This window comes from Spea bombifrons, chromosome 1 (assembly GCF_027358695.1).
Source record: "Spea bombifrons isolate aSpeBom1 chromosome 1, aSpeBom1.2.pri, whole genome shotgun sequence".
Classification (NCBI taxonomy): domain Eukaryota; kingdom Metazoa; phylum Chordata; class Amphibia; order Anura; family Pelobatidae; genus Spea; species Spea bombifrons.
In genome coordinates, this window is record NC_071087.1 from 99,465,178 (window position 1) to 99,609,356 (window position 144,179).

At 39.1% G+C, this 144,179-nt stretch overlaps 1 protein-coding gene across 4 annotated transcripts; it reads right to left on the reverse strand.

Annotated features, from left to right (window-relative positions):
* Positions 1–8,137: 8,137 nt before the first annotated feature.
* Positions 8,138–79,441, reverse strand: SMARCA2 (SWI/SNF related, matrix associated, actin dependent regulator of chromatin, subfamily a, member 2). 4 transcript variants are annotated; one of them, XR_008354244.1, is made up of 35 exons: positions 79,295–79,441; positions 65,495–65,733; positions 64,736–64,868; positions 58,882–59,250; positions 57,938–58,039; positions 56,520–56,769; positions 49,537–49,663; positions 48,837–49,010; positions 47,305–47,478; positions 47,004–47,171; positions 44,532–44,585; positions 43,706–43,836; positions 43,482–43,539; positions 42,839–42,939; positions 42,516–42,663; positions 41,843–42,006; positions 41,053–41,119; positions 40,448–40,558; positions 39,471–39,713; positions 38,939–39,052; positions 38,521–38,628; positions 38,140–38,226; positions 36,074–36,120; positions 35,554–35,720; positions 34,247–34,410; positions 32,637–32,864; positions 25,850–25,927; positions 22,600–22,818; positions 17,329–17,546; positions 12,196–12,301; positions 11,930–12,031; positions 11,359–11,491; positions 10,731–10,873; positions 8,695–9,182; positions 8,138–8,561 (listed from the first exon to the last, which is right to left on the reverse strand). XR_008354244.1 is itself a non-coding variant. In XM_053466244.1 (34 exons), exons 2-34 carry the CDS (start codon positions 65,717–65,719, stop codon positions 9,147–9,149), a joined length of 4,749 nt encoding a protein of 1,582 aa, XP_053322219.1. In that variant the 5' UTR covers positions 65,720–65,733; positions 79,295–79,441; the 3' UTR covers positions 8,138–9,146. The 4 variants fall into 4 exon arrangements, 3 of the variants coding, with proteins under 3 accessions (XP_053322219.1, XP_053322230.1, XP_053322238.1); XM_053466244.1 differs by having other exon boundaries at positions 8,138–9,182; XM_053466255.1 differs by lacking the exon at positions 57,938–58,039 and having other exon boundaries at positions 8,138–9,182.
* Positions 79,442–144,179: the final 64,738 nt, after the last annotated feature.

The window sequence follows — 144,179 nt, forward strand, 5'->3', positions numbered from 1 at the left end:
TTTCAGTATTTCATTAAATCTGCGATGCTTATGGAAATACAGGAATAAGTAAAAGTCTCAAAATACATATGCATGAAACACTCAACACTCCTAAGAATTAAGTGGTTTTGATGAATGATACAGAAACAGAGTAGACACAAGCTTTTCCTCTTGAAATATCTGTAGTTGAGCAATATTCATTAGAGTGTTTTCCTTTTATTACCATTGTGTTTGCTGGCACCCAAATCTTGCATTAAGGTTAATGGGATAAGAGAAGTAAAAATTAGTGGTAAAAAAAAGTACTTGGAGCTATCGTTATAAGGATTAAAATCCTTAGCGGGTACAGAGATGTGTTTAAGGTGGAAACAGACATATGATAGCGTCCCAGCCACTGTACTTTCTGGCGGACACTCAGCACAAAGACTATTCCGACTAGGCCAAGACGCTATGAGAAACATAGATGTCATTAATTTACTAGCCCGGGTTTAGTAGCAGTGAAGTTTTACATCTTGAAGACCAACACCATTATAGGATAAAATAAGGAACTGCAGCAGATTATGCTCAATTTCTAAGGGACCCAAAACTTGTGTATGGTAGTGTATACATTTCTTTTCGTAGAAATCAAAGCATTTTTGAGTTTGTGACTTTTTTTGTGTGTATGTGGGAGCGTCAGAGGCTATTTTTGCCTGCGGTGCCATGTGTTCTAGGACCAGCCTTGAATAATGGTTTTTATCTCAGATGTCAGAGTTCCTTTTTAAGTTATGTGTTTATGCCCTATTAAATGCATTATAGTTACTATTGCTAATGAGCCATTATTTCCCAAAGAAAGGCAATGTTATGCTTCTCACAGAACTGTCAAAGTGATCCAGAGCATGGAATAATGGAAATGTTGCAGTATATGCCTTTACAAAGCAGAATTACAAAACATGAAAATAAATGTTACTATTTTTTTTTATTAAAAAGTGGTTTCCTCCTTCTTTTAGTGCATGCACCAGTCAATCAATGCAATTTTCACTCTCTGTAAGGAGAATACAAAACACGCACTTTTGTTCTATTACGAGGAGTACAAAGTGACCATTTAATGCTGTCTACAATTCTTTAGTAGTTCTTTCATGGATACACTAAAACAGTTTGATATGAAAGAATAGATATATATTTGAAGGTGACAGAAATGTCTTTGTGTATTTATAATACCATTATTTCTTTTACGGGTGAATTAAAGAGATCAATGTGAATCTCTTTTCATCTTCTCACAAAGGAAACATTTCCAGGGATGAATTTTAAAGTCAATACCAGTTCCTACACCCCCGACGGCCATTATATAATGAATTAAACACAATGACACACTTTGCTTTGACAACTGGGTTCTAGAAAGTGATTTTTATTTGACTAAATTGAGGGGTAACAACTGAACAATCTTAAAGAATAAACATAACACCTGATTTACCCAGGGGGTAAATGTAAATACGAAAGTCACATTTCACCTTCCTATCTCTTAAGTTTAAATAGCTTTTAAAAAAAATACTGATAAGAATATTTAGAATATATATACATTACCGTTCAAAGGTTTGGAGTCACTTAGTTGTTTTCATGGACATTTCTAGCTTTGATAAATAATCGCAAAGGGTTTTTTCAAATTATCAATTAGCCTTTTAAATTTAAACTTGGATTAGTAACACAATGTGCCATTGGAACACGGGTGTGATGGTAGCTGATATCTTAACTCCGTACACCTATGAAGGTACTGCACTAAAAGTCAGCGGTTTTCAGCTACAATAGTCATTTACAACATTAACAATCTCTAAACTGTATTTCGGATCAATTTGATGTTATAGTAATAGACAAAATTTGCCATATGTTGACAAACAAGGACATTTCTAAGTGTCCCCAAACATTTCTAAGTGTACCCAAACGCTAGTGTAAATATACATTCAAATAGTTAAAACACTAACTTACTCATGTTTTATTTGCTGATTGTGGTAAGGATGAAGAAGAAGGGGAGAACTTCAGGACAAAAAAAATTGATTTATTTTCTAGGCCTCATTTTCCATAATTTCAAATAATTATTTAATTTTAAACCGAATATCTAATTAAAAAACAACAATAAGTATAAGCAATGGTTGGTTTATGAGATTCATTTAGCCATGTTAAAAGCTGTGATGTTAACAGCTCCATTTACTAATATCTATTTAAATCTCTAACTGGATTCGAATCTGATGATAAACAAGAGTTCTTAATTCATCCTAATATCATTTTATTATTAGTTCTATATTTATCAGCTTCAATACATTTCTTGGATTTTGGATTTGCAAATCTTTCTTTGTGAAAGCTAAATACTGAAATTCTGAGCAAAACTAATTACTGAATATTGATCAAATCTATTTGGGGATAATGGGCCCGATTCAATCACCTGATTGATCCTTAATTGTTTTCATCAGTTTAAAGAACACAACAAGCAATTCAATGGTCTGACTTAACCTCATAGAACAAGCATATATTCAATGGCATCCTTTTCTAAAAGCAATTCAATGAGATGTGCAGTTTGTACGAACACCTAAAGTGCATACATTATATTACCTGTATATTTCAGACCATTAAATATTTTATCTAACCTCTACTAGACCTGACTAAATTAGATGTAAACACCGTACAAAAAAACAAACAAAACAAACTTTAGCAAGGACGTTTTATATACCGTATTTGCTCGATTATAAGACGACCCTGATTATAAGACGACACCCCAAAATCTGAATATTAACTTAGGAAAAAAAGAAAAAGCCTGAATATAAGACGACCCTAAAGGAAAAAAGTTTTACCAGTAAATGTTAATTCATGTAAACAATTTTTTTTAATAAAAGCTATGATTGAGAAAAATATATATTTTTTGTTTTTATTTCTTGTATTTTCCAACCTGTCCCCCAGTTACGCACATCTGCCCCCAGGCTTGCCACACCAATATGGCACTGTGGCCCATGATATGCCTTTTAACCCTCTATATGCCACTGTGCCCCATGGTATGCCTTTTGACCCCCTATGTGCCACTCTGCCTCCAGAAATGCCTTATACCCCTATATCCCATTCTGGCATTTAGGGGGTTAAAATGCATATTATGGGGCAGAGTGGCATATAGGGAGGTATAAGGCATTCCAGGAGGCAGAGTGGCATTAAGGGAGTTAAAAGGCATTGTATAGAGCACTCTGCCTCCAGAAATGCCTTATACCCCTATATGCCACTCTGGCATTTAGGGGGTTAAAAGGCATATTATGGGGCAGAGTGGCATATAGGGAGGTATAAGGCATTTCAGGAGGCAGAGTGCTCTATTAAATGCCCCCTTAACGCCACTCTGCCTCCTGAAATGCCTTATACCTCCCTATATGCCACTCTGCCCCATAATATGCCTTTTAACCCCCTAAGTGCCAGAGTGGCATATAGGGGTATAAGGCATTCCAGAAATGCCCTACACACACACACACACACACACACACACACACACACACTTACTTACTTACCGGTGCTTCCAATTTCCTGCTGTATTGCCGGGGCAGCGGGTTGACGTCTCATTCCGCGGCAGCCGGAAGGAGGTGGAGTTGGCAGCGGGGGTTTGTATGCGTCCGTCGCAAATACCTTCCCCGGCTGTCAGAGATCAGAGTTCCCCGCACCGGTGCGGGGAACTCTGATCTCTGACAGTCGGGGAAGGTATTTGCGACGGACGCATACAAACCCCCGCTGCCAACTTCACCTCCGGAAACACCGGTAAGTGTGTGTGTGTGTGTGGGGGGGCGTTAAATTGGGGGGGGGGCGACGACAGGAGGATCCAGGTCCCCTGCAGCGGTGCGGGGGATCTGGATCTTAGTCTCCTAATCAGACCTCTATTTGAGGTCTGATTAGAAGACGACCCCAATTAGAAGACGAGGGGTATTTTTCAGAGCATTTGCTCTGAAAAAAACCTCGTCTTACAATCGAGCAAATACGGTATTCTCAATGTTGTCACAGTATTTTTTAAAGTTCTGTGAATAAAAGACTTAAAGGATAATCATAAGAGGCACATGTTTCTTATTTAAGCTGGCTGAGATCCCAAGATACTATTCTTGGATCCCAGCCAACTCAATCATTGGGCTCTCAGCTGTAATCTGGGATGTCTGCCAACTCAAATTAGAAAGTGAGTTAGTAATTTTACACTTACCTCGAGTGTGAACTCTGCCTCTATATTTTTTCAGTCGCTTACTGCTTATGGGCATTTTGGCTGAAAACACTCGTTTATGATCTTTTAGTCAGGGGCATTGAGTTGCTCCACACATATGTATATAGAACAAATATTCTGTATTTTCAGACTATACCAAATTTAGTCAGGGGCATTGAATCAAGTTCAATATATCTGTGTTGTATTACATCAAATAGCTAAGATCAATAACCCTTCATGAGGAACTATATGACATAACATATTCTTTTTTTTTTTTTCATTTTACTATCTCCCCTGCAAAACGCACAAATTATATTCCTTGCCATATATTTAAAGGACAACAAAACAAAAAGATGAATAGGGGATTATAATTTTTCACAGTGCTATCTACTGGGAATAAAGTTGTTATTGCACACAATAACACGAAATAAATTCACATCGGATAAAAATACAAATAAACACACATAGCTGTCACATCAATATCCAATTATGCCACACGACCAGGCACTGGCTAAATCTTCTTCCTCATGACTTAATCCAACAGCCTGTCAAACATTATATTTATCGTTCAAATGTGTCGATTGTATGGGGTTACCTTGGAGGAGTATTCCAGTCTCTGCAGACTACAGAAGTAACATAGCTCTCAGTGGATTGATCTTCAGTCTATATTGACAAAGAAGTGTAATTTAGGCGTGGAGGGAGAACATTGTACTGGTGTGCAAATTGCGATTGTCTAAATATAGAATCCTAGTCATTTTTTTAAAAAACGTCCCTTGTAGTCTACTGCTAGATAAACAAACGTCTTTTTTTCTCCAATAAACAAAGAAAAATATGGTTGCCGTATGTCTGTCAAATTGAATATAAAAATGTTTTTTTTTTTATTTACAAAATCTACGCACAGTTGTGGAAAGTCCTAGCATCATAACAGAAGAAGATAGAAGAATGTGGAAAACTATAGTCTCAGAAAATTAAGAAAACGATTTAAAAAATTCAATTCAGCCCTAAATCTCAAAGATTGTCTAATACTCAAAACGGCCCTAGGTCTATTTCACAAATGACCTCACAAAGTCCCTGTTGGTGCAATGGTCAGGTGTCCCAATACTTTTGTCCATATAGTGTGTGTGTATATATATAATATGACAATTACCAGGTAGTGATGATTTCTTTGGAAGTCTCTGTAACTACAAATTTACTTTTTTAATGTATGTATACTTACACTAACTTCAATGAGAGATCCACCAACTTTGCATTCATGTTACCAACCATGTGATGAAATATTTCTTTGATATTCTTCCCATATCAGATTAATAGATGGTAAACTCGCAAGGACCCACTTCTCTTTTTGTACCAATACATGTTAAGGTGTCCATAGTATTGCTAACTTTGTATATTGTCTTTTTTTAATGTTATTGGCAATTTTGCTCTCTCACCTTTTGCAGGGATGCTATTGAATCTGGTGGCACTCCATAAATAAAATGCAATGTAATATCACTGATCACTAATGCCTACTACCCATTCTCACTTTGTAAATTCACAATATAAAATGATGATGTATACCTGAAAACATATACATTTTAAAGTACAAAAATATGCATACTGTCATGATGAAGTAAAACACCATTAGTTTTGCTGTAACACTTTTAGAAGAACAAACTTGACCGTTTATGTGTTTTACTAAACGAATGTTAAAAGGAGCCGATTCACTTTCTAAAAACTATTTCCACGTGTTAGACGTGTAAAATTAGCTTACCTGCGTGATTTTGAAAATTAACCCTACAACCCTTTCACCTTTTGGTTAAGCCACTGTTTAAGTGTGCCATACATTTCTTACATATTGATTTTTCACTTCACTTGAAGGGTTCTTCTGAGGTTATTGTACATGTTACATTATTCTGCATGCATACCTTTTTATGACAAACACAGTATACTTTCAGAAATAGACATAACATTAGGAAAACAAAAAAACCAAGGAACATGAATGGCAGCAGTTTAATATATGAACATAACATGGCATAAAAGTCTCTTTGGGACAGGTTAGGACCTTAGACTTAAGCTTTATTCAAAGAATGCTTTTGCTTAGAATAGCGCTGAAAACACAAACACCGTTGACTACGGGACATCCAATGGTCAGTCTTGTCTACTTTGAAGTACTGATTTAACACATTCATTTGTAATTAATTACATTGTGAAAGAGAAACGTTGTGTGTCATGTGAAAAATTACTCTATTATCAACAACTGAAGAAACATACTCATGAATCTTACATACAAAGTATCCCTCTTTAGTGAGTGTTTGCGTTGGGGAGAGGGTGTCCAGGATGACACTTCGCTTTATTTGCCCCCCCCCTTCCCAGGCAGTTCCTCTTTGGGAGCCAAATTCCTGTCTCTCCTTCGTGCCCTGATGTGCCTCTTTTCTGTGTGTGTTTTTGCTGGGTATAAGTGTATTACAGAGCTCTATAGCCATAACTTGATGTCACTCTATACTTTATTTTATGTTTTAATTTCAACAAATAAGAATACATCAATGTGGAATATGATGGCACTATATAAATGAATAAATAAGTACCGTATTTGCTCGATTATAAGACGACCCTGATTATAAGACGACCCCCCAAATCTTAATATTAATTTAGGAAAAAAAGAAAAAGCCTGAATATAAGACGACCCTATAGGAAAAAAGTTTTACCAGTAAATGTTAATTCATTTAAACACTTTTTTAAATAAAAGCTATGCTTGAGAAAAATATTTTGGTTTTATTTCCTTCTATTTTCCAACCTGCCCCCCAGTTATGCACATCTGCCCCAGAAGTGCCTTATACCCCCTATATGCCACTGTGCCCCATGATATGCCTTTTAACCCTATATGCCACTGTGCCCCATGATATGCCTTTTAACCCTATATGCCACTCTGGCACTTAGAGGGTTAAAAGGCATATTATGGGGAAGAGTGGCATATAGGGAGGTTTAAGGCATTTCAGGAGGCAGAGTGGCATTAAAGGGGTTAAAAGGCATTTCACAGAGCACTCTGCCTCCAGAAATGCCTTACACCCCCCATTTAACACTCCCCCTCCCTCCTCCAAACTTACCGGTGCTTCTGAGTTGGGGGGGGCGCATAACACAGGAGGGTCCAGGTCCCCTGCATCTGAGCCCCAGGTGCTTAGTCCGGGCAGCATGTAGAGCTCCACGCGAATCGCGTAGAGCTCTACACGCTGCCCGGACTAAGCACCGGGGACTCAGAAGCACCGGTAAGTTGGAGGGGGCATAACACAGGAGGATGCAGGTCCCCTGCATCCTCCTGTGTTATGCCCCCCCCCTCCAACTTACCGGTGCTTCTGAGTCCCCAGTGCTTAGTCCGGGCAGCGTGTAGAGCTCTACGCGATTGTATCGTGTAGAGCTCTACGCGATTATATCGCGTAGAGCTCTACACGCAGCCCGGACTAAGCACCGGGGACTCAGATGCACCGGTAAGTTGGGTCGGGGGTTAACACAGAAGGATCCAGGTCCCCTGCATCTGGGTCCCCAGTGCTTAGTCCGGGAAGCGTGTAGAGCTCTACGCGATTGTATCGCGTAGAGCTCTACACGCAGCCCGGACTAAGCACCGGGGACTCAGAAGCACCGGTAAGTTGGGGGGGGGGTTAACACAGGAGGATCCAGGTCCTCTGCATCGCTGCGGGGGATCTGGATCTTAGTCTCATAATCAGACCTATTTGAGGTCTGATTATAAGACGACCCTGATTATAAGACGAGGGGTATTTTTCAGAGCATTTGCTCTGGAAAAAACCTCGTCTTATAATCGAGCAAATACGGTAATAATAAGAATACTAACACCACAATGGCAAGTGTAACAGAGCCCCTAGTGGCCAACTCCGTTAGCTGCAGATCAAATTTCTTGGGTGAAAGATGTGTGAACAGTTTTACTATAAATTAGTAACAATGTTAGTTGTAATGTCAGTTTCATTTTTAGAAAGAAAGCACAAGGTATTTTTTCTCTCAAAATTGCTGGAATTTTATTTGCCTCAGGCTTATGAATCGCAACCAAAGACATTGTGCAAAGAAAGCAAAGATTAAGTACACTTTAGGGAAAAGCTGATTATCCACATTGGTGACAAAGGTCAGTATGAATAAGGAGAGGAGGGAAGGGGGGCAAAGATAAGCGTTCCATTACACTAAGTATATTTTGCAACACTTAATAACAAGTTTATCCAAACTTCATAACAAGTAGAAATAGTAAAACGAAAGAAAAAAAACAACTGATTATTTAGTTTATATAGATTTTAGACAAACTGCAATCAAATAGTTTTAATTAAAAAAAGGTAAAATGAAAAAACAAACAGGGAAGGAGAAAAAACGGGAAGGGAGACATAATGGAATATAACTACTGCAATTTAACACCTGTTTGAGCGAGCTGTTTGAGCCTATGCATTCAAAGCAATATACTGTTGGCCCATTCAGCACCAAAAGGGTTAACTAGCATTTAAAGTTGCATACATGCACCACAATAATGATGGGAAACTAAAAACAAGACGAAATACAATAACAATAAAAAATACTGAACCACAGCAACGTAAAACCGCTAAAAATTGCCTGACGAAAAATAAAAGAACCAGTTACTTTGTTGTTTTGTCCCGATAGACACTGCTACAAAATCTCATGTCTTCAGTTTTGCGATGTTATAGCTGCACCTCGATGTATGAAATCAGACAGAGAGAAACCATTTCCCCCCCATTGAACATGACCACAGAAATATATTATTGATCCACAGTTTTCCATCAAAAACTTGTTTCATGTTGGCCGGCCCGTATTGGTCACAATATTTTACAAAGGATGTTTAGTTTTTTTTTACACACTGATACCAGTTTTGTTTGACACTATTCTAAGTTTAACTTCTAGAACGATGAACATACAGAAACAACCCCATTGTTTATTTTAGAAAAAAACACAGAGAATGGGTTGAAACTGAATTCTGCCCCAAAAATGGGCCATAAGAAGATCACTCGTCATCACTTCCACTTCCTTCTGACTGGTCCTAGAGAAAATAAAGAAAATAGCTATTAGTAAATTATATAGAGAAATATAATACACAACCTTACAGGCACAATGTGAAACACAGCATCCTTAATTACCTATTGCCATTAACATTGGTCAATAAGAACAGGATTAGACAGAAAGTTAGGCTACTAACTAAGTCTGGAACAGTAAATGTAAGCACAACAATATTGAGATACTGGTTCATATCAACCTCCAATAAAAAAAAATATATAAATTAATAATTTAGTTGATTTCAAGATGACGTCTTCTCATATGTCTTTCCTCTAACTTCAATTACAACTCTTACTTACATAAGACTGTTTAACAAATTAAATTGCTGGGACACAATTTTGAAATGAAGGAAACATCTCTACAATTAATATGTAAGTTAACTTGTGATACACAAATACAAATACTCACAATAACTTAACAAATTTAGAGGACATTATCCACTAACATGAAAAAAGTATTTTATTCGCTAGCAAAGGCTACCGCATTTGCTTGATTATAAGACCCCCAAAATATGAATATTAATTTAGGAAAAAAAGAAAAAGCCTGAATATAAGACGACCCTATAGGAAAAAAGTTTTACTAGTAAATGTTAATTCATGTAAACTATGTAAACTATTTTTTTTTTTAAATAAAAGCTATCATTGAGAGAAAAAAAAAAATTTGTTTTTATTTCCTTTTATTTTCCAACCTGCCCCTCAGTTATGCACATCTGGCCCCAGGCTTGCAACTCTGCCACAGAAATTCCTTATACCCCCTATATGCCACTGTGCCCCATGATATGCCCTTTAACCCTCTAAATGCCACTGTGCCCCATTATATGCCTTCTAACCCTATAGGGAGGTATAAGGCATTTCAGGAGGCAGAGTTGCGTATAGAGGGTTAAAAGGGATTTCTGGAGGCAGAGTGGCATAAAGGGGGTTAAAACGCATATCTGGAGGCAGAGTGGCATTAAGGGGGTTAAAAGGCATATCACAGAGCACTCTGCCTACAGAAATGCCTTATGCCCCCCACTTAACACCCCTCCCCGGTGCTTCTGACTTCCACTGCAGCCAGAAGGAGGTGCGGTTAGCAGCGGGGGTTGTCTGCGTCCATCGAGCATACACCCTCCGACTGTCAGAGAGAACTCTCCTCTCTGACCGTCGGGGAAGTCGATGGACGCAGAAAACTCTCGCTGCTAACCGCACTGCCTTCTGGCTGCAGTGGAAGTTGCCTACCCGCTGCCCGGACAACACTGCAGGGAGTCAGAAGCACCGGTAAGTTTGGGGGGGGGGGGTTACCAGACAGGAGGATCCAGGTCCCCAGCAGCGTTGCGGGGGATCTGGATCTTAGTCTCATAGTCAGACCTCTGAAAAAAACCTTGTCTTATAATCGATTAAATACGGTATTTGTTTTCTACTGAAGTAGTTCAATACATTACTAAAAAAAAAAACAAAAAACTATTTCTTCTTGGCTATTAGGACTGTTTAACACTGAGCTTGCCATCCTAGAACAATAATGAAAGCAGGTATTAAAAATTAAGATACATAAAACTTACATTCTCATCTTGATCCTCATCACTGTCATAGTCACTCACAACCGGCTTTGCTTTTCCACGACCGGGGCGTTTCTTTCCTTTTCCTTTGTCACGGGTCTTCTCATCCTTCTTATTCAATTTAATTTTCACTTTCACAGATTTTGCTGTTGGGAGACCATTTCAGAAATTTGTAAATACTTTTTTATAATAAAACCTCATTGTAACCATGATGTCTCTGCAGCTAATATAGTTTAAAAACATAAAAAGGAATAGAAAATGGACAGCTTTCTTAGGTTTTTAACTTGTTTTCATGAATTAAACATGTAGTCCTGAATGAAGCAAACATTGTAATGCAGTTACAATTCCAAAAGGAAATGGGAGTTATTTATTAAATGATATTGGTGCAAAGATTTAAATATTGTCTTATCGCCTTAGCAATCTACAGAATAGTCTAATGACTATATATATATATATATATATATATATATATATCCCCAATAAAGGAATGGTAGTATAACAAGCAATACAAATAAAAACTTGTGTACATAAGACTAAACAGGGGGGCCAGGGAGGGAAAAAACTGTTGCTCATTTGCTCATCAATACATATATTAATTATGAAGGCATAAAATGTAAACAAGTGTCCGTACATTCAGACTCTGATTCATCGTCATCCTCTTCATCTTCCTCATCATTGCTATCATCTTCACTCTCTTCCTCTTTAGCAATCTTCAGTCTTGCACTCTTGAAGACGGATTGTAGGACAATGGAATCTTCATAGATCTAAAATACAGTAGGATATAAACTCAGCGCCGGCTAAGGTCAGTGTCCTATAATCGATAAACACAGCTCTTTGGTCCCATTACATTTGATTTTTTGTGGGAAAATGTACATGCATTTAATACCTTTGGGATTAAACTACTTATTGACCCGAGTCATAGATACAAACACACACATAAACGCATTTGTATGGGCTTGTGTACAGAAGCAGAAAGCCATTTCTGTTTCTATAAATCTGTGTTATAAATAAGGTAAATTTTTATGGAGAATCTTTTAACTGAAAAAAAAATCTATCCATGTAATTTTTGCAAAATCATGAATAATCTAAGTCAAAAAAACCCACAACAAAAGCTGTCAACTTCCAATAAAGCTACAGGAACTCTTTAGTAAGTGAAGAAAGGAGGTAGACTATGACCGCACCCCGTAACATGCAAGACTCACCTGGGAACCCTCCAAATTGAACGTCTGTGCATTGTGGCATAATAACATGACATCTTTCTCAAGGTCGCTTATACTTCTGTATTTGTGATTGCGAATCCTTTCCTTTTGGCGAGAAAAAAAAAATAAAAACAGTGAAATACAAATGAAAACACACACACACACACACATGCACATGCACAGGCTGGTTATGTGGACAGATAAAAATAAGTACAACTAAACAATTTTGGTTTGCTATTTAATCTGATTTAAAAAAAACATATACATACCTTTATTTTTTTGAAGTCAACAGGTTTTCGAATCAACTCGTAATACTCTGGTAATTCTTTTCTAGATGGAAGTTGTATGAAAACTTCACTCAGCTGCCGACCAGAGCTGGAAGAAAATAAATGTTTAATGTTTTGTCTGCGACATAACTATGAAGTAACTGTTCAGTCGGCTAACCGTTTTCACAAAATTATTAGTGTTTACAGGTGACAATCCATAATATTGGCTGCAAAAAAAAATGCAGTCTCTGTTCCTGTGACTGCAGGCTGCTGGCTGGGGGGGGATACATCAACTCCGAGCCTTGTCTTTTCCTGACAAGCAGAGACCAACACAGCTTCCGCTCTTACAGACTGTAACTTCCAGCTATAAAAAGAAATTCTTACTGGCTCATCCTGTCACGTGAAGCAAAATGAGGTGTTCATATTCCACAAATAGAGTCTGTCTGGATGCCTGCAAAAAGCCCTGGTACAGGAGAGGTACCATAGGCACTGAGCGGTGCCCCATCTGGACCCTCATATTGGCCAGCACAAACCTTTAGATTAAATTAAATACCTACATATACACTCTCTTCAGCAAAAAAACAATAAACACACTGCTACTTGAATGATTTAAAATCTTCAATGAGTTAAAAAAAACAACAACAACAACAACATACAGTCACTAGGAGAATTATTTTGCCTCGTACGCCATCTCCTGGTAGACAGGATGAAACATTGATTAGATGCGCAAAATACATCCTTTCAACAACAAACAATAGCAGGAATGGACCTGGCGCACCGGTTTTAAAACACCAGATACATAAACGGTGACAATGACGAAAGAAGACGTGCTAATAACTATGCACACCACTGCTTTATACTGTCATCACATACAGAAAATGGATTGATAATTAAAATGGAGTAGGTATACTTATCTTGCATAAAAGGCAAAAAAAAATACACATATAATCCAATATGAGATATGGAAAACAATATATCTATGAGGATTTTTATGATTCGTAAGAAAGTGAAATTCTGACCTTATATGGGAAAACAATTCTAGTGTCCCTCCTTGAATATACAACATGGGTATAATGCTGGGATAACAAAGCATAAATGGCTGCATAGGCAATGTCAATTTGCTGAAAAAAAATCAAATTCTTGCTTTGTTTTCAGTGTGCATGGGAAGCGCATGCTGCAGTGCAACTATGGTTTCCAGGCAACAGGAAGATGCCTGCCATAGAAAGAGGTGAACGCATTAATGGGCACAAGGGCGAGTGCACAAATGTTCAGTCCTTTTATGAGACTGATATGTCTGTTCACAATTGCAAAGACATAATGCCTTAAGGTCTATGCATAAAACAAAACAAAAAACCCACATTGAATCATTTCACCTGCTTGGTCTGTGGCTAAGTATTGCTATTCATTTTTTAATTGATATGATAGCCGGCTAGTTCATGCAAAGGGGAATTCTAAGGAAGAATGTAAGAGGAATAAAATAATTATCATTAAAGCTCCTTGGCAAATTTATCCGATAAATGTGGTTGTAGACACAGGTCTTAATGTAAGACAGTTTAGACATACAAAACAAAGTGTTAAATTCTGTAATCATGCAAGCAAAAGAATAAAAGAAATAAAACGCAGAAAATATAATAAAATTTACTATTGAACTCACACTAGAGTAAATGCCGTGACTCCAAAAGACACAGATATTTGGCCACGGAAAATATTCTATATCAAGTATTGTTCTCTTAAGGGGCCCCACTAAGCAAATAAGAAAAGCGGTAATATAAACAATACAATAGCAGGCGCGATAACACACATTCAAAAACAACTCTTCTAGAATACGGTCAGAAATATTTTTAAATATTTAAAAAAATGGACAACAATAACACATAGCTAAATCAGTATGTGAATTCTGGCACTTGAAAAGTCTTTGAGCCATTTGTAGTCTTTCAGGCTTTTGGGAAAGCCACAAAAAAAATAAAAAGCAAAACAACAAAAACATTTGCAGCCAAAGGCAACATATCCACAAGAAATAATGGTAAAAACACACAAAAAAATCCCTAAACAATTGAAGTCAACCACTAAAAAAAGTAATTGGTTACCATGGTAGCATATTGGCAGTGATCTATTTTTATTTTATTTTTTTACTTTACTTCTAACTAGACAGAGACTTGAGATGGAGCTCCCTCTTAATACTGGCTGTGTAAATAAAAATAAAAAAATACTTAGGATTACTTCCACAGGATAGGTTCCACTGATATCCCCCCCTTATTTATGTTCATCAACATCTCCCGAGTAGATTAATACCCAACATGGAATAGTTTTTTTTATTTTACACACTAAACTTTTTTTTTTCATTATTCTCGAACTTTGCATTGGGGCAAAAAACAAACAAAAAAAAGGTACCGTATATTGGTAGTTGGAGGGAAACAAGGTTTGGGCAACTACCGGTATTTTTACATTTTTAAATGTTCTTAATTTTTTTTAAAACAAATGTGTTATTATTTTAGTAGTGTTTTTTTATATACTACACCGTTATTATAGTTTTTGTACTTTGGATTGGGCCCAAAAAGTTTTTTTTTATAGAAGGGTTTTTTTGTTTCTAAGGTATTGATGTTCGCACTACCTTTGATCAGCCTGCAGAGGCTACTGGAGGGTCTGGACAGACCCTTTGGGAACCTTTTCACTGTTTTTTGTGTATTCTTACTAATTTCCATGAAGTGCAAAAAACATAGTACTATTACATCCTCTGTTTTCTAAAGCATGTTTTAGAGGATGTAATAGTACGTCCTATCCCACAAAAGGGTTGAGAGGGAGGTTTGTAGCTGCGTGTATGAGCCCACTTTGCCTGCTATCTCCCATGTACCTGGCACACAGAGGGCTAAATATAACCCCATTGAGAGAGAGACCAAGACTCAAGCTATATTAGGACATGGTGTTGCGCTCAACAAAGATTATCATATCTATAAAGTTCAATATTTGTTTAATCTATGACGCATGGCATTGAACAGTCATTCTAACGCAGTTTTGGAAAATGCATACTGTGTATTAACACAAAAAAACAACATGCACCAAATGGCAGCTTTGGTAATATTGGCTGCTGATTTGTGACAAACTGTCATTCAAAACTCCGAATCTAAGGTTCGCATTTGTATTCCCCATCAAGAACTTGGCTTCATGAAGGGAACTCTAGTAGACACGGCTTTTTGTCCAATTCTGGGCACATTGCACACACAGAGAGCTGAGAAGTCAACCTTAAATTCCCACGTTGTTTCCCTTTTAAATGCATGAGGGAATTCTGCGCAATGTCTAATGAGACCATTGTATGCTAAAATGTCTCAAAAAGCAGCACATGATGCCGCAATCCTAGGAAATTCAATAACAGATGAGAGACATCTATCAGTCTGGAAAGTGTAACAAAGCCATTTCTGGGATTATCTACAAAACCTGGAACAGTGGTGATCCTTCCCAGGAGTGGCCGGCCTATCAAAATTCCTCCAAGAAGGCACTGATGACTCAAAGAACTGCGGGATTCACTTTCCTCAGTTAAGGTCTGTGTTTACGATTCCACAATAAGAAGGACTGTGCCTAAAGGGTATCCATGTTAGAGTTGTGTCCACTGCTGACCAGAAAGAACGCAATGCTTGTCTCACATTTGTCAAAAAAAGATTTTGATGACCCCGCACCGCTTTTTAGATACTATTCTGTAGACTGATGGGTGAACTTTTTGTAAGAAATTTGTCCTGTTACATCTGGCGTAAAGCTAACACATAAATTACACACAAAAAAACATCATACCAACAGTCAAACATGGTGGTGATGGTGTGATGGTCTGGGGTTGGTTTGCTGTTTCAGGACCTGGGAGACTTTGATATATTTGATGGAGCCATAAATTCTGCACGCAGCTGGGTTATGCTGTGGGACAACCTTTGAATGGCTCAAAAGAAACAAAATGAAGTGTTGGAGTGTCCTGGCTTTAATCCGATTGAGATGTTGTGGCATGACCTTAAAAATGCAGTTCATGCTCGTAAGCCATCCAGTGTAATTGAATTAAAACAATTGTGCCAAAAAGAGTGTCGAAATTCTTCCACAGCAATGTAAAAGACTCATTGCCAGTTATAGCAAACATTTGATTGCAGTTATTGCTGCCAAGTATGGCCTAACCGGTTATTAGGTTTAGGCGGCAATTATTTTCACATGGGTGATACAGGTTTTGATTAACTCTTTACCTTTAATAAAAAGAAACTATCAACTATGTTGTCTTTGTTTTATATTAAAATTAGTTGGATAATTTGAAACAATTAAACGTGATGCGGGAAGGGGTAAATACTTTTTAACAGCATTGTATGTCGGTTTACCAAACTATACAATACTAATGTGTCAGAATGCAATCAAACATGTCATATAAATATAGCTCGCAGGGCTCCAGAAATCTACAAGGTTACATACATTTCCACTCGACTTAAAGTCTACTATAGGTAGTATGTGTCAGATAACCTCTCCTTACACACGGCAGGAACAGAATAACACAATAAAACAGTTGGGTATGTTTTGAGAACAGCTTAAATATATTTACATTATTAATATGTATATTGCAAAATGTCTCCAACTAACATGACTAGTATTAGTGTTTTACCTTTGTTTTGGGATCTAAAATTGATTTTTTTTTTTGGTTAACATTCCCTTACCTGCTGCTATTGCATAAACTAAAAGTGCTCACCCGGACAAAACAATCCAAGGACCCAGTAAAGAAAAAAATCAATCTGTCAGTAGTGAGACAACTTAATGAGAACGGTATTTACTGCTCATTAAGGATCATATTTACACCTACCTGTTAATCCCAGGTGAGCCCAATGCAAGTTCAGCGGCTGCAGGAAGGGAAGTGCAAGTCGGAACTGACTTAAGATCTTCCCCTCCTGAAGGACTCTATTAGAACATAAAACTGCAGAGCAGGAGTAGCCTCAGTTTGCTCCGTGACTCCACAACCCAGGTTCATTTATGGTGCAGACAATGCCATGCCGGGGTTGGCTCTTCTACCTCTACTACCCACCTTACTGGATCATACAATTATTCCTGATTTTTAAAGGTTATGTTGTATATTCCTCAATACGGAAACCTTACGTAAGATTTTATGAATAAAGACATGGTTACCTATCCTTGTAGTTTATTACTGTATCAACTATAGCATTCATCTGTTTGGTCAGCTTGGGTGGGTTTGGAGATAATTTTTCGGCAGGAGGTCTCCCCCTTCTCTTCTTGATCTTTTCCCCATCTTCTTTAACAGAATCTTTGTCAACATTTCTTCTTCGCTTGCGCTTCTTCAACCGTACTTCTTCTTCCATTTCCTCCAAATTGCCGTCCTCGATAGCCTGAAGAAAGAAAGCTTGTATTTGAAAGACATACAACTTTCCCATACATGAGATGTCTGCACGGACCTTATTCTTATCATCTTTACAAACTGTGTTACCAAGTATGGCATATTTCCAATGTAATCCTACACATTTTAATATACAAGGGTAGTACTCAAGCATTAACATATGGAATACTATGTATACATAATTACACTGCAATTTTCACATTTACAACCTATGCTCTGCCACCCAATGATTTGTTGACTCCCACACAATTTCTTCAGTAAAGTATGCAAGGGAAAGTAATTATATATGGGACATTATACTGCAAAGCATATTAATTATATAATAATTTCTGGGAAAAGTCTGAGTATGATGCCTGGTATGAATGGTATTTCTAATGCTGCATTTAGTTAGTAAAAAATAACTTCAGAATACAGCCACAAGGTAACATTAAAGCGTTGTCTGGATCTTGTATCAACTTCGGTGTTCCAAAAACATAAGGGCTGGATACACACTTTCTTGAAACATTAAATCATACATACTATAGGAAAGTTTCTGATATCAATATCCACGAATATATATATGAAAAATAATGGCAACATGCCTTCCAACTGGTGGATCACAGCGTAGACACGAAATAACCTTTTCCCTTGTATTGCAAGAAGAAACGTGAATGGTTGGATCCTTATATGTTAATTGTGTTAATTGCGCAATCAGTAATCATAGGATATCTTTTACTCCACATGAGCAGCTCTACTACATCCCTATACAACATTCTTACCTAAAAATATAGTATGTAAGTTGACAGTACATAGAACTAAATTAATCCAAAAAATAAATGTGAGCTGCATCAGTTAATCTATGAAAAATGAGAAAAACATATGTATTGTTCTACACACAGGTTATGTGAGGTTATCTGCAAACTGCAACTTCTGCACACACACTACAAACTCGAACGCATATAATGCAAACACATTTGTCACAAGTCTAAATATTGTTGTCTGCATACAAATGTTTATCAGAGGATGACAGCCGCTGAAAAGAAGCCTAATCAAAAGGCAATTACCTTTACTTTTTCACAGCACCAAACATGGCCAATATTTATTTGCCATCAAGTGAGAAAAACGAATACACATGAACGCACCACGCTTGCTTCACATGCAATATTCTGATGCCTACGGAGAACTACCGGTAATTGTGTAAATTATCAGTGAGACGAGAGAAAAAAAGAGAGACAAAGCTGGACAAAGGGAGGAAAATCCTCGGACCTGGCAGATTAACAGAAGACCTGTTCCCATGGATTCTTGCAATGTCTAAACCCGGTGAAGAAACATGTACAGCAAATCCTCTGGGACATCTCGAGACTAGGCCTTAATAATCAAAAGTCAATTTCCATCGTGCTTCTAGATTTCAGACACCATCGCCATAGACGGTTAAAATGTGACCAATTAGAATAATAAAAAAAGACCATATCATTAATATACATGTGGCTAAAACCCTACCTCCCATGTCACTGCATCTACCGGATAATTACAAACAAAGGAAAATAATAGAAGAGAAAGGAGAGAAGGAGAGCATACCCTGCATGTCTGGTAGCCTGAAATTCTAGTACAAAATGCAGCATACTAGGCGGTGAATAGTTAATCGATTTGCTCTCCTTAAGCACTCAGATGAACAGCAAATGAACACCAGCTTTTCGTGTGTCACACACCTACACACGCCTGAAGATACAACTTCTACGAGAATCTTCGAGACGACAATAAAAAAAAAAAAGGAGGATATTTACCTTACCACTATCGGCAGGCCGGCTATCGGAAATCACAGTTAGTGGGGACAAAATTAACAAGCCAGCAAAGCAGCGAGCTGCTAGCCTCTTCATCAGCTGATCAGGAAGAAAAAAAAAGGAGCCGGGGAAAGGCTATGTTTTCATATACAAGTAATTTTATTTTTACTGAAAATGTAATACCCAGAGCATTGTGATACTCAAATCTGCTGCTTCATTCTACCTACCACAAGGCCTAAAGCTTTCTCCCTACAGCCCTGCTTTAATATTGACAACTACTTATCATATTTATCCTTGTTATTCCAGGCACAAGAATAAGATTAGCATCACGGGCATTCCTTCTTTGGACCAGTCGTTTAATGACAAAGAGACACAAGGCTAACATCGGCTCGACAGGAAAACCTGGGGCAATGGAAATATTTGTGCGGGCGGCGGGGTATCATAGTTACCTTGGGCATAGTTTTTCAGCACTGTTAAAGTGACGTGTTTCCATAAAGCTTTGCACTTTTGAACAGGTGCATGATCTCTCGAGCAGGGGAAGAGGTGACTTGAAAAGCTACCCTTATTTTAAAAAGTCAGCGCGATCCGACTTCAGATTTTTAATAAGATTCGTCCTTGCTCTCATTACGTCATTATCATGCAGATATGCATAATATAATGCATGCCTACACACACACACTGTGTGCATATAATAAAATACACAAACACACATACAGCTATAGACAGATACTTCCATAGACTTAAAAAAAAAAAAAAAAATCTCCGACGACAATCGTTCAAAATATAATTAGCCATTTTTGGTTTTGGATTAATATTCTACCGTCCCCCACCAAAAACAAACAAACCCCTCAGTCTTGCAAAAGCACAGTTTTTGGATTTTTTTTTTCTTAATTTACCACTATTTATGCATGCAAATCTGCGTGGAAATAACTATACAACAGCATGTGCATGAAAGACGGTGTGCTAATCCTGTTTCTATTCACAATATTAAGGCTGACAGCAAATATTTAGCAATCAGGGACATTAAAATGACAACAGAAATGATCCCTTAGATTGAACATAGCTGGAAAAAAAAAGGCTGGATTTTGGGTGTAATATCGAAAAATGCATGCTTTCTTTGTAAGCCATGGAGACGGTAAAATGGAAACGGCTGCAGCCTCGCTGCACGATATGATGCTTTTAACGATAATGTGTGTATACGATACAGACAACTGGACTCCAAAGAACAACTTACTATACAAGGCTAGACTTTCAGTGATTAAGGGTGCCATGAAACAAAACAGAAAGAGAACAGAGAATGCCCATCCAAATCTTCAGCACGGTAATTATAAATCACAAAGACAAATCCCACATTTCTGATTGGTGACGTGCTGCAGCGAGACCTTATTCAACACGGTGACGCCTCTCCTGCTGATCGGCTTCCCAATTTAGCGAGGTGAATGGAAAGGGAGGCACAAGGACTGAACGGGAAAAGGTTTAACCCCTTGCAGACCGACGCAGACAACACGATTTGATCCAGTCTCAGTCTACATGTATATTACAGAACGAGGATCCAAGACAAAGCTCCCAAGCTGTGCTATAATTATAGAAACAATAAGGACCCTGACAGACACACAATTCAACCATTAATATGGTAATAACGACATAATCTGAACCAGATGCAAAAGGTTTTATGGGTTTTAAATTACTTCAGGAGACATTCTTCAGTATCTTAGTCACTTATGCATCAATATGAGTGCACCATACACAAAAACACAATATTTAACTACTGTTGTCCCAAAATATAGTACATTAGATAGACCAAGCACAGTTGCTTTTTCGCTAGGGTAGACAACCCAGTAGAAGGACAAACCAGCTAGATGTTCATCAGCAGGCATCAGACCTTACTGTGTATGGGACACCAGTGAATAAGAGAAACCTAAGCTTGTGCCATGCCTAGTAGACAAAACTAAGAGATGTGGTATGTTTTGTTTCAGAAAATCAGCCCTGAGACTAAGAACCAATTGCACAAAGAAAGCAAGGTCAATCCATGAATCGATATAAATCATCCAAAAACACAGAAACAATTTAGCCATTTCCTTACACATATACAGGTCATAGTCTATATTTTCAATTAAGTACTCCCAATTATGATGTAGACAGCGTACTGACATAACTACGCTCTCTGTATGATTCACAAACAAGTTTACTGAGTGAATACTCATGTCAATAATCTAAACCCCAACTCAAAACATTTCCCCAAAGCTAGACATTTACATATAATAACAGTAAAGCCTTACCCTAGTGTTGGGTTTCTCATACTCAGCAAACTCTGATATATAACTCTGATATATGTATAGAAATAGTTAGATACACATCATGCCTGTAACCTTCCTAAATTGAGTTAGAAACATTGTAAAACTTGAACTTTTTGCGAAAATAATTTTTAAATGTTTCAGTACATGAGTCAGAAAAACGTAGACACTTCTTCTGAAAGAATTAACAAATAATACAATTAATAATCTGGTTATGACCTAATATGAAGTGCTTTATGGCTCTAAAATTTTCACAATGGTTGTCGGGGCAGACACAGACATATTGGATGATAATATACTGAGGGTTTATGGGTTACTGCTTACAAGTGACTGTGATTGTCTCTGTCAGCTTGGTTTCAACTTGAGCTTTAGACTGACATTGATAGGTACCCAAATAAACTTTGGCATAAGCTACATATAGTAGCTTTACCAATACTTCCATCTTGTGGGACAAATTCTGCAGTTTTAGCTTTGGTGTAGACAGAACTTGCATAGCTAGCACTTCCCAATATGAGACAAGCCATATCGGGAAAGGCAGACATTAAAGAGAACGCATGCACTCAGTAACGGTGTATACTAAACTGCAACATATACTTTGGTGTATAAGCCAACAGCACAGGATAGAGTTAGAATATCCCTTTAAAATCTATCTCTGAGCTCTTTATAAATTCTGAAGCCAATTTTTTTTCTCTAGATTTGTCTGGGCTGCAGTCCCATTCTCTGAAGTGTGTGGGTAACATTTTATAATATTTATATAAAATCTGACACTATGACTGGTCTCCAAAAAACAAAAACAAAAAAAAACATCAACAGGACACATATTTCGAAGCTTCTGGAAACCAATAAACATTATAAATCACCAGACCTTACTTATATTCCTCTGTTTATTTGTGCCCAGTTGTTCTCTGGTCTTTGTTATTATACAACGATGGTGCAAAATCAACAGATCTAACTGCCTCTTCTGCAAGCTTTCAAGACCAAAAAAGCTTACCCTAAGCCACTGTTTGTCCGTGAGGGCATCGCTATAATCCACATCTCGACGCTGGCGAGAGCCTCTTCCAAACATCTTTTCCTCTTCTTCTTCACAAGTGAGCCTCTCAACTTCAGCATCATCTTTAATGATCCATGAGGGCAGATCATCTTCTTCCATCAGACGTGGTTTGCGGTTTGGATTACGGGCATCTTCCCTACGCCGATCCAGGTCCATACGCTATGGAATAAAGGTAAAATGGAGGTTATGCAAGGATTACTTAATGCAAAAGCTCTGTATGTAATGTTCTTGCCTAGATATGACACACAGTATGATGGATACACTGCCCTCCATGTGCACATGTTCTAGGAAGACAATGATTACCTAGAATTACTACAAAATTATGATATGGCACGAGAATGTACTAAATATTATATTACATGCACCAGAATGCAAAAGAAGCTATAATAAATGATGAACCAGTACCTAGTATCTTATTGCATTTGATGGATATAGTTTTATTAAGCACTTGGTGCCAATCCAGGAAGCAATGCAACGCATTCAGAAGAGACCATAGAAAGTCATTTAGTCACATATGTATAGACAACATTGGTCACTGAAGACGGCTTTGCCATTCACGTACATGCAAATAATACATTCCCTTATGCATACAGTTATCCAACTTGTTTTACTTGCAAACTGCTATTGTGAAAATCTAGAAAATGCTTATACTGTGAAACCATATATTTATTCTCCCTTCCCAAAACTTCTTTGCCCCTAGATTTATGTCATTATACCAGATACCCTTTTTAACTTCGTTAACAGTTCAGTCCCGTCTGCCCATCCATTCCTTAGTGCTTCTCACTCCATCTGCAGATTATTCCACCCACTTTGTAAAAATCAATTTAATGATGCCTTGTCCCATTTAAGTATCTTCACAGTGTAGGGAGGTTTTATACCTCATGGTCTACTTGAAAACAGGGGTGATGTTATCATATAAGAAGATTAAACAGCTGCTTGGGGCTTCCTTAGAGAAAAGGTTCTGATGCAACACCTATGTGACCTATGCTTATTTAAAATAAAAAGTAGTGCTGAGATCTATGGCTAGCCTCACTTAAAGCTCAAAATGGCAGTAAATAGTAGGAAGAGCAAAAACATACCTAGTTAACATAACCTGTAATGTAAGTATATACCCTGGCTCCTCTATCACCCAACCCCAAAATAGGACCAATATATTAGTACTCTCCAGGTCTTGTTGCCCTTTTGTCACAGTCAGTTTATACTGCTGTTGCCTGGGTCATATATATATGTGTGTGTGTGTGTGATATATATATATATGTTTCTGTGTAAAAGTTTTGGGCAAGTTTAGTTTACTTTTGTGAACAGAAGCAAAATCTCAATCAAATCAATATTTGGTGTGACAACCATTTGCCTTCAAAATAGCATCAATTCTTCTATGTACACTTGTACAAAGTTTTTTTTTTAAGGAACTTGACAGGTAGGTTGTTTCAAACATCTTGGAGAACTAAACACAGTTCTTCTGTGGATTTAGGCACCTCAGCGGCTTCTCTCTTTTCAGGTAATCCCAGACAGACTTGATGATGTTTAGATCAGGGCTCTGTAGGGGCATAAAATCACTTCCAGGCCTTAATTTGCAGAAACGTAGCCTCAATCTTGCACCATGCTTCACTGTTGCCTAATTCTTGTACCGCTCCCCAGCCCTTCAGCAAACAAACCGCTTGTTGCTACAGCCAAATATTTCAAATTTAGACTTTTTTCATCTGCTGTTTCCTTGGCCGACTACTGCGTCTACGTTCCTCATCATTGCCCATTTTTGTGCTTCTTTAAAAGACCTTGGACAGAACATCTGGAATCCCCTGTCTGCCTTAAATTTCTGACTGGGAGAGACCTTGCTGATACAGTAAAACTATCTTGTGTAGCCAAGTCTTGCCATGGTGTATGACTTTTGAGCTTGGCTTATTCTTCCATCATATGGTTTAATTGTTTAATCATACACCAAACTATATGCCTAAAAAATCCCCGACGTTGTGCAAGTGTACATAGAATAATTTATGTGGTTTTGAGGGCAAAGGGTGGTCACACCAAATATCTATTTGATTTAGATTTTTCTTCTGTTTACTCATTTTGTTAAATGATAAATATAAACCAATATCATGTCCATTTATGAAAGCATTCTTAGTTTATGGCATTAAAACTTTGGCAGAATACTACATATATTGATATATTCACACATACACGCTACATGGACAAAAATATTGGGACACTTGACCAACATGGACTTTTATGAAATCACATTCTAAATACATAGACATTAATAAGTAGTTGGTCCTCCCTTTGCAGCTATACCAGCTTCCACTCTTCTAGGAAGGCTTTCCATAAGATTTTGTAGGATTTCTGTAGGAATTTTTGCCCATTCATCCAGTAGAGCATTTGTGGGGTCAGACACTGATGATGGACAAGAAGGACTGGCTCATAATTTCCGTTACAGTTCATACCAAAGGTGTTCGATGGGGTTGAGGTCAGGGTTTTGTTAAGAGGTGTGTCCCAATACTTTTGTCCATATAGTATATATATATATATCTATAACAAAGACTGAGATTATATGGTGCTGTTTTTAGCCATTTATTAACCCCTTAAGGACAATGGGCGGTCCCTAAATCAGTTGAAAACAATGCATTTTGAGCCCGTACATGTACGGGCTTTGTCATTAAGGGGTTAAAAGAGATTGAAGTGATCATTTGTAAAACTTTTATTCTGATAAGATATGACCATAGTTACATAGTTATATAGGCTGATAAAAGACATGCGTCCATCAAGTTCAGCCTTTCCTATATCTGTTAATTTGTTGCTGTTGATCCAAAAGAAGGCAAAAAACCCCGGTTTCGCTCTTTCCAATTTTGCACTAACCAGGGAAAAAAATTCCTTCTTGACTCCAAAACGGCAGTCAGATTCCTCCTTGGATCAATAAGCTGTTTCCCCATAATTAAAGATTATATCCCCGAAAATTATGTTTTTCCAGGTATCCATCCAGTCGCAGTTTAAACGTCTGTACAGACTCTGTACAGCCCTACCTAGCGGCAATAAATCTTCTATCAAAGGGCACAAACATTCTCTTTATGCAGTTTACGCACATTTTGTTGAAACCTTCCTGTACTGCAGGTTTGTTTTTGAACAAAGTATTGTATTTATGTTGTCTTGTGTTTACTGAAAATTCAATAAAAAAAAGTATCTAAAAGGTAACATGACTTACCATAAAAAGTTCAAATTCTTCCTCATTTCGTGCAATCATTTGATTCAGAGTTTCATCATCAGGAACTTCATCTTCTTCCTGAATTTGCACAGCAGAAGGAAACAAAAGACAGATATAACATGAACATTAAAGTGCCCGAGCTGAATTATGAATTATTCTGTGCAGGAGCACCTACTGGGAATAAAGAGAATTAGTTAACAAATCATGGACAGATTGGATACTGTGGCACAGAAAATGTAATCCATACAATGTGCTAGCAATATGTATAGCCTAAAATTTGTATGGGCCTACACAGATTTGTGTATCGTCCAGTCATTCTTGAAGGCCAGTTAAGAAATGCCTGATAATTGAACATCAAGAGCACAGATATGGTAACACAGAGGCCAGACACTTGATTAACATTCTAAGGGAATAGAGTTCAGATGTTGGTTGCGTGTCTAAACAGCAGCCTTTCCCCAAGGAAAAGTGGTGAGATTCACAGAACAGAGCAAGCAATGTCCAAGTTGTAAATGGAAAGTGTGATGTTTCTTACATAAAAACCCATTACACACTGTGCCTACTACCAAAAACAAACAAAAACAAGAAAACAATATGGCAAGATCACAATGCAAAGAACATCTTAAGACACAATAGCTCACATCAGATTTCTATATTTTAACGCAGACAATCCATTGAATACATAAATAGAGAAAAGTAAACATTCCAGGCTCCGAGAGAGGTTCCCGATTTAAAATAAATATTTGGTCAAAGAATTTAACTACAGCTTGATTAAAATTTTGATAAATTATCCGCACAATACAGGGTAATTATACTGGTACTAAAGATAGGCTTAGTGTGCACCCAACATTGGCATCTATGTTAACATGCAGCTCTCTTGTATCAGCACAACATGTAAATAGGTAATTTCCATTTAATGGACAACTTGACAGCTTTTACCCGCCTGAAGTCATAGTCATGCTCCTGCTCCTGTTCTGCCTGTTTATGTCTCAAACAACATAGAAGCCATATAAAAATGTATGATAATCCAATATGTTTATAGCATATTAATTCTAAGATACCACAGTGGGCAGTAATAACTAAGCAGTGCTTATTTTATCATGCATCACCCAGCCTAGTAAACTCAGAACTACTAAATTATAAACTACATATTGCGTGTGCCAGGGCTGAATTAGGGATGCCTAAGTGGCCCTGGCACTTTAAGGCCAGTGGGGACCAAATGGCGTACGTGACGCTGCTGGCTGGATTTGTGCAGCCGCACGTTCCATTTTTCTACTTATGTCATGCGTTTCATGCAGGCGGCCACACACTGTAAGTATAGGGTGCTATCTTGTGCTTGCAGAGATTGGCAGCAGCCTGTTGCAGGATCACTATTGAAGCAATTGTCGTCTTTAAGTTCTCATCCTCTTCGCCAACAAGGGCTGCCTGAACCAATCAACAATCAGCAACTTAACAAAACAAAAAGTTGTATGGTCTTACATAGAAATTGGTACCCTCTTGTTCCACACACTTTTGGCAAAAAATCCTTCATTATGTCCATTTTTGCATGTGGTAAAACAAACAGCCAAGGTTTTCCAGGTGGCTGCCTCCTTACTTGCGTCAAGCAGCACTACTGGGTATACCCATACACAGCATGTTCATCTTTTCCCAATGGATCCTGTTCTAGAAAAGGTGACCTTGAATTATCACTGTACCACTGATGTGATAACCTACTCTAAAATACTAGTGTATAGGGCGTCCAAGCGGCTCTACAGATCACAATGAAGAAAACTGGTATTCTGTTTAGTACTGATTCCCATTAACAAAACTGGAGGGACTAATCAGGGACTAGGATAACAACATTGTGTTTAAGTTTTGTTTCAAACCGCTGTAATACTCAAAACCGATGCGATACTCAAACAGTGGTTTTTCTAATAATGTGTAGACCAATCTTACTAAGAGGAACAATTTAAAATGTCAGTCTCATTACACCAGCATATTTATTTACTAAATCATTTTCTGCATGGTGTTGAGTACATGGCCAAGCCATGGGGCCAGCTTGCCAAGGGGTATACATGCTAAACCAGACTTGCTTGCTAAAGTACTTTAGCATATAGGAAGATCTATTTAAGACCCTTCTGTTATCTTGATTGTCACATTTACAATCACATATAAAATATTCAACAGGATAACGACCCCTTGTCCAGTTTTTAGCAAAGCAAAGAAAAAAAAACACTAAGACGAAAAGGAAACTACCACAAAGATGAGTGTGCATACAAAATAATAATTACACTTAAGCAGAAAAAAAGAAGCTGGTGGTACTGTTGCTAATTATTTTGGCCCATTTTGCAAAGTGACTTGCAATGCCAATGACCACAATGCAATATGCAAATAAAAAGAACACATAATATGCATGAATGACAAGCACTACATGCAAAATAGACCAAACACTGTAACAGACTATTAAAACCACCAACCTGGCTGGCACCTTCTTGAGAATTATCTCCTGAAACATCATCTTTCTTTTGGCTCTAGGTCAATCAGTACAACACTAAATTAGACATAGGTATAGCTTGGATCAGGAAAACAAGTTCACATTACTTTCACTCTTTGGCGTTCATCGTACGTTGACACATAGAAACCTAAGTACGGTATATGGCCAGTTTTTGCATAGCCTCGACTAAGGCCTCTCGGGCATAGGATTTGACTGTTTTAATTCTGTTTAATTTTCAGTGTTTAGACGTGTAACCTAAGTGGTCTCCACTGGCAGATATTTTTAGAAAATATAACATCTATCCACCATACCAGGAGGTTAAAGGTGAGCTGATTATTTTAACAAACTATGCATTGCAAGGGGCACGTTCATCTGATCTTCTCCTGCACGAAGTTCTAAGCATGGTAACTCTCCATTATAAAGGGCCAGTTCAGCCCTTCATTCCTGTATGCATGCAATATCTTTGTGTGGCATAGTATTGTACTTAATAATAGAGGGTCAACTAGCCAGCGGGTTGAGATCTGTCACAAAATGTCCACGATTCTAATGTGGAACCGTAAAAGAAAGCGTGTGTATTCCAGAAGATCAACGATGGGGAGCTTCCTGACTGCTGGGTCTAACGCCTCATGCTTCTTCAAATGATATTGAAATCAGGCTACTATATGTATAGTTATTTAAAGGTTAGCGTTGTACCGTGTTAGCCGTAGAAAGAGAGAGAGAGCAAATTCGGTAAAGATAACTTTATTGGCTAACTGATGTATAATGGATTGCAAGCATTCTAGACTATTTAGGTCTCTTCTTCAGGCATATTATACGTGCCTTGAGAAGAGACCTAGATAGTCTTGAAAGCTTGCAATCCATTATACTTCAGTTAGCCAATAAAGGTATCATCTTTACCGAACTTGCTTTCATATTTAAAAGCTGTCATTCATCCAGAGTCTGTGGCACAGCAGCTTTGAAGCTCGATTGGTATGAGAGTTCTGAAACACCACACAGCTTTAATATACAGTAAATAAAATGCCTTAGAGAACGGACAAGGATCCTTTGAAGATTTCCACATTTCCTGGACTTCTTGATGGGGAAATTGTAAAATCTGCAGCGTAATAATAGTGTCCCATGCATTTGTACATGGCGCCATCTTCAGGAACCTCCAGGCATTCTTACACAAATGTGTGTTTGTGTTATAGCATTCCATTCCTAGTAAATTGACTGCTATACTCATTATTATTATTTATTGTTTTATATAGCGCAATCAAATTCCGTAGTGCTGTACAATGGGTAGACAGCTTTTATTTTATTTTTTAGGTTGTACCAGAATCGTTTTATTTTTTTTAAAAAAAATATACATAACCCACTACATAAGTCCACAAGAAAACAAATGCTAGAATTGTGCAGTGAATGATGTACACTAGACTTCTATAATCCTAATGTACAAATATGAAGGCCTGAAAAATGTATATAAACATTTTTGTTTTAAATCATTAAATTAAGTTATTCATATTTCAACAATACAGATAAACAGCATCAAACACGTTATGCTTATATTCTGCACATATTCTCTACATCATTCCATCAGTCATTTTCGGGTCACACCAAGGTTTAACTTGAACATGATGGCACATGTCTAACATGATGCATCTGTACTTTAATCCAAAACCACCCAAGAATTGATGGATTTTTTTTATGCCTTTAAAATATTGTTACTTTTTTTCTTCTTCTTCTTCCTCGAAAGTGCCAACCTATTCTGCAGTAAGCCCAGGGGTCCAACACATTAATCACTACGGATAGGAGAATGTTCCATTTCTCTACCAACTTCTCTGTAAAGTAAATTTTTTTTAAATTACATCTAAACCCCTGACCCTCTAGTTTTAGATTATGACCTCGTGTTCTGCAGCAACACTGGAACGCGTACGCAGGCGATCAGCTGTCGCTACAGAAAATGTACCGCCGTAGATACACCTGGTTTTCTGAAAATTGCAATGGCAGATGAAAAATTACTTTGGCATCCATCCACAAAGCCAAAGTTATTTCTAAAGTTTACTAGTACTTTAAATAGACTATAAATGTGCTGCCCATACTTGACATAAAGGGGTTTGTCATGATTTATATACCATATGCAACATAAGTATGAAACACATGTTGTTATTTATACATATCATGAAGTCTCAAGTGAGATACTAGGCTTTGTATTAACCAACACTGCTTTTGCTGGAAGGCTTTTCCACGTATCGACCACCCTCTCGGTAAAAGTAAAACATTATGACCTTGTATTCTAATATTTAACCTCCTTTGAATTACCTTTCCCTCCTGTACTTTTGATCCCTAAATGTATTCAAATGTTTCTAGGAGATATGTTTATATCTCCCCTGTGTCTTCTATCCTCCAAGTTATGCATATTGAGATCACATTTCTTTTTTCTGAAATTAGTAGGTCTCCTTTGAATTTACTCCAGAATGTCTATATGTCTATAATGGAACTATAATCTATTACTATTTGTGATTATAAAATGCATTAGGTTGCGGAGTCTTTGATTTACTTAAACAAAAAGTTTTAACCAAAGGCTAATAATTGTGTAAAAGGAATTTTGGCAAGCTAGATAAATGTATCTACATCCATTTACATTTATCTATACATCTATCTAAAATAAAATAAAAAATATATTTTATATATATATAATGGGCATCTCTTCTTCAACCTAAAAAACAAATCTAAATAGTCTCAGAAGTTTCGATGCTTTAACAATTCATAGTTGAGAAAACAGTATGTTTACCAGCAAGAGAAGAAATTTTGTGCATACAAAAATAATAAAAAATAACATTAAAAAACTTCTCTTATCAATATATATGTAAAGATGTCAGAATACAGTTCCAAATAATAATTTGGGTAACATAAGAAAAGATCAATGCATTTTAACTCCATGTTAAATATATGTTCAGTTCAAAGGTGCTGTTTCACTTAGACAAATAAGAAACGTTTTTAGTATAGTAAGCAAATAAACCTTAGCATATCTGTCGTGGTTGTCTTCCCTGTGAATGTTAAACCACAAAGTAAAAAAAAACATAAAAAAATTAAAAAGTAAAAAAGGTAAAAGTTAAATAAATCAAAAATATAGTAAAAAGTAAAAAAAAAAAGTCCCGTGATAATAACAATAGTGGTGTGTATAAGAGAACATTTTAGTAAAATAGTGCTGTATTCTGGGCATGGGATCATAATACTGGTGGCACTTTCTGAAGAATAAAATCCTCAGCAAATTACTAAAAATGTGTTTTTTTAAATATATTATTTCTATCAAATACAATAGATATGAATATGGTTTCAAAGGAAAGCCCTAGTTACTCTTCTTTTCCTCTGTGTTACTCTGTCACAAACCTAAGATGTAAAATGACCAGCACTACAAAACAGTTGGTGAAAAACGGGTGCTTTAAACCGTTATGCCTCTTAGTAAACTGTGAAGCCTTTTTACAAATTATGAAAACTGTATCTTATAAAAACATTTTGCCGCAATATCCGAACTATAAGATCACATTGACAGTAATGTATGCCGTACAAACTCAGATGACGCAGATACATATTGAGCACGTGAGAATGAAAATCCATCAAAGTATTGAACTTATTTCCAAATCGGACAGGCAACTACAATTATAACATATTAGATTTGCACTTGCTATGCCGACTGGCACATTCGTCATCCTGAGCAACTTCTCTGTATGTACCTAACCTCTGAATTTTGCACATTGTGGTTTTTCATGTTTTTTTACAACTAAGAGGACATTCATCACTGGAAACATCTAATTTATATATACATATATATATATACATACATATATACAGTATGTATATAGTATGAATATACTGTACATGCACGTGTGTGTTCCAAATGATTCAGGGTCACATTAATGGAAGCGTACTTACAGAACTTTGAAATTATTTAGGCATACCCCAGAATGTTGAAACATTACCCACGCTGTTGATTAACATGCATCTATGTAGCAAATAAGCCTGCCTTGGGCATTGGGCAAAGAGACCTGCAGATAATGCATCACTCAACAAAATGTTTAGGACAGTTTAAGGCCAGCAGCTGATAAACAACAGGTGTGCAGCAGCACGCTACAACTCCAAAATAGCAGCACGCTACACTCTTACACATTTGCTGCATGTGTACAGTTAGCGGCCGCAAACTAAAAGAAGGGATCAGACAGCATGAGTACATGGCAGGTATTTGCCCGGTTTGGCCAAAGGCAAGTTCAGGCCTGGGTGTTACCAAAATACTATGTAAATAGGCTCACAAATTCACAGCAATAGAAAAGAGATGAATACCTCATTTTGCTCCTCGTGTTCCAATATAGCTTGAAGGAACGCCCTCCGTTCATGGCTTGAGGACTTCTGATCAAACATGCCAGCTTGGATAACCTTCTGATCGACGTTCAGCTTGTATTTTGCAGCTGCTAGAATCTTTTCCTCTACGCTGTTGACGGTGCACAGACGTAGCACTCGCACCTCATTCTGCTGGCCGATTCTGTGGGCTCGATCTTGTGCCTGTAAGTCCTGTGCACATAAATGCAATTATGAGAAATTAATAGAAATTGCACTGAGAAAAGAAAATTATGACATATGACTAATACATACATTACAAACTACTAGTTGAGTACCAAAATAACCACTCATGCAACAAACTAGTTAAGATGTACTCAAGTAAATCATTTTGTCATGCAAATGCTACTGGTTAAAGGATAAAAAGCATTGGACTGGTGTTTGGACTAGATGTGCCTTTAAACAGTCCTGCGACGAGTCTCTCTGCTCTGCCACGATGCTGGCTTGTAATGCTGAGCGCCAGAAATTGACGTCACTTCCGGCGCTCAGCATTACAAGCCGGCACCAAGACCGAGCTAGAGGGCTCGCAGAGCAGAGAGAGGGGCGCCGAGCGCGTACTGACAACTTGGTAAGCGAAAACCACTCGGCTCCCTCTCTCTTCTCCGCTAAAAAAAAAAAGGAAAACAAAAAAAGCGCTTGGGACGGCAAAGTGTCGCCTCTTCAAAAGTGCCGCCTGGGGCAATTGCTCCAATCTGCTCCATTGTAGGGCCGGTCCTGGTATATAGACAAACACACATACACTAAATGGATACCTCACCTTTACACCAACAGGGGCTTTTATGACATTGCATTCTAAATACATAGACATTAATAAGTAGTTGGTCCCCCCTTTGCAGCTTTAACAGGTTCTACTCTTCTGGGAAGGCTTTCCACGAGATTTTGGAGCGTTTGTGTGTGAATTTTTGCTCATTCAACCAGTAGAACATTTGAGAGATTAGGCAGTGACGTTGGGTGAGAAGGCCTGCCTTGCAATCTATGCTCCAGTTCATCCCAAAGGTGTTCAATGGGGTTGAGGTCAGGGCTCCGTGCAGGCCAGTCAAGTTCTTCCACACCAAACTCATGCTGAAGGGCCCGCCGCACAGTTTTTGAGATATCAATGCCAGTGAAAGCTTGGAACTCTTCATCTATGGAATCACCAGAGCGTTGCTGATTTTTTACACACCATGTGACCTAAGCACTCTGTGACTTTATGTGGTCTTCGGCTTTGTGGCCGCTGTACCTAAAAATGCTTCCACTTTCCAATAATACCACTTACAGTTGACAGTGTAATATCTAGCAGGGATGAAATTTCACAAACTGACTTAATGCAAAGGTGGTATCCTATCCCAGTACCATGTTTTAATTCACTGAGCTCTTCAGAACAACCCTTTTTGTTAAATAAATGTTTGTAAATGGCTGGGTGCTTGATTTTATACACCTGGGGAATAAGTCTCATTGAATCACCTGAATTCAATAATTAAGAGGGGTGTCCCAATATGTTTGTCCATATAGAGTATATATATATATTTCTGTAAGTGTAACAAACATAAATATGAAAAAATAAACTTCCTACGGACCTGATGAGGATTCCAGTCACTGTCGAATATGACGACTGTGTCTGCAGCCTGAAGATTAAGACCAAGGCCTCCAGCTCTGGTGCTCAGCAAGAAGATGAAGAATTGAGAGCCTTCTTCATTAAACTTTTTCAGCAAAGCAGCACGGTCTTCTGATTTGGTTGTACCTTAAAAAATGTAAAACAAACAAGTCTAAACTTTTGCTAAATAAGTCTTAGAACACCTACAGTCAAGAATTGTTGATTTGAATAAAACTGGAAAGAGTTTTAAAGTAATATCAAAGACTTTACATGTTCATCAGTCCACAGTTAGATAAATTGTTTATAAATGGAGACGATTTTGTACTTTGGATACTATCCCTAGAGGTGGCCGCCCAGCCAAGATGACTCCAAGGGTACAACGCAGAATTCACAATGAGGAAAAAAGAAACCTAGAGTAACAGCTAAAGGATTTATTGGAACTGGTTAACCTATCTGTTCATAAGTCTACTAGATGTGAAACTTTTAACAGGCATGAAGTTCATGGCAGGACATTGCTGTTCGCCTAAAGTTTGCCAAAGAGCAGCTTGACACTCCACTAAGCTACTGGGAAAATGTTTTGTGGACTGATGAAACTCAGGTTAAATAGTTCAGGAAGAACATGTATGACATGAAAACATCATCCCAATGGTGAAACCTTGGTCACGAAGAGTACAAAAAATAAAAAACAGTGCGGTGCTAAAGCACATCGTGTTTGTCTATACTTGCGACTTACATGTAGATCAGATAATATTTTATAAACAATTAATGCAAAAAACAGATCATTTATTTAATTTATTTTTTCCCGCCACTGTATACATAAAGGCACCTGTCACAATAAGCAGTCAGGACTCTGCTTACAGCCAAAGATCAGTTTATTGTTATAGTCTCTGTTGCTAGGACCTAGGTAAGAGACCTTCCTGTTTCAACATAAAAGCAACGCTCACTTTTATAAACCGAGTCTTGCGTGTACATTTAAAAACATAAGCATTCATTCTGAGGTAAGTGACATGGCTGCTTCCTGACAACCCCATTGCATTGCAGAAATATTTGTCTTAAAATCACTTGTGAGGGGATGGGTGAAGGTACCATCATCTATGGGATTATGTGGTGAGCCTACAGGGTCCACTTGGCCAACTATTTATCGCATTTTGGTTGGCAAGAGTTCATTTATTGCAAATGAAATCACATAATAAACAATATCAAAGCGTAATACTGCAGAATAATCTTGTTGATCATAAAATTCACATACGCGAATTCAGCTGACCTGACAACCAACAAAAAGGTACTAACCATCTAGTCGCAGGTAAAGGAAGCCCCGGAAACCAAAGTAGTCTTCCATGATAGTCATGAGTGATGTCATCTGACAGAAAAGTAGAACCCGATGATTTGTGGCTCGCAGCTTTGGTAGTATTCGGTCAAGTAACTCAAACTTTCCTGAGGTTCTGTAAAGATCAGGCCTAGGATCCAAGGAAAACATCATTTCAATCAGTTTAAATCTATTAAATCCAGAGGTCACCAACAGTCCTGATATATCACCAGTTGGAGCACACACAAAAAACTCACCCAAGAGTCTTTTAAGAGTTGTTTTATAATATCCAGCAAAAGTAACTCATAACACAGCTTTTCAATGTTTGTTATGCCTATACTTTATTATAGTATAACATTTAATTCCAATGTTGATAGTCAAAAGAACTTTCATAGAAAACACATGTATGGCACTGTAAGGAAACAGTGTCAGTAAGGCATGAGAAGCGTTCCTCCATCTTATTACCATTTTAATAAAGAAATGGAAATTAAAACTAAAACATACCCATTAATGATTCCAGTGCCGTAACCAAGATGTTCAGCAAAAGATTCCTGAAAAAGAAAAAAAAAGTAGTTATTATGTCAGTTCCCATATTGCTTTGTGAAAATTGCACAGGGTCAACTCTTATTTTCTAAGCCATGTGTTTGCACCAGTAAAGTAACAGTCAACACATTTTTTTCAGGGAAGGAAATAACACAAAGCTAATTTTCTATTATTTGCATGATGTACTAGGGTCTGTGGCTAGGCGGTTACATAGGGTGCTATGCTAAACACAGCCACCAGGGGGGTGCGTTGAGGGTACATTTAAATCTAATTCTCCTGAGTGATTAGGTTCATCCGCTGAACTGCATGATTTCGTAGGGACATGAACAAAGAGCTGCTGTTTAGAACTTAATATAAACTACCATTTAAAAGTTTGGGGTCACTTAGCTGTATTTACGGAAAACAAGAAAGTCTGTAGCTGTGTAACATAGTTGCAAAATGGTTTTTGGTGACCAACTACCCTTTTAAACTTAAACTTGGATTAGTAACACAATGTGGCATTGAAACACAGCAGTGATGGTAGCTGATAAAGGGCCTCTGTAGCCTATGAAGATATTTCACTAGAAATTAGCTGTTTCCAGCTACAATAGTCAGTTACAAAATAAATAATATCTACACTGTATTACTGATCCATTTGGTTTTTGTGAACCCAAACGTTTGAATGACATACAGTACATTATCCAATATTTTATATATATATTTATGTATGTGTCCTGATGAAAGTCAAATAAAGACTGAAACGTTGACCTGTAAAAGAGGAATCTGTATTTATTGGAAAAAGACCTAGAGTGCTGGTAACTATCCATAGACTGTAAACTGTGTATATATATATATATATATATATATATATATATATATATATATATATATATATATACACACACACACAGTATATACCGTATTTGCCCAATTATAAGATTGTTTTTTTTTCAGAGCAAATAATAATAAGAGGTCGTCTTATAATCAGACCTCAAATAGAGGTCTGAGTACAAAACTAAGATCCAGATCGACCACAGCGCTGCAGGGGACCTGGATCCTCCTCTCTGGCAGCCAGTGGACGTCTGCACTATGCGCGCAGACAAACCTGTGCTGCTTCCGAGGCTTCTATGACGGAGCGCCAGCGTGACATGGTCTTCTGGTGCTCCACCATAGAAGCCCCGGAGGAAGTACCTGGCAGCAACAGCGGAGGTTGACTACGCGCATCGCGCGGATGTTCACCGGCTGTCAGAGAGGAGGATCTCCCCCTCCACAGTGCTGCAGGAGACCTGGATCCTCCTCCACACTGTTGCAGGAGACCTGGATCCTCCTCTTTGGCAGCCGGTGACCGTCTGTACGTTGCGTGCAGACAAAGTGTGCTGCTACACGACACCTCTGCAGTGGCTTCTATGACGGAGCACCGGCGTGACATGACCTTCCGGTGCTCATAGAAGCCCCAGTGTAAGTCCTGGGTAGCAGCGGAGGTTGTCTGGGCAAAGCGCAGACGTCCTCCGGCTGCCCATTACTTCACACCAGGGAGTCTGGGGCACGGGGACAAGTCTAGAGATGCATCGGTAAGTTGTGGGGGCATATAGGGGGTATAAGGCATATCAGGGGGGCATATTGGCACATAGGGGGAATAAGGCATATGGGGGGGCAGAGTGGCATATAGGGGGAGCAAAGTGGCATATATGGGGGTATAAGGCATATCTGGGGGACAGAGTGGCATTTGAGGGGTCTAAGCAAGAGTTTTTATTAAATATGAAAAAATGTTTATATGTGAATTAATAATTACTACTAAAAAAAATTCTTATAGGGTAGTCTTATACTCAGGCTTTTTCTTTTTTTCTAAACGAATATTCACATTTGGGGGGGTCATCTTATAATCGAGCAATATATATATTATATATATTTCAATAATAAATGGAAAATTGGCAAATCGCTTTACTATGTATTTTAAGGTGCTGGACATCAGCCCATTGTTGATTTTATAGTGCATTTTGCAAAATTTTTGTAACCAGCTACCAATACATAACACAGAACAAACTTACCTCGATGTGCTGGAATATAAATGGATGGTTGCATATTTTTCTTAGCTGCATGATGGTGTTCATAAGTGTTTTTGCTCCACCTTTGCCCTATAAGACATTTGAAATAGTTTTGTAAATAATAATATGTTAAAAGACAGCTAACCACCGACATATTAAACGTGTAAAAAAAATTTGTGTCATTATACAGTTTTGAAGTAAAGGCCAGTAGGGCACCACTCAAACAAGCTTGCAGCCTACAAAACAGTCCATGCCTACCTTACACTTTCTTTCCAGGGATTATTATTAATAATATCCAAACAGCTAATTTACAATCATTGATTAATGTATATAATAACTTTAAAAATAAAAGTATTTTTCCATTCTTCACAATTCTCAACACACCTTCTTATCTTTTTCTGATCCATCTGTGAGAAGGATCCCCTTCCCCTGCATGTGTCGGTATAGGACCTTCTGAAGAGCCGACATATCGCATTTAATGACATATTCCACCTGTAAAATATATCAATGTAAAATAGTGTCACAAGTATTTTGTACAGGCTTAAAGTAAAAAGGATGAAAACTCAGTTTTGCACATTCATTGTGATAATTTATCTCTCCTAAGGACGCCATGCATGAACCTTTCACAGAAGCCGTCTCTGTAAGGAAACAGCTGCTTTCCTGTGATATCATGTAGCCTAATTTATGACTCGGACCTTCTGTCTGACCTACTTGTGCTGCAAGAGTAAGTGCCCTGAAGACGGGCCTGTAGTATGTCCTTGAGGAATGGCGCCAAAACACAATCAGTAACGAACAAACCAACCTTTTCGGGTAACTGCGACTCGACTTCCTTTTTCAATCTCCTCAGCAAGAATGGACGCAACACCTTATGTAAACGTCTTATGATCAGGATGGTTTCTTCTTCATTTAAATCCACCTGTGTGAATTAATAAAAAAGTTATGAAGAGCCATGCTTTCTACTATAACAAACAGTAAGGAATACTATATTTAAACTTTTTTTTTTGGCAACACAGGACCATTTAAAAAAAGAAAGCCATAAAAAAAGAAAAATCTGTATTGTAGCAGTTGTTTCAAGTAACCAGTAGTAACGCTATTACTTTTCATAAGTAAGCACTGGGGTCTACCTTAGCAGAAGCTGATTTAGTAGTTATATTGCCTAGAAAATATTAAACGTAACTTATCCTAGCTGGTTCACTACAGCCATTTGTGCTCTAATGTTACACTCATAGCCAGCAACCTTATACCAGGTACTATCCTGGCATGGACTAATGGAGCCTGTTTTTTGTCTAGGCCTCATTCAGATATCCCACATTCAGCTGCGTTAAACACATTACCCTCTCTCCTGTCATGGCAAAAGGAGCATTGAACCACTGCTCGAAGGTGCTGCAGCTTTTGAAGATGGTCGGCAGAAGGAAATTCAAAAGGGCCCACAGCTCTGGAAGTTTGTTTTGAAGAGGGGTTCCCGTCAACAGTATGCGTCTTGGAGCAACGTAGTGGGTGTTCAAGACCTGAGTGAGCTTGCAGTGGTGATTCTTCATCCGGTGGCCTTCATCCACAATCATGTACTTCCATCGGATCTGAGCACATGAAATGCATTTCCAGTGTTCGTTAACCAAGCTATTGTAATGCATTGAAACAGACACTATTCGTGGCAACAATTTAGCTCAATACCAAACTAAAAACGTCTGCACAGTCAGCGTATTTTACATAAGAGGAATATAGATAAACTACTTGTACGAGCAACTAGAATTTACTGGTGGCATAGACATAATGTGCTGCATCTCAAATGCGAAGCCACACAAATATAATTTAGTTGCGTTATAAAGAGAATAAAGCTTTTTTAGCTTTATCCTGCTGCATATGAGCTTTTTGGATAGCTACCTTACTCTTCTCTGCCTACACATAATGCCAATTTTCTGAATATACCTGCCAAGAATACCTTACTTCTAGTCCAAGAGAGGAGACCTATCCAGCCAGGAAATTATATGTGCATTCTATGTGTTTCTGCTTGCACTGTTCTGGGGATACAAAGTTCCTACCAACTACATCCATTGCAAGGATATAACCACTTTTTCAATTCTAATTCATCATGACTTATAAAACAAAGACAGTAGGAAAAATGTATTATTTATAAAACAAAATTGCTTGCTTTTGGTTCACACTGCAGTTAACAAGACGAGGCAGCAAGCAATAATATCCCACTTTTTGACAATCTATAACACACGCAGCTGTGATGAGCTAACTAAATTCATGTACCGTTGCTTGTTAAATCTTATACTTAAGAATTAACAACAGAGGATGAACAAATTACCTTTGCAAGAATGTGCTTGTCCTTGATTATGTACTCATAGGTTGTCAGGAGCACATTAAACTTCCCACTCCTGAGCTGGGGAACTAAAGAGCGTCTCATGGCAGGTGTACCCTGAAACAGCACAGAATGAAACATTATCACAAGCGACTGGAAATCCCAGTATTTATATTTCACTGCAACGTGCAAATTCAAACTGCACTTATGCTTAAAATATGAAAGCAATTACTGCGAAGCTTTTATTCTATGCAGGGTGACTTTTTCTAAATCTTTAATCATACTGAGAAGCAATATTTAAAAACGAAGACTGGTTCATATTATGTCTAGTTCTGCTAAACCAAATATCAAGAAATCTGGCTCCATTCAGCCATGTCAGGCAACATTTCCACTTATGAACTATGCTGTATATGATAATTCTCAATCTTGCAGAATCTCCCCATCTGAAAGTAATTAGTCTTTAGTGCGGCAGTCTCTTAGGGATGATTAGCTTGCACTGCAGCGTACATGGTCACATTCTGCAGCACCCCACAGATTACACATTGATGCTGGCACAGAAGGAAATGTATGCAGAAGACGAGGTTTCGAACTGTAAAATGAGCACTGCAAACCTTGTAAGCGATTTTCACGACAGAAGGAGCCCATTTATCGAATTCATATTGCCAATTAGATAATGTCCTAGAAAAGGAGAAAAAGAAAAGATCCAAGTATTAAATGTGGCAAGCCTAAGCAGGATTAATGGCGCAAACTTGTTACCCTTTTCCACCAAACCAGGGGCATGAGCTTTGCAAAAGGACGGCGCTTGGGAAGTTCGATAACAGCCGGGGTAAAACCGAGTATTTCTCAGCATACTATATGGGGTGGGAGAGAATGATGGAGAAGGACTGAGAACATCTACATGAGAGTACCAACAGCTGGGGAGAAAAGAAAAGCTCTGACAGACATATCGGAATCAGGCAAAGGCATTACTGGTTTAACACATTCATAAAGAGATAACATTTGTGCCCATGTGGCTTCAGTAAAAGGTTGTGCGTGGCCTGCTTCAGATGCCACGTACATTAGCAAAACTAATTTATTTCCTTTTATACAGTAGAACATATCACAAGGTCCATATATTTATAACCGTTTGTTAGACAGATGTATCCAGCAGATTGATTTGCTGAGAAGATGGTCTTGTAATAGGTCAAAATCAATCATTTGTTTCCAAATTACCAGTGCCTGAATTAGTTTCTGAGGACCAGGAATGAATTGGAACACAGGATGAAGCCCCTCTTAGATGGGGAAGAAGGCTATTTTGACCTTGGTAGTTGATCCATTATCCCTTAACAGTTTAAAGACATTTCATTTGCTAAGTTAACAGGGAGGAAGGATTTCACCAAAGTATATACATTTGCTACTTACGAAAGTGGAACAATAATGAGATAAGGGCCATTAAGCCTCTTGTGCTCCATCAGATATGTTATGAGTGCAATAGTCTGAATTGTTTTTCCAAGCCCCATTTCATCAGCAAGAATGCCATTTAAATTGTTGTTATATAAAGAAACCATCCATTCCAAGCCCTGAATCTAAAAAAAAAAACAAAAAACTAAATTAGCAAGGTATAAAAAAATGCATTTATAACAAAGATAGATTGCTACTGGTCAACACAAAAAGGTTAACAAAATCCATGTACCAGTTACTAAATAACTTAACAAATTAAACAAAAAGTACTGCAAAAAAAATTGTGGACAGGTACAGAATGTCACGATAATACATGCTTTGATAGCTTAACAAGTATCCATTTAAGTGTGAGGTAGCATGCAGCACATCCATCCACATGAGCCCCAGGCTTGCACAACAGTAAATTAAAATGTAAATGAGAGAGTCTACTGAAATGACAATTTATACCACAACGGCAACATATATTTTGATAGCATAATATTCTGATATTTCCATAGCATTTTTAACACAGAGAAACCTAGAATTTGATGGTTTTGAACCATTTGGTTTGAGAAAAAACTTAAATGTGCGTTAGGCTACTATGATCGTGCTTTTCTCAGCGTAGCAAAGAGACTTCCAAGATGGAATACAATACCTGGTAATGCTTCAGGGTTCCATTGACAAGAAGACTTGCTTGTTTCTCTACCCTCTCTATGATGGCATGAGCCACCCCATAATAGGACTGAGACTGGCGAGGGTCTGCCTGCATGCTGTACTCATCATCCACATCTTGCTTGGCTGTCCTGGATTATTTTTGATAAAATGATCAAATGTCAGTATTGGTACAACAAGAAGCTTCTTCAACACGGGTGAATATTACAAAAAATGACTTGACTTAAGGTGCAATTCTGCATACCATCCACGGCTAATGACATTTCTCTTACAATGAGAAATCTGTGCCGGTTAATGCAGACTTACTCAATAATGTGCTTAGCACTGCTCTCCTCAACGTCTTCCTTATTCAGAACCAAGTGTTTCTTTTCATCTGTTTCCATTTTATTTGATTCTTCATCATCCTCCTACAAATGAGCAATTACATATACACTATCAATGATATATTATGGCATAAATGACCCAAAAACTTGACCACAAACCACTGTATTCACCATACTGCCCTTCACTAGACTACAAATGTATACAGTTCTTCGACAGATTAGAACCACAAGCCTTTTGCGAGACCTCCACCAGGGAAACTAGTAGGGTACTGGTCGTTAATTTTAACATTTATACATGCTGTTCATTTAATCAATGCATCTCCATATTGTTTTTACACATACGCAGTAGATGTTCTATTACGTTTGTGGAAATAATTTGAATTATGTCAATGTGTACTGTATAAATATATATCTCACATTATCACAAGTAATGTGGAAAATATACCTAGCTACTTAATATTTTATTTTTGTTACAGTGCAGACTGTGGAGTCTTTAGTCAAAAGTTGGCCCCTTTTATGGGCCAATACAGAAAAAAGATACATATGCCTTTAAGACTTCAGAGAGAGTTGAATCTCCCTTAAGGTTTTTTGGTCACTTTTTATGTGGATAGCATTATAAAACATACCTCCTCTTCATACTCAGAACTACTGCCCTCGCTGTCAGACCTCGGGGCCACTTCATATCTTGATCCAAAGAAAACAGGGGGGAAAAAAATCACATTAATTATGCAATGGAAAAACTACTGCTACCAAAGACTCTTTATAATGTCACTGTTGTTAGCACAAAATTATCCTTTAAGTAATTAAGATGTAGAACAAAGTAAAATGGACACCTGTAAAATCCACTCACCCCGGGTTCATTTCCAGCCATGTATCAAGCTGACTAGCTTTGGGTGCCTCTGGTGCAAGCAGTACTTTTCCTGTTTCAGTATGTATAACTTTCACAGGCAGGTCACTCATCTGACTGCTCTCATCTATAAACTGGGTACGAGAAGCACAGATTAAAATATGATCTATGACATATTATATAACCTTTATTCAAGGTAAAGTGTAGCGGATTGCTTACTTGGGCAATCAAGCCCCCAGTGTTGGAAGCTGTGCCGGCTTAGCACAGCCTCCATAGGCTTTGTTAAAAAGTGCTGTGAGCATTTCAGGCATGCCACGTCGGGATATGACGTCAAATCCCGGCGCTGTTTCTTAAAGGCGCACAGCCCCATTACTGCATTTGGACACCAGAGGAGGAAGTGACTGGGGGCACTGCCCTAGGTCAGGCCTAGGGTGGCACCAGAAGATAAATACAACACTGCATGGATGGCATCACAGCATTGCCCATAAAGTTATAGAACAGTGCCCAAAACTAGCCAAGTCCACAATAATGAGCTCAAATAGTAAGATTCTCTTTTAAAGTCAATGAATATCTGTTCTTATTAACCTTCAGAAAGCAAAGCATTCCCTTAACAATGTGTACAAGGTGGTAGTTAGTAGCTCACCAAAAAGTTTAATTTAAAATATATGATGAGGAATCAACATACATCAGAAAATCCATCACAGGACTAAGAAAAATATAAATATAAGCTGTGTAAGGAGATATTAAGCTTGCTTGAACATGGTGAATACTATATTACTAATAACAGCGTTTCACACCCATAATCAGAGGACAATAAATAGCATCATACCTCCCCATCAGGACCAAGGCCAGACCCCATTCCTTCTACATTCTCCTCCACCTTCTGCAATAAGAAACAACGTGTTTTCAGTTGTGTAATCTCGAGCATCGAATATCAATCCATCCATTCGATGATAGCTTGGTAACACTGAGTAATAATGTTTGTTTTTTTCTCATTTACTATGGGTTGCCTTGATATGGAAGATGAGCCTCCATGCTAGGGCCAAAATACAGCACTAGATTCTCATGTTTATTTAAAGCAGGCATGTCCAAACTTTTTTCGAAGAGTGCCAGATTTGATGAAGTTAACATGTGCGAGGGCCGACCATTTTGCCTGACAATCTTTGAACCATTAAAATTAAATGCAAATTTAATTGGCCCGCGGGCCGGACTTTGGACATGCTTGCTTAAAGTATGTACGTGGAGGTATGAATATGGCTACAATTCATGACACTGTTTCTGCTACGTAATTGGAAATTAGTAAAGGCATTATGGGCTTGATTCAGTGAGCCTTCTTAAACAGGGATAGGTACCAACATCGCTCGTGGTAGACATTTACTAAGGTCCGTGGTGGACAATTTAATGAGGTTCTAAGGACCTTCACAAACCTTGCCATGGACACTGGTGCCGTGTACGAACACTTTGCCTATCCCTATTCTAAACCTTTATTGGTATTAACTGTATTATGGATAACTCAATATAGATGTAACAGAATTGAGAAAGTTAAATGTTAAACCTTATTCTAGTGTGTTTGTACTGTATATTTTTGAAATATATACTGGTATATTGGAAACATTTCTGGGCTTTCTGCCAAGGAAAGTATCACTTCTAATTTAAATTAACCACTTCAAAAGCTACTAAAGTGTTTTTGACAAGAATACATGTTCTATTCTTTTTGAAGTCACTTAAGAAGTGATACATTTCTGGCATGACCCCAACTTATTTATTGATACCCATATATAAATTATTTATACCCATAAATGCAGATTTACAGAGAATCTATAACTCGTTTAACTAAATTGAACTTTAATTTGTATATTGGATGTGCATATCTTATTATATGCATCTTATTAGAGTCACAGTGGTATACTGTGAGTATTTTGGCAGCTAGCACCTTTTCCCCATGGCAATAATGCTGAACATTAAAGAGGTGCACCACAATAAAAAATAGCAAAAAGCAAGTGCGGAGCAGGGAAGGAGGAGAAGGGGTATGGTACCAAAAAGGAAAACCAGTGAGAAATTCAGATTTTGAATCATTATGTGTAATAATTAATTGAAATAATATTTAGACTAAATAAAATAAATGTTAATTTTGAAAAGTTCAAAGCATGATCAATTTAGGCAAAAATGCATGCATCCATTAATAAATAAAACAGTAAATACTTGTTAACTCTATTTTTGTTTCACGCTTTACATTATTCTAATAATAACACAAAAAAATTGCTGTTTTTTTGAAATCACAGATGCTCTTTCATTACGTGTAAAAAAACCAAAAAAACCCTGAAATCTAAAAGCAACATTTTTAGCGTCTGATTATTTAGTATGTCTGTCTTTACATCAAAGCAAGCCCATCCAGGACGCATTTGGTCTAGTCATCCATAGTCACCATTAAGAGCACTGTCATTTACCTGTTTGGAAGCTGCACGTAGGCAGTCCATTATTTCAAAGAGACTTCAAAAGGAGCTTTTAGGCTATTGGGGTTTTTTTTTGGAGATGAGATCTTTTATTTATTTTTTACTTTAACAGTGGCATGTAAGAGAACATGTGATTTAATGAGTAAATGGATGCGCTTTGAAGGCATTGTGTAGAAATGTACAAGAAGCAAAAAGATGAATTTTCATTAAAATACTTACGCTGAGGCTGATGTTTGTACAAGGGTGGTCTTCTTTACATAAAAATATTTTGTACGAAAGGAAAAGAGTCCTAATCTACCAAACATTCTTACAGTCATATATAATTTATCTAGTTTTGTTTTTTGGTGCTAATCTTTTCATGCCAAAAATATTCTTTTTACTCTACAAGTAAGGACAAGAGCAGCCAAGCAAATCCAATAGTAACATAACTATTGTTTTCTTTTGTGTACAAACATACCTGTTGAACAGAAGACATGAACGAAAAGGATTGACTGGCACATTCTTGAAGCCAAAAGGATGCTGATGAGTTATAACCCAGTAGATCATATTAATATTGGATCATTAACTAACCTGATATCAAGCTGAGTTTTTTGTCTGCTGGTTTATTTTCTACATTACTGCAGTCAACAGAGGAAGATACATGAACACACTATTCTGAAATTAAAGATGAGCTTTCTTCCCTATGTCTGTGGCATTAGTAACATGAGCAAAAGAGATCCGATTTGGCTTGGTAAATGTCAAGCCCCTTTATGAATTTCTTCAGCAGCATCAAATCCTCTTGAGTAATAAAACACTGTGCAGCGTCCCTAAATCTGTTTTAATTTAATATGGAGAGGCAGTAGCTTTACCTTCTTTCTCCTTTTTTTCTTTTTCTCCTTGGCAGCCTGTGCTTGTTTGTGTTCCCACACTAAGCTAGTCAGGTTGGCCACATACTCGTCAGTCTGCTGCAAAAGGTAGGCCAGACGCCGATCTTTCTTCTGGTCAATCAGCTTACGGTAGCCTTCTTCATCTTCTGCCTGTTGACAGAGACTTGATCAAATTGAGTTTATCTACACGTTTCCCAGGAACACACAAAAGGTGCTAAAATATCATCAATATTTAAACCGTACAGGTAATGGCGTTGGCAATGCTTTCAAATGTGCCACTTACCATTAGCCTTCTCATTCTCTCCTTCTCAATGCGCTCGGTCTCTTTCTTTTGCTCGCGCTCTGTGTTTGCATGCCATGTTGCAACTGCTTTAGACAGTTTCTGAATTTTTCCAGTAACAGATCGGTGATACTCTTTAAAGTCTTTAGCATGCTGCAATATACTGTTGAGATATTCCTGTGGTGATAAATAAATGTAAAAGGCATATATTGTAAGTGGGAACAATAAGCAGAGTAGCCATTCCTGGATCCGCTGTCACTTGGAATAGCTACTTTACACGTTAACACACACAACATAGTAACGGCTTCTCATTAAGAGGTACCTAAGGAAAAAACAAAAGTATAAGACTATGACAAAATGGCAACCAATTTTATGTGGCCATGGATGACAATAACGTTTCCATGGACAAAAATGCTGGAAAGTAGCTTGTTTTCACATTGAAAATTAACATAAATGTTATTTTGTACCATAAAGAGGACTTTGACCTATGGCGAAAAATACACCTTTCCCTTTTGTCTAACACAAGAAACAGGCCCCCATTGTGTACGGCATTGCAAAACTTCAGACTAACATGATTTATGGACAGGAAAACAAAAAAAAACAAGAAGTTAAGAAATCTTTTCACAGACGTGGAAATGGAATGTGTTAAAAGTACAAACGATACAAATATGTTGCTTATGGTTACATTATTATACAATATATAGATGGTTAATAGAATTTGAATGTTTATAATATTGACACATGCTGAATGGGTTAACGGGCTCCCATATCTTATTATGTATCCAATATCTATGTGCAAAGAATGCTTACGTGAAAAAGAAGTATTCTTCCATTTTTTTCTTTTGATTACCATTGTCATTTGCTCTACATATCCAGTGAACATGCATTGTCCTGCCTGCCTCTTTTTTTTCTACACAGACCTGCTGTGCAAGCCTCTTTCATGTATCACACATCAGAATCAAAGACATATGGAAAGCAATCTTTTCTGTATCTAAAATGTCCTGCTGCTTTCTGACTGTCTGCGAAACATGGTGACACTGCAGCTCACCGGCTTGGCTTTTTAAAAGCCACTCAATTAAAACCAAAACAAGGCGATGATGGAGAATGCTGCACAGCGAAATGTAACTTGTGAACCACCACAACTGTCTCTTAAGAACCACTTGTTCCTTTCCAAAAAAAAATGCATAATCAATAATGTCTTTTTTTTTTCTCTCTCTATTAACAGCAGTGCATGTAAAGACTGATACATAAAATGTATGAGATATAGAATTTCAATTACTGGCAGGTTTAAAAATAGTAAAAAAAAACCACTTTCAGAAATCATCTCCTATGCTTTTGCCAAACACAGGAAAGTTACAAAATTTTAATTTAAACAATACTAGAAACGATAGTTGTAATGCTGCCTTTAGTTATACAAAAGTCAGCGTAGTAGGCTGAACAACACCTAAGTGGCATTTTTGTTGAGTCAAGGTGCTGGTGAATGCATTAATATTTCCATCACTAGCTAGATGCCATTAAAAATAAATTATTTGTACCTGGTGCTTTTGTCTACGTTTCCTTTCCTGTTCAATTTTCTGCTGCTTCTCCAGCTTCTCAGTCATCCGGGCTTCACGTAGAGTTTGCCTCTTGCTTCGCTTGTAAGCCTTAGAGTTCAGGGCGGTCTCGAGCGTGGTGTCCCGACGCATGCATGCAACAACTTCCTGCCTTAGCTATATTTAAAAAAAAAAAAAAGGAGAATACTGTATAAAGCTAACAAAAAAACTGCTACTTATAAAATATTGAATGAAGAAGATAATGTAATGTTGAATGTGGTATGCAGAGTTTCTTTCCTACAGATCTGTGCAGGAAAGGGACGGGCCTTTGATCGCTTTCGTGGCCAGTGCCTGCAGATGGCTTGGTGCCCTTCTCACAGTGCCAAAATGGCAAAATATACTAAAATATAGCAGTCTATTGTAATTGATCAGAATCCTGGTGTACCAAAAGTAGGATAACAGGGGAACCAAAAAGGCAGATACAACTAGAACTAAAGTTAATTGTTGGTTTTGATTCAGGTAGGACACCCATCATCTTCTAAGGAATATTTATGCATGGGGAAAGAGGGTGTCATTGGTAAGAAGGGGTCCTGGTGACCAACATTGCCTTTTGCATTTGTTATGTTGGGGGGGGTAATTGGTTTGCTTTGCGAGTTGCAGTATGTTAGGTAAATCGGGTTAATAGAGCTTATGTGATTATTACTTGACGCTGGAAGTTCAGAAGTCGAAGGGCTTTCAATTCCACTGTAGCCTTGGTTCGCAAATCAGGAGGCAGGGAGCCTGGCAGGTTTTCCAGCTCTTGAATCCTGTGAGCAATGCGAGCTTGAAGCCTAGAATGCAAAAAACGAACCTTAATTCCTACTTTAACTCAAACTGCTACATTGTATTATTGACCCAAATGCACATAAGTATGGTCGACAAAGTCAAACAGCATGGCGAACAAGTACGCCTTAACCTTTTTTTACTTACTTTTACTTAATAGGTTAATAAAGTGGCGAATACTGACCAATATCAAAACTTTTTCTCTAAATGTATTAATGATAATTATTGAAACAGGTTTATGTGCAGTGTGTATAATTAATTTACATAAATGTTAAAAATGTATTCATTCAAACATAGCCCACTGTGTTAAACTGAAGAATTAAAACTGCACAGTATATATAAAAACAGGTTTTGTCTATCTATTTATAAATCATCTCCTGAATATATCTTATCTTTAATGTAAATTATAACAGGAGTACCCACAATATCATTTTTTTCTACTTTGGTTTTTTTAAGGCATTGAAGAAGAAAAAAATAATAAGCGAGTGATTTGTAAGTTTCTCGGTGTGCCAGCAACTAGGTACTACAAGGAAGCCAAAGAAATGCAAATTAGCAACTGCACAATGTCTTCAGATATGGATTATTTACTGCTAATGTGCAATACTGGCACACAATAGGAAAAGGAATATAAAAAGAAGTACGTCTTCTGAATACATTATTGTGTTAAGAGAAGGAGAAAGCCGTATATAATATAATCCTTATATGCCATGCAATAAAAATATTGGCATATTCGAGTCACATGAAAAGCATCCGTCGCTTCCACCCATCAAAGTGCACCAGTAACTTTTGTGTGTGTACACAGCGCTCCCACAGAAATCATAAACGTCTTCTTAGGACCAGAACAAATATCTGTTGCTCGTAATAGAAGTCTCTTTCTTGCCAGAATAGTAACCTCTCTTGATTTACAGTTCAATCTCTATGAAAAACCTGACCTAATTCTGATTCAATTTTTTTGTACTCTAGAGGAGAGAAAATGGGTCTCCTGCAGCGATGCAGAATTACATCCTTGTGGTTTGGGGGTGTTTCAAAGCCTCAAATCTCTTCACCAGACAATCCAGATTTCTCTTTTTGTTGTGTATTTATAGAGCAAAAAAAAATAAAAAATAAAAAGGTAAAAAGGTGCTCCTTTGTGCAAACACACAGAATATAAATCTGATAATCCCTGCCGGGACACATAAAATGTTTGTTGCAGAGACACCATATTTGCTTACATTTCTTTGGTTTGCTTTTATTATGTATCAATGTATCAGAAACAATATCATATTCTTATGCAAATCCTATATTTTAAATTCCCTAGAATAAATCAACATTAACATACCTAGAATAATGCCATCGCGGATCTAAGACAAGACCAAGGACTGATTAGGGTTTTATTATTATTATTATTATCTTTTATTTATATAGCGCCAACAATTTACGCAGCGCTTAATACAATACATATATTCAAGGGGTCTGACAAGACTAGAATTGACAGACTAAGACAAACCGAGTCATGAGGTGGAGAGAGCCTAGCTCGCAAGCTTACAATCTTGAGGTTTGAGTCTCTACATCGGGTAAAACAGGCAGACTAGATGGGCTGAATGGTTCTTACCTGCCATCAAACGCTATGTTTCTAGGTTAACCTATGTAGATCATATACCTCGGGGTAGCCTTCTTCACGTCCCGTCCTTAGTACCTGCATAATTCCTCTGGTTCTGTTAGCCATTGCAATGGGAAGCTAATTAACATGATGCTTTTGCCACACAGCAAAAACTGTCCTTTACATTTAAACTGCACATCTCCAAAAGAATTATACTCACAATTGCTAGCTTTTAATATATTAAGTTAGTTATGCTAAAAGCTGTGATGGTGACAGCTCCTCCTTGAAATATATAAAGGGGTGCGAGATACCATGAGGATTTATTTTCTCATTAGAAATGATGTCAACTGAATGAGCCTCAAAAAAAGTGGGGAAATTACAGGCTTCATTAAAAACATAAAAATAAAAAAGGATCTGATTTTGTTCATACATTCATATGACAGTGAGCGTTGATATATCTTGAAACACTGAGAAATACTACCTAACCCTCCTAGATTTTTAGCTATAGCCTTTCAGATAACGGATTAACTGGGGAAGAGAAAACTAAGGTTATACCACAAAGAACAGGGTAGGGCTAATAGTACAGTAAGATATGGAAACTAGCAATAAAGTACTTGTGGAAGTTGAATAAATGAATTCAGTATGTTTTTCAAAAAAATAAGGTAATTTATTAAGGCTTCTGTTATGCAAATACATATAAAACTGAACGGCAGCCATTAAAAAGTGACATTTTTCTTCTATTCAATGTATGAAAAGAACAATGAAGAAGTTTGGCCTTCATGGGCATCCCGATGACCAGCTTTTTTCCTTACACAAATTGCAACAGCAAAGGCACACAGCAATACATTTTCTATTAGAGGCAGCGATGATGAAAAGGGTGTTCTGCCCCCCCCCAAAAAAAATAAATATGTCTCAGTACCTGCATTATAATTATTTCCGAATGCCTGGGTAAATACAAAGTATGAAATGTATGCCAAAGCTTTTAGATGCCCTGTTCAAGTCAAAATTACAATATTTATAGAAGAGCAATTTATAACACATTTTAAGGCAGATCTCACTTAAAGGAGGAGTCCCACTGGAAATATTTTTGCGCTTTGATCAAAAATTACAGTGCTGTATACAGTAATGTAGGATAGCATTGACAAAAACCCGGCTTTATCTCATCTTGTTCCAATAATCTTCCTTTATCTGCAAAACGGGAGGCTGTCATTGATGTTATAATAAAAGTAAACGACAAGCCCTCAGATAAAGGCAATCTATGAACCGAGCAGCCAGCCAACATCTTTGTGGGTCCTACACACAAGATTTAGATGAAAAAGAGAAACATTAACAATGTATAACCCCCATTGGATCACTGCTTACCACCTTTTGGTGTATTACAACACCTTACTACGCCATGGTAATGTTATATAAAACAAGCTATAATCAAAAAGGTACACATCAAAAATGTATCACTTTTTAAATAAATTAGTATTAGAGTGTGAAATTTAAATATGTGTGTAAAGAATACAACACAATATATTTTAAAGCTTATTTCCAATCTGACACTAGAATAAAATGATAGGAGTTTCCCTTTAAACATTTTACAGGCAAAAAAGCAAGAATCTTTTTAAAGGTCCCACTTTGACAAAACATTAATTCCATCTTGCATGCTAAGCAAATACACTACAGCAGATCTGTCATTTTATTAGTTGTCTTGAATGTCTACTCACATCAAAACAAAATTTGAAAGATGCTTTTCAGTTCCTATGGCAGCAACCAATGAGCATTTTAATATGCATTCTTCAAAAACAAAGAAAGCACTTAACAGAGTTAGAAGCAGCTCCACCGTGGTCACGTGATTCTTGTCGCTGACTGGCAGTTTGAAGCAGCCAATCATAGGCAGGAAAGCGCTGTTGTTGACATTAGTACATATGCTTTCTGTAAATCTAGCAGACCTCTGTCTGGCATCGGTTTCTAAGACAGCGCTGGAGACGACTTACACTTGATTTCTAGATCAGATTTTGGGAAATGATATAAAATTTTGTGCACTTGACCTGTTCCTCCACAATCTAGTGGCCCTTTTTTCCTTTTGGATTAGGCATTGGAGATTTCACATGACGCAGATAAGTCACAGTGTCTCCCGACATGTACTTTTACGTAGGGCAGTTTTCAAGTCCATAACTAAGGTTTATATTTTCAAAGCGATCATTGTGGAATTCTAATTCTGGAATTTAAAGGGCAAGTTGCAACAAGTGTATATCTTGTTGGCTGGGTAGTGAATCTAGTCTAGTGCTTCACAGTAACACCCACTGACAGTTAAAACCTGGTGCACTTAGCTGCCACCTGCCTCTTAACGCGGTGATCCCTCTGTCTGTTTGTCTGTCTCTCTTGGTGCTGTTTGTCCCACTTTGTATACCCACATTGCACGCCAACATTCTGTGTGTTTCATGCCCTCCTTCCCTTTCTGTTTGCAGCTCTCCATCTCTTTACGTGTCTCTCTTTCTCTAGAGCAAATTGCTCTGATCACCAGCAAAACACAATTCTAATGATGCTAAACAAGGGATCAACAAGGGAGCTGCTACATAAGGCTGCTACACTGCTGAACCTCCCAATCATTTTGCCAAACTGCATAAAGGCTTCCATGAAAACCAAGGTTTCCAGCACGGTACGTATATTCTATACACATTCAATGTAAATGGAATGAGTATTTCAAATTACATTGATTCGGTTTCAGTATAGGAAAACAAACAGTCCCCAAACTCATCCTTGCGGATTGCTGGGCTGGAGATGCCTGCAGTGCTGGATCCGGATCAAAAGTCTACTACCAGCAGCATCTACATAGATAAGGCATGGTTTTACCACTAGTGACCCGGGTAAACTACTGAAATATTATATATACCTTAGTTTACTCTGCATGGTTAGAAAAAAAACGAGCCTACTGACTACTAACATTGATATAAACTACAACAGAATCCACTTCATTTTCCTTATAATTGACTAAAAATCCACTTGCAGATCTTCTTTCTTTCTTACATTTTTAAGAGCAGATTTATTATTCTGTTACGAGACCCAAAGCCCTGGTTGTCACAAGAGAAATCAAAATTACCGAGGATGCCTCCCTGGTAACATTCCAGGGTATATAAATACAGGTTGTTTTATAGGTTTGTTTTTTGAGACAAAATTCCCCACTCGCAATCTGAAACGCGGTTTCTAATTATAGCAGCGCTCTTGAGATTTATGTTAATCGCAACTTAATCACCGTAATACATAAGAGGTATACCGGAACAAACATAAATGTATTCCAACGTATAAATGTAGAGTTTCCAGTCGCTCACAACTGTTTAACGATATTCATACACCGTTTTACAATGAATACTTAAAAACGTATAAAGGGTTAAACAATTCACAATGAAAGGAAAAAGCTTCGGCGGCGCTTCCTTTAAAGGAATCATTTAAATGTGAAATATTAAGGTAGTTTATTTCTCTGTTAAACAAATGCACTGCACAAATGATGTCCCGAGAATAGTATCCCTTTAATTGTTTTGCGAGAGAACATTACGAAGCGCTCTAGGTTAGAATGAATGTTCCCTTGGAGATAATGGCTTTTGTTTTATCTATGTTAAGAGCAACTGTCCTACAACCAGACTCCTACCTAGACAACATTTAAAGAATAAAACCAAGTGAAGCGGCATCTCGGTAGGCTCATTGATGTACATTTGAGACAAGGTGCTCTTTATAGTTATAGACCTTCTACACACTGCAGAACATAAAATAAGTCGCCTTTCACGGCTTTAAGAAATGCAGCACAGGTATTTCAATACAATGCTGAGACTGACAAATCTGATGGGCTCTCCCACCCACCCACGGCCCCTCCATGCATGATTTACTACCGCTTTGCTCTTCTAAAGGTGCGTGATGCATGAGCCAAGAGCCAGAGATTTAGATCTGAAGAACTGAATATTACACTCCGGGGTACACAGTTCTTATTAATGGATGGGATGTATTTCAAACTTCATTGCTGCCACTGGACTCTGCTGAAAAACATTAAACATCCCGACGCTCTCTTGCCTTTAGCTCAAAACCCCAGCCCTGCCTACTTGCTTTAGCTAACAGTTTATTGTTTGCTGCTTACAAATGTATATAGTATGGATAAACAGCTATATAAATAAATAAACAAATAAATAAAGAGCAAATACTGAAAAAAAACACTGGTCAATCATGTTTGGAGGTCAGCTGCATGCTGGGATAAATTGGTTCAGCAGAAGAGAGAGGAATTGGAAATACGAATCTATCTATAGGTGACAAAAAGGGGTTGAATGTCCACATTTTTAAAAAATTAAAATTAGGTAAATACAATTGATGGATTTTCAAGTTATGGGTTCCGTCTGGCTCCTACAACTTCATCATCACAATTTTATCTCAGTATAAGATTCTATATGGAGTTGTGTGTCTGCAGCACCCAGTTGGAGTATGCCCTACAAAGTAAGCCTAGTAAGAGACACAGCTGGTCCCATTCATCTGCTAGCATGAAACATTCTATGAAAAAATACCCTGCCATAACATGTATGCTGTAAGGGTTACCACCATGTAGACTGCTGGAGAAATCACTTTACACTATTTTATTCATGAATGACAGTGATGATCCACAGTGCAGTACTTTCAATCTGCAGAGGCAGAATATTGGCGAGCAGGGACACATTCATAACCTCCGGCACTTTCCTCTGTGTCACGTACTTATGAATGACTATCACTAGTCACAAAGGCATTAGGAGATATTTGATTACTTTAGCTGTGGAAGCAATACAAAACTATATAATGTTTCCAGGGGTGATTGGATTTGCCACGATGCAACTCCCCCCCCTTAATAGAAATGGCCTGGCAACACCTATAAACGCCTCTAAATCCAATAAAACTGTGCACAGTCATGCCACCACTTGCAATGACTAGCTAAATATGACTATAAGTGGGGTTCATTCAATAAATTCCGAGTTGTCAATTCACCAATTTATTGTGCGCTATGGGGGAGCAATCCTGCCTTTCTCCTGAGAATGGCTGTGTTGAACCTTAACAGGGGCCACTATGTGCAGGAAATCTATTTAATATTTAACCCAAAATGTTTTCTTTTATTTATATGAAACTTTTTTGTACAGTCCTGTATGGGGAAGAGGGTAATTAGAAAACACACTACGTTATGTAAAACATTGTTGAAGGTGTATTGCTGACATAAAGATTACAAAGTCGCTTGCACACAACTGCCTAGAGTCAACATTAAAAGGTGTACTGTTAGTAGGGGTTTTCTTTACCTGTATTCTCTTTCCTGGAGTATTTCAACAGGGTCAAGGCCCTGAGGCTTCTGGATAGGGCTAATCCGATTTTGTTTCTGCTGGAGCTGAATAATCGGTGCTGGTTGTCCAGGAGTTGGCTGAGGAACAGATGGACCAGGTAGAGCAACAGTTGGAGGAGCAGCTGGTGGTGCAGGAGAAGGTCTCCCACTAGGAGGTGGCACCACAAGCTTCTGGGGAGTGCTTGGAACACTCATGTCAGGACCTTGTCCTGATAAAAATATCAATAAAAATACATCAAGACAGCGCAGACATACGTCTGTTTTAACACACCATACTTCAGTCACACAAAATTAGGTCAATGTGAAAAAAGGAACATCCTGATTGGAGTACTTACATTTCATTTACATTAAAATACTCTGTAAGTAACCCTAAGCCACTGTAAGTACTTTAATATGAATTCTTCGAAGAACACTCATTAGCTGCTTAAACTGTCAATCAGTACCAGTAAAGTACTTCCAATAAAATGAATGGGAGTATGCTGTGTCAATCATTAACAGTTTCCAATCAGTGGCAGGAAAGTGCTCCCCTTGAAATCAATGAAAACACTTTATGGATGCGCACTGGGATATAAACACACCACTGCATGCAGCATTCAGCAAAGCCAGTATTGGAACTCACTGCAAGTGAGTATACAACACGTAGGTAGAAATATCAACTTTTCGGTCACATACCAAAACTACTTCAATTTATCTAATAATAATGTAAGCATTGGTTCATTTTTGGAAATCTCATAAGTGGTCCAACTTTTTTCCTTTTAATCTATACTACCATATGCATTTTGATTGTACTGGGCATACTGGTCTTGTGTATCAATATACCTTTTTGTGTCAAAGGATTCATCGTAGAGGAAAGGTATTTTGGACCCTTTCCATAGTCTCAATCAGAGAACAACATTTTCCAAAAGAAAACACAATCAGGTCAGGCGGTGTTAATGAGCCAAACCGAAAGCTAATGGAAGAAATCAGTTTAAAACTGTCAGAACAGGTGAAGCTTAGTGCCTTCCATTCGTCCCACGTTGCTGTTGCTGATTGTGGCTTGTGCATTTAACTTCTTGGATTTGGTCTGATTTGCAGGTGAGTGGATTTAGGCACTCGGGATTAGTAAATTGTACACTTGTTTAGTGGCTAGCTTTCTGTTTATGTTGCATTATGTTATGAGAGTACATGTTCATTGTAACATTAGTTGAATTTCTTGGTATAGTAGCCAGTCTGTATTAGCACAAAACATTGATGTAGAAAACCACAAAATACGAGTGACAAGCGAAACGTACAAAGAATCTGTCAAGGTTACATTAAGGTCACAAACTTGTATTTTAAGCAGAGACCCTTTATATAAAATATTTGCGTGAGGCATGCCTAAAATGGCATAAGATTTACCTTCTGCCCAAGGTTTTGGAGTCATACTAGCAGCATGTCCTGGCATTCCTGGTGCTGGTCCTGCCCCGGTAGGAGGGACGGCCATGGGATGCATTCCCATACCTACAAATAACATCACAATGAGCCACAACTGTGCAGACATTCAGCTATGTATGATGTGTTACCAGAAATACTGAAAGAACACTGAAAGCATTCTCAGAAAAAAGGTCTTCGTAAAACAGATATCTAAACGATCTTACAAGCAGGATGACATGCACTTTAAAACTGATGGGCACAGACGTATCTTTCTTTTCTGCTTAACCCCATCTGCAGTTTGCGAGGGAGCAGAATGACAGAGTGGTTCAGTCAATGATGATGGCATACAACCAAGTAAAAAAATACTGTGATTTCACTGGTGCAATTTTTCTGCATGGATACATTACAGACCAAGTACCACTAAACTTCAGGAGAGAGCCCGGAGCTCTGCAGGCACTGAGGCCATACAGCTTCCAGCTCAGGTGAAGCTCAGCAAAACCAAAGTGCTTTCACCGCACAAACCCATCTCACCAGCAGACCTCACGTACAGCAGCTCTACACCACCTACGCCTTGGATAATACAAATCTTTACAGCAGTGCTATTTGATTGAAATGCATTATATTTCAAACTAGTAAAAGTGCTCCACCAAGTTTACATAGCTTTCTGGTTGTAGTTGTAGTTATATAACAAAAAGCAGAAATAGTAAATATACATTTTACCTGACCTTACGTTAATTATTGTTGGGCTAATTTCATTCACACATTCACGTTGCTGTGTGAACCGGCGGATGTAGCATTACTATAATTGCACGCATTATAAATGTAGCAAGGAGCAAAACCATGACTTTCTAAACAATAGACAAAGCACAGCTCAAGAGCATTAAAGACACTGTACTAATGACGTGCATATCAGCCATAACTGCCCTTACCAGGTGGCCTGTTATAATTAGCAGCGGGCTGCTGCGGCGGTGGCTGCTGAGGTTGCGGCTGCTGCGGTTGCGGCTGTTGAATGGCAGGCAGTGTCCTCTTCCCTTGTACAGCAAGTTGCAGGTTCTCAGACAAAGGCTGTCCTCTCGCCAGCATCTTGTAGGCTAAAATCTGAGCCCTTAGCTGATGAAGCTGGCCCTGGCTAAATGCCGAAGGACCCCGGCTTGGCTGACTTATAACTTGTGGATCTCCTTGCATTATGAGACCTGGTTGCGTTGGTGGTATTTGTGGAGGAGTTGGACCACCCCCAGACATTGGACTGGATACATGTTCAGGTGCTCCCAAAGGGGAAGGGTGCGGTGACATATATCCTGGAACAACAAAAACATAGAACCATATTATGGGATTTGGCTAAAGGGAAAAAGGTACAGGGAACATGCTAAATTCAACATTCTCCACACATTGAAACACTGATTGGATCCAAGACAGCTGCCTCAGCCTGCCTCAGCTAGCTAAATATGCTTTACTGATCTTTGCAAGATAAAAATGGATATCAACGCCCTGTTAAAGACACTGACATATAATGATTTGCCTTACATCTGAATAGTAGCTTTATTTTAGCTTGGCATCATGCACAGGCTGAAACCATCTTTGTACAATAGCACATTAAGAAGCCAAAAAAAGTAAAATACTTGATGGTGTCAGGTCATGGAGACTGTAATAATGACATCATTGGATTACAGATGAAGTCTGCGAGAAATGTCCGCTGCACCAAATAAATGTTGTAGAAATTCAATATTTCTGTGTTTTATAGTTGGATTAATGATAACAAAATGTTAAAGGCACAGTGAACAATTTAGTTTGTTTTTAATCATTGAACTTCGCTGTGGGTTCATAAGAAAGGCTATGCAGAAGTGCTAGTACCCATCTGGTCTCGCAGGCTTCCATGGTACAATTACTTTGGCATTTCATCATATTCAAAAGTCTTTTTTTATACTACTCTCTAACAGGCCATTAAATGCCACTAGATCAAAGATTCACATTTTATGTATAGAGATGCTTTCTACCGATTGAGGGGGGGGGGATAAAAAATATTTTTTGCAGAAAAAAAAAAAGATTTTTAGCGAATCAAAGCCATCGTAATGCTCACCTGCACTGCATTTAACCTGTGAAAGCACTAGATTTGTGCAATTTGATTTATACAAAATTTAAATTTCAACAAAAACTTCCCAATTTTGTTAATTTGTATGAATGTCTAAAAAAGAGCAGGTACCCCCAACAAAACAAATGAAAACAAGGCAGAGAGCTCCAAATTTTCATTTGGATTTCATTGCTTTTTCACTCTCACTCTACCTTCTCTGCCACCACTTCAGTGTCGCTGTCTCATTTTCCCCAGCTCAATTCTTCTCTCGCCTCTTGTTGTTGTTCTGTCTTTTTTTTCCCCTCCTCCTCTGTATCACCTCCATTAACCAGGTATACTGGAGCACTTACACAAGATGGCAGAACCTCTGCACAAACCCTTTTTCCCAATGGGGCACGCTTTTGTGGAAGTACTCAAGATTATTTTAGAGGGATTTTCAGAGAAAGAAAAGCATTTCTGCACTCTTCTTTCTCCTCTAATCCGCATTATTCTGGGAGTACTTCTGGAAAGGGAAGGAGCCAGGGCAGGGTGTGTGCGGAGAATCCACACTTTTGTGAAATTGTTTGGGGAGGCCTGATTAACTGAGCTGACCGGTTAACGGCAGAAGCAGATGTTAAAAGAATCAAAAAAAAAAGACAGAAGAACAAGAAGAGGCAAGAGAAGAAGTGGAGCTGTGGAAAAAGAGACAGAGACTGTTGGCATAGAGGGTAGGTTACCTTGATGGATGTAACATTACCAGAAAATCTAGACTGCAAGCTTGCTTGAGCAGTGTCCTCCTTACCTTCTGTTTCTGTGAGTGAAAATTGTGCAGTAATGTGGAATATGATGGTGCTTTATAAATCTATTATTCTAAACAACAAAATCATGACAGCACTGGATGTCATAAAGAATTTAAAGGATGGGCAGAACAGTGTACAAGCTAATACGGAGGTATGCCAGCTAGTGCAAGTAAACTGTCCATTTTTAAAGGGAGATGGCTGTTCTCCCCAACTTACTTATCGATCAAGAAGCCACCATGAATCTTACTGCTCAACAAACAGGGTAAGCTGCTCCACTAATGTCTTAGAAGGGCTGCCACCTCAACTGTCCCACCCCAAGCCAGTCAGTCTATGCCAGTCATTGGTGCCCAATGCAGTTAAGGCTACTTTTCAACTGGGGACACTAAGATGAAACTGGTAAAACCAGTGAATAACTCGGGTCTGGTTAAACAAAAAAAGGAATTAATCTCCTTTCAATACTTACTCCTAATTTTATCTTATAGGGTGAACTTTAGTTTTAGGAATGTTTTTAAGTATAGGGTTGAGATACATCAGCATTTGTCTAAAAAAAACAAGCAAGTAAAATAAACGACATGACCTGAATGTAATACACACTACAACTGAGAGATGATTCCAGAGCGTGAACGTAACAATGTTTCCCTTGAGCCCCTGGATGTCTGCTGGTAGAAGAGTGTTTCAAAGGATAGCTACCTGCCTTCTATAGCACTATAGCGTAATATAAAGCAACCACAGCACCAAGCAGAGCTGGAGGCGGCCAGCAAAACAACTGCAGGAAACACATGTGAAGATCTGTCTTGTAGTCAAGAAAGAAGAATGTACAGCTATACACTAATCATAAACAAGTCTCCAGCAGAGAGGATGGAAAACCAGACATTCTCCAGCACTGGCAGCGGTTTCTCAAACATCCCTTGAAACAAAGCCTTTCACATTACCTCATTGACATTTTCCAGGCCATGTGCTTTTGCACAGATTAGGGTTTCAGAATGGTGGCAAAACATGTAAGTATCTGAATCATTTAGTAAAATATTGTTGCCTGGAGCCCTGCATTTTAAACAATATCATTTAGAAGAAATCCCTATCACAACAGAACGACAGACAACATGATCTGGCTGCCGGTGCCACCTACGCGCTCGCGAGTGAGCCTACGTCTGTGTATCATGTATGTTAAAGAGATAGTAAACTTTATTAACAAGGCAGCAATTAAGTAAATATTTTGTAAAGTACTAGCATCACCTACCCACTACCAATCATTTCCGGCCGCCTGCTTTCCGGATCATCGTTACCAACAGTTACGGACACTGCCGGTGAGAGGAAAGAGGCATGAAGAAGAGATCGCCAGTTGGAGAGGCTGCTTTTTTAATGACACATTTAAGATAAGTTGTGCAAACCTTATTTTTCACATAAAGTTTGTCTGTTTGTTTCTATGTCTTTCACCATAAGAAAAACAATTTTCCATCCTTACAGCACAGTTGGGCTGCAGAAGACTAATGTCACCATAGCTGTAAAATTTATCAGTAATGAAACTGCAGCTCTCCTGCAAACTCCCATTTTTGGACCCAAAAACTGCATTTTCAGGATAACAAATATACCTAATAAGACAAAGAACCTTTGCTAGAGGGGTTTTCTCCAGGTTCTTTCTGTAACCTTCTCTAAGCTTTAAATACAGATTCAGGGCACCTTGAGATGAATGAGGGCACAACACTGATATGACGTTTAGTCACACACCACCAAAATGTCTTTAATATACACAAAATACATCTGGAGCTTCTTCTAAGTATGAAAGCCGGTATCCAATTTCCAGTCACCTTACACGCAACTTTCTAGCCGCTGTCTTTAGATATGGAATACATTTGCACACAAGACAAATAAATTCAAAGCAGACATACACACTCGCTTAAAGAGTGCTGAGGCTTTCAAGACCATATCAAGAAGCTACCTAATATCAGAGCAGTATAAATCAATGAAAGTTAAAACACGCCATTTTACAAAGAAACCACAGGATACTACTAATAAGATCACTAATTAGTGTATTAAATAGCACTGGAACTTAACGAAGTGATAAAAAAAATATCACTTAACTAAGCGTTAACATTTAAGAAGAGGATACATTTTAGATAACATATCCTCACGCTGCTCGCTGTGTATGATTCATATAGATGTAAATCCTAATGAACTAGGACATGTGTGTGTTAAGAGAAACGGGCTTTGTATTGTTTGATGGCCTCCATTACATTCAGGCAGCCTGAAGTTACAATGAACTGTTCTCCTCCGGTGACTTTACCCGGCAACAGAGAAAAATCATTCTACACAGAAATGTACCACTGTGCTTTCCGTACCGAAGTTTCTCCACTCCACAAGTACAGATGTTATTAAAGTTAATAATTAATGGGACGGCATGTAGCACATGTTTGCAAACATGAACAGTCATTTACTTAATACACGCTCCTGTACCATGGAACATTTTCAGATCTGCGTAAAGGGCAGTTTATTAGACGGAACTCTGAAGTCGCTCAAGTCGCTCATCCACATCCTTATCCACAACACCAGTTATCAAAAAAGGTTGTAACAGTCCAAAATGCAGAAAAAAGCAAGCGTACTAAAATGTGTAATATGAAGGAAGGTTTCCAAAAAGGATAACTGTATTATAACACGCAGCTTATATTTGATTTATAAAAATAAAACATCTTACAAAAAAATAAGGAAACTGAAAAGAACAAAAAAAAAACAACCAATATCACTTTCCAGCAGTGTATGAAGACACGCACTTCACTGCACTCTGTAAGCCCGTGTTCAATGATAATTAAATTCCAACCTTTGAGAGCGACACTTCACGTTTCTTGCTTTTGCACAATATGCTTTGACGACAGGAGATCACTATTACACAAACTGTAGTAAATTAAATCCTGATCAGACTGCAGGGCCTTGTTAATTAAAGATCAAACATGAATGCATATTAAAGTAATTAGTACTTTTATATGCTTTTTATTTCTTAAAAAAGCTCCTGCTGAAAACACCTCACTGTAACGCCTCTGCTGTCCGTAATTCCTGGCAGACTTGTCTGCTTGAAGCTGCCAGTCACTGGCAGGAAAGGACTCCCACTGAAAGTAATGGGAATGCCAACTGTGCATGTGTGCAGGGGGTCTCCGTAGAGTACACACTGCAGAGTAGGAGATCCTCTTGATCAAATAGATCTCATGAAAATGAGTTGGGGATGGGCAAACCATCACAATGGGGTCTATTCACTAAAGGGAGAGTTGCCAGGACAGTTTTCATGCAAGTTGTGGCTTTAACTCTCTCACTTCACTGTTGATCATGAAAGACAAAACACTGGCAAGTCTCTCCAGCTATTTCTCCTGTATAATGTGTCAGTGAGATTTTCAGGAGATTTTCAATATATTTTATTTATCTATACTTTATACAGGGCCAGCCAAGCTCATTCTGTAGAAGAAGCTCACTGGGGTTGGCCCATCATAATGTATAGTGAAGTCAAGGAGCAGAAACTCTTTTGCAAACTCTTCCTTTAATGAATAAACCCCAAAGTATAGGGATGATTTAATCTGTCAATTCTCGTACGTCATACCCTTTGAAAGTATGTGTTGTTAGAAGTGTTGTGTAAATCGTTAGTGCTACATAAAAGGGTAATAATAGCAATCACAATAATATTGATAATTAAATGCACAGTTTATAATGTTCAAAATAAACCTTGCCAATTATTCAATGTTATTCGATTTCTATGGCACCAACCTATCAGTGGCATGACAATTATAAATTATCCTTGCAAAATTATGAATGAAAAAGACAGTTACATGATTACAGATTTATTTATTTATTTTGTGCATTTAGCAATACTGAAACTGTGTTTCTGTAAAGTAACGTAACCGTCAGAAGGAACATTTTTGTGTCCCCCAACATGTACATTTCTGGGAAATGTAATACCTTGACTGTGTTGATCCATGGGGCTCTGAGGAGGACCCATTCCTGCATGGGGTGGTCTCATGTTTGAACCCTTCATGGTCCCACAATGCATATCCTCAGCCATTCCTTTATCGTGCATGCTGTCAATGGGTGGCTAAATGGGAGGCAAAAAAGATTAAAAAGAAAAACAAAACAAGTATTAGCCAATGAAAACATAATAATAAGAAAATATATAAAAGCTAAACTGGAAACTATAGACTGTTAAAGTTAACATCATTTGTTGATAATAAGTGATGGCACTTTGGTTTATTTGTTAAGTAAAAAAAATATTAGCATGTGTTTATGAAGATTAGATCATGCAGACAAATCTCTTGGGCTTCTCTGAAGTAGTGAGTAGGATCTCAGATCAGGGTGCAAAGACATTTGATACAACTGCTAAAGAATTAGGAGCATTTCAGAAACTGTTGAGTTTCCTTTGAAATGAGATACATTTTCCTTGCTATCTACCTCTCTGCTCTTCAACTAAAGGCATACATTGATGCGTACATCCTAAATAGCATATGAAGAACAGTTCTTTTTCCAAGATATTGGTACAGTGTATCTAGTTAAGATACTTTCTATTGACGTGAGTTGAAAGCAAGCAACTCCACAGCTGACTAGATCACACTCAGGCAATGTGGGTCAATCAGGGAAAGCATCCTGAAACTTTTAAAAATACAAGCTGCTTTCTCCTCAACTCTTAATGCACATCTAACAGATAACTGGGTAGAGCAACTTTACCTTATGCATCTGATGCATGCCCTCCTGTGGGTAATCTGATGGGCCCATGTTGGGAAGTTGGTGAGGTACACTAGGTGGTCCGGGACTTGGGCCCATCATGCTATGTACTGATCCAGGAGATGGCCCCGGTCCTGGGCTTGGCCCTAGTATAGGTCCTGGAGATGGTCCCGGCCCTGGAGAAGGCCCTGGGTGGGGCATCGCACCCGGATCTGTTGGTGTGGACATTGAATGATCTGTGGCTTAATAAAATGAATGAAATGGTCAGTTACATGGAGTAAAATGAGCTCAACATTTTTACACTATTCTTACTAGTTTTATACTGGTCTCTACATGAGATTACAATTAATGACTTGTGAAACAGTAACTGCAGATTTGGCACATAAACACATAGATAATTGACAGTGTTTTTACTTAATATAAGGAAAATGCATACAGCTGTATTAGTCCAAGACAGAATCTTCAGTGGATAGTGATATATTTTTATTTTTTATATTTTAGTCCCATAAAAGATGTCACCTTTGACTAAAGTTGCCATCTTTACTTAACATACAATCATCAGTGGTAACTGTGAAAGGTTGACACTCCGGTCAACATACGCACTTTAATGCATTTTTACAGGTGTGTGGGCATTTTAACTTTTCACGTGGTCCATTTTGCAAATCAGCCAAGACTAGATGCTTGAGAGTAAAATCATATGTGTCCGAGCTCCAGTATCTCTGGTAGTTGGGAAACGTGGTACTCTGTACCAGAAGTAAGTATTCCAAATGGACCCCCTTTACCCTCCCCCTCAAAAACAGAACCCCTTCCAAGGCCAGGGCCCATAGTCTGTATGGAGAAGGCTAGCCCGCAGGCCCCTCCAGGAGCCAAGGGCACAGAGGCTTCCATGACACACATACATATATATATATATATATATCATATACAATCATATACTGTACTTGTGTACAAACAATTTCAGCAGGTGTGAAAAAAATGCTGTAAAAGAATGCTTTCCGAAATATTAGTTTATTTTTATAATTTAACAAAAATGCAAAGTGAGTAAACCGCCTGTACTTCTCAGCACAAAGACCATTAATTCTCACCAAATCCCGAACTTAATTTGCAGGAACCTCCGCCTGTTGCCTGCAAACACTTATTCTTGCACCGCTCTCTGAACAAATTACCTATTGCTAACCGGAGTTGCTTGGTCTTTCCATGTCAAAGGTATGTACCATGGTAGCTGATGGCACTGCCAGACATATACTAATTGCGAATGGAAGTAAGCATTACGTGTCTTTCATCTGCTGCAGTTTCCTTGGTGCGCCACTGCGTCTACAGTCCTCATCATTGCACATTTCTTTGTGCTTAAACAGAACTTCTGAAAATCTCTGTCTGCCTTGAAATTCTTGCCTGGAAGAGACTTTGCTGATGCAGTATGACTACCTTGTGCCTTGTTACTGTTCTCAGTCTTGCCATAGTATATGACTTTCAACATTAAATTGCCTTCACCAACTTCATCTTGTTAGTGAGTTTCATTGTTCCTCACCTAGTTTTAGTCCTCCTACACAGCTCTATCTGTTTCAGTTGATGTCTTTCAATCTACATATTAAATTGATGATCATTAGCACTTTTTTGGTATAATTGTTTAATCATATGCCTAACTATATGCCTTTCAAATCTCAGACTTTGTGCAAGTGTACCTATGAGAAGTGATGCTGTTTTGAAGGCAAAGGATTACGTTTTTTCTTCTGTTCACTCGCCTTGCATTTTCTTAATAGTTTATTTTTTATCATTTAAAATTTTATTTTTGAAAGCATTTGTTACAGCATTTTTTGACACCAGCCTGAAACGTTTGCACAACTCTGTGTTTGTGTATGTATATATGTATATATAAATATATATTTATATATATATATATATATGTGTGTGTGTGTGTGTGTGTGTGTGTGTGTGTGTGTGTGTGTGTGTGTGTGTGTGTGTGTGTGTGTGTGTGTGTGTGTAACTACAGTATAGCAGATGGTTTAAAACATATCCCAGAATTTTTGTAGGCTTTGTGTCTCAGAAATCAGCTTCTACTTTACGAGCCATGGCACAAACGATCCTGGGATTTTCAACCCCTGCAGCAGACATTTTTACTTGAGCTGACTATAAAAGACATGGCAGGTTATTACTATTACCAATATTTATTTTTACTAGCTTGTATGGAAATCAGGTGGGCCCTTAAACTTTTTCTGGCTGGCTCCAAAATTATACTCATGTTTGCCAACTCCTGTTGTGGACTACACTACATCTGTATCACATATACACACACACACACAGATACATACTGTAATCCACATTTTTTTCACTGAAAATCATTGTATTGTCAGTGTGCCGGATGCAACACACACACACACACACACACACGTCCCCCTAAAAAATGATTCTAAATATGCTCTGCAGAAAATACTTGAGTAAACCAATGCCAAATGTCTTTACTCCAGCAAGACGTCTGAGGTTTGATATTTTGGCGTGAAGGATAGGACTGCATGACAATAAATGTGCGACCTTACATAAACCTCTGCTGGCCAGATGCTGTCCCTGTGGATTTGAGACATCTCGACAGGTATGCCGAGCCTACAGCTGAAATACAAAACTCATGTCATTAAATTCAGAACCCAATTCAGACAGCACTGCAAATACAGATTCCTGCTGTTTATTGCTCTAGCTCATACGCAGCTGGATAAAACCGCAGAGGTTTATAAACCCCCTGGCTCTTCAGAAGCTATCCTCATGTAACCTAGGGAAACCAGCAAAACCCTACCAAAATGACTTCAAAGTCAAAGTTACTTTAACTATCACCTAAAGCACAAAGAACACACTTGAACAATGTGAAATGCATTTTAATTTGTCAGCAGAAGAAGAGGTGTGATCGTTATTCATATATAATTTTTTTTTATTATTATATTTCCAATTTGACTGTATATCAAGCTGTGAGCTCCCTCATAGTTCCTTTGAATAAATCTGCTCAGTCAGGAGTGTAGGTTATCTGCAAATGTACTCACACCCAAGCAATGTCCCCCTGGCTTCTGTGTTCAGAACTAATCATACAAGCACCTCCTCAATGCCATCAGCAAAGAACTGAAAGGTGAAGCTTAGTAGACCTACACAGGCTTTCTCATAGAAACCCTTTATGCAGGGCTCTGGGAAGCTGGGGATACACATTATCAAAACATAAAACAGACATACAAATGGTTGACCATTCCATGATTATTCTTCCATCTTAAGTTATTCTCCCTGTAAAGTTAAACAACCTAGGAGATAACGAGGTTACGATATTGCCATTTTAGATTGTGACTACATGTGACTAGTTTTTACATTATGCTGACCAAAGTGCTTTTCTGCATCATGAGCGCTATATAAACTTGATTAAGTAATTGAGTTCCTTCTGTGAGTTCATATATCCCATGTGCTACATGGTAACACTATAGGTGGTGATCGGCAACCTGCAGAATAATGTACCATGGAAAAAATAATTGATACAGCAAGCCCGAGTGAGATGCAGGACAGTAAGTAGCTACTCAACTTTTGCCATATACTACCAAATTCAGCTTTACACATATAAAAAAAGCCCCTAACGTTTAAAAACATTGCCAAATAATCATACTCTGTTTTATTATGATGTCATATCTATACACTGATCTATGCAGATTAATGTCTACCTACTAAGGTTGCTAAATGTTTAATTTAAATATCTGTGTATTTCTATTCCCTGTAATAGTGGGCACCTACCGTATATGTTAACTGTGGGTGACTTAAGTATGGCAGCTGGGATCTGTTAAACAATGCAAATGCAGGAGGAACTTTGCATATGTTTGCAATAAACTTGTATCTGTCATAGAAAAGGCACCAAAAAATACCAGAATAACAATACTCTCAAAGTGATCAATAAACGTAATCATAAAGAATCAACATGCCACTGTCCAACAGAATCACAAATGATCACAAAAATACTTGGTAGGGGGAGTGGGGTATGCCCACCAGGAGTAAAGTTAAAGAATTATTATTTTTTTAAATGGAAGGGTCAATTGATTTTTTCCACAAATTACATATGCTGAAGGATTAAATGTTATACCAGGGGTCAAGAAATTTGGTTTGGATCAAAAAGTTAGAAGCCAGCTGTTTTTTTTTTCTCGACTTTTTTCTTCCCCAATCATGGTTTTATCTTCCTGGCCCCTGGGGTTTGTCGGGCCTTGCCATACACTAACGTTTATTTACACACTCTTAACACCATACCGCAACAGACACACACTTACATCTTCGGATCACAAGCACTAACACCTTACAGCAACACACACACGCTAACATTCTACACTCATGTCACACATGCCAACACCATACACTAATACACACATTATATGCTGACATACACACTCATGCTAATGCCATACTGTATCATAACCACCACACATGCTAGTACCACACTCTTATACACATGGGCATACACACACACGGGGTAGCAATATACATAAATAAAGTTACACTATAACACTATGGACACATACACACTGAATCTTGAACTACAATACAGTAGGCATACCAACTCTGGCACTATATATTTACACACACATTGACTCTAGAACTATACATTTATACACATACTACAGTATATACACAGTCACAGACTGACTCCAGCTCCTAAAGGAGGTGTGCAGAGGCAAGTGCAATGAGGCACCCAGCGAGGTCAAGTAACATGCGGATTCATGATGGCAGCCCGGCGTTTGTTAAGCCATGATTTCTTTTTTTAATGGCCCCATCTATTCATATTCAAGACTCCATTCTGTAATACTAACAAGGATACTGTATTCCTATTGTCTCTATAGTTGTCCCACTGCAAAAACAGAACATAGAGAAAAAACCTGGAAAGTCTCCAAACATGTAGTTTATATCTTTCTATGGAATAAAGAAGCCATTGAAAAAAATGTTCAGCTTCACCCAGAGAGAATCCTTGTTACAAAATTCAGGTAAATAAATGGTAATGATATGGTCTGATATACTACAAAAAGGGGGACATTACTGTACAAACATCCCATATTTTAATGAATCCTACCTGCATCATTGTGGTTGCCATACTTGGAACTACTCTACATAGCTTCCAAATCTTTATTTTGTCTATATTAAATCTTATTAATATTTCACATGCAAGTACAACGTGTCACATGCTCCTCATGAAGCATTAAACATTAAGCTCACCTCACTGTCTGGGATCTAATCACTCCTTAACGGCATGCATACAGAGTCCTTGGTAAATCAAGTATATTATTAAAGGCACTGTCTGCTAATTAGCAGGATGGCTAACCTTCCAAGCATGCACCAATTCATTCACCTTGAGCTGAATAGTGAAGTGCTTTTGAGTGAACTTATGTAGGAAAATATGCAACCTAAAAATAATAAAAACAACAATAATAAAGCTCTTGAATGATGTGTGATATCAATAAAAAACTATTGGGAAATGTTCAGCCCACAGTGATGTAGAATCTGCTACCTGCCCAATGGCCTAGGTATGAGCAAACTGCTCACTGGGATGCTACATAACAAAGCCCCTACACTGGGGCATGCTTTTAAAATGCAGAGTGCATTCTCCAATTCACTGAAGGTGGCAGAAGGCTGAGCTTGAAAGAGCGGATGTGGCTTTGGTCCTTTATGTTCAGCAGAGGCACAGGGTCCACGGACCCACATGAGTTTCCTAGTTGTAAAACTCCATGATTATGTTGAGCGAAGCCTGCCACCTAACATCCTGGAGCAAGCCACATGGAACTTTAGATGTTCAGAGGACTATGCGGTGCAAAGTAATTCAAACTGCAATATCTAATTATTACAGAATGCCTCAGACTTGGGTCTTCTATGCCTGGCATAGCTGTTGGAGAGATCCAACACTACAGCCCCCGCAGCATAATTTTATGTGATATATCAAGATGTCTTTCTCATGAATTCTACTACTGGCAGAACAGGCCTCAAGGCTTTCCTTAAAAGTGTCACAGCAACACCTATAGGTTTCCTCCAAACCACCATGAGCCCCATAACAAACTGTTCGTCATAACCCATATAGCTTAGCTACTAAAGGAAGCTGGGCAAGAGATGACACCACTGTATGAAAGGGTCTGTCTACAGGTTACTTTGGGTGCACAAATGAATCTTCTGCCTCTAATAGCTTCAAAAACAAACAAGCATCCTACCAGGTCCAAGGCCAGAGTTCCCCACAGCAGGTGGTGGAACTCTGGTACGTACTTTATACTGTTCCTGTGAGGAATGATTGAGGTGTGGGCTCTCTGTTAGACTTGAACATTTAAGACAGTAACTGCCCAAGAGAAATGACAACTCATATAACATGACCCATAAAGACAACAAGATATAAATATATTTACCATATTGTCTATGGCATTATATGCTCTGACTTCATGGTGCTTTATATAATGAATTCACCTCCAATTTCTCTGAAAATATGTATGTTTAAACCTTTTAACCACTGACATAAAGTGACAGACACAAATGATAAAAAAATGAACATATTACAATCAAGTAAAATAGTAATATGATCACGATTGCCAATTTCACTAATTTACTGACATCACTAACATTTACTGTCCATGGCATTACTAATTACTACTATATATATATATACATATAGATAGTGATGTTCATTGGCCTAATCTGTCCTTTGTTTCACTTCCTCGTGACTAGGGTTTTACTGTCACGCTGCTTTTTTGCCTTTTTACTTTATTCAAACACAAATCCCCTTCTCCATCTATAGTTCACCCACACAAATAATATATTGGTTTTTTTAAGGGCAGAAAGAGCTTTCTCTTTGTACCATTTTTTTTGGACATGCTTTCATTTAATATGACTTAAATGTCATAAAACAGCAAAGGGATTTGAATTCCCCCTCAATTTTACTTAACATTTCCACAACTTATAGTAGAGTAATATCTCACATGCATAGGTTTTTAATTTTGTATGGGAGCAAAATGCTCCCCTACATACTACACATTTTTATTTATTTTAATATTTTCACTTATATGCCCTTTGCTGCTGATAAATCAGTGTTCAGTAAGCAGGGCTCCATTATCCTAAATTGCTGGGGGCATCAGTGGTCTTAGGAGGGTCTAGATAGACCATCTGAGAACCTTTTTAATGTTGTTTCCGGTGCTGTCAGGGCATTCTCCTGTATTCCGGTGTAACCGGTGCTCACACACAGCACCGTTACAGGCAGCTGGAAGCTAGCAATGCTGGGCTCTGCTGATTGGGGAGACCACAGGAAAACCTCCTTTGTAGCGGAGGGGGTGAAATCCATACAATGTACTATTACATCCTTGGACGCATAAACCATGTTTTATAGGACATAATTGTACGGCCTAACCGTCACAAAGAGAATAGATTATTTTTACTTATTCACTCTTAACAGGGTAACTGGTTCTTAATGCATGTGTGAGAGAGCATTCAAGTAAGTGTGTGTTAGTCTGTGTGCACATTTATGTTAATGTTTGTGTTAAATTCCTTTGCTTTGCGTGCCTTATGCTACATCTAAGTCTCCGACCCTTTGTCCTAACACTGAAATATACTAATATGCCCCCCCTCCTCAGTCTCTGCCCTTAAAGTACATTAAACCATTCCTTCTATTTTTTTTCACAAAATGCTGTGTACACTTCTTAGTGTGTGCTAAAGAGCTGGGAAAAAATATCTTAAAAGCTCTAGATATACAGGTGTAAAAAGGCTCATAAGGACAATGCAGATGGAGGATGATGAAGTGCTGAATTAGGTATAATGGAAGGGCTTTTTGTGCTGTTTCAGAGCCAAACTAGGTACTCAGACAGAAAAGCAATTGAAGCATCAGGGGGAAAATCCATAATAGAGAAAATGTACTCAGTTACATCTACCTGTAAAAAAGTATTTGTAAGACATGTATGATCATGCAACTATGCTACTAAGAATCAATGGGAGATTAAAGGGAAACATAGAATGTAGTGTAATAATTAGGCTAGAGCTACCAACTGTTGTTTGGCACAGAGGTCAACGTATTCCACATTTACGGACCAGTTAGTATCGTAGTGTTCCTTATTTACGCTTACAAAAGCCATGTGCAATACATAGCTTGCATTATTGATGCAAAGGTATTAAACAAAGGTAGTTCTTAGGCTTCAAACAAATACAGCTCCATCTCCGTAACATTTTTGGATCTATTCCCTCCATTGCTTCTCTATACATGCTTCTCTATGTACTATATACGGTACATCTAATCCCCATTGCAGAAAGAGTTTGGCTTGCCCTTTATAATCTATAGTTAAATCGGTAAGATTTCTTCTAAATCTTGTCATCCAATAAATTATGCATTACACAGAGCCAGTCTAGCCCTTCTTGTAGGATAGTGTTGGTCCCTCACAATAGATAATATCAGAGTATCAGGTAGTTGCAACCACAACTCTACTGCCAACTTTATTGTTATCGAATAAACCCCCTTGTTTCTGATGTGAAACGCAAGAACAGGCATCTTAAGCGTCTGGATTGAACAGCTTCACAAACATTATTATTATTATATATTAATTTATATAATGTCATCATATTCTACAGCACTGTACAGGGGTTAAACAGGCCATAACATATAATTTGGACCTATAGAAACAGAAGGCGAGGAAGGCCCTATTCAAAGAAGCTAACAATACAGTATAGTTGTCTTTTGTTTCATATAGAAAACCTCTAGCAGGCAGCTGAATCCCAACCATTTTTATGTACCAGAAGACTAGCCCCTCTACTAAGTCAGCACATCAATGGCGCTGATAGCTTGTTGATATTTTTGGGCTTCCAGTTTTTTTTTTTTAAATATTTTATTACAACTGCTTCCTGAACACTTAAGTTTTATATATTTTTCATTCAATATGGAGTACCTGGAAGTCATATTTAGTTGTATATGCAGATATAGCTGGGTTTTCTTTTGCCGAGGGGAGAATCTGCTCAACGGCCATGACAAAGAACATGGACTACTGCATGCTCATAATCTCCACACCTTCCGTTATAGCCATAACCTCCCTCCATTGCTGGTTAGTCAATAGCTAATCTGTGATGTTATTTCCCTGCAAACCTAAATTTATGTCATTCTTAAGAAATAGTGCTCTCACGGCACCGTATGCTTTAATAAGGATTTACAAAAGAAGCAATAGCATAATCTAATTCTGTGAACTTTTTAGGCATGAAAAACCCCGCTAGCCTTTTGCAACCAGCTGCAGAAGTGTATTGTCTTGATTCCAAGACACTTCTCCACAGAGGATATTGCCAATAAACATCAAGTGTATAATTAACATGCTTATTTTTATTCCCCTAATGCATAACTTTGCCACGGCTCACTCCCGCATTATCTTCAAATCCCACTACAGAGAAAAACATCCTGCTTCGAGCTTCACTGCCTTACTATATTTTTCTATTGTTCAAAATTATACACAGTAATAAAACCAGTTCTTTAAACAGTGTCTCCAATGCAGAAGTTACAAATACAGGTCACCCCTCTTTTATTTCATTACATGACTATTTTTGTAGTTTAGTGTATCCATCGGGTACATCCAAAAAACAGAAATGTCACTTCTGTATTGAGCTTTTACAGAGGGAGTCTGACATCCCGTATCTCCTGGTCATCTTAAATCCCCCAATTCACTACTACACCCAGTCTAAACCATCCCTCCCATTAGGTCCTACAGCCTCTGACTTTGCACCTTGCTTTAAGATAACATTTACACAATTAAACATGAAACCTCTCTACAGGTCCACATTCCCCTTCCCTTTTCAGACACTCTCAACTCTCCTTCCTCCTTTTTTGTTCCCTTCAGTTGTCTCCATTCACTAAAGAAGAGTTATATGTGCTCTTCTTCTTGCCCAACCACCTGTCCCCTTGATCATATTACCTCTTATCTAAGCCAATCTCCTATCCAGTCTTGCCCCTACCCTAACATCTTCAGTCTCTCCTCCTCCATTCCACCATCCTTCAACCATGCCACAAGTATCATCTTGCAAATACCCTTCCAGAATCCTACCAGTTTATAAAACTATCGCCCAATCTTTTTATTTCCTTTTACTGTATATGCTTTATTACTATTATTAGATGACCCCGATTATAAGAATACCCCCCAAAATGTGAATATTAATTTAGGAAAAAAAGACAAAGCCTGAATATAAGACTACCCAATAGGAAAAAAGTTTTACTAGAAATATTAATTCAAATGTAAAACCTTTTTTAATATTTAATAAAAACTATGATTGAGAAAAATGCATAGTTTTTATTTCCTATTATTTGCCAACCTGTGTCCCCAGTTATGCACATCTGCACCCCCAGGCTTGCTACTCTGCCCCGCAGATATGCTTTGTACCCCCTATATGCCACTCTGCCAGACTTACCAATGCATCCCCAGACTCGCAAACCCCCCGTGCTCCAGACAACCTGGTGTCTAGCGGGGGCAGCTGGTGGACGTCTCTGTGATGTGCATAGACAGCCTCTGCTGCTGCCCCGCACTTCTGCCGGTGCACTTCTGCCGGGCCATCACACAGACGTCCACCAGCTGCCAGAGAAGAGGATCCAGGTCCCCTGCAGCACTGCGGGGGATCCAGATCTTAGTCTTATAGTCAGACCTCTATTTGAGATTATAAGATGACCCCGAATATAAGACGAGGCTCTGAAAAAAACCTTGTCTTATATTCGAGCTAATACGGTACCTCGAAGCTTCTTGAATGGCTTGTAAACATCTAGCTAAAGTTCTCAATTTCAGCTTTTTACTCGATTTGGCTCTTGACAATACTATGACCACTCTTAGTAAAGTGACCAGCAATTTATTCACTGCTGAATCCAAGGGCCACTATTCAACAGCAAGGTTGAACTGGATGGATTTGTGTCTTGTTTTTCAATGTAAGCTATTATATAATCCTCCTGGACCTTTCACTATCCCGAGTTACTCATCCTCTCTACATTTGTTACATCCCAAGGCTCAGTTCTATGATCCCTTCGTTCTCACTTTACACTGTCTCCTTTGGGAAACATTGGGCATTTAGACATTTCTACCCCTGATCTTTCTCTTTTTGTGACACTAATTGCCTTGCCGCTGGATCTTTAAACATTTCCCAAAACTCAAATCACTCTAAAACTTTTTTATCTTCCCTCCCTCAATGTCAATTGTGCTACCCCATGTGCTTGCTGTCTGAGTGTCGCAATGACTCCGACCTCTCCTTCAACCCTCACATTCATTCTATTTAAAAAAAATTAAAAAATTTCATCTACCACTTAAAACTGCTTTTATTTGCCTCTTCCTAATGCAAGAAGATTTTCTTTAGGCACTAATCTTACCTGGTCTCTTTCACACCCATTTTTCCCCTATACAATCCATCATAAATGTTGCTGAATAGTGAATCGAAGCAGCAAATATTCCAAATAAAGGCTGTAATTGATTGTTTTAAAATTATATCTGATGTGAACAGAGTGCATGCCTCAATTGACTTGCCAAAAGAAATGTATGATGTTGTGAAAACTTGAGTTTGAAGTTTTTAGCCAAGGTGTATATAAACATTTGGCCTCAACTGTAATTCACTTAAACAATGTTTACACTGAGATACAGTTGTGTTGCTGTTCCACCTCAAACATTTACACATGAAATTCTTGCGTTGTATACGTTATACCCTACCTCCTCAAAAGTTCATGTGAGCAGAGCTCTTCTCACCTTTTGTTTTAGTAAGCCTAAATTATTTTGGGATGCGCTACTTGATATGTCCCATTAACTTATTGTACATCATTGCAGAATATGATAGCTATATAATAATAATAATAAATAATAACATAAATCATATAACATGCATAACTAAACCATAGAGATTAATACTTGATAGGAAAGTTAAGAAAATGTTACAAGCCAATGCACTTAAAGGGGAAATTCCATGGGGAAAAAATGTGTTATTTTCTGTATACAGTAATGTAGTTTAACATTGATCAACTCTTTTTTTTTTTTATTATTATTTTGTTCCAATAAGGTCCCTTTATCTGCAGGCCTGGAGAATACCATGTTATACGTTCATCTACTTTCCCTGGTCAAACACCACACTGATCTGATGGCAATAATAAAGAAATTCTACTTCTCTTCCTCCTTAGGCTTTCATTAATCAGGGTGCCAATGCATAGGTGATTATAACTGAGCCATTCTATTTTTTTTACTGCAAGGTGGTAAAATAAGGGATTACGATGCTTGTCTAGTAGATCGGGCAAAAGACCATACACAAATGACTAGGATACATTTTATGTAACTTACATATACATTAGAAACATTATAAAAATAGAAAACAACCCAATAACTTGCAAAACTTGTTTCTAATGCAATACTAGAAAAAAGAAAGTTCCCCTTTAATGATGCACTATTTTGATGTCTGCAGTGTTCTAGTAAATTATGTGTAATGGCACTTGGTGGCCATATTTTAATGCCCATGGACAAGTTTGAGCTTTTTCTGATTACAATGTCAGTGCTGGCACGTATGAAAGGCTCTGTCAGCGTAACAGAGAGTAATTGATTATATTATATACAGCTCAATGACCCTTAATGCCCCTGCATATCTATGTAGATACACAGTTCAAGGGGGATTTTTAGCCCTCCATTAAAAAAGCCCTCTGTGGAAGGTTTCTAAAGCAAAATTGCTGACTGTTTTTGTTTTTGTGCACTATTTAAATTTTAGTCCTCAAACATATACTTAACTTAACAAAAACTCCACAACCCCATATTTCTGTATGCAGACTAGATGAGAAAGAGGGACATTAATGACTAAATGCTGAAACTGCTTTCTTGAAGCGTAAAATATAATTAAAAAAAACCTTAATGGGTTACAGTGTGTAAAGAACCATAAACTTGGCTCAGAACTATAAAGTTCAAAACTATTGAAAAAAAAAATTAATTTTTACTTCAAGATCTCTGTCAAGTGCAGCACTATTCTTCACATGACCTGCTAACATTCCTCCAAAGTAACCGAACACTATAATAATTTATATACGACAATGAATAATAATTTATATGCTATAATAATTTATGTGATAATGTCACTAAATCTCCAGTCTGTAGTATACAGATAAACAGCCCCTTCCCCCTCCTAAGGTTAGGTGACCGATTCATGGAGGGTGGTTATAGCCACAATGTGACTCCACATATCACTTGTAGCAGCTTAGGATGAATTTACCCCTCTAAGCCAGCTGTGGCATTTTTTGTCGGCGAGCCCAGGGCAACCAGCCCCTGAGCAGGGCAACTAAAGTCATTTATAAAGCATACATTTAACACAACATGCATAACACGTCATAAAAACGCGCTGCGGGAGAGACCTACAATCAGCACACGGGATACATTTTGTGTGATATACGATATATGTGTTTGTGTCATTCGAGGCCGAGTAGGATTTCTTCCAGATGTTATTCTTACGAATAATACGCCGCCTTCCATGACTTTCGGAGCTTCAGTTTAATAAGTTGCCCTCCCCCCCTGAAACATGGCAAGTTTTCAAACCGCTGTTCATTTACAGGGTGGGCAGCGCTAGGGGACCCCCTCACCAACCGGAGGGACTCCCCCGTGCCAGCCACATCTGTGCACACAGCACCCCACGGGCTTTCGCCCCTAAGCCGGTTTTAGTGGCGAGGAAGCAATGAGAGCCATGTTTATTCCCTCCCCTCTCTCCGGAAAGTTTTTACAGGCGATCGATGGCAGCTCTGCCATGCTGCGGGGGAGAGAGGGCAGCAAAATACAACGAGGAGTCAGTGCTAGGGGTGGGGAGGCTGATGAAACATACCTGCTCAGCAGATCCGGGTGTTTTGGGGGGGACACAACAGCCCTTAAATGTGTGGGTGTATTTTCTGAGTGTGAAGGTACAGCTTCAGGCCCTGTTCCTGTTCCTCCTCCTCCTCCCCTCCGTCATGTCATCGTGATCAAACATGTCTGTGTGTTTTCCCTCTGACTTCCTGATTCTGCTCTGCTAGACAAACTCAGCCTGTGTCTGCAGGCCTGCCTGTGCACAGCTACCACCGACACACACACTGGCACCGCTGTACAGGCACAAGGACAACACAACCCGGCTGAAGAACTGGGCTTCGGGAGGCGAGGCGGCACTTCGTGTGCCCGTGATATTTGTACACAGCAAATGCAACCATTGCAAGGCTGCCAGAGTTTATAACATGCGCTGCACACACCACATCACCATGACCGATGCAAGAAGGCAGCATTCGGGCAGGTGATCAAACATCTCAATACCTTCAAATAATCTTTAACAACAACATCATCTTTATAAAGAAAGTGTGGCTCAAATTGTAAACGAATAACTCATTCAAAATGTTTATTACAGTAGGACATTGTAACGACATTTGGCATGTCTATGTATACCAAGAGTATATATTGTTTTTAAACATTCTCTCTACATAAAACACTCCTATTTGCATTCCCAAACATATCCAACAAGTAGCTCCCCAGATTTCTGCTGAAGCTTTTTTTTCCCCTAGCACCGCCAGCCACCCTATCGAGAACAAAAGGATGACTGTGAGTCATGGGAGTCGTACTTCGCCATCAGATGGACTGCTACCTTGGCAACGTTTAAGGCAAACTGTCACTGATCTGCGCACACACACACACAGTATAAAAGCATAAGCAAATATTAAAGGTGAATTTAAAGACAGATCATTTCAAATGCTATAGATATATTCTGTGGAAGTTGCAAAATCCAACGCAAGGGTCCTGATTATTGTAAGACATGCAAGTAAGTAGCCCCGGCATTGTAAAGCAGGACACTGTATATGGCACACAACCTTCAAAAGTAAATACATTGTAGTGATCAGCAGAGAGGGGTTCAGACATGATGAGGGCAACATATGTAGGAAACAGAAGATCACTGTATACATTATTAAAATGGACTGAAATTAATCACTGCAATATCAAACAGCTACAATACCATAAATATTACACTTTCCGTCTCATCATAGTGTCACAACTTTGCAGTTATTTCTTATGTATGCAGGTTTTCCATTCATCTATTTAATACATTGCATGTGACGGACTAGATTTAGATTCATATAATAAGCATACATACCTCTATCTGTCCTTTCTATTGTATACTGGGAGAAGAATTTGTAACCAAAGCCTATACCGGTCCCCTACAGATTCAGCTTGATACAGAATAATGGGAAGGAATAATCTGCCAAGTTCATTGTCTCCTCCCAGAAAACTTCATTGCCAACAAGGAGAGAAGGAAATGCGTAGCTGTATTTTCCAGATCCCTTTTAGCTCCAGAGTGCATGGGCATCATGCAGTTACTGGAGCTTTACTGCCCTGCAATGCCATCTGCCATCAAGCAGTCTTTCGCCCACTGAGTGCCAAAGGGGGGTTTAAAGCAATAGCTTTACAAATCCTTCTTGCAACTAAATGGTTAATATGGTTTTTTATTTTTGTTTTGAATAACACTGGACCAGTTACACGTTAAACATCCATTTAGAACAGGTTGTGGCATCCCAGTATAAAGCAATGTACTGCATATGCCCGTGCCACCTACCAGCCTACCAGCCTTGTCCTAAAGTGCATGCATTCGAAAGTCCATCGTGTTAGGGGTTAAATTCTGCAAGTTTAAAGCGATGCACCGCAGCACTGCAGAGGGCAAAGGGAGGCAGAGATCATCTGGGGAATGTATATCAGGTATCCGTACAGCCTGCAACACGCTTCGAATGGCACAGGGAGGAGATCGATGGGAGGGAGCAGGGCTGGCAAAGCAACATGGTAACAAAAGGTGATGCATGGCATGCCCTTACCCGGTCTTCCTCCCATTCCCAGCCCAATCTCCCCTTTCCTCTTACCGGAGAAGCAAAGCCTGCTGTCCCCTGTCGTGCTGTAGCGACGTATGTCACTGTCCCTGCGCTCTGTCACCCTCACAGAGGCACTAGGAGGAGTGAGAGCGATGCAGCTGCCGACGCTCTTAGTGGTCAGCGGCACCTCTTGACCACCCAGTGCCTGCCTGTCACTGCTGCAGACACCCCGTCACTCAGAGGGCTGCCACCCTCGTTGGCAGCCGGGTCATGAGCTCATTATCCGGATCATGGCCTCTTCCCCTCCCGCTGAATCCTTTTGCCAACCCCTCCCTATGCCTCCTTGGTTTTATTTTTAATCCTGCTGCCTGTAGTTTTCCTCTGCTCCGCCACTTCCCCCGTGCAGAGGGTGCCAACACCTCAACTCCTACATAGTTGGGCAAGAGGAGCTGTGAACAACCGCACACAGGCTACAGGCAACCCCGGAGGTCTGTCACTGTCACAGCTTCACTCTGCAGTCTATTAGAAGGGTCAGCAAAGCTTTGATCTCTGGAAATGGGGACTATTTGTTTATTGTGACCCCTTGGCACAATTATCCAGCTCATTGCACTTGAATAGGAAACAAGTCACTTATCAGCAGGGGCTTAGTGTATTACAACTGCTCACTGCTTACAGTCTTAGAAGTGAGCCGTTTGCATTCAGTGAATGTACATTAGCACATACATTAGTACATACCCACCAAACGTCCCCTTTAGGAGGCACAGTCCATCTTTAATCTCTCTGGCCTTCTTTCCTCTACTGCTCTCCCTCTTTTCCAGAGTGTGAGTGTATGTCTGTGATCTACAGCCCTAAAAGTCACAACACTGTGTATAGAAACGGCTGAAATGTGTTTATAACTTAATTTGTGTAAACAAAATATAGTATTTTTCTCCTAAATGCCTTCAGCTCTTGATAGGGACCCATGTCTAATCACATCTTTTAAACAAGTATTTAACTATATGAAATGTTAAAGGTGTTTTCATATATTGTGCACACTCATCATTTATCAAGTGTCTTCCCTAGAAGGAATATTGAATGCACCTTAATCAATCAATGCATTGTAAAGCACACAACAACATGGCCCTCTTCTCCACTTGTACTGGAATGTCTGAAAGTGTATCAAAATTGTATTCATTTTTAAATTGTCTTTGTTAATATTTTTGACCCCCTCCTCATATTTTAACAGTACCACAGAATCTGATGGTGTTACATAAATAAATGCAATTAAGAATTTCTATCAAATAGAGAACAAAAATGGTAGGTTGCAACTGCCCGAACCATAAAACTGAATATTAATTGCATTAAACTTATATTTAACCAGTAATTTTTGCATTCATTATGCACTTCTTCTTTGACAGCTTTTAAATGCCACAAGTGGACAAAGATGAACAACAGGACAAATGCCTTGCGAGAGATAAACATTTTTTTGAATGCATTAACAATGGTTTTAATCGGTAGATTCCATGGGTTGGGTGTCTGATCAAAAAGACAGTATGTAGACTGCTGGAAATGTAGCTTGTAGGAAAGTGTTGTTTCTCGTTGTTTCCTGAAGTTCCCTATTGTACATGAGGCTTTCATGAAGATTTTATTTTCCACCCCCTGCTGACATACCACAATTTGCTAATTGCTCTACAACTAAGCTCCATTAGTGTTAGTCAAACCAAGTAATTGCATTGTCAGCCATATGATTTAGTACCATATAGATATTATATAGACATGCTTCAAATGTTGTAAACGGTTATGAAGATTACTAGGGGGGTCTGCTACAAAAAGCTAAATGGCTTTAACACCCTTCCCTCCCCAGGTTTATACTGGCGCTCTATTATATACATGCAGTGTAAAAAAAAAATAGGAAGGAGATCCCTAATATATAATTGTTTGCCGAAACTGCGTTGTCTTTGTCCATCTCAATGGAGACCAATGGGCCTAGAGAACAGACAGACAAAAACATTGCATTGTATGGTTTGTATGTAACAATGGATGTCTCAAGGTATATATAATCAAGTTTCAGTTTGTATATGTTTATCCTGTTTGTTTTTTGTAACAATGTACCATGCAACAAAACGTGCTACTTTTTTAGTGTTACTTGTTGGTTGGTTTTATGTAGGCTCATATACACCTATGCACTAAATACCAAGGGTTAAACTAAATAAGTAGAGGTATTTATATAAAAAAATACATCTAAAGTTGTTTTATACTTTTCACAAGAATCACTTTTTATACCTTTCTTATTATTACAAGGTACCCTGGGACAATTCTGCACAAATTGAAAAAGCAAGCCCATAGCGAACAGAACAGTCTAGTCTCCAAAATGATATGTTCGGCAATTTTTCTAGTAACAGTGTGTAAAAAGTGTACTGAAAATGCTCACTGCATTCAGTAGATGCAACCAGGGGAGGTCTAAAAGGATAAAGAAGTTTCATTTTCTAAGTCCAGTAACTAAAGAACACACGTTCTAAATTGCATACAATAAAATGCATTGGTGGGAATATCAACTCGACTAGTCTGTTTCTTTAAATGCATTGTTTATAATGGAAAACTATTAACGCCAATGGATCAGAGATCTCAGATAAGACCATTTTCCTTTTTAATTACAATTCACCTGTAGATCTTATTCTACCACTGTGAAGATACTTAATATATGCTAATTCTTCTTGACCACTGGTCTCTATGGAAAATCTATTTAGGTGTTTTGTGCTATAACATGAGGTTAAAGTGTAGGTAGTTTTTAAACATCTTTATATGTAAATGACAATAAAAGTTAACCCAAGGTCATGTTGAAGTTCACTTTTCTAGTAGAGAGTGACAGAGCCCAATATTTTAACCTGGAGCTCGTCTATTTTTTGTTGCATTCCTGACACTATAAGTGCCCAAAATTATACCAGTGTTGCCGACACAAGTACTCTGTTACCAGCCAAATAAAGTAGAATAATTAAATATCCAAGAAGGAGAAACAGGGTCAAACATTTGCTATTCAGAACTTGGAAGTAGTTTTCAGATTTAGGAAAAAAATATAATATAGTGTCATTAAAATATACACTTAAGATAAATATATGACCTGAACTTGGTGAAGAATGGTAAATTGCATCGATTAAGAAAACTATTTCTTAATCATATACGTTGGCGTGTTTTAGAGAGTATCTTGATACTATCTTGATACTATCTAGATCTTTAGGGGGTAACCAAAATTATTTTGGTCAACTTCAAGACCAGAGCTTCTCGTTGTTTAATTTAATGATCTGAATATATTTCAAGATGTGTAGTCAGATGGTATTTACAACAAATTAACTAACACAATTATATTGTTAGAACAATGCAGTTATCTATACCCATGTACCTCCACCTAGCCCACAACATTAAAATGTATCTTAATTTGCAGTTTTTTGTAACAATAATAATCTGTGAATGTACTCTGGTTAAATATAAAAGTCCAAATAATTTTGGAAAGTGACAAGAATTAGTGTTTTTTAGGCATCCATGTGATAAGTTGATGGAACCTTAGGACTGTGGCACTTAATTAAAGACAATACAGTATATACCATTGGGGAGGCAGACATGTTGTCTTTATCATTGCAAACACAGCCTTTACATTTGGGGTTTACCGACTACATTATTGATTATGCAGAACCAATTGAGCTGGACCGAGACACTTCACCTCCATAATCCCCCTCATGAGTTGAGCTCCTAGGTTTGTGTGGCTAGTGGCCTCTAGGTCCAAGTGGTTATGGGGATAACAACATGAAAAGAATCAGAAGGCAAGGGTTTAGTAGTAAGAATAAAGTATAACTAATGAACGACTTAAACATGGCACAAAGTTAAACAGCAAAAAAAAAGTAAACGAAAACGTAGTAGGATACTGGAGGAATAAAGGAATTCATAAGGGTAACACGCGAACAAACAGTATCTTGAGATGTAAAAATAGATCAAATGTGAGCAGTCATTTAAACTTGCTAAACAAATTCAAAGCAAAGCTAATCCAGATAGCCCAAAGTAGCGTAACAGCGAACCAGGAGTAGGTAAAAAAGCATGGGTTTATATATCTCTGTATTGAGAAAATGTAACTACAGGCCCAGTCTTAGTACCAGGTACATACATCTGTGTCTGGTTTTGTCGCTGTGTCTCATACTAAAGTGATTGTTCAGGTTTCACATATGAAAAAAACCACACACAGAGTATATGCAAAGCTTGCTGGAATGGCGGCTTGCGCAGTGTCTGGGAGGCAAGCTCTCACAATTAGTGCAGCAGTTTGTAGGACATGGTAGAGGGAGTGGAGCTAGGTGACAGAGGAAACCAGATCATTATGTGTGTTTGTTTTAGTTTTTCTATAACTAAACACAGATGGCTTCACAAGGTCAATCAGATCAGTTGACCTGGTCTCAGGCTATGAGAAAAAAATTAACATGCAAGAAGTTGGTAATGATTGAGCTTGACAAACAATATTTTAACATATTTTGATTCAATAGGATGCTTAAAAATTATTTTTCTAAAACTACTGTTCATTGGTTCAGACAAACTGCTATAGACAGTTACTCATATCATGGACAAGCAAACAAAAGATTGCTCATTTTGTGGAGGGTCATGTTTACAATCTGAAATACCAGAGTTTTTACCAGTGTTATAATGGGTTAGTATGAAGAGATCAGAGCCGGCCTTAGGCGTTGTGGCGCCCTGTGCGGACTACTCCTCTGGCGCCCCCCCTTCTGCCCCTTCAAACTACACCCCCCCTCTGCCCCTTCAAACTACACCCCCTTACCTTGTTGACGGAGTCCTGCGGTGGGAGCGGGAGGCATCCGTCTTCTCGCTCTGCCGCGGTGCCGGCATTTCATGTTGAGCGCCGGAATAGTCCGGCGCTCAACATGAGATGCCGGCACCGCGACGGAGTCACGGAGAGTAAGGAGCGCCGAGCGGTTGCTGAGAACTTCACGACCAACCGCTCGGCGCCCCTGCCCGGGACCTAAATTAAAGCATCGTTTTTTTTTGTTTTTTTTTTAAACTTTATTTAACATGAATGATGTTAAATAAAGTTTAAAAAAAAAAAACAAAAAAAAAGAAAAACGATGTTTTAAGTTAAGTCCCGGGCAGGCGGCCCTGCTACCATGGCGCCCTGTCGCACAGGTCGCACACCCCTAAGGCCGGCCCTGGAAGAGATTACAACATTGTTGCACTGGCATCTATGAACAGATCATGTTGTGCACAAAGAGACGAGATAGACTACAAGTGTAGTGAGCGGGTGGGGGAAGGGCAGCTGCATAGTGTTGTGTGTAGGCTGAGGGAGGTCTTGATGGATAGTGTTATGTGTGTGTGGGAGTGCTAAAGGGTCTGCTGTACAGTGCTATGTGCAAGGTGGTGATAAAAAAGAAAGGGAAGAAAGGGATAGAAGAAATGGAGAGAAAGGAAAGAAAGAGAAAGGGGTTAGAAGAAGGAGATTGCAAAGAGTGAGATGAAGGACAGAGAGAAAAGAAAGGAAGAGAGGGTGAGAGGAAATTGTGAAAGATTAGAGAGAAAGATAGAAGAAAGGAAAGAAAGAAAGAAACGGAAGCCAGAGAAGAAAGAGAGGGAATGGGAGTTAGAGGAGATGGAGTGGGAGAGTATAAAAAGAGAATATAAGGATATAAAGTAATACAGGAAAAAAGAAAGGAAAAAGAGCAGAAAGAAGAAAAGAGAGAGAAGATAGAAGGATAGCGAGATAGGATGAAAAAAGAAAAAGAGTAAGAGAGAGACAAAAGAAGTCCATACGATTTTGATAACAGGGAATTACGTTCCTTTTATATATACAGGAATGGAGAAGCTGCTGAATATTTCTGTACAAAAAATAATTGTTGCAGTCTTCATTTGTTGTTGGTTCTGGTCAGGGCCGGCCGAAGACTTAACGCCGCCTGGGGCGAAGTTTAAAATGCCGCCCCCCCGCCGACGCAGGGGGGGGCGGCATTTTAAACTTCGCCCCCCCCCACCGGTACTTACCTTTAAACAGCCCTGCGGCGAGTCTCCCTGTGTTGCCACGGTGCCGGCTTGTAATGCTGAGTGCCGGAAATTGACGTCACTTCCGGCGCTCTGCATTACAAGCCGGCACCGAGACCGAACAGGGAGACTCGCCGCAGAGGAGAGAGAGAGAGAGGGGCGCCGAGCGGGTAAGCGAAAACCACTCGGTGCCCCTCTCTCTCTCCTCCGCTTCAAAAAAAAACAAAAACAAAAAACCGCTTGGAGCGGCAAAGTGCCGCCCCTTCTAAAGTGCCTCCTGGGGCAATTGCCCCAGTCGGCTCCATTGTAGGGCCGGCCCTGGTTCTGGTAGACTCAGACAGGCAATGGGGAGAAAGGAGGAGACTCCAGGGAAGAACATTAATTAATTTTGTAATTCTTCTATTTTGCATAGTTTCCACATACAGGTGTTCTCAAAATCAATAAAACATATTAATATATTGGTACAACACATTCCCCATGCAGATGGAAACTCTGGGTTGTCTTTCGTTACCAGTCATGTTTTGTCATGAAAAAGAAGATGTTTGTGTGAGTCATTATGTCCGTCTGTGATCCTGACCTATAGAGCCCTCAACAACTCTGCATCCCATTACATCTCTGTCCTCCTATCCAAATACATCCCTACCCGCCCCTTCGCTCCTCTCACGACCTGCGGTTATCTTCTACTGTTGTTACCTCTTCCTACTCCTGTATTCAGGATTTCACCTGCTCCGCTCCCCTGCTGTGGAATTCCCTTCCCCGTTCGCTCAGACTTTCTGCCTCGTATGCAACTTTCGAAACCTCTCTGAAAACCCACCTGTTCAGGGAAGCGTGCAACATTCCTTCCCAGTACTCCCAACCATCATCATAATCAAGACATCTGAACAATCAACAGCATCAGTACATCATCGGAACCGGATCAACTCATCCCCATCCAAGCTGTCCTCCCCTATTGTCTTCCTTCCCCCTCAACCACTGGATTGTAAGCTCGCAAGAGCAGGGCCCTCTTGTGTTGTGTATGTGCTTCTAAATTGTTCTTCTGACTGTAACAGCGCTGCGGAATCTGCCGGCGCTTTATAAATTAATGTAATGTAAATGTATGTAATGTATTTATTAAGAGTACGTGCGACAACCCAAATTGCAATGGTCGGAGGGTTCCTCTGTTTCCAAAACACCCGAATCAATGGTTTGGCTGTATTCAGTATGTGGATTATCAGGGTTTTTCATTGACAGTGAGGTGTGATGCAGAAGAACTCCTGTTGGACCTGAAGCCAGATCTAGTCCCGTCATGGATTACTGAGCAGTATAGGGTAATCTTTCTACAGCCCCACCAAAAATGCATGAAGGCACCAGCGTCCTCTTCACATCTCCAGAATTTCTTAGGTGTATGTGGGTAGATTTTATGTAACGTCGGTGGAGTAATAACAGTTTGTATGCAGATTCCTGTATGCGGTTACTGATGGAACAGTGGGTTGTAATATCAAATATTTTGGACCACTGTGACACAGTGAGGGAGCTCCCTGCTACAATTATCTACATATATCAGTATACAATTACTAGGCACGTTCCTAAAAATTCTAGCAAGAGCACCTTTCTGAGTGGGTGGATTCATCTGAGCAAATAGATTCAAAGTTGCTGGTATCTCTCCTAAGCAGGTAGTGAGAGGATCAAGTGTTTAAGTCGTAAAAAGGGAAGAGCATCGGTGGGTCGAAGTGGGGTTAATGCTACCAATTCTTTCCATGTTGTTATACCTGTGTGTGGTGATTTGTGCTAAATTCTGTGGTAGCTTTAAAAATAAATCAACATTCCTCAAGGGAAATCAGGGTTAGAGATCAGAGGGGGAAGCGGGGAGGGGTAGGTAGTAAGCTGTTGTCCTATGGCTACCTTATCTAAGACCATTAGTGTGGGCGATACCCTTGGGTGGGCCTTGCTTGGCCAGAGCAAGGGAGCACCCTCAAGGGGGATCTGAGATGTGTTCTGTTCCAAGTTAACCCACAGTTTATGTGCGGGCCCTCTGACCCAATCGACCACTCTCGCCAACATGATCACCCTGTGGACATTAATTAATTTTACTTGTTTTACCACTAGCTACCAGGGAACTCATATTCATCATGCTAAAACAGTCCTTTACTTTTACACCAAATGCTTCCAAACAGGTACATTTGATCCAGAAGCAAGATACATGTGCTGTAGCTGATTTTAATAATGCTAAAAGATGTGTAGGCAACAGTTCATCAGTATTGCAGGTTATTGAGACTGTATTTATCCTGTTGAAATGTGAATATGAAGCATGAAAACAAAGCACTCTGCGACTCAGAAAGTACATTCATCCAATGATAGAAGTTTATTTTTGAAGTATTCAGCGAACACCATAATGTGGACAGATAGACCTCACCTGACGCGTTTCACTCAAGTATAGCTCTTATTCATTGGCAGCCATTCCTATGTTTATATAGACTAATTGTTTATGGCTGCAACTTAAGTTTTGTAAATGCCAAGCGAGATAAACATTCATACAGTGTTTACTGATAAATTCTATCATCAGATCCAACTGCTCATGATGTCCATGCATTGAATCTTCAAAACTAAGAGGGCTTCCTACTCTAATGATAAAAAAATGATTCATTATATAGTGCAATAACAATTTGTCTCTTTAATTCAAACATTAAGTTTAACAGCAATACGTGTTGATTAATAGTCAGATCATACCTGAGTCTTTTCAAATTTTATGGGATTAACATATTCAGCACCAGAAAAACCCCTTTGCTCTAAGATGTGGGTAATACCTGTTCATTTGACATTAAGTACTGTTAGAAAAAAATAAATCTTAAATATTTTCCGTGTTGGCTGCAATCACAGCTATTCAGATGTAAAAAATAAATAAATCACATACTGTATCCTACTTAATGCAGTATGTCATTAAAGTGGCGTGCAACAACGGAGGCTGTTAATTAAGCTTCACATAATTATTGCTAAAGTTGTCCTACAATTACGCAAGGGTTATTTTTGCTCCATGTTATTACAACCTCATCATAATTGTATTTAGAGATGTTTTTATGACAAAACAACTAAATACCTTTGATCTAACTCATAAAAAAATGGTTCAAATTAGTTATTTCTAAAATTAGTTGCCACGTAGTTGAAACTTGCCCAGAAATTAAAGATTGCACAGCAGAGAGCCTGGTTGGTCAACATTAATGAGTAAACTTAACCAGTGTTAGTGACAATGATGAAGAGGCCCTGGCACCTGACCTCACAAATGCTCTACTGGATGAACGGGAAACAATTCCATCAGAAACACTTGTGGAAAGTCTTCCCTGAGTAGTGGAAACTACATATTAATGTTAATGTATTTAGAATAGGATGTCATATAAGTCCCTGTTGGTGTGACGATTGGGTGTCCAAATACTTTTGTCCATATGGTGTCTCTGTGGATGTGTGTTTATGTATTTGTGTATATACTGTGTAGTATGTGTATGCAGAGAAAAGGTGGAAAAACTGGACGCTAAAGGCAGGAAATCCAGAGAAGGGGCCCTTCATGTGAAATTGCTCCAGGATCAAAAGCTCCTTAATCTGGCCTTGGACACTGTAGCGTCCCTTTAATATTTTTTTTTTAGATATAGTGGCTCTTTAAAACATATATTATGATTAAACTATATATTATGGGGTTTATCCACTAAGGTGACAGCTTGCAGGTAAGTTTGCAAGGGAATTGAAGATTTCCTGCAAGAAGAGCTTGGACAGTGCTGTTTAGTGCATAGTAAAATAAGAGAGAATTCTTGAATGGTACCTCATTCATTGAGCTGTACATGATACATGGCCGGCTCAACCCAGGGGGAATTTTCTAGTGCAGAACCATATTAACACAAAGTGAAGTCAGTAAATTGAAACTTTGACCCACAACTGATATTTCCTGTAACATTATTCTAGGTAAGAATTACATTGCATTTTAATTAGACACTCTGCAGTGACACCTTGTGGACGAAAAGGACACAGCCCAGGGATGCCCATCATTTTTTTTAAAGGAATCTGTGAAATAAACTGAGGGTCTTTTTTAACCTTTCAGAGAAGAACTTTGCTCAATAACATAACCAGCACCTGCTTGCTTACATATTTTAGGCCTGTATAGTGCATAGCACGGCCACCATCAGGGCATATGTCCGGTACTAATGTACTGGCTTGGCCAGGTACAGTAGAGTGGTTTGTCTTACTGAACTGATGACTAACAGGTGTACAGTCAACTCCAAAACTGAAAATAAATGGTGTGGAAAAGGATATTTTCACTTGTTTATCTGTCCTATATAAACATCTGCAATGAGAGAGAGTATTTAAATGCTTTATTTAAACATAGATGCATGGCAGCACAAGGCAATAACAGAAAACCTTATTCTTTGCCTTCCAAAGTCTGCTTAGTGGACCCGGCTGTGGTTCGGGTGGCTTTTTCAGAAGTAGTCACAAAGCTAGGCTTCTGACAATAATTTGATTAAGCTCTGGTTTCTGTATCCCTATATTCTTCTTTCCCCTAAATAGGCCTAAGCTGTTTTTTGTAATAACAATCTTTGCAGGTGGCTCTCAATTATATTTGTTGTAAACATTCATCCTTGGTGTTTCAGCTCTAGTAACACTTAGGTCTTTCTGTTGATTTTGGTCCAGTATCAGTATTTCTGGAGCAAACAATATAAATCATTTAAAGATTTTTGGATCAGAGATGGTAGACCTGACTCCCAGTGCATTTGCTTCTCCTTTAAGACACTCATTTGTATTGGCATCTGAAAACAATGTTTGGGCTGAGGAGAACTTTGCACTTGTTAACTTTGCATGGCAGCTGCTTTCAGCCAACTTTCATATGAGTCAGATTCATTTTTAATTCCACGCATTTTTTCAGCAGGTGGAACTATATCCTAGAAACAACTTTTGGCTGTTGAGTAAGACCACTTCCTTCAATATACACTTTCTTCTCTTTGTTTCTCACACCTGGCATACTGGGAACTCTGTTTCCATTGAACCACCAGATTAAGCAGAAATGTCACTTTTTGTGTTATTTGTGAGATTGGCTTCTCTCCTAAAGATAGGACAAACATATAAGTAATATTTTAAGGGCTCTGTTTACACCCAAGGTGCCCCTAGGCACAAATGTGCTATAGACACACCATGAATCATCCCGTGATCTTGGAGTGAATGCTAAATTGTTATGTGACATAAAAGCAGGCGAACAAACTAAAAGAGGCCGTTTAAGAGTTTATTTGTTTTATGTAACTGAACTCTTTCAGGGTTAGATCTCTGGGAGTTTCTTCATATTTGTATAGGTGAATACATTGAGGAAATGTAAACATGAATCTAAGATGGGGCATAAAGTACTAAGAATCTAAGATGAGACCAAAGACTGATTTATGGGCAGACTAGACCTGAATGGTTCTCGTGTGGCATTACATTCTACCATTTCAGAAGGGGCACCTCATTTAAGGTCTGGTGCCCCAATGCAAGCATATTTCAGGTCAATCAGAGGAGGACAGAATGGGGGCCCTGTCTTCAGGTTTGTATTGGACTCTGGTGGACTTTGATGCTGGCCCTGGTGCATGGTCACAAATAAACAATCCTCCTGAAGCAGCTAGTTGGCCTCTCTATGACATTTATTAGGTAGCCTGCTATAAGGCTGGAGTGCCTGTAAATGGAAAGGGTTGGCCCAAACAGTAGCGATTTTCAGCATGGTTACTCAAGGTTGGTATCCCCATTCCATATTGTTTATGTTACATCAATGCATAAGACAATTTTGTATTAAACAACAGCTGTTTAGCAATGCAACTGTCCATACTGTACATGGAACACACCATGCTCAGGGTGGGGGTCTTCCAGGGGCGTAACTAGAAACCTCAGGGCCCCGGTGCGAGAATCTGTTAAGGCCCCCCCCACCCCAACCCATCTATCCCTTTCTCACTATCTCCCCTCTCCCTCCCTACCCCCTTCTCACAATCTACCCTCTCCCTCCCTACCCCCCCTTCTCGAGATCTACCCTCTCCCTCCCTACCCCCCTTCTCAAGATCTACCCTCTCCCTCCCTACCCCCCCTTCTCACGATCTACCCTCTCCCTCCCTACCCCCCTTTCCACGATCTACCCACTCCCTCCCTTCTCACGATCTACCCACTCCCCCCCTTCTCACGATCTACCCACTCCCTCCTTACCCCCCCTTTGTAGGTCACTTACCGCCATCTCCTGTGTTGGGAGCGTGAGGCGTTTGTCTTGGGTGCCGGCGCTTCACTGCTGAGCACCGGCATATGGCGTCATATGCCGGCGTTCAGCGTGAAGCGCCGGTACCCGAGACAAACGCCTCACGCTCCCAACACTGCACGCTGGGCAGCGCGGTGGCAGCGGCAGGGAGCAGAGGCATTCTGGATTTCTCTCAGTCAGGGGGGCCCAAGAGTTGCCGAGCGGTCGTTTTCAGCAACCGCTCGGCACCCCTTGGGCCCCCCCTGACTGGCAGAACTCCAGGGCCCGGTCGCAGTCGCGACCCCTGCGACCCCGGTAGTTCCACCACTGGGGTCTCCAATATCCCTTTATATAAAGGTGCTAGATTTTGAAGATCACAAATAAATTATGTAGTGTATAATTTCTCAGGAGTGGATTCTGGGTCAGTGATATTAGATTTGCCTTGCCCTTAACTGGATGCATGATCTTTGCTCTAAATGCATGAGCCCTCTCTGCCCGGAAGAGAGGACATCACCGCAAAGAGCCACCATATTGCCCCCAGTTCAAGTGAGGGCAAAATTACAGCACTTGCAGTGCAAGCGCTGCCATTTTGGCAGAAGTTCCAGCCCGCTTATGTCCACAGAGATGAGGACAAAGAAAGAAGATAAAAGAAGAAGATGCGGAAGTGATGGGCAGAGAAAGTAGGGAAACATTTAGAGAGCGTGAATGAGAGAGTGAATGTGGGCACCAAGCAACTAATTTTGTCCGAATCCTTTTTAGCTCATTTGTACATGTCTAGTAAATACCTAAAAAGCAGCCATCCCTTATATCTGAACTGACTTTAGAGACTTAAGCCACATTACGTCTAAGTGCCAGTTTTTTAAGTGCCACTAATTAGGAGCTTACCAAAGGGCTAGAAGCAATGACTAAGAGGAACATGGAAGCACCCCTTCAATCAAAACGTCTCGTCCATCATCAACTGCAGCCATGCTGGTTTTTGTATTTGTTTCACTCCCATCACCATTGTCAATAGAACTTGTATCCAGCACCACTACGCTATATCTGTATTGCTCCCTTGTCAATTGTTCTCTCCCCTTTTCTGATCTCAGACACTTTTCACATTCACTTCCTTCATCCCCCCCCCCTTTTCCGCTCCCACAAGTCCTACTCCTACCGTCTCTCACTCTCTCTTCTACATTTAGCAGCTGGGGATGTCTCCCATAATCCTGGGCCTCCCTTATTTCACCACTCTCTTTCTTTTGCCACTCCAGGTTCCCAACACCTCATGTCATCCATATACCTTGCCACTCTTGCCCTCCTTTTACCTTTGTTCTATGGAATGCACATTCTATAAGTAACAAACTAACAGCAATACACAACCACTTCACCTCTAGTTCCCTGCACCTTCGTATTCTAACGGAACCCTGGATAACCTTCTTGTAACACTGCCTCTCACACTGCTCTCTCGTACGGTGGTCTCCATCTCATTCACACTCCTAGACCTGATGATAGGGAGGGCGGTGTTAAAGACCAGGAACTAGACAGAGATGCAAAGCACCTTTAATAATAAAAATAAAAATATATATTGTGATCCAAAATCCAAGAGACTAGCCAGGGTTATATTAGCCAGAGCTGGGCAATCAGACAAGCCGGAGTCAAGTGTATGGAGATCAGCGAAGTCAGACTTAAAACTAGTAGTCAGGAGCCAGAAGGGAAGTCAGCCAAGCCAGATCATACACAGGAATATTCTGAATAGCAGGAAATGGACTTGGTATCTGGAAACAACACAAAGGCAAGGAGGTAATAAGCCTTGCTCCTTAAGTAGCCTGGACTGAGTAGAAAGAGGGCTGGTAATAGCAATCAGTTGAGTAACCATGGCAACTCAGAAAAACAGGCGTTGGTAGTTATCAAACAGCTGAGTAACCCTGACCCAGGGAAAGAAAGGCCTGCTCGTTAATCAACAGTGGAGTAACCCTGACAGGTGGTGGTGTAGGCTTCCTTCTCTTCGAACTTGCACTATTCAGCCTATTTCCTCTGTTCCATCACTCTCTCGCTCCTCATGTAAGGTTCATTCTGTCCAGCTATTTAATCCCATCTCTTTAGGAATTGCTTCTTCTCATGGCTTTCCTAGTTCCTCTCCTCTGATGTACCTTCTGTCTTCCCTAGAGACTTCAACACCTCTTTTGAGTCCTGTAGCTTCCAAATTTCATTACCTCCTCCTTTGATCTCTCACAGCATACTAACTCCTCCACTCATGATGATGGTCACACCCTGAACTTTATTTTTCCTAGGGTGTGCTCTCTCACTACCTTCTCTAATCCCCCTTCCCTCTCTCTGACTACTGCTTTCTATCTTCCTCTCTCACGTGGCCTCCTACTCTTTCCCTTGTCTCCCAAAAACCTGACTTCACCGGAGACCCTAGTTCTCATCTGATTTACTTACTTTCCTATCTCAAACATGTCATGCCCTAACCTCACATCTGCTCTTGAGGAAGTAGCCACAGGAACCACTCGGTCTTCGTGATGCTCATGTTTCCAAAACAGGAGACAACTGCTCTGAGCAACTTGGCCTTGGGGGAACGGGGATTATCATTTTAGTCGCCCTGGCAAAGGGCAGGGCAAAGTACACCTCGGAACAACTTGGCCTGGGGAGACCAATGGCTTTGGTTCCACGATTTAAAGATCTGTAAGAGCGACTCTATTGGTCGCCGGCAGGGGGGGTCATCTGGCATCAACCAATGAAGGGCAGATGGTTAAGACAGACTTAAGATAGGTTAGAGGCAGTGACTTGTATGGGGGAAAAGACCAAAAGACAGGGAGATTAGCTAGGAGATATTTACAAAGACGAACATGAAGAAAGAAAGATTCTTTATGTTTTACGCCTTCATCTTTGTGTACTTTGTTCCGCCGCCATATTCGTTAGTTACTCGGTTTGAACAATGAAAACGCAACATTTGTGTTAGTTTTCATGTTCTTCCAAATACAAATGCACAAGTCTACTCAGAACACACAGTGCATCACGGTTTGTTGCGTATGGGACTGCGTAGCCACAGACCAGTCAGGGTGCCCATGCCGACTCTTGTCCACTGCCAAAAGTGCCTACAATGGGCACGTGGGCATAAGAACTGGACCCAGAGCAATGGAAGCGCGTGTTCAGTTTTGGCTCATTCGTTTTCGAGCGACAAATTTTGTTCCCTTACCATTTGGTTGGCTGAAAATTTGTGAGCATTTTAAGTTCTGGAAGCAAATTCGTTGTCCAGTTCCCATATTCACTCTCTCACACTTTCACTTACTCTCTCACATTCTCATGCTCTCCAAATGTTTCCATACCTTCTCTACCGACCACTTCCGCTTCTGTTGACCGCATCCTCTTCCGCACCTTCTTCTTCATCATCATTTTCTGTGTTCAATCTTCTCTTCACCTTCTATCTTCTGTCTCAATCTGCTATCTTTGTCTGCATCTCTGCGGACACAACCAGACGGAAACTTCTGCTAAAATGTCCACGCTTGCGTGATGTCCTCTCCTCAACCTCTCCTCATCCTCCAACCAGGGGCGGTGAATACGGCTGCGCTTGCACTTCCTGAATGGAAGAACATTGAGAGGATGTCACAGTAAGCACCGCCATATTGCCCTGAGTTCAAGTGAGGGCAAAACGGTTTAGGTGACGTCCTCTCTATGTCTGTGCAGATGTGGAAAAAGATAGATTGAAGATAGAAGATGAAGAGATGATAAAGAAGAAGATGCAGAAGATGATGTGGAAGTGGTTGGCAGAAGCAGAAGTTGTTGGCAGAGAAGTTAAGGAAGCATTTAGAGAACGTGAGAAGAGTGAACAGGAATGGGATTGCGAGAGAGTGAGTAAATGTGGGCCCACGAATTTCAGACATTATTTTTGTTTTAATTTTTTTGCTTTGTTTTCATCCGATTCATAGAAATCTGTAAATATGCAATTTGTACAAATCTGAATATTAATATTCTATAAATTTTAATATTAACTTAAAAAACTTAACTTAAAAAAGAAAAAGCCTGAATATAAGACTACCCTATAGGAAAAAAGTTTTATTAGTAAATATCAATTCACATGTAAACTATTTTTTTTATATTTAATAAAAACTATGATCAGTTTTTTTTGTTTTTATTTCCTTTTATGTGCCAACTTACTCCCCAGTTATGCACATCTGCCCCTAGGCTTGCTACTCTGCCCCCCAGATATGCCTTATACCCCCCTATATGCCACACTGACTCCCTGATTATCCTTATATCTCCTATATGCCACTCTGCCCCCCAGATATGCCTTATTCCACCCTATATGCCACTCTGCCTCTCTGATATGCCACTTTGCCCCTTTATATGACACTCTGGCCCAACTCCTGATATTCCTCATACCCCCTATATTCCACTCTGCCCCCCAGATATGCCTTATTCCACACTGTATGCCACTCTGCCTCTCTGATATGCCACTTTACCCCCTATATGCCACTCTGCCCCAACTCCTGAGATGCCTTATACCCCCTATATGCCACTCTGCCCCCCAGATATGCTTTATACCCCCTATATGCCACTCTGCCACCAGATATACCTTATACCCCCTATTTGCTACTCTGCCTCCCTGATATGTCTTATACCCCTCTATTTGCCCCCGCGACTTACCGATGGATCCCTAGACTCCCTGGTGTCAAATGGGGCAAGTCGGTGGGCGTCTGCGCAATGGTCATATCATGCCGGGGCTTCTATGACGGAGCACCGGCGTGATGTGCAGTATCCGGTAGCAGCAGAGGTTGTCTACGTGCATCGTGCAGATGTTCACTGGCTGCCAGAGAGGAGGATCCCCAGTGACCTGGATCCTCCTCTCTGGCAGCCGGTGAACATCTGCATAGACAGCCTGCGCTGCTGCTGGCTGGTACTTCTGGTGGGGCTTCTATGGTAGAGCACCGGAAGGTCATGTCACGCCGTAGCTCAGTCATTGAAGCCCTGACAGAAGTGCCAGCAGCAGCGGAGGTTGTCTGAGCACACCGTGCAGACGTCTACCGACTGCCAGAGAGGAGGATCCAGGCCCCCAGTGCGGCGCTGATTGGGGTCTGATTATAAAACGACCTGGAATATAAGACTTATTAGTTTAAGTCAGATTTAAAGGAGTTGTCCAACTAGAAAAAACACAAAAAAAATCTAGGTACAGTAGATATTCATGTTAAAACAAGCCAAATGGCAAGTTAGTTAAGTGAATTAGAAGTATGGTAGATGTAAAATAATGGACTTGGGATTTAAAAAATCCCAAAATCTCAAGGCAGAGTAAAGAATTCAGACTTTGACATATTGGATATTAGACATGTGCAAATGGACCAAAAACGATTTAGACAAACGTTTCGGTTTGTTTTTGGCCCATTAGTTTCAGGGAACAAATTTAATTCCTTCCCCCGCTCCACTACTTGCTTCTCTGCTCAGTACAGGTACACCTCAGCTGATGACGAACAACCTTTCCTTTTCTGTCTTCACGGTTATCTGTTAATCAGCAAGCCCCTTCCTTGCTGTGCTCTGACTACTTTGTGCCTACTCCTTTAGACTGTGGTTTCTCTGTGTATGATCCTGGCCTGGCTGTCTTCCCTTCTCCGGGTTCCTGATCCTGACATTTGGTATCCTGATCCTGGCTCATTTGACACATGTTTCAGCTCATGACTCCTGGCATTGTATTAGACCACGTTTCTGGCTTATGTTTTGTTATTTTTTTTAATAAATGTTATTTAACTGCATGCATGCCTCATTCTGGTTTGTGGTTCCTGACACATACCCTCCCCGATCCTCCAAACAGGAGAGAGGGTGTCACCGCAATCGCATTATTTTGTCCTCATGTGAACTGAGGGCAATATAACAGCGCTTGCTGTACTGTCCTCTTCCCCGATTGAAAGATCAGGGAGGACATCACTGCAGTGCCGCCATTTTGGCGCAAGTTTCCACCAAGAAAGAAGAAGATAGCAGACTAAGGATTGAAGATAGAATAGAAAAGAGAAGGGAGAAGATAGATGATGAAGAAGATGCAGAAGAAAATGCAGAAGCAGAAATGGTCGGCAGAAGCGGAAGTGGTTGGCAGAGACTTTAGAGAGTGTGAGAGAGTGAATGAGAATGAGAGTGTGAGAGAGTGTAAGTGAATATGGACCAATGAACATCCTATGAAATTTCTGAGCTTTTTGCTTCATGTTTGTCCGATCCATGATGGGTCTGGCCTATATTTGGGGCTTTGTACGAATTGCTGAATTTATCAAAATCAGTGAATTTGCAATTTGTATGCACACATCTATTGGATAGCGTTCAGATGAGAGCTACTAAAACGGTAGCATTATAAACACTTTCAGGAAGAGACAAGGAAATCTCAATACACATAGCTTAGAAGGAAGAGAGAGTGGAGATGTGATGTGTAAGACAAATGCAATAGAAATGTTCCTGCTCCTTCATCCCTGGAAATCTTTTCCCAGTGTTTCCATTATCCCTCATCTAGATAGGCTACACCATGTACTCGTGATTTATTAAAGTTGTTGGCACATTATAATTAATAATAATGGTAACAATACATTGGCCTTCCTAGATCAGTAGTGCTCCACACATATTTGGCATGAACATATTTAAGGATTTAGTGAAGTATCTTCAAAAAGACAGCAATGGTTATCTATAGAGAGCAATTCTAGTGCTGCTATGAAAATAGAGCAATCAACAGGAATAGGTTATTGGTAGCATTTACCACATTACCCCAGAAATGCTGTTAATTGGAATGGAAACACAACTGGAGTTGAGCCTAGGAAATGCAATTAAAAAAATAACAATTTACTTTTCAAGAATTTCTCTTCTTTTCCTCCTGCCGTGCCCCCTTATGTTTCCTCACGGGAATCTAGAAGTCACAGATAGCATCTACATTTCCACATGGAAAAGCCAGATAAGTGCTATTCATGTCAAGTGAACAAAAAGGACTAAATGAGTAATTTACCCAGCTTTTTGATTTTAGCATTTTTATGGGAAAATGTAAAAAGCTATACTATTGTCTAGTGCAAGATTTTATAGTGAAAACAATTTTTGATGAAAGAAAAAAAGTTTTCAATTGCACCCAATGAAATATGTCATGTGTTCAATTTCATATGCCCTGTAAAATATTTAAAGGGCTTATGTTAGGACTTGACCACAACACTCCACTTCTTCCTCTGTTTCCTGAATCCACAAATTACATCACCAGCTCTTAAAGGGGACTCTGACCTTAGATAATTGTAATAGTATTAAATCACTTTGCTTAGAAAGTATGTAATCATTCTGCTGACCAAATCAACTACCCCATGTAACAAGGGCCAGATTTGCGTGTTTTTATAATGTATCCTTTTAAAGAGCCTGTGAGAAAGGATGAGAATTCCATTGCCCATATGCCATGTCATTTTTACCATGTCCTCGTGCATGTTTAGAAATATATTTGTTGTTTTGTCCTGCCCATTTTCTCTCCATGCTTTACTTGAAAATCCCTTACAGTCCAAATGATTCGTCTTTTGTGGGCTCATTCACTCCCACACTCTCATTCAGATTCTCTCACATTCTCATTGTTAGATATTTGTTTGTCTTAAATATCTAAACTTTTCCCTGACCAAAGAGCAATCAAAACCACAGCTTCTAAGTCTTCTAAAATAGGCTTATTTGTTAGAATAAAGTAGCATACATACAGCACTAATTGAAGTCAAAGGATGGTTGTAGGTGCTGTAGGCTCTGTATTCTTGAACCATTCATATAATACACTTGCATTACAAATAAAAGACCACTATCAGTTACATCACGTGATTGCTAACACATTTTCCTAGCACTCCGTTTGCATTCAGGCCTAAAGTGTTTATATGTATAGGACAGAATACAATTTTTTTTTTTAAACTCATTCAATCACTCTATGAATGTCTCCCTACATTCTCTGCTTCCTATTCCATGTCTTGCAGCTCCGCTTCTTCTCTAGCATCGTTTTCACTTCATCTTCTTGTTCTCTCTCTTCAGTCTTCCATTTTCCTTTTTCAGTTGCATGCAGACATGACCTGCTGGTGAACTTCCACAAAAATGGCAACGCTTCTGGTCACATTCTCTCACCATATTGGTGCATCAGGGGAGAGAGTGTGCCCAGAAGCTCCGCCATTTTGCCTGAAGATAACCTCCTCTGAACTTCCACAAAGATGGCGTTGATTCCGTTGACATCCTCTCCCGCGGAGCTGCAAGACGCGGAAGTCTTGAGAGTGAGAGTGAATGTGGGAGACAAATTACGAAATCTATTTCCGAATTTAAATAGCCCTCCTCCCGATTTTCATCTAAAACGAATGGGCAGGAAACGGAATTTGGCCCATTAGTAAATGTCTAATATTTACCATTACACCCAAAGTTTTAATAACATCCCATCTGCTTGCAGTTTCCAATTAAGTCTTTAATACATTTCCTCCTTTTACCGTTACCTGGTATGGAAGCACTTGCATGCTAATGCTGTCTTCCATCTCTACAGTCCAGCACATATGAAAATTTGGTAAATCATCAAGTGCTAGAGGTCCATAAAGCTTGAGCTATGAATATTTCATTGTGGTGTACTTTATATTACAATCTCTCATGCATTTCCAAAAATCGTGTTACTTTATTTATGTTCTCAATATATAATATTTAATACAGGTTCTGAACCAAGGATTTAAATTCAAGTTTTAATATTAACTTTGGGCTTCAAATGAAGTGTGTAATTCTGAATTATTCATTTTATTTATTCAGTAAAATCCTATAATTGTTTGAAAGTTAAATCAAGGAACTATTGAGAGACTGCTCTCTTTAGTATAATAGATCATGATAGGTATATTGCAAGTTTGTACCTTCTGCGTGCAGTTTGTGATCTAATGGGTTATACCAAGTAACTACAAGTGACTTTAGTTGAATGGGCAGTATTGCCAGTTTTCTTGCAGTTATGAGTCACCAGTAGATGCTACCCACTTTCTGGTAGAGAGAGAACTGCTTCATTTGTAGTGTATTTGCTTTTAATGTTGTGCGTACCTGTGCAGGATTAAGGGCATTAGTAGCATCGTTCAAATGTATTACTGTTATACTTAATAGAAAGAAACATCTATGAAAATGGAAGCTTCTTCCTGAACCAGGCCTCCCGGTGTACTTCAGCAAAATGGCGGAGCCTCCAGAAACGCTTCTCTTTCTTTGAGAATCTGTGTTCATTATTCTGGCCTCTCGGGGTACTCTCACAAAATAGCAGAGTCATGGGGACAGCCTCTCCCCCAGACAGCCTCGCTCTCTCTTCAGAAGCCTCCTAATATTCACCTAACTCGGTCCAACCCACACTGTACCACACTGGATGATCTTCAAGGTTGCCACTAGATTCAGTAGACTGTAGCTGCTCTGAAGTTAGTGAATGATTTGTTGGTGAATTTGTTGCGCATTCCCTTTCGCAGCATCAAGTGGCAGTTTTGAGTTCTATTAAGGGTTACTAAATTCGATCTTTGGTTGCAGAGATGGCCAATTCCATGGGTTAATGTAGGAAGACAACAACATCTAGACAGTTGTAAAAGGAAAATTCTTCTTTTAGATTTGAGTAAGTGTTGAACTTTTTTTGAAATAGTTTTCTTGAGATATTGGGCAAATCAGGAAATGGTTTTGTAGCTATTCAAATGATCACAATGGCACAAAAACAACAGAGTTGTCAATAGACTTTTGCATTCGGATTCATACAGCCTTGTTTAGTTAAGAGAAAAAAGGCAATGGTTAACCATTCTAATGCCAGAGATAGCTATACTGAAAAAAATCATACCACAGATCACTCTAAAACTAAACTTTTTTTAATATATTTAAAAATTTCATCCAAAACACCAGCTTGTAATAGAAAGACGCAAAGATGAGGAAATGAAATTGTGGACCTCAAGTTACTTCTGCAGAGAGGCTGTTCCACATATTCACCACCCTATAATTAAAGTAAGTCTTCCTTACGTTAATAAAACTTTATTACGATAAATAAAAGTTAAATACCAAACAAAAAAACCATGAGATGCTCACCAAGAACAGAAAGCCTGTGCTACAGTCTGCACCCACTTGGCATTTCAAAGTTTAGCACACTTGTGCCATTACAGAGGAGAAATATGCATCTACATATTAATCTGATCCCATCAAAAAGGGCAGTCCAGAACCCTAGACACACATTTTGGCTTTCTGCAGGAAGGGGGGACATATACAAGGCGGGGGAGAGTGCAGGGGGCACAGACAAGACTAGGAGATGGAGAGAGTGGGAGACTTATTTTTGGGCAACAAATTCAATAAAATAAGTGCCTCGAGAACTTCATCCAAACTAAAAAGGCAGGAAACGAAATTCGGGTTCTAAAACCAATGAGCAAAAAAACAAAATACAAAGTTAGTCAGAAATGATTTGGGTCACATGTAATTTTAATTTGGGAATTAAATTCATTGTCTGGTGCCCACATTCAATCACACTCCCATTCACTCACATTCTCCAAATGGTTCCCTACCTTCTCTGCCGACCACTTCCACTTCTGCATCTTCTTCAGCACCTTCTTCAGCATCATCTCCTGCCTTCTATCTTCTCCTCTCTCTTCATCTTCTAGGATGGGGGAGAGGACATCACTGGTAGCATTGCTATTGCTATTTTGCTGTGAAATCCTCTCGCTGACAAAATTCAGAACTTCCGATTCATGAGGGTCTAGCCTCATTTTCAGGCCTCGCATGAATTGCAGAATTTACCAAAATTTGGTAAATTTGCAACTCAGATGAATCCGAATGCACAAGTCTAGTAGACTGGATTTATGCTGCCATTTTACTGGCAGAGACAAATTTGCATGTGGAGGATATATCTCATCATTATTATATGCTCTCTAAAGGTTCTGTTCAATATCTCATTATACTTGTGTGAATACCTACAGCACTTGACAGATGTGAGCTGAAAGCGTGCTTATTAGCAGGCCAGTCTGTGGGATCTACACTGTAAATTTGACCCTGGCTATTGAGAAATGCCACCTCCAGAAGAGTTACCTTCTTTATACTGAAAGTTTTCTTTTTGTTCCACGGTGTTAGTTTTGTTCTTTTGTGTCATACTTCAATGCTGACTCTTAAACTTTATTCATCTGTGAAGCCCAATAATAGGTTTGTGAGTTGTTCCAACATCACCCCTGTGCTCTTGTTACTTGATCTGTAACAAAGACATAGTCCTATTGAAATAAATGATAAGATAGGCAACAAATAAATGTGAAGAATAAGGTAACAGCATAATTTTCATTAGTTGACTCACTTGAATTAGAATGTCAGAAAAATTCAAAGAAAATGCACCAAAGACATAATTTTTCTCCAGTTGGCAAAAACAGAATCACTTAAGCCCTTAAACTATTATAAGAGTCTTCTATTAATATAATATAAAAATGATTATTCGGATGACAGATTAGCTGCCATTTTGGAATAAGGATACTTAACATAAGGTTAATGGTGACACCTATATCTGTAATTTTCACAGATTTTGGTATGTAAGTCTCTTTCCAAACACATTACAGACACCAGTCCTCTCTGATACTTAAAATCTCTTTTCTCAATCAGGCCACTAGACAATGCCACTCTTAGGAATCAGTTTGTAACTTCTAAAATACAAGCGTTTTTCTTAAGTTATTGTAAGAGTTCAGAGACAATTTAAATAATTGGATTTTTCCCACTTTATTGTTTTTGCATGTCCCAATAATTTTCACCTGCAGTACTGACCCTTACACAGAAACACATAATTTGACAGCATATAAAAACCATTTGGCCTATCTAGTGTGGCCACTAAATCTAATGTAGAGTCTCATGCCTTAATCAATCCTTTGTCTTGCCTTAAAGTCCCTCACTATATTAGCCTCTACTACAGACGGGAGCCTGTTAAACATTCTTGCATTACATATAAACCTCTGACTCTCTAGTTTTAGATTATGACCTCTTGTTCTTTTCCTTTTAAATAAACTCCTGTACTTTGTTAAATCCCTTTAATATTTAAATGTTTCTAATTATCACATTTCCCCTGCCTCTTCTTCCCTCCAAGCTATACTGTACATATTAAGCTCAGTTAGTCTTTCCTGATACTTTTTTATCCTGTGAATGTAACGGGCACCAGTGCTGGAACTAACTGGAGTCCCAATGCAGGTGTAGTGGATGACTCAAAGCCCTGTACAGGCTGAAGTCCCTGGCTTTGAGCTCCTGCAAGCAGAGGCCTTGTTAGGTTTCCCACAGGTCATAGGCAGGCAAAATAGTAGTAATAACTGGAGCAAACTCAGGGTTTTTTATATAGAATGGTCAGAAAACAACCTGGGATCAATGGACTAGAGAATAGTAGGAAGTAGTAGAATAGTAGGAGGGTCTGGAAAAACAAGCCAAATAGTTCTTCACAGTTGGAAATAAATGGAGCACTTGGTCGCTATGAGGTAACTAGGGCAGTCCTGATAATAGTGGTAGGTGCAGAATTGTTAGGTCAATGTCAGGCCCCCCCGGCTTAGTTCGCCGTCAGACTGGGAGATCCCCTCCCGCTGCTGCTGCTGCTGCTGCCATCCGGCCGTTCCTCCGTCCATGGGTCTCACAGTCGTGGTGTAGGCCGAATCCCCGGTAGGTAGGCACAGACAGGAGAAACGGGACTGGTCATTAAGCATGATAAAGGCAAATGCATCACGACAGGATACAGACTTCGGATAGGGGACCACGTAGCAGAGCACATGGTTGGAACACGTCTAGTGGCGCACTGGTAGGGCACTGGACTCACGGCAGAGCACACAACAGGGAGCCCTCAGGCAAGGCACACGTAGTCAGGCCAGTACCAGGAGATCACAGGAACAAGAGCCAAATAAGAAGCCAAGATGAAGGTCAGGACAAACCGGGTCCGTACCAGGAGATCACAAGAGCCAAATAAGAAGCCAAGATCAAGGTCAGTGCAAGCCAGGTCAAAATGGGTAGAACCCAACAGAAAAAAGCACAAGGGCCAGGAAGCAGAGGAATCAGCTAAGCTGAATACATCACAATACAAAGGTCCAGATTGAAGGGCAGAGCAGGCATATAAGGTCAGGGCTATACTCGGATGACATGGCTCAGCTGTCCCAAGTAATTAGAAAAGTGTGCTCCTGAGAGGGAAGGGTGGCCAGTAGTGGCTGCAGGTATAGACATGACAATGTATAAATGTTACATAGTCCAGGCTGGTAGGGTGGAATGACCTCGGCTTTACTACTGGACTTTTGTTATACTCTCCAATCCTTGACCACGGCCATACTTCTGGACTTTTGTGATACTCTCCTACCCTTGACCTTGGCTTGTTTTATCTACATTCTGTTTACTACCTGCCTTAAACTATCGAAATAAATACCCTTCCGGGAGAATTGTTTCCTTGTCTGGCCCTTCCTCATTTAAGTAGTCTCTCTGCATTGTGCTCCGTTCACCCAACACTGACAGTCAATAGTCAATAGAAGTAGGCTTATTCAAAAGCCCCGATGCCTTTGCTCTGGCTTGGTAGGTGGAATAGTGCAATATCCAATATAATGCCCAGATTTCCCACAATAAAATCATAGGTTATTGCATCTACTCCAGGACAACTCTGAGACTGTAAGTGCTGGTATAGGGTTCAGGCGCATACCAGAGTTGCTGGCATGCATATCGGACATATGGCATATGTTACTCTTATGGACTCTGCAACAAGGCCGGTAAATTGTGTAAGGAGCACCAGTGCCGGAGCAGACTGGAGTCCAAATGCAGGGGTAGTGGGTGATTCAAGCAAAGTCAGGGTCCATGATTCAGAATGGTCAGGAAACAACCCAAAATTAATGGACTAAAGAATAGCAGAGGATGAATACTCAAGATGATGTTAGACTAGAGATCTGTAAAGTGGCAAAACCATCTTTCTCATTCTGCTACTAATGCCACTAGCTATACAACCCAGCACACTGCTTGCTTTTTCCAATGCTTACACAGCACTGCACATATCTGTGTGGAGAGGTTCTGTGTGTCCTTTACTATTCTGTTCTTCAAATTCTTTAAGTTATTTATAGGTCACTGTAGCAATAATAATCAAGCACTCTTTGGTTAATTCTATAGACTATAAGTTGCTAGATGAGTTGCAAAATTCCACAATTTACTATAGCTTGTAAAAGGCCACCATTTACTGAACTCTACCAACTCAACTGTGCATTCCATAATGCATACTTAATTTAAGTTGAAATGTTTCACTTTGTCATAATTTGCTATACAGACTTACTGCTTAGTGAATAAAAACCTATGCTTTGCATCAACTAAAAGCGGTTATCTTGTAAAAAAGAAAAAGTAAATAAATATAGCTTTTAGATAATTCCCTTAAAACAAGAAAATGCACCCCTGTTCAAACTCAGTTCTGATATCCTTAGACTGCATGCATCCCAGTTCAGAGCAATAGGAAGCCAAAGCTCTTTATTACATCTCCTTCCAAAACGATGCTCAAAGCAGGCATTTTATCTTTTCTCATGTAATCACCATAAGCTGGAGAATGAATTTTCTAAAACCTAAAAAGTATGCTGCAGAGAGCTCTAGGGCACGGCATGTCACTCTTCCCTTTGATGTATTCTGAGCAGAGAAGCTTCAAATCTCTTTGCTGGGTTTTTCGAAGTGTCATTTAACTCTTTCATAAACTTCCCTTTTTTTGATAAAGGAGGAATAAAAGTAATATTTTAATGAAAATATACAAAAAAGAGGAGTGTACAACCTAAAAAAATAAAAGGCATACACATTCAGACTCTCTGGTTGCTGCTAGAATAAAAGGATTGATAAATACCTAAAACAAAGTAATAATTAAATGCATACCCAATGAACGCCATTCAAAAAATACCTATCTAAGGCATAAATATTGGGGATTCAGTCACACTCTGTGGCCATATATTGTTTAACCCACCACTTTGTCAAAGTACCCCTAGTTTGGGGAGTCGTATCTCATTTTTTCATGGCTGAATCAATGGGACCTCTTTACACTTTAACTGTAAAGTTGGTCAGAACATTCAAATATGCACAGAATAAAAAATGGTTAACTATAGCCTTTTTTTCCTTTTGTATGTAACCTCTTGCATCCTAGGCTTGATTGTTTCCTGGGATGTTTGCATTTGCTAATACTTAAGAGGCAGCACCTGATAGATTTATTGAACTTATGAATACTCACTTTGAACCTTAACCACATTTTCTGGGAACATTGCCAAGATGCCAATCATAGCTTGTTTAGGTCTATCTGACCCCTACAAAAGTAACATCTTCTAATTAACTGACAACCCTCCTAGAAAATGAGTGAGAGGGAGAGATCAGAGATCCATATGAATGCACAAAATAGGCAACATTTGTTAAAAACTAAAGTTTGTATGAATCTGATTGCATAAGTCTACAGTTTATATATGTATGTATATACGGTATATGTATATATATATATATATATATATATATATATATACATATATATATTTATATGATTTGTGAATTAATATTGTTTCAGATGTAATTTTACATAAAGAAATTCAATAAGTTCATAACAAACACGTGGCATACATCATAGAAACCACTGAAGTCAGTAACAGTAGATATACAGTAATTCGTGCCAGCATCAACCTGGGTAGATGGTTGGGGCAGGGAGGCTGAATCTTGAATTCATGGTCTTCAGAGACCTACAATACTTCCCTCTTCACACCTATTTCCTGATACTTCCCCACGCTTTATAATACATTTGCCTTGGGAATCAATTACATATTCAGCAAAATAACAGACATTTTATGATTTTATTGTCACACTCCCTCTTTTTAAATAAATAGCAATCTGTGTGTTCTGATTGAATTTAAAGTGGCTTGTTCAGTCTGTAATGCTTATATTTAGCCTAATAATTAGCCAGTTTATTGGCTCCTGCTTGAGCCTTTCTGGTTCAGATGTCATTTTCAAGAGTGAAACAATGAGCAATTACGTGAAGCATGAATCATTATTGACTGAAGCAAGAAAAATATAACATTGTGTCTTGGTTTACTTCCATTGTGTGAACTGGTACAGGAGAAAAGTGACAATATAAAGAATAGGGCAGATCGGTTGATAGACAAGCAGAGGATAGATAGATAGACAGACAGACAGACATTGGGCACATAGGACCAATCCAATGTCTTAGTGTGCAGTCACCTACTGAATGTATTTGGCTATATGCTCCATAAGTGTAAGGGTGTAGTATTCCAACTCTTGTCATTTATTGGCCACTGCCTATTTTCATAGTCTGTAACAGGATAGACAGATGTGTTGAAATATATATATATATGTGAGAGATACAAACTTCCAATTATTTGCTCAGAAGGACAGGTGCAGAAATCATGTTAGAAAAAAAGAGAATACAGCATTCACAAATCTCTATGAATAACAAGATTTCATTACATGTCTGAAGTATCAGACAAAGAAGGAAGAAAATATGTTGCACAATAAAATATGTCTTGTAAATATGCAATGGCGATAAATTGCAATGTAAAATGTTCTTGATGCTTACTTGATACAATGAGTGCATCAGATAATTACTAAATTATTGAGAAGATGTCAATAAGCTTTTAGAAAAGTATTTTTTGAATTATATGATTAGTTAAACGATTGAAGGTTGGGCCAACATAGAAAAAGCTTTTGGGGGCACCAGAGGTCTGTTCTTTAATAAAAGCATAGGAAGTCATTAATGAGGGAACAGGAGGGTGAACAGATACTACAAGAAAGTGGAAGAGGGCACTAGTTTCAAAATGAGAGTTGCCTGACACGCTGACAATTATTTGAAGGTTCATGTCGGATACCAGAGAATAATTTAGATCTAGATCACATTTTTTCCCCATTATTAGGAAAGGATAGTTTGGAAGGTAACTTGATGTGTTGCATCATTTCGCTGACCTTTGTCGTGTCTCTAAAATTTCAGATGTTCATGGTATGTTTGAGTAATGAGTTCCTTAGCTAGAGTGCAGCACAGAAGCCTGTCTTCAGAGGTTGTATATGAATATGGGTTTGAAAAAGCTGCAAGAACAGAAGAAAACACAAGCTTTTAACAACTTCTTTGATTTAGTGAGGTAATTGCACTTTATATCTTTTTTTTATGTAGGAATAGACATGAACATCTGTGTTTCACTTTTTTTTTGTCCCTAAACTACCATTATGTTTAACACTGTGTTTAAGATGTATTTTCACATATGTATTGCAATTGTTATTTATTTCCATTGAAAAAAACATTTGCATTTTTGCGGCTATTTACAGATTTTTATAGCTGTGGAATATTAACATGTTTTTTGTCTAAAGGGATACAATATGCAACTGGATTTTTGTAGTAACAGGTACTCATTTTTTAAATAACCATGTATTTTATTTACACATTGAGCATATGAACATGTTTCTTACTATATCCTATATACACATTACTGTGACTTTTAGGGCTATAACAAGAAAGAGGCATACAAAAAGAGGGAAAAGGATGACAAGGGGGATTTGGATCCCAAAGAGTCTTGTCCTCATAAAGAGGGGCACTTGGGGTGTATGCTGAACTAGAATGTAATTGCTGTGAAATTAGACTCACTTGTGATAAATTGTCAATGCTCACACATGCTGAAGATCATAGGTCCTCCAGCAGGACAATGATCCAAAGCAGAGATCCAAAAGAATGGTTGAAATGGAAAAATTAACTGTTTTAGACTGGCCATCAATAAATCATGATCTCAATCCCCAAACTGTTCACACAAGGTCATCAGGACGATGCAAACTACCTGTAATAAAAGCAACAATTTCTTAGCAAAACATACAATTAGTATAATAATAATTTACATGGTTAGTGACACCTGTCAGCAGGAAACACTGTCATAAATGTCATAATTTGGAGCCTCTTCCTCACATACCATACTTAGAATTAAAGAATGCAAGCTGTAGTGACCAATTTAAAATATGGTGTATTGGACAAAATATAGATGTATACATAATAATGGATACTTTAAATGACCTACTTTGAACTCTGATTCAATGGACATATATACACCTTTTTATGTCTCCTTTATACATTCTTTGCCTTGTTTTTATGTGTGAAACTCTAGATGGGATTTATTTTTTGTGGGATAGCATGTGCTTTTACTCCCACCTTGTGGTAATATGGAAAACTGAAGTAACACCTAAACATATGACATAGTAGATAGACCATGGAGTAATCAACCACTGATGTTTCCAAAAGGAACTCAATCATTGCTCAACTGTCATTAGTAAGTTTGAAGAAATAGTATCTCTTTCTGAAACTATTCTACTGTCCAGGGTCCAGTGCCTGTGCTTAGCTCAGCTCTATTTTCTAGATAATGTATGGTTTGAGCAATTTCTAGAAACCTTAAAAGGGTCTATAATTTGCCAATTTTGATTTGAAGAGTGGTTCCCGTAGATTACATATAAAGCTTGAGCTCATACCAATCCTTCATAGCAGAACTTTTGAATTTTATCTGGGCAGAACCTGTTCCTCTTTCTTTGGTGGTGAGATTTCATATACACTGTTTTGGATTGTCACAGATATTACATACATTTTTTTATTTGTATTTTATTACCATTATGATTATATGTCATTTTAAAGGTATTAGCAATTTTTAGCAAGCCTTAATTAAATCTGAAATGCCAATGAGTAATTACAAATGGACTTGTTTGCTTCCCCATCACAAAAAAATTGAGGTTTTAATAGCATCCCATTTTTTCTTATACATTGGCAAGTTGGAATTTGCTTATGAAAGAGATGAGAAGATATTCTCTTGTTAACATTTGTTAAATAACAATAGTGTGTGTCTTTATGGTTATCCACACAGATTAGTGCAAGCACATGCTATTATTATTGATAAACAGCACCCTTACCGATGACATAACACATGGGACACCCTGCAAACTGTGTTAAGGAGGCTCTTATGCCAGGCCAGATTAATGATCTTGGGGGGCCCTGAGCACTTATACAAAATGGGACTCTTTTTTACATATTTTTCCATGTCAGCACAAATAAATCACCATGAATGTAAAAGATAACAAAAACAGGAACATTACATATTCCTCTACTTTCTTTCGTGATGTCACATCCTAATTTAAGGCCTGGCTACTGCAGTAATAAAAGGGTGTCATCCTGTGCACCCTGCTACACAATGATGCTCTGTTGGCCGCATGACACTGTAAGATCCGGATTACTGTAAGATCCGGATCTTTGAACGCCTCTCTGCCTTCATTGGGATTCGAATCATTCAGATAATATCACCATACTTTTATAAATAAATACATTAATAATCACTGCCCCCAGGATTTACATTCCCCTTTACCTGCAACTGCACCTTAAGATAACTTTATTAAATTAACCCTCACCATTAAATTAACCCTTAACACCCCATCAACCATGACTGCACCTAAAATTAACCCTTAACACCCCATCAACCATGACTGCCCCTAAAATTAACCCTTAACACCCCATTAAGTATAACTGCCCCTAAAGTTAACCCTAAACACCCCATCAACCATAACTGCCTCTAAATTAACCCTAAACACCCCATTAACCACAACTGCCCCAAAATTAACCCTAAACACCCCATTAACCATAACTGCCCCTAAATTACCACTAAAGACCCCCATTAACCATAACTGCCCCTAAATTAACACTAAAGACTACATCAACCATACCAATTTATTAGGTAATTTATCTGGAGTACATGCAATTAATTTAGGGGCAGTTACGGTTAATGGAGTATTTAGGGTTAATTTCAGGGGCCGTTATGGTTAATGGGGTCTTTAGGGTTAATTCCAGGGGCCGTTATGGTTGATGGGGTCTTTATGGTTAATTTCAGGGGCAGTTATGGTTGATGGGGTGTTTAGGGTTAATTTAGGGGCAGTTATGGTTGATGGGGGCTTTAGGGTTAATTTAGGGGCAGTTATGGTTGATGGGGTATAAGGGTTAATTTTATACTGATGACTGAGGGTTAATTTAATTAATTTAATAAAGTTAACTGAAGGTGCAGTTATAGGTAATGGGGAGCAAACTCAGGGGAATCTAAATCCTGGGGGCAGTGTGAACATTATTAATGTATTTATTTATAAAAGTATGGGATCAGTAATATTCTCTGAATGATTCGAATCTCTGTAAGATTCGGATCCCGGTAAGACTCGAATCATTTGAATCACTGGATCATTCGAATCTTTGAAGGACTCTCTGACTCTATGAGTCATCGTTCCTCTGTGAATTAATGAGCTGTAACCTGACCCCAGAGTCTGTGTCTGAGTGCTCTGCAGATGACTCACTCTAGGATGAGGTTACAGCTGCATGATTCACAGACTGAACTGGCACTGCTACAAATGAATCGTTCAGTCTACTGAACCGGTTCAACCGGATCACTTAAAAGAATCAGATCAAATGAACGATTCGTTCATGATCCGGACATCACTACTCAGTTCAAGGTAGTTGTATGTCTACTTATTGGGTACACATAGCAGGGTTCCAAGGTGCGCATGCTGACTGGTGCTGGAAGTGATTCCGGGGACAACAGGAGGATACATGTGGGTGATCTCTGGGAGTTACTACAGCTCTCTTGGTGAACCCGTTACATTGGCGGCAGCGGTGGGAACCTCCTTGCAAACGTCCCAGTGTAGTACCAGCGGGTATACCAGCAGCAAGCCAAAGATGGTTCCAGCACTACAGGACGTGTTGGTAGACAGCAGAGTCGCAAGTTACATAAATCCCTGGATGGAGGCTCTCAGAGTGGACCAGGGTGTCCGGGGAATAGTCCTCCCATCCTCCAAGGAATGGTACGTGCTACAACTAGATTGGCGAATGCAGTACCTGGGAGATCAGCCTCAAGAGGACTTGGTAGCTGAGTTGGAGAAGTTGCTTCCACTTGAAATGACTGTGGACTGTGGATACCGGGCCCTGTATTGGCAGGCCGTGCAGTGGTGTCCAGAGCTGAAGGATGACTACATGCCAGAGGGCGATGACTTTGGTGGCCCGGGATTGATAATGGAAAGCCTATAAGAGGACCGAGAATTTGGGAGCCCGTCGAAATATCGGTGCGAGGAGATCCGAGAGTTCAGGGAAGGGATTCTCGCAGATGTTCCCTGTTACCTGCCCGACTTGTGGGCTGATTTCGATTATTTGGTTTACCAAGAATGGTTCCTGGAGCAGGCCTACCGAGAACTCTTTGACCGCGCTCAGCAGTGTGCCCCAGTGGATCCTGTGAGTATTGTGCCCCCACCAGAAGCACAAACATCCGAGCAGAGCGCAACTGGCCTCTGCCCACTCCCTTCCCTCACCCCAGACACTTTGCCCTATTCCCCGCAATATGGCCCAGAAACTGACCAAGACCCCCCTGCATGTCCCAGCCAGATCCCCCAGCTGAACTGCTGGCTTCGAGGCAGAGCGCTGCTGGCCTCTGCTCACCCCTTCCACTTGTTCCCAATCCTGACCGCAGTAACCAAGGAGGGTCCGGTCAGGCAGCCACAGAGTTGGTGGTGCCCCTGGATTTTACAAATGCAGCTGAAGCGCTGTCCTTGGGGCAGAGTGCCGCTGGCCTCTGCCTAATTCCCTCTGTGACCCCAGCTCCATTGGCTTTACCCCCCCAATGTTGCCCAGAGGCAGTGATTTCTATGGACCCTGTATCCCCAGCAGAATTGTTGGCAATGGGAGAGAGGCAGATCGACATCTCTCCCCAGCAGATGGAGTAAACAGGAGGGGATGCATGTGGCTTTCCTCCCCTCGCCGAGGATCATACAAACATTTGTACCATGCAGGTGGATTGGACTACGGTCGCCACCTGCAGCCCCCAGAGGTGCCGAGCAGTCACCCCAGAACCCCATATGGAAGGGACCCCAACTTCTCTTTTTTCTTCCCAGCGGCTGAGAGGACTCCAGGGAGAAGGCACATTTGGCCCTTCTCCCCAGCGGCAGTTATACAACTTGGGAGAAGCAGAGTGCGGCTGGTTGAGTACTGGTCCTTTGTTAAATTGTTTTGGGGAGTACCAATTTGTGGCTGGCAGTGGTGGTCCGGATATACAGACTGACTTTGGAGTCAAACCGTGTGGGGTCTTATCAGACGTCAGTCTCCCCCAGAAAAAGGAGATATTTGATGGAGTTTGTGATGGAACTGTCCATCACTGGGGCCCCTGGAGAGGACTGAAAGCAAGCCTGCTACCCGCAGAATATGGACCCTGTCTCCCTGCCCTGGCGAGTGGGACTGTTGTCCTCGTCTGGGTCCCGAATTCCCCAGTCTCTAGGTGCACCCCAGGACTGGTTAGTGGGACAGGTGCCCTTTGCCAGCCCCCTGCATCCACAACTCTAGGAGTGACGGAGCTGTGCTCTCCGACTGAACTGGATGCAGACCCGGTTGGGGTCTGGCCCCAGTTCAGTATTCTTTTTAAAAGGGGAGATATGTGACAGAATGACCTGTCATACAGGGGCCCAAGGTACTCAGAGATGGCTCCAGTCTGGCTGCCAAACAGGCAGGAACTCCATTGTTAAACTAATCCCATTAACAGGATGGCTGCCAGGGGGATATTCAGTAGCTAAAGGGGATTAAAGGTTGGGTTGTCTACATGTACCTGTTTATCAATGTTGATTTATGTTAATGAAGTTCTGTGGCTATATCAGTCTATGTTTTACAATAATAAACTGTTCGTTCCTGCTGTACTCAGTTCAAGGTAGTTGTGTCTACTTATTGGGTACACATAGCAGGGTTCCAAGGTGCGCATGCTGACTGGTGCTGGAAGTGATTCCGGGGACAACAGGAGGATACATGTGGGTGATCTCTGGGAGTTACTACAGCTCTCTTGGTGAACCCGTTACATATATATATATATATGTATTATCTGAAACACAAAAACTTAAAAGGTAGTGAAATCTGAGTACAATATTAAAAGATGTTTCACACAATCCCTTTTTGCATGTTGATACCAACTAATCAGTTCAAATATTTGTATTTCTGTTCAATATGCTTGCCCCTTAAACCTTTTTTTTTTTTTTTTGCTCTATAATCACACTTTTGTTTATCAAAGAGTTTACAATGGAAATATGCCATCAGGGAATGCAAATTAACCACACAAAATACTCTGTAACCATAAGCAAATAAATATTTGCACAGATGTAATTAAGGTTTGAATACAAACCTCTGAGCAGAGTAATGGTTTTCAGTCAAATTCCCCAACCTCCAAAGCCGAGATGCTGAGTGTGTATTATGTTTCACAGCAAAACACAAATTAACCTCGAGTTTTACTGGATCAAAGGTTTCAATGTCAGCTTTCCATAGCTCACCAGAACATTCATGGATACCTTAGAACTGCTTAATAAAGCATCTCATTTTCATTTTCTTATAACATAATCCTATCACTTGTCATAAATGCTGGCTTTGCGTGTTGAATGCTTTTGCTCTCTCGTTGTAAATGTTACGCATGGCATTACACTGAACAAGATTGTTAAGGGTGATACATGTATGGACTTACTGAATTGCATTAGATTGCAAGCTTTCAGTACTACTCAGGTCTCTGCACAGCCTGATGTACATCAATTAAAATTTAATGTATCACCAAATATGCTCATTTACTTTCCACTTCCAACACAGCACCACTTTAAAGCTCTGTGGCACTGTCAGGGGAATGTTTTATATACCAGAGAAAGGGCTTACTAACCCAGTGACATATTAACTTTCCACGCCATATAAATAGAGCTTAAAAAGTGGGAGAGGACTAATTCTTAGTTCTGTGAATTAAGATTGTAAACCTAATGTATCGGTTTGTCTTAGTCTGTCAATTCTCATCTTGTCATACCCCTTCAATATACTGTATTTGCTCGATTATAAGACGACCCCCCAAAATCTGAATATTAATTTTGGAAAAAAAGAAAAAGCCTGAATATAAGACGACCCTATAGGAAAAAAGTTTTACTAGTAAATGTTAATTCATGTAAACTATTTAAACAGCCCCAGGCTTGCCACTCTGCCCCAGAAATGCCTTATACCTCCTTTATGCCACTGTGCCCCATGATATGCATCTTAACCCTCTAAATGCCAATGTGCCCCATGATATGCCTTTTAACGTTCTATATGCCACTGTGCCCCATGATATATCTTTTAACCCCCTATGTGGCACTCTGCCTCCAGAAATGCCTTATACCCCTATATGCCACTCTGGCATTTAGGGGTTAAAAGACATATTATGGGGCATATAGGAGTATAAGGCATTTCAGGAGGCAGAGTGCCGTATATAGAGGGTTAAAAGGCATTTCTGGAGGCAGAGTGGCATAAAGGGCGTTAAAACGCATATCTGGAGGCAGAGTGGCATTAAGGGGGTTAAAAGACATATCATAGAACACTCTGCCTACAGAAATGCCCTATGCCCCCCATTTAACACTCCCAACCCCCCAAACTTACCGGTGTGTCTGACTTCCTGGTATGTAGTCGGGGCAGCGGGTAGACGTCTACGCGTTTCGCATAGGCAACTTCCGCTGCAGCCGGAAGGAGGTGGGGTTAGCAGCGGGGGTTGTCTGCGTCCATCGTGCATACACCCTCCGGCTGTAAGAGAATTCTCTGATCTCTGACAGCCGGGGAAGGTCTGCACGATGGACGCAGACAACCCCCGCTGCTAACGGCACCTCCTGCCGGTTGCTGCGGAAGTTGCCTGCGCGAATCACGTAGACGTCTACACGCTGCCCCGACTACATACCATGAACTCAGACGCACCGGTAAGTTGGGGGGGAGTGTTAAATGGGGGGGCATAAGACAGGAGGATCCAGGTCCCCTGCAGCGCTGTGGGGGATCTGGATCTTAGTCTCATAATCAGACCGATTTGAGGTCTGATTATAAGACGACCCCGATTATAAGACGACGGGTATTTTTCAGAGCATTTGCTCTGAAAAAAACCTCATCTTATAATCAAGCAAATACGGTATGAATTGTAGGAACCACTGTGTAAATTGTTGGCGCTATATAAATAAAAGATAATAATAATAATAATAATAATAATGTAATCCAATGGGGCAAATTTCGTCTTTGGTAAAGAAAAAAAGCAGAACAAAATCTAGTGAGCCAGCAGGTGCAGAGTACAAAGACTTAGTAACATTGTGTGTCTTCATATGGTCATTGTCAGTAAAGGGATTATGAGGTTAATTCAGCAAAATGTTTTTCCTACACAATAAAGAACAGAAAACAGAGTTAAACCAGAAATTTTTCTTACGATTGAAAGGTATTCGTTACAGACTTTGTTGTCTTGAGTGTTTAAGAATATTGCTGTATTTAATCCTGAGAGTTCGAGTATTAATTGCTGTAATGTGCCAAAGACCATCTTTTTGTCATGTGAAGAAAGTAATATTAATTACACAAAAAGTGCATGTACTAAATGATGCTATGTCAAAAAACATGTGAATACATAATCTGTAGAATTATGCTATTATTACTATTACTATATGCCACTCTGGCACTTAGAGGGTTAAAAGGCATATTATGGGGAAGAGTGGCATATAGGGAGGTTTAAGGCATTTCAGGAGGCAGAGTGGCATTAAAGGGGTTAAAAGGCATTTCACAGAACACTCTGCCTCCAGAAATGCCTTACACCCCCCATTTAACACTCCCCCTCCCTCCTCCAAACTTACCGGTGCTTCTGAGTTGGGGGGGGCGCATAACACAGGAGGGTCCAGGTCCCCTGCATCTGAGCCCCAGGTGCTTAGTCTGGGCAGCATGTAGAGCTCCACGCGAATCGCGTAGAGCTCTACACTCAGAAGCACCGGTAAGTTGGAGGGGGCATAACACAGGAGGATGCAGGTCCCCCCCCTCCAACTTACCGGTGCTTCTGAGTCCCCAGTGCTTAGTCCGGGCAGCGTGTAGAGCTCTACGCGATTGTATCGTGTAGAGCTGTACGCGATTGTATCGTGTAGAGCTCTACGCGATTATATCGCGTAGAGCTCTACACGCAGCCCGGACTAAGCACCGGGGACTCAGATGCACCGGTAAGTTGGGTCGGGGGTTAACACAGGAGGATCCAGGTCCCCTGCATCTGGGTCCCCAGTGCTTAGTCCGGGAAGCGTGTAGAGCTCTACGCGATACAATCTACACGCAGCCCGGGCTAAGCACCGGGGACTCAGAAGCACCGGTAAGTTGGGGGGGGGTTAACAGAGGAGGATCCAGGTCCTCTGCATCGCTGCGGGGGATCTGGATCTTAGTCTCACAATCAGACCTATTTGAGGTCTGATTATAAGACGACCCTGATTATAAGACGAGGGGTATTTTTCAGAGCATTTGCTCTGGAAAAAAACTCGTCTTATAATCGAGCAAATACGGTAGATTTACTGTGTTGATGTTTTTTAATTCCATTTTGACAACAAATGTTCTACCCCTTGTACGTATAATCACACTTTATATGTAGTAATTCATAAAGTCAGGTGCAGCTGTGGCACAGGCTGTTTTAGGGGCAGCTGCGGCACAGGCAGGCTGTTTTAGGTGTAGCTGTGGCACAGACAAGCTGTTTTAGGGGCAGCAGGGGCACAGGAAGGCTATTTTATGGGCAGTGGTGGCATAGGCAGGCTGTTTTAGGGGGAAGCGGTGGCACAGGCAGGCTGTTTAAGGGGCATCCATGGCACAGTCAGGCTGTTTTATGGGCAGTGGTCGCATAGGCAGGCTGTATAAGGGGAAAGCGGTGGCACAGGTAGGCTGCTTCAGTGGCAGCAGTGGCACAGGCAGGCTGTTTTAGGGGCAGCTGTGGCACAGGCAGGCTGTTTTAGGAGCAGCTGTTGCACAAGGAGGCTGTAAAATACAACAAATTATCACCAATTCAGTGAACCAATAGTGAAATAAAAATAAGGTGTAAAGAATATATAAATATATTTCTCCTACACGTTCTGCAGCTCCCAAAAGAAAAACACTCTTCACAAATGTTCAATACAAGGTAACTTCACAGAATTGGGGCGCAAGGACATGTGGAAAAAAACAAAAATAATAGTGTAGTAGTAAATATACACTTAATAGTGTAGGTGTACAGTGCACTCACAAGTGTAGCAGTATGGGAAGCTCATCAAAAAGACCATATGACTTGAGTTCTTCTGATCTGGCAATATATAAGCAGAAACCCCAATGGTGCAATATCTTTTATCCAAGTTTTAATAGAGAAAGGTAAAACACTTACAAAATAGATGGCATAACTAAATGTGTTATGCAAAATCAGCGATAAAGTATGGAAATCCTGAGATTCAAATGACAGTCAGACGTCCAAGATTAGATCAGGATCCAGAAACTTCATATAAGATGAATAAAACACAATAAAAAATAGTCTCAATGCGTTTCGCCGTATTAATAAACGGCTTCCTCAGGAGAAAAGTAAACAAGATTCTTCGTGTTCGTTTTTTCTTTGTTTTCCCGGTTTTTAGGGGTTAATACGGGGTTAACGTGTACCGCAGCAGCTCTGACGCCAGGAGTTTAAATGTCCGTATGAGCGACTCTATTGGTCGCCAGCAGGGGGCTTGTCTGCCATCAACCATTGGCAGACGAGCCCCCTGCTGACTACAAATAGAGTCGCTCATACAGACTTTTAAGCTCCTGGTGCCGTAACTTGTCCGGCAGATACCACTGGTCTCCCTGCTCTATCAGTTAAATATCCGTACGAACGACCAATAAAGTCGCTGGTACGGACATTTAACTAATAGAACAGGGAGACCAGTGGTATCTGCCAGACAAGCTGCTGCATTAGGATTTTAAAAGTCCCTTCCCAATAGAGTCGCTCGTACAGACTTTTAAAATCCTGGTGCCGTAACTTGTTGCACCTTAAGGGGTTAAGGGGCCGTGCGAGTGAGCCTATTGGTCTCTTGCACGGCCCTTTAACCTACGGATTTCTGCTTTTATTATCTAACACAGCATCGCAGGGGTTAACGGGAGTGGAAATTCGTAGGCTCGCTGTCAGGGGTTACAAAGGCAGTGCGAGTGAGCCTATTGGTCACCTGCAGGGTCTTCCTCTGGCAGCTAGGAGGTCCTTGTAGGCGACAAATAGGGTCACTCACACTGCCCTGTAAGCCCTGACGGCGAACCTACGGATTTCCGCTTCCGCCAGCTCCTGCGATGCCGCGAAGATAAAGTAGGCTGGATTGGGAAGGGACTGGGAGATTAGTAGACTAAGACGATCACGAGGATCTTCTTGGTGTGTGTCTTCGTCTTCGTCTACGTTTTTCCGCCGCTGTCTTCTCTTCTTCGTGTCTTCAGAACGAAAACACACTCTTCGTGTTCGTTTTCATGTTCGCCCGAAGACGAATGCACAAGTCTAGTATTTTTACAGCAGGAAGCTAGAGACCTCCGAGGGAGCCAATAAAAGATCAAACTCTTCAATATATAATGATAACTTATTTAGTATCAATAATTCACCACATTAACATGCAGCAGCAGGGTTACGCAACCCACATGGGAGACATGATGAAAACCACATAACGCGTTACACGTCAAACTCAACACTTACTCATAGGTACTCATTGTTCAGTGTATAACGTCATAGATTATTAAAGGATTAATATTAGAGCCTCAGGAAAGCAAATACTTGTCTAAAATAAAAACTTATTGTAATCATGTTGAACAATTTAAACAGGATATTTATTCTGTTAGTTATTGATACGTAATTAAACCAGTTTGAAATAATTTAAGATTTATGTTTGTAGGTTAATTCAAAATACTGTAACAATTGCAAACACTTCCAATGACATATACATTCAAAATAGTTCATGTTGATTTCATTTTAATTGTGTTTCGTTATTCGCATGTAAAGGGAGAAAACACATTGCACACAGTTATACAATCATTTTTTTGAACTTAAAAAATGTATTTTTATTCATAACAGTGGTTAAAGTGGTTGAGTGTTTTGCATGTAACAGGTAAAATAAAATAACTCCTATCTATGTCCGTTTTTACACGTCTTTGTGGAAAAAGATTTGTTACATGCAACGTATGATCCACGTATAAGCAAAACCTATGTTGTTACAGGCCTCTTTCGCAGTCATGAAAATTTGCAATTTGAATGGAAGTCAAGCGTTAGAAAGCACAGAACATGGTCATCTGTTAGCATTTCATCACGAATGATTTGCACACTCGTTCACAGTTTAGAGTGTCTGTTGTCTATTAATAGTGCTTGTGCGAAAACAAATCAGTATTTCAGCTTAGGATAACAAAAACAAGAAAAATAAAACCCCAGTACTTATTTGCATGTTTACATCTTACATCTTTTTGGGTAGTAACAGATAAAAAGTGTTTTAAATTTGCATGCAGGTGCGGAGACCATGCTCTGCATCCTCAATCATTTCTCCAGCTCTCTATACTGTAATGAGACATCCCCCCAAAATGATTTTGTGACGTGTCTAATTAGCATACCGTAGGGCAGACCTCTACCTGTGCCGATCAGCAATATGTCAATTATTAATAAATAGTATCTCTAGTTCTGTAATCAGAAGTGTTACTCTGTTCCATTATATGCATGGCAAAATTTACACATTTTTGTTACCTTGTAGTAAATGGTTCATTCAATAATGTAATATTTTTAGCATATATATATATATGTATATATACATATATATATATATATATATATATACATATATATATATATATATATATATATATGCTAAAAAATATTACATTATTGCATATATATATATGTTCTCCATAACATATGGAGAACACAAATGTGTCTTATACATTCTATTATAAAATGATTGGATAACGAAACAAAAACACCTGGACCAGACTGCCTAATATATAGGTACATATAGTGTAACATGTGTTTATCATTAACAACTTGTCTTGAAATAGAAAAAAGGGAAATAGAAAGGGAAATAGAATTTTTCGAAAGCTGATATTGTACACTTCTTCAAAAGGCTCTTTCTTTTGAAATGATAGGCATGTGTGCCTAAAGTCTATGGCAGTGAAGCTACAGTTAAGGAATATATTTTTTTGCAGGGTCAAATTTGATTTTGTTTAACATTCAGGGCCCCTGCTGAGCTATAAAATATCTTTCATATAATGGTACCAATATTTATTTAATTACCAAAACAGGACACTAATCTATATAAAACCCAACAACATTATGAGGCAGTGAACCAAATTATAATTTTTCCAATGAATAAAATGGTCCTGCAAGTAGCATATGTCAAACTAATCTTTGCATTTTCTATCATTGTTTCTTTTTTGGAACTAGCTTGAAACTGTAGCCACACAGGGCTGACTACACAAACAGAAAAAATGTTTGCCTTTAAACTGGCCTCATTGGCAATGGCATATTTTAAACCTATGTGGCTAAGAGAGTGCGCCATTTGCTTAATAGGCCAGCTGTGGAGATAGCCCCAGCCCAAATCTATCTATCTATCTATCTATCTATCTATCTATCTATCTATCTATCTATCTATCTATCTATCTATCTATCTATCTATCATCTATCTATCTATCATCTATCTATCTATCTATCTATCTATCTATCTATCTCTTCTCTACATTTCAGAATAGTTAGATGTTGTTTTACTATGGTACCATGGTGCAAGCAATATTGTTTACAAAGAAAAGATGGCATGCACCACAATTATAACAAATATCTATGAAAATCAAAGAATTTAGGAAACAATTATAACAATCTATTTACTAATGGAAATAGATTATTTGGTGATTTGTTGGGGGAATTGTGTACTAAAGGTTGAGAATAAATATTAAAAAAATTCCAGTGTCTTCATCAATGCCAGTATAACATAACTGTATATTTCTGCCCTGATTAAGACCCCACTGGACCAAAATATTAGCCTTTAAAATGTAGTATATATTAGTAATGGGGTAGATAGTGAGTGAGTATCCTACAAATTTAGGAATATTTCAAAGCATTTTTGCTACTTTCACTGTATTTTGTATAAATTATACTACTTACTATGCCCACTTAATTCTATATGACAATGGATCTGGTTAGGGCAGGCCCGGACTGGCCATCGGGCACACCGGGCATTTGCCCGGTGGGCCGGGCCACGGCAGGGCCGCATTGACCTTAGGGGCTGATGGAGCTGCAGCTCCAGGCCCCTAACCTACCTACGGCCGCAGTAACGCAGGGCATAAGGGGCACCTGCCCCTTAAGCCCGCCGCAACTGCGACCGGGTCCGCCACTCTAAGGGGCCGGGAAGTCCCCACCAAGGCCGGCCTTACGGGTCTGCGGCCGCACAGGGTTTAAATTAAAACATCGGGGGTTTTTTTTAACTTTATTTAACATCCTCCATGTTAAATAAAGTTTTTTTTAACTTTATTTAACATGGAGGATGTTAAATAAAGTTGAAAAAAAACCCCCGATGTTTTAATTTAAACCCTGTGCGGCCGCAGACCCCTAAGGCCGGCCCTGGGGCTTCCCGGCCTCTTAGAGCAGGGCGCCACACTCCAGGGGGCGCGACGGGGGGCGGTCCGCACCGGGTGCCGCTCATCAGGGGCTGCCAACTTGCGGCACCCGGCACTCCTCCAGAGACGGACAGTAATGTCCGCCGCTGGAGGAGCAGGCTCGCAAGGGAGCGGTATCGGAGGTCTTTAACAGACCTCCGGTTCCCTTGAGTGATTTTAAGCCGGGTTCAACCCGGCTTAAAATCACTCAAGGGAGCCGGAGGTCTGTTAAAGACCTCCGATACCGGTCCCTTGTGATCTGCGCGACAACAGCTGTTGTGCACCGGGGTTTGCTGTCAGATCCCGGCGCACAACACTGAAGCCGCGCCCACCGACCCGGTGACCCGGAAGAAGACAGAGAAGACAGAAGAACTGAAGAAGAGGAGCGAAGAGGAGGAAAAGGAGCTGTAAGGAGAAAAGAGGAAAGGTAGGAAAACATTCAGTGAGAGTGGATTGGTGTATATATGTGTGGATTGGTGTATATATGTGTGGATTGGTGTATATATGTGTGGTTTGGTATATATGTGTGGTTTGGTATATATGTGTGGATTAGTATATATGTGTGGATTAGTGTATATACGTGTGGATTGGTATACGTGTGGATTGGTGTATGTGTGGATTGGTATACGTGTGGATTGGTATACGTGTGGATTGGTATACGTGTGGATTAGTGTATGTGTGGATTGGTGTATATATGTGTGGATTGGTGTATATATGTGTGGATTGGTGTATATATGTGTGGATTGGTGTATATATGTGTGGTTTGGTATATATATGTGTGGTTTGGTATATATGTGTGGATTAGTATATATGTGTGGATTGGTGTATATGTGTGGATTGGTATACGTGTGGATTGGTATACGTGTGGATTGGTATACGTGTGGATTGGTATACGTGTGGATTGGTATACGTGTGGATTGGTATACGTGTGGATTGGTGTATGTGTGGATTGGTGTATGTGTGGATTGGTGTATGTGTGGATTAGTGTATGTGTGGATTGGTATATATGTGTGGATTGGTGTATGTGTGTGGATTGGTGTATATGTGTGGATTGGTATATGTGTGGATTAGTATATGTGTGTGGATTGGTATACGTGTGGATTGGTATATATGTGTGGATTGGTATGCGTGTGGATTGGTATATATGTGTGGATTGGTATGCGTGTGGATTGGTAAGTGTGTGAGAGTGATAGGTGTTATGCTGTACCATTTCCAATGTCTTTTTCATGATCTAATTATGCTCTAAAAGTACATCATAACTCCCATCACTCTATACTGTTCCATACAGTGGCAGAGCTGGGAGGCAGAGGCCTTGCACCCCCACCGCAGGACTCCTGAAAGGTAAGTGAACTTTAAAGAGGGAGAGGGTAGATAGTTAGGAGGGGGTAGTTGCGGCGGGCTTAAGGGGCTCTGCGTTAATGCGGCCATATAGGACCAGTCAGTCCGGTCCTGACTGGACCTATTTTAAGGTGGGGGCCTGGAGCTGCAGCTCCATCAGCCCCTAAGTCAATCCTGCCCTGGCACAGGCGCGGTCGCAGTTGCTGCTTGCTCCGGCAACAAGGTAAGTAGGGTGAGGGAGGGGGGTGCAGTGAAAAGGGGCAGAGGGGGGTTAGATAGTGAGAAAGGGGGAGAGGGGATAGATAGAGGCGGTACATATTGAGAAGTGGGGAAGGGGGTTACATAGTGAAAAGGGGGAACATAGTGAGAAGGGGCAGATAAGATGAAGAGAGGGGCTAGTGTGAATGCGTATGAGAATGAATGAATAAATGTGTGGATGAATTGTGTGAATGCGTATGACAATGAATTCATGTGAGGATGAATTGCTTGAATGATTTGTGAGACTGCATTAATGAATGTGTTAATGATTTGTGTGAATGATTAAATGCAAAGATGGTACGGGTGGGCTTTAACAATAAATAAATAAATATGGGCTGCTCAGGCTTAAATGCCCGGGCCTATTTTTTGTCCCAGTCCGGGCCTGGGTTAGGGTAATGTATATATGTTCTAATTATTCCTAAAGTTACTTTATTATATATTATATAAATGTTACATTAGTATTACTTATATAATAAATTATAATATACATAATTGTTTTTAAAAATCACACATTTTACAAAACAACTTTGATAGAAACCTAATAATTAATGTTTATTAATTTGAAACTCGTCTTTAGTGTTGCATGAAATATCACCCATCTATACATAATGTGTAATAAAATAAGTTGGCAGAAAGATATATTCGAGAGGTCACCATTTACCAAAACATTATAAAATGATTTTGCACATTCATTCTGTGGAATGACAATTGAGTGTAATTTATGCTTCAAAGGGTATGCTTTATATTCAGTTTACAGACTGTAAATAAATCTACATTCATGCAAATGAAAATACATTGCATAATTTATGGCATTTGCCATGAACCAATTTACTTTAATACTTTTTAAGGGAATGCAAGATGGGTTATGGAGCTAGAATGCAATGGCAGCATGGAAACTTACCAAAGGTCACATAAAAGTTATATAAATTAACCACTTCTTGGTTTCTTTATTCTTCTGGCCTATAGCAATTTTCAAAACGGTCACAAAAACACTGCTGCATGTTATAATCTTAAACCCTAACTTGCTAGTCTTGCAGCATGGGGTCGCATTTATGCAGCAGGGGGCTGAAACATTAGGAAAAACTATTTTTACTGGTTTTCTATGTATTCGTTTTTGGTGAATGTGTGTTTTGCTTGACATGGTGGTGTATACTGGGCACGTTGATGACCAAATTTGTTTTACTATGTTATTACTTGGCCACTTTAATATACCGTACTTGACCCCAGGCTGAACATTGCCAGCCCTCTTTTGATATCCTCATGTTATGTTACTGCGGAACATGATGGCACTATACAAAACAATAAATCATAACAAACGACAATTTAACAATATAATAAATCTGTGTCATGCTTTAATATGGCTCTTCTTTATATCCTTATTGGTCGCCCTACACAGCCTTTTTATCTACACCACTTATGAATATGTGTAAAAGCTTCTTATTCAAGATGCTGTACGGAAGAGCGTTCTTCTTCTTCTTGCTCTATCTCTGACTTTTATTAGTGATTGGAAATATTCATAATGTTATATATAGGTCTCTGTACTGAAGTTTTAAAATACAGTAACTAAGCTCTTCAATGTATAATCATTCAATGCATTTATCAACTCCATCTGTTCTTTATCACGTCACTTGTGTGTTTTGGTTTCAGGAACTAAGTACTCAAAACATTACATTTGGTTATTAAATGAATTTATTGAAATCATGTGGACAGCCACCAGGCAAACATTCTTGCAACCAGTAAATAAACACTTCAGCTTGTTTGATATTAAATTAATGTAATATTAAAAATATTTTAAGCAAAGTAGTGTTTGCAAAACTAATATAACCCGATCTTCACAAAGGTTGTCAAAGGAAATGAATAATACACGGAATTAAATTCTATATTCAAACACTGGATCATCTTGCAGAAACTAAACAAATCATTAGACACAAAGCATGAAATATTATGAACTGTCATATAGACAAGCTAGATAAGCTGCAGAAAAACCGAAAAACCTTGAAACCGCTCACATAAATAGGAGCCTAATCTTAGAGTTTTGAGTAGATTATATTCATTATTTTTTAATGTACAGGTGTTTCATATATTAAACTATGATTGTTGCCTTGCCAGATGTTTTGTCACTAATCGTTTTTGGACGTGCTAGCTAAAGAGAGTCATCTCTGTATCATTTGCATTCTTTCCAGCTGAGTTCTCGAGTCTTAGTTTTGTGGCCCCAGCAAACATTTGACTTCAAGCCTGGTTTTACATTCATAGTATTGAAATATGCGGTAACGAAATACTTTTATCGTTCTGCAGAATGCTCAACCCATCTGTCTTCAATTGTTTTCCATCAAGGTAGAAGAAAAATAGTTATTATGTCTTCCTGGCTTCTATTTGATTATTTACAATGTTTACATGTTATACTGTATGTAGATGGCTATTTCAATATCTATCTATCTATCTATCTATCTATCTATCTATCTATCTATCTATCTATCTATCTGTCTGTGATTGTTTCTTTCTCACTAGTTTTCTCTCTTTCTATCTTCCCTCTTGGATAGACTACCTGATATGACCTATTGATCCAGTGGACTTTATTGATGTGCATTGGGTGAGCAACTGGGGAGCAATAGGTTTTGGCAGAGCCTCCTCTAAGCCCAGTTATAACTACGGAATGCCCCATCAGAAACAATAGTAATGAAAGGAAATAATGCCACAGCTCAATACATCATATGACATTTTCTCATATTGCACCCTCCACCCAATCCAAATCAGGCAGTATTTACTGCTCCCACCTAATAATATTTAATTGGATTTAATTAACAGGATTTAACTACTACTCTCAGGGACACTGTCACATTTGATCACCTATCCCAGGGGTGTCCAACCTGCGGCCCTCCAGCTGCTGCAGGACTACATCTCCCAAACTCCTCAGCCTGCCCCTTAGCTGAAAGAGAATGATGGGAGATGCAGTCCTGCAGCAGCTGGAGGGCCGCAGGTTGGACACCCCTGACCTATCCAGTGTCACCTCTGGTACTGTCACAGCCCATCCAGTCAGCTGATAGATAAAGTTGGGTCACAGTTTGATAAGCTCTTTTCTTTCGCTTGTGACAAAATATTAGAATGGGTGATCTAGGGTTTTAGGATGGAGGACAAGAATAGGATATGTAAAGCATAGCATTTTGTCTCTTACTTACTTACTTCTTTATTTCTATGCCGTCAGGTTTCTTCCTGAAGAAAGTAAGGAGGATTTTCATATATAGTATAAAGAAGACGTGGGAAAGACAAGTAATCACAAGTAGAGCACATATACACATTAAAAAATCATGAAACTCAGAGAGTTCAAGCCCCTTTTCGGGGCATGCATGTGTATTTGGTTTATTTTTATGTATTTGGCAAGAAGTTTGGCATTTTCCATAAACCCCTAACACTATTAAGTTTTTTTTTCCCTGACAAAAACATGTAAGAATGAGGTCATAGTAATTAATTAAACAGCGTGATATTTTGGCTCTGTCAAATCAAACATTTTATAGCAGGCTGTAATATTAAAAAGTTTGCAAACAGCTGCAGGATCCACTGTCCAAGGCTGGAACAATAGCAATCTCTTACGCCCTGAAATGTTCTGATAATGTAGCATTTTAGACCACAGTACAGAATTTCATGATCTCTGTGGAATTCTTTCTTGATGACCTGAAACCACATATTGAAACACTGTAGCTGGAATATAGTGAAAGTGAAGTCTAATTTGAATAGCTACTGGCATTTATCTACATATGTTCTCTCCAGCATGTTCTTGTTTCTAGTGCCTTTAATTTTAGCAGTGGGTATAATGAATGTCATTACTTTTATGTGAAGCATATATATATATATATATTATTTCCACTAAAGCGTCCGAAATAGGAAACGAACAACAAGTTGATAATGATGACCCAGTTTGAAGGTTGAGACAATTATGAGAAGGCTTCATTACACTGAGCATAAAGCCAATCTTCACTGCTACATAAAAAATATGTGCATAGGTGTTATGCTAATTTATTTGTATAAGGTTATACACAGTGATGACAAGAAATGGACTGAGACAACATTTGTAAAGAACCCTTTTCCCTCTTAAACATACTGCAGGATTCCAGTCCAGCCAGCTCAATTAAGACATCGCGTTTATGCTTTTTCATTCAAAGTAAGAGTTTACATAAGCCACTTAATAAAAATACCAAATCATCCAAAAATATCAGAATTCATTTAATGGTTAACCATGGAAATGTTAAAAAAAAAATGCATTAGAGGGGCTGTAGTCATAGTGTGAGTCTGGCAAGGAATTGTACTTCAGCACAGATGCTGTATTCAGACCACACAGAGCTGCCCCACAGCACAAAGTCCTGCTGATCCCCCCCTGGCATGTATTCTCCATTGTGCCAGTTGCTGGTTTCACATTTCAGCTTCAGTAAGACAACAGTTCGAGAGACGGGGGTGTTGTCCATTAACCTTATCAGTTAAGTAAGCTCCCAGGTCCCTTCTTCCATGGGTGCAGCTCACCTGTTGTGTGATGTGGTTTACAGTGGATAGAAACACTAGTTTACAAAAGCATTTCCATTTTACCAAAGGAACAGTGGCGTCGCTACAGGGGGGCAAGGGGGGGCAATTGCCCCCCCTAGGTAATTGCTTGCCCCCCCTGTTGCCCCCCCGCCGAATCCCGCAATGGGACTTTAACCCCTTGACTGCTAACGACGGCATGGTGCCGTCGCTAGCAGTCCCAGTAAGGTGCTAACGACGGCACCATGCCGTCACTAGCACTACCTTACCTTGATGGAGGTCTGTGGACCTCCATCACCACCTACCCCGGCGATCTGCCCCTCAAACTGAAGGGCATCACCGGGGCCACCCGATCTGCCCGGTGACGTCTCGCGCAATGACGCGATGACGTCACCGCGCAACTTTATTAACAACTGACAATTGTCAGTTAAAGAGGTATGGGGGCTTGCTGCTTAGATGCCTGTATCTCAGGCATCTAAGCAGCTACATACCCCCAATATATACCGTTGGAAAGGTAATCGCCTCACCTTTCCAATGGTATATAGTATGTAAAATAATAATAACAAATATTAAGTTAAAAAAATAAAAATGTAAAAAAAATGATTTGGGGGTCTCTAAAGGCAGATAAAAAAAAAGATCAAAATTGCCTAGAGACCCCCAAATTAAATTATTTAAACATAAAGTAGTTATTTTAAAAAAAAAAAAGTTTAAGTATTCTAGCTAAATGATCACTGTGGTAGCCAACGTTACCACAGCGATCATATAGCTATAAAAAGTCACATTCCCTTTTTAAAAATGGCTGATACTAATTTTTAATCCTATGATCCCTTTGATCATGGGATTAAATTTAGCCAACGGTAGAGGGAGGCAATTTTAGAAATCCTGATGAACTGCAAATATTATTAAAATCAGCCATTTAGATTGTGCGGTACGTGAGTTACCATATCATCCCTGCAGCGCCTTGCCTTTACCATCATTTCTTTGGGATTGTAAGGGGAAAGAATGGTGTGTGCTTCTGTGAGTAAATGTATTTAAAGTATGGTGTGTGCTTCTGCGAGTGAATGGAGATATGAAAGGCGTGTGAATGGTCAGTAATTAGGGTTGAAGCCTTGACGTGGCATTACTGCTCACGTAGGAAGTTAAATTATGGCACAAAAAGTACACATTTGCAAAAACGACATCCCTTGGCGCATCAAATGAGGGGTTGCATGTGTTTCTAGTACAAACCTGGAGTGCGCAAGACACAAATGAACATGTCGCTATGGTTAGAAAAAACATATTTTCAAGCCAAAGTGACATATTCCATCATTATTTGTGCACTCAACTTTTGTCCTAGAAATACATGTAGCCCCTCATTTGAAGCTCCAAGGGGTGTAGTTTCTTAAAATGGATGAATTGTCTGAATGAGGGAGAGCATGAGTTAATATGTGGATGAATTGTCTGAATGAGGGAGAGCATGAGTTAATATGTGGATGAATTGTCTGAATGAGGGAGAGCATGAGTTAATATGTGGATGAATTGTCTGAATGAGGGAGAGCATGAGTTAATATGTGGATGAATTGTCTGAATGAGGGAGAGCATGAGTTAATATGTGGATGACTTGTCTGAATGAGGGAGAGCATGAGTTAATGTGATTGTGTGTATCATAGATGTATAATTGTGGAAGGGCAAAGATGGCACTAGCAGGATGTTTGAGCCTTGGGGACCAAGATGGCACAGGCAGGGTGTATATGGGACAAAGATGGCAAATCTTATGTGTGTTATCTGCGTGTGCAACCTGTGATCTATCCCTGTAATTTAGGGGGTTTTAAATATACCTTTAATGCCGTGTTTTTATGTGAATTCCAATTGATCTATACCGGCAAATCTGGGTTTGTGTGTTCTTCTGTAGATCCATATCTGCTATGCTATGTTTCCATACATTATTTATGTATACCTGCAAATACAGGGTTCGTATGTCTTGTTCAGTTGATTAATACCTGCAATGCGGTTTCCATGTATTTATTTGATCTATACCTACAATGCTACATTTCATATATTATTATTGTATACCTGCAAATACAGGATTTGTATGTCTGATTCTGTTTATTTGATATATACATATCAGCAGCAGGATCTAATATTAGGCCCTGAAATCATTTAGTGCAAAAGTTAAGGTATTGTGTTGTTTAAAGGATTTCAAGGATTAGTCTTACTAAATTGTGGCTTCAGGCTTCCCATGTTGAATGATCAAGTATTGTATTGTCCAATAACAAAAGTATCATTCCATAGCACATTACTTTTGGCAATATATATATATATATATATATATATATGTGTGTGTGTGCTTTTTCAGTGGTATGATTTAATGGTGGAAATTATTAATGCCCCCCCAGTTTGACTGTGGTATCTTGTGTGCCCCCCCTATATATTGTTTCTAGAGTCGCCACTGCAAAGGAATGATAATAATTAAGGAAGTAAAATGTACCGAGTTTCATAGCTTTAGAGTTTGTCCTTGGTTGTTTGTCTGTAATCATAGACAAGCAAGAGAGTATCTGGGAGACAGAGGCCATTTTTAAACCCTTAAAATGCTATTACTGTGTAGACATGTATCCCTTTGTTGGCTAAAGGGGTGGAAAAAAGACTTATGCCATGTTGGCAAAGATCTCTTTTTGTGTACCTGTAGATTTTGTATACCAGACATCATAACCTGCAATGTTTAGACTGGCGGTGAGAAGGAGGAGATAGATCTGCAAAGAAGGACTGAGTATTCACTGCTAGGCTGCTGAATTCAGCGGTCTCAGGGCCAACTAGGATTTGGGCATAGGCCTCAGCTTTACTTCCCATGACACCAACGTGTGCCGGATAGCTTTAACCCAAGCATTCAACCCCTTTAGGATACTCGCGATGTCTCTGGCATGCCCTTGGAGGTTTTTGATCTGCATGTGTGCCTTGTGTATAATTAACCTTACCTTCCAGGATCAGTTTCAGTTCAATAATGGAGTTTAGAGATGGTCTTTTAGAATAATCTTCTTATAATGACATGACCAAGGGTGCTAGGGTAGGGACTCCAGTACCAGAAATGTGCTCAAAAAACCTGACAGAGGAGCATCCATATGAGGGGAGCACAGGAAGGAACTCATACAAAAATGATCAATTGACAGACTTTCACACCAAGTTAATACACTTATAGCTTACAATTAAACCTGCCACTAACCCTGTCTAAATAAAAATTTAAAAAACGAAACCCCTGTACTAAAGCAAGAGAACAGGGAACATGGTGGATACTTGTAGCTGGATGAGGTAAAACAATTGACAAACCAAGTAGTAGGACAAGGCAAGTCATATATAGCTAAAATTATTATTAACTGGTTAGTATTAAGCTTAGCTACATGATGAGCCATATAATGCATGGCTTTGGACATGGAAAAACAATGATTATCCATCTCAATAATCATGATGTTGATCAGAAAACCCAGAGCCAGCTAGTGAACTAAAAATGGAGCTGCAACAATCATGACACAAGTTAAAATGTCATACTGCAATCATAACACATAGAATTTGTCTTGAGATGCATGATTTCTTTAGGAATTATCGCTGAAACAAGAGAGGCATTCTAAAATTATTCAGATTAATTTATACCAACATCCACCAAATGCACTGGCTCTTATTTCCCATAATCCCTCACCAAAGATTGTTTTGGAATCTAGTGCTAGAGAATATGTGCTATAAACATGGTACGGAAATTAGGTTCTCAATGAACAAAAAACCCGAAACCACCCTGACAAATAGATTTGTTGGCTGCCCAACTATCTATGGAGACATGTCCTTTGCAGGAATTGCATTAGAGAAGAGATGCTATCCATGGTGCTGATTTCGGTTTCAAGTTTCAGGGTACTGCTAAAGATTACGGTGATTTATCAATAGGGTAACATAAAGCTAATTTAAAGTTATTAATTTTGTTGTGTTAAAGTTAACAAGGTCCTCATTATATCAAAAGATTTTTTGATGAGAGGGTTGTCAACCATTATAGCATGAGACCCTCTAGCTAAGAAGGGACATGCTGAGTGGGTCTACAAGGACTAAGCCCCTAGATTTAGTTGTGAGCTGTCCACATGATTAGGCTATAACACTTCATCTCTTTGCCTATGATATAACAAACATAACTACTCTCTGTTACTATAACCTATTCTGTGTGCTTTACTTTAGCTGGGTGGGTGAAATATGACATCACTTCTCAGTTAGGTCAAATATTGCAACAACTACCTCATGCACACCGATGTATACATTATTTGAAGAATATATAGATTTCTAGTAGAAACAAGGTTTGTTTCCTCATCATTCAACATATCTGGGACATACCCTATGTTCTAAATTGTATAAAAGGTGAAAAATGGAAATGAAGGTTAGCAAATTGAAAGCCTCAGTTATGGCATTCTTATATCAACCTTAACTAAAGTGGAATATATTACCTAAAAACAGGTAAACGTGTGTAGTGGTATTTTGAGAGAAGGGTGTTGGACATAACACCATCTGTGGAGTGACATCATTGAAACAAATGTGCTAAAAGACTATGCTTCTACAGGATATGTCAAAGAACATGTCAAATACATAAGCACTAGAGAAAAGATGCCTAATCTTACTTCTATGGCCTTTCTAGCTGTTGACACAGAAAAAAAACACATTTTGGCAGAGGATCTAAGATCTGAGTAAAATGATGGTTATATAATACTTTTGCCCGGGGGTATAGTTACAGCACATAACATTGACTCAGTAGGTAAGGTCATGGGTGTGTTTGCAGAGAATCATCCCAATACAAATAATACTTTGCAATAAATATTATTTTAAGTCACTTGTACTGTTGCAAATCTAAACACTGATCTGTTTTAAGCACTATAATTTGGTTAAACATACGACTGCATTAATTAATGCCTGTGCTAAATGTATTGCTAAAGAAAATAGATTTAAGGAATGGTTTAGTGTGTGTCTACACTTATTTCTATTGCAATATTGCAATATTAAAGCTTTTTTTTTTTTTTTTTTGTTATAAAGAGTGGATAATGCTTTTCCAAAGTATAGGGCTTGATTCTTCATAAGTTTGAGTGCTTTTTAGGAGCCCTGCATAGACAAAAGTGAAGGCGCTTGTAAGACTCCCAACCAATTTAGCTTCTACTCTATTGCTGGCCAAGCAGCTCCTACTGCCTTGACCTACTCCAATGTATCCCTTCAACATCTTTTATTAGAATCAGATGATATTATTAATACTTTTTGTAGTATAAATGGGCCTGAAAAAGATAGGGTTTTGCCCACAAATGTAGTGTTTTAAGCAATGTGGACACATAATGGCAGATGAGCGGTTTCAGGGAAAGTACAGATTGTATTAAAGACAAGCAAACCAATCCACAATTAGCTTCACTCCCTAATGTGCCTTAATTATATTTAGACATAACAGTATTTTAGTCTTGATGCAGTATACTTTGTCAGTACATTCACACTAGGCGTGCTTTGTGTGTTATAGAAACAAATTAAACATAATCTAAAATCATGAAACATTTATATATAAAAGAATGAGACCTTCATAAATGACAAATGAGTGAAAACGCGTGTTTATAGTTTAGTAGACACCTCCTATATAACTGGCAGCTAACACAATGACACATTTACTGGCATACTTTATTAAATATCAGAGTTAATGGCTAGTTCTGCAATGCAGGGAAGGTTTGGCAAACCCACACCACTGTCACACTTGAGGAAAAGCAATTGGAATAACATTTTTAGGATTCTGTTGTTAGCACAGCTGGCTATCTAAAAGACCGGAGTCTCTGTAGTGAAGCCAATAATACTTTGCTGGAATAGGAGAATTGGCGGTATGACTAACATACCCATGATCCGCTGCTCCAACTCCAACGGGCTACGTTTGTTATACAAAGGAAATTTCTTTTCACCACCAATTTATTTCCAAGTTTTTAGTTCAGGTTTTAATTACTTTAACCACACCACAGCTTATGACCAAGACTCCCCACATATCGGAGCAGCAGGATCTACGAGATTTGTTATGCAGCTGTACAACAACATTGTAAAGACCCCTATATGCAGATAAAACAGAAATTCCGTTAATCTCATGGTAGAACATTGTGTGCACTACTGGTATTGGTTTTCTTTTCCCATGGGAGAGTCAGACATATAAATATAGATTAAAAAAAAAATTCTGGATAAAGCATCTGTTTTGTCTCGTATCTCCCAATAGTATGAAGCAGAATGACACCTGTGTACGCCGATCATAGCTATTTCACTTGTAGTTGGTTTAATAAGCCCCCCCCATGTGCCACTAGTCCTTAACTGTGTATGCAGTGTTCTCACTAATAATGAGGCACCGATTATTTTTGCTATGGGAAGGTGTCCTAAATGAAGACATCATGGATTAAAAGCTATATCAGGGTTTCATTGCTTTCAGTGTGTTGCCAATACATTTGCCAAAATGAGATCCGAGTGAATTCACATCCTTAATAGCCTCTATAATAATAACTTACATGGATAATTTGATTGGCTCTCAGAAGTGATGCCCATTTTTTGGTGCTATGTTATGTTTATTAGCATAATGAGACTGCGGTCCAAATCTAGTGGTATGGGAGATGTAAACAACAATCCAGTGAATTTTTACATCACAGTCCTCTCTGCATGGCCAGGTCTTTCCTTAGGAGGTGACAGATAATGCTTAAAGCTGCAAGCAAAATTGTGTTGTACAGATTTGGGAAAAATGAGTTCTCATAGTTACAGAGTGTCTTTTCTTGGCTTCCAGTGTTATAAATGTTTCTAATTCATAAGACTGGGATAGTAGAAAATATTAACATTTCATGCCCATCACTGTCAAGTGAAAGTATAACTATCCTGTACATACAATTCAGTTTTACCATATAGGGCTTTTACCCACCTGAAAGTAACCACGCATCCTGTGTGTTAATCTAGCAATACATATAAGAATTCGATTATAGCTGGAGCCCAAACCCTCGCTCAGTGCAGGTCATGAAGAAGAGAAGAATAATAACTGGAGCCTCTTTAAGTGGGGGTGTTTGCAGGGAAATGTCCTCTATTGGTCATCAGGGTAAGGTTTGTATTGAGTTTCTCTATTTTTGTTATTTTAAATGAACCGCTTATTCTAGAATTAAATATTCAAGACCTATCTAAGGCACGTGTTCCTTTAGTGCTAGTTCATTCAGCTCTCCAAGTTTATGATTCACCTCCAAAGGTGTCGACCACATAAGTAGCTATATAAAGATGGTTTTCTTTTTGAGTAACTACTAAAGTCATGATTAGCAAAGCAAAGATGACCAAATGAAACAATATACAGCATATCAGTTTCAAATCTTCATCTTGGTAGTGCCCCAAAGGAGAGCCTAGTGTGTTTCACACTGAATGGAACTTGATCATAGATTCTGATTATTTGATGCAAAGGAACCTACCCACATAAGTGTTGCTATCATGTAAGAAGTTTGGGCTCCACTTACATGTTGGGCCATCATCCCGATTTCAGAGGAAGCTCTGTAAATGTGTTAGAGCTACAATGTATTTAACGTATATATAGTCTTTTTTTTGTTTTTGTTTACATTTATATCATGCGCTAGAGCTGGGCCCTTAATGTTTAAAGCTAGGACCCCTAAAAGCTTCAAGCAGCTCTTGTATCCATACATTTCTGAAACGTAGTAGAAATTAAAGGTGACTCCGTCTCATTGATGGTTGACCACTACAACACAAATTTAACCCCTTGAAATAAAATGGATCCATGAAAGAAGCAGTTTGCAGGAGTCACCAGGAAGTTTCTCCGGCAAGAAGAGCTGTGCTAATACTGGCTAATGCATAGTTCACACTACAACTCTCCTGCTTAATGACATGCAGACTATCATTTTAGTGAATAAACCCTTCGGGTTTTATTGCCCAAAATATTTTGCTTTATTTTTAAAAGATCAACATTATAGAATAGAATGTAAACTATAATTACTATATTACATGGCAATATCCCTTTAACTACCCACTTAAAATCTATGGAACAAAAAATAATGTAGGTTTCATAAGGACATCTCCTTTAATCTTGGCCTTGCAATTCTCTCAGCAAGAGAAATCACGTTACATTAGGATTACAAAAAGCCCCAGGAAATGTTGTACATTTTAAGCCTCAGCTAAGTGGATGGTGTTTACAAGGATTTATGTGTAACTTAGATCTTTAGCTAAAATCTGACATAATTAATGCTTGCCAATAACATGACAACACCTTTTTAGCTCGTAGATGATAGATGAAAGAGACATAGTACAGGAAGGAAAGCAGAGCGGAGCAGAACTTTTATTGTCTTCTAAGTAAGGAACTCTGCCAGGCCATGGAGAACATCTCCACATATGTTATGTCTTGTCATTAACGCAATGATAGCAGTGAATTGGGTGTAAACTAGAAAGATGTGCACAGATTTGCCATTGTTGAAGTGCTGAGTATATAATGCAAGGGATGTTAACCACAGGTACACTAATCTGAAATTTCAATAACATGCAAGGACAGTGACAGCTTCTATGCTTTAGGTTTCTGTTGTGGGATCTACATGCTGTCAGTGGCTTGAATGAACACTTTGGCACGTAAGGATAAATTATTTCTCCTAATCCTTTACTGGTGCCCAGAAGTAGCCAAACCTCACATTTAAGAAACAACGCCAATTTAGAGCCAAACCAGACATTAACTAGTGCCGGTGCACAAACTGGGGGGGAGACTGTGAAAGGAAGATTGGTTAGAAAAAAGTAATTTCTTTTTTAAAATTTTGCATGACAAAGTGATACATAGCGGAGGCTTAACAAAGAGGCTTATGTACAATTGCCCCTTGGGCTGCTCTCAATGTAAGATTAAAGGCCGCATTTACCCATTAACTAGATCCTTTCTGTGCTCTCGGTATGTGCCCTCAACGCAGTACCCTTAACGTGCAGTACACTTGAATGTGTGTAGGAGAGGCCTGGGAAGTGCCAAATGTTTTTTTGGGACACTATACTACTGGTGTCACTTTGTGAACTTGCCCTCAGGGCTGTATGGTGCCAGACCTCCCCATGGTTATAGTTATAGATGGACGTAAAGGCCCATGATTACTAGTTGAGCATGTTAGGCTTTTATAGCTTAGTTCAGGCTTGTGGAGCCATGTCATGCATGGAAGTTGGCTCGACCTTTTCCAACCTGTTGAATGTGAGTGATGTTCTCTCCTTGTTGACTACCGTTGGGGACAGCAAGATTTGTGTCTGGAATGGTAAAGACCTCTCATCACTGCTCCCACACCAGACTAGAATAGGGGAAATGTTCAATGGGTCCAACTGGTGTAAAGTACCAACAGTGTATGCCACACTTTGACTTTTATGCCATGGAGCAAGAAAAAAGCTAATCACCAGTTCCGAAAAGCAGGTAATTACAGAAAAATGCACTGTGTTATAATTTTTAAAATTATTATTAGTGACTAATATTTTCCATTTAAAGTTATGTTTAACAATTATTTACCCTTATATGTATAGGAAATGTTAAAGGTTAAAGAAGATTAAAAATACAAGCACATTAAAGTGCAGCATTTTAGTCACAACCAATCTAGACAGAGCAAGTTCTAGGATCAATTACCTTAATAATTTGGCAGAAAAAAAGAATGTTTTTTTAAAATGCAACATTTCTGTGGCCATGTCTTATTTTTATTGGTAATAAATGACACCGGATATATTTGTAGGAGGGGAGAGCAGAGAAAGTCCACAAAGAGATGTTCGCCAATGTTGTTGTGATTGTGCGGACATTTAAAAAATCTTTTTGCAGTATGTGATTTTTGTAACTTAGTTTTGATAAGACCCTAGTAGGTCTGGCAAATGACAGCAACACGCTTTGATTTATGGAACTTGGATATGTTGGTTTAGTAACTGTAAATAGTTACCATGTGAAATCCCTTATAGATTGGCAGAGAAAAATACTTTTGGCAATATTTACTGGAAAATGCCATAAAACGTAAGAATTACTACTGATAAGTTCATAAAATCAACTAAATACTAAAAAACTGTGGATCTCATGTTTGAGAAAGATGCATTTGTTTTTGTGTGGGTACAATGTAGACAAAGATTATTTTGCAAAGGCTGTTAAATTATTTTTCAAAAACCAACACCATGGTTAAGATATTTTATTTTAAGTGTTTTCAGGCACAACGCAGGAGGCAATGGAACAGGCCGCAAATGTTAATGTGACCCTGTCCAACTTTAGTGATTTACTTTTTCCCTTGACCTTGGTTGCAAATGCGTTTGTGACCGTGATCAGTAAATCACCTGTACATCATGCTTCTTGTATTATATGCATCTACTGTATGTGGTCAGGATCCACATCGGCTGATTAGGATAAGGTTAATAAGCATTTGCAATATAAGCTTATAGAATATAATAAATTATTAACATATAACAGTGCTCAGGTATCACCTTTGTTGCCTTACTCCTTATCCCTTTTTAAAGTGGTACCAAACCCCTGCAAACCTTTTCATGCTGAAAATACAACATTTTTGGCTTAACTACATATATCTCTGGACAAATATCTTAATATACCATGAATTACCACTAGATGGCACCATTATCTATATGTTTTTGCATAACAAAAATTCATAAGGACATTTTAAAATATAGGTTTCGGATGTTCATTAATCTTGCTAATTTAAAAATTCATCATGTGCCAATCATTTTCTCAAGGGACGGTACCATATAAATATTGGCTATCGATAAAAAAATATTTTTACCAAAAGTAACTTGCAGTGTAAGTATGTGTGACAGTATATAGTGTATGCAATTGTATGTATGATATGTATATAGTGTATGTATTTTTGTAAAGGTAAATAGTTAATTGAGTAGTGCTGCTTTATTTAAATTTATGGCATGTATGGTTTGAGAAATTGGATGATTGGACCCTGATACTGAGTATTTTCAGTATTACAAAACATTTTTTTGAAAGGTTTTGTATGCATTCACTCTTGAAGAGATGAGATGTTACAGCCTTTATCAAAAACCTAAGATGGACATTTGGAACCTATTAGCACATGTTTTTGTTAATGTGAATAACCATATATTGAGTAGTTTTGTGTATGGATGACATATTCAGAATATGGTGCTCTTTGTTCATTTTTTTACCTGCTTTTTACTTTTTCATTTTACATTGATCCAAAACAAACCAGACTATGTATTTATTTATATTATATTGTGCCTGTGCCCTTTACTGCTGTGCAGAGTGATGTAGAAAAAGTGCGGGTTTTTTTCTCTCCAAACATATGCTTTTCATCATTTCCTATCTCTGTTTTTCTCCATAAAGTCTCCAATAATTAATCTTCTTCATAGGGGTTTATGTTTCAGCTTGGCACAGCTCTCTGCATTCTCTGTTCTCATCCTCACAGCAGAAACAGAACATTTTTTAATAAAAATAAAGATTTTTTTCTCTTTTTGGGTGCCATTTTTGAACTCTTTTAGGGCGCCAGATACAGGACTGTAATGGGAACTGGCAAAGGTCTCTGACTGAACCACAGAGCAGAGGTCTGTGTCAGACAAATGAGGATCAGGGTTAAAATCAGGCAAGAATACAGTACACAAGGATTAGGCAGAGGTTAACATAACGTACAGTCCAGGATCAATAGCCAATTAACAGATCCAAATGAGGTACCAAAGGAAATAGAAAAGGTAAGCAGAGTCCGGCACTAGGAGTCAATAAAACAGAATATAATATCTTTACGGGCAAAGACCACGAAAAACCAAATCACAGGCTAGAAAATGAATGCTCCAGCATGGGTAGTTGGGAGCAGCTTACCAAGTGTGTCAGGAATGGGTACGGATGCCCAGTGCATGGGGAGCCATGAGAGTGCATCACCTCCCATATATCTGGTCACTGGTTTTAATCCCAAGGCTCCTGATGAATGATGAGGGATAAACTTTGCAAAGAAAGCTATTCTTTGCCCAAAACAGCATAAAAAAAACATTACTACCAATATGCATTTTGACACCTTTTCCAAACAGTGCAAAACAAAATCCAAACTTTATCCTTCAGTTTTAGCTGCTTCAAGTAGCCATTCACTGTGCAGGAACATGTTCCCATTGAAGTAAATAGGAACATCTAATAAGAACACATGCATTTATGGCAGGAGGCGACGCTTGACCTGCCTAAAGACAATTAAGTTGCACTTGCACAGTCCTGAGCGGGTGATGTGTTTGGCTGAACGCATCTCCTGCACAGGGCTGAAGCAAGAATAACGCCAAATGTATCCTCTATTTCTGGAGGCTGGAGAGTGCTGAGGTGGATGAATGGTCAAAGATTATCAAATTGGAGCTGTTACAAGGAAATATAAGATGCATATTCTGATAATGAGGGGTAGTTTCATGACTGGCACATCACAGCTTTTTTTAAAGCTACAAGTAATAATTGTTTTAATGGACTGATCATTTCTTTACATAAAGTAGACCAAACGTGGTAGATCCTGAGTCATCAGATACTTTGAAGAGCAGAGCTTATAAAATAAACATGATGGCACTGGCAGAGTTTACTGTCATTACCACATACATGAAAAACCCTTTCCTGCTAATATTCTACCACAAGCACTTTCTTGGCTCTTTAATTAATGATTCCATATGACTTGGTGCTACATGAGCAATGTAGAATATCTAGTGATAAGTCTAGTGATACGTGCACCATCATTTTTTATCTTGTCCATATTATTATCTCACCCCTACTGCAATTCCACCCTTTCTAAATTTATCCTTCTTTCACAAACCATTTAATCTTCTCTCAACAGTCTTTTTTTAAATTAATTATCCACTTTTTCAGTTTATACCATCATCTCACACCTTTCCAATGGATCAAATAACAAAGGGGCGTAACATTAGCAGCCAGCTCTGCCGGTTCTCCATAGGATTATGTCATGTTGGGGAAACTGGATCTCGCCAAAGCACCCATGTCTGCCCCATGTCCTTGAATGACACATCATAGCTGTTAGTAGCTAGGATTAATGAGTACATTTTTACCGTATCAGTTCTTGGCTCTTTCACAAAACCTACCAGCAACATATGTTACAGGAGCGACCATCCTTAAACATCCCTAATGTCTTGGTCTGAATTAACCACATTGTTTTCAACCAGATTATGTATTATTAATTCATTTGATTAGGATGAAACTTTCTGGGGGGATTTGGCAAGAAAACCACTGTTATGACACTAATTTCAAGGGGGAAACATT

Excerpts from the sequence above, each read along its gene's own strand:
- SMARCA2 (XM_053466244.1), bottom strand. The coding sequence starts at position 65,719 with ATGTCCACACCAACAGATCCGGGTGCGATGCCCCACCCAGGGCCTTCT. Across the intron at positions 47,479-48,836 it reads AACGTAGACAAAAGCACCAG|GAATATCTCAACAGTATATT; the intron begins GTACAAATAATT and ends TTATCACCACAG. Across the intron at positions 43,540-43,705 it reads TGGCTGGAAATGAACCCGGG|ATATGAAGTGGCCCCGAGGT; the intron begins GTGAGTGGATTT and ends CTTTGGATCAAG.